At 39.7% G+C, this 124,242-nt stretch overlaps 7 protein-coding genes across 12 annotated transcripts in view; 4 read left to right on the forward strand and 3 right to left on the reverse strand.

Annotated features, from left to right (window-relative positions):
- The window catches only part of tspan4a (tetraspanin 4a), a 169,144-nt gene extending 137,404 nt beyond the window's left edge, over window positions 1-31,740 (reverse strand). The window contains exon 1 of one of the 2 annotated variants that reach the window (XM_078256871.1): window positions 31,622-31,740. The gene's annotated coding sequence lies outside the window, so the exon portion shown is untranslated. The remainder of the gene's footprint in view (window positions 1-31,621) is intronic. The other variant, XM_078256881.1, reaches the window with a different exon arrangement.
- A 3,734-nt stretch (window positions 31,741-35,474) lies between these two features.
- On the forward strand, window positions 35,475-44,778 carry taldo1 (transaldolase 1). Its single transcript, XM_078268162.1, has 8 exons — window positions 35,475-35,647; window positions 39,273-39,396; window positions 39,885-39,992; window positions 40,608-40,739; window positions 41,796-41,971; window positions 42,364-42,561; window positions 43,933-44,078; window positions 44,199-44,778. Exons 1-8 carry the CDS (start codon window positions 35,548-35,550, stop codon window positions 44,229-44,231), a joined length of 1,017 nt encoding a protein of 338 aa, XP_078124288.1. The 5' UTR covers window positions 35,475-35,547; the 3' UTR covers window positions 44,232-44,778.
- A 204-nt stretch (window positions 44,779-44,982) lies between these two features.
- On the forward strand, window positions 44,983-62,742 carry LOC144529066 (uncharacterized). Its single transcript, XM_078268043.1, has 15 exons — window positions 44,983-45,111; window positions 50,526-50,689; window positions 51,888-52,078; window positions 53,449-53,553; window positions 54,304-54,442; window positions 55,248-55,398; window positions 55,640-55,772; window positions 56,315-56,467; window positions 57,254-57,291; window positions 57,373-57,402; window positions 57,518-57,684; window positions 58,769-59,259; window positions 59,646-59,745; window positions 61,467-61,764; window positions 62,162-62,742. The coding sequence occupies exons 2-15, from the start codon at window positions 50,558-50,560 to the stop codon at window positions 62,239-62,241; spliced, it is 2,208 nt and encodes a 735-aa protein (XP_078124169.1). The 5' UTR covers window positions 44,983-45,111; window positions 50,526-50,557; the 3' UTR covers window positions 62,242-62,742.
- Window positions 62,743-64,286: 1,544 nt separating this feature from the next.
- Window positions 64,287-87,954, forward strand: LOC144528816 (paired amphipathic helix protein Sin3a-like). Of its 4 annotated transcripts, none has more exons than XM_078267696.1 (21): window positions 64,287-64,499; window positions 67,115-67,331; window positions 68,210-68,392; window positions 69,950-70,056; window positions 70,211-70,565; window positions 70,670-70,921; window positions 71,045-71,197; window positions 72,530-72,685; window positions 73,587-73,667; window positions 73,817-73,935; window positions 74,468-74,693; window positions 75,735-75,851; window positions 76,071-76,309; window positions 76,421-76,604; window positions 76,752-77,343; window positions 77,506-77,675; window positions 77,897-78,070; window positions 78,170-78,262; window positions 79,070-79,164; window positions 81,512-81,719; window positions 85,895-87,954. In XM_078267696.1, the coding sequence occupies exons 2-21, from the start codon at window positions 67,137-67,139 to the stop codon at window positions 86,111-86,113; spliced, it is 3,918 nt and encodes a 1,305-aa protein (XP_078123822.1). In that variant the 5' UTR covers window positions 64,287-64,499; window positions 67,115-67,136; the 3' UTR covers window positions 86,114-87,954. The 4 variants fall into 4 exon arrangements, with proteins under 4 accessions (XP_078123822.1, XP_078123900.1, XP_078123976.1 ...); XM_078267774.1 differs by lacking the exon at window positions 85,895-87,954 and adding an exon at window positions 80,920-80,944 and having other exon boundaries at window positions 64,288-64,499; window positions 81,512-81,705; XM_078267850.1 differs by lacking the exons at window positions 81,512-81,719; window positions 85,895-87,954 and adding exons at window positions 80,920-80,944; window positions 81,142-81,191 and having other exon boundaries at window positions 64,288-64,499.
- Window positions 87,955-88,125: 171 nt separating this feature from the next.
- LOC144529236 (cellular retinoic acid-binding protein 1) lies at window positions 88,126-97,347 on the reverse strand. The gene is made up of 4 exons (XM_078268271.1): window positions 97,179-97,347; window positions 95,397-95,575; window positions 93,839-93,952; window positions 88,126-88,379 (listed from the first exon to the last, which is right to left on the reverse strand). Exons 1-4 carry the CDS (start codon window positions 97,246-97,248, stop codon window positions 88,329-88,331), a joined length of 414 nt encoding a protein of 137 aa, XP_078124397.1. The 5' UTR covers window positions 97,249-97,347; the 3' UTR covers window positions 88,126-88,328.
- A 4,121-nt stretch (window positions 97,348-101,468) lies between these two features.
- Window positions 101,469-107,667, reverse strand: slc25a44b (solute carrier family 25 member 44b). 2 transcript variants are annotated; one of them, XM_078268383.1, is made up of 4 exons: window positions 107,326-107,667; window positions 105,513-106,177; window positions 105,198-105,325; window positions 101,469-104,008 (listed from the first exon to the last, which is right to left on the reverse strand). In XM_078268383.1, the coding sequence occupies exons 1-4, from the start codon at window positions 107,388-107,390 to the stop codon at window positions 103,817-103,819; spliced, it is 1,050 nt and encodes a 349-aa protein (XP_078124509.1). In that variant the 5' UTR covers window positions 107,391-107,667; the 3' UTR covers window positions 101,469-103,816. The 2 variants fall into 2 exon arrangements, with proteins under 2 accessions (XP_078124509.1, XP_078124593.1); XM_078268467.1 differs by having other exon boundaries at window positions 105,513-106,181; window positions 107,326-107,665.
- A 2,000-nt stretch (window positions 107,668-109,667) lies between these two features.
- LOC144529452 (proteasome subunit alpha type-4-like) lies at window positions 109,668-116,126 on the forward strand. The gene is made up of 9 exons (XM_078268592.1): window positions 109,668-109,776; window positions 110,177-110,202; window positions 110,315-110,357; window positions 110,931-111,093; window positions 111,224-111,301; window positions 112,322-112,410; window positions 112,663-112,793; window positions 114,638-114,761; window positions 115,895-116,126. Exons 2-9 carry the CDS (start codon window positions 110,200-110,202, stop codon window positions 116,047-116,049), a joined length of 786 nt encoding a protein of 261 aa, XP_078124718.1. The 5' UTR covers window positions 109,668-109,776; window positions 110,177-110,199; the 3' UTR covers window positions 116,050-116,126.
- The last annotated feature ends 8,116 nt before the right edge of the window (window positions 116,127-124,242 follow it).

Genomic DNA, 124,242 nt, shown 5'->3' on the forward strand with positions numbered 1-124,242 from the left:
GGAACTGAAAACTCAGCGTTTCCCATCTCAGGGTAAATCAACTCAGAGTTCAGGGTTAGACTCAGAGTTTGTTAAACCTCCTTACAAGCAACAAACTTTGAACAGTGATAGCTAAATGGGTGGCATGCAGGCCAATTAACATTGTAGAGGATGAGGGTCTGCTTGAAATAATTTGCCTCGCTACCAACGACTGCACGTTAGCACGACCTGTTTTGTGTTGAGCTGCTTAAAAAGTTAACCTTTACAATTGTAAAGTGGAGCCTTTGAACATAACGTGTGTACATAGCGTGTCCATATAATATAATTTTTTATAATTTATTAATTTATATACTTATTATTTTGTTTACTTCTTTTATTTCATTTTTACAACATACAGTACCTTTGAGGTTACTCTAGAGAATATTCTAGACAGTATTCCTGTATGTCATTGTTTCAAATTGTTGCAATAATAATAAACATTTGCATAAAGCAAGCATATTTGTCTGATCCCATGTTAAGAGCATTAAAAACTTGAAAAATATCTCTTTTAAAGTACATTTTGAACAGATTTAAAAAAATGTGACTCGAAGTTCACGTTGGTTTTCCAGGCTGAGACCACAGCATCCACAACAATGTTGCTAGACGCTTGTCTCACATAGCCAGACATTACTCCACAGCACAGCGGAGTAGCTAATGTTAGATGCTGGCTATATTGACAGTCATAAAAGCCTGTGCTCACGCGGAGCTCTGTAACCAACTGACAGGCATACTTTTTCGGCTTAGAAGTACGGTAGGAACCGCTAAAAACACAACAACCTCGCTGTCCTCTCCACCCGATGGTAAAAATAACACTACCTTGCCATCTTTTTCACCCGACTGAACACACCTTATTGGCTTAGAATTACGGCAACAATTGATAAACATACTGCAAACTCACGGTCCTTTCTTTCCGATTTACAGCCCCCCTCTCTTGGCTTAAAATAACTCACTGTTGTCGGCTATGGCCGCTGAACAGGCTACATGTTGTAAACAGCCGTTGCCCACTTGCCTGGTCCTCCAGTAACGTTAGTAGGGTTAGCATGGCGGTGTTAGCCAGGACCAGTCGGAATCACTTTACTGGCTGTGTCTCAATTGTTTTTGCAAGTAACCAACTTGGGTACTCTAGCTATATAATTCAATGTGAGTACACAAATGTTGAAATGACATAAAATGCCCGTCCCTTGTAGCCGTGATAAATTAGTCTGAAGCTAATGCTTACCTGTTCAGGAAGAAATTAGCCAACTCTGCGTCCTTTTGGGCTCTAAGCTGTCTCCATTTTTCAAATACATCTCCAATATTTACCCAGGGTTTGTAACGTCTCTGGTCACGCAACTGCTAGAAACATGCTATTTTTTTTAGGTCGGGTAGAATCTATCTCCATTGATCCTGTTTGTTTGCTGCTTTCAAGGCTGTACTAACGTTACAGCTGTAGCGCCAGGTTTACGTTTTTACAGGTATATCTGGCAACCCGGCCTGGCTGTCAAACTAGGCAGTTGATAACAACCCACGGGCCAAAACACGATTCCGACAGAAATTCCGTCACGGAACGGAAATTTCAAAAGGAGAAAATACTGACATTAGAATTGTTGTCAGAAAAGATAGTATTTCAACTTAGCATGTTTCCTTAATTTCTTATGACGCATTGGGGTCATTTTTGGATTTATTACAGTAAATATATTACATATTGGACCTTTAACTATTGACAATCATGCAATTAATCTTGATTAAAATATTTAAATCGATTGACAGCCCTACTACTTACCTAAATTAATCCAGAAATGAAAGGCACAGTTTTTTGACATTGTTAAAGTGCTGTTAAAGCTAAAATCGCTCCTTGAAAACATCTTTTCTCCAGGAATTAAACAGCTACATGCTATCAAATCACATGAAGAACCACCTTCAAAAGTTGCACACCAGTTCCTGCCATTTTCTGGCCATGAATAGTATGCCATGAATTTGCCAGGCTCAGGTGTCGTCAAGATGTCAGTTTCCAAAAACAGCTGTGTGTGAGGCACATGAGCCGGCTGAAAAAAACATTTTTACAACAGCATGACACTTGAGATCATTGAGGAATCTGAGCCATGAAGATGAATAACAACAGCTCTGATGGGAAATAAAAACGTTTAACCCAACCGAGCCGACTCTACAGGGATTTAAGATTCACTTCACTGACAAAATAGAAATGTATCGACAATAAAACAAAAATAGATGCATCAAGAAACAAGCATCAATTGCTAAAAAAAATAAATAAGGAAAACGCAAGATCAGAAAACAAATAAATTATGTAAAAGCATTCTAGTGGAAATAATTATATTATATTTTTTTATAATATAATAAAATGTTTTATATAAAGAAGAATTGTTTTGGAATAACAACGTATTTTGTAGGTCTCTCACTATCTTCAAAACCCAATGGTTTTTAGTAACAATGTTTTTTTCTATGTTAAATAAATAATTGTAAAACCTATAAATATTTAGATATAAATGTGATGCAAAGTGACAACAGAACCAGAAGTGAATTTGCATTCAGGACCAAAGGTGTGACCTTGACTGCGTTTCCCTGAAGGAAAATGTGACATTGTTGACAACAAGAAGTCTGAACTGCTGGGTTTATTCTGTGTCACAGAAAGATACTGCTGAGTACAGTTGGCATAGCAATGGAATGGCTGCATAGCATGCATTTAGCATGTAGTTGTGTAACATACTAATAGATTTAACTTTCTTTAATGATGTAGTCTCATTAACATCAAGATATCCTTTTCAAAACTGACCTGAGAGCAAAACATAATAAGTGATACCTGAAAAGAGACATAGACAGACTATACGATCCTGGGTTATAATGTTAATTTTAACACATACAATGTAATTCATTTGATTTGTTATGTAAAAAAAAAAAGTTTTTACCTCGTGTTGACATTAGATTTACCATCAGTGGTGGAAAGTAACAAAGTACGATTACTCAAGTACTTGTACGTTACTTCAGTGTGTCAATTTAAGCTACTTTATACTTTTACTCCACCACATGTTTACTACACTACATTTATTTAACAGCTGTAGTTGAAACTTTGACTGCCTACAAATACTTAGGAATCACAATTGATGAAAGTCTGTTTTCTTTTCTTTTTTTTTTAAACTTTGTTTGAGAGTCTTTCTTTCAATTTCAATTCCATATTGATCATCTTCTAAAGAAATTGAGGGCTTCATTAATCTCTCCATCCCCCACAGTCCAGGCAGAATTTGGTAAAAAGGCCTTACCCTACTCTGCCCCATCAACCTAGAACAAACTACAGCAGGAACTGAAGCTGTCCAGCAGGATTTTAAAATTACGTTTAAGAAATACAGATAGCGGGGCACCCTTGTAGCTCATCTGGTAGAGCAAGTGCTCCATGAACCAAGGGTCAGTCCTTACCGCAGCTGCCCAGGGTTCAAATCTGACCTGCGGCCTTTTGCTGCATGTCTTCTCACTCTCTCTCCTATCTGCAGCTGTCCTATCAATTAAAGGCCAAAAATGCCCAAAAAATAATCTTAATACAAAAAACGAAATCTATTGAGCACTTCTGTGGAGGTCTGCTCTTGTTCTTCTAGTTTTAACTACCACTTGGCTCTTTTGCACTAATCCTTTGTATGAACGTCCTGCCTGTCTGTGACTTTGTGTTGTATTGCTGTTGTGCCTGACCAGGTCTCTTTTGAGAATGAGATCCCGTATCTCAACGAGATGGCCTTTATAAATTAAGGTTCATTAAAAAAAGTTACTAGTAACTTTTCAGAGTAAAGAGTTTCCATTTAAAATATGATCAGTAAAAGTATAAATATGCTTCATTTAAGTAACACTAACACTAATGCATAAAAAAACAATGGCGTAACGCGCATGGGTAGCTCATCTGGTAGAGCACGCGCCCATATAGAGAGGTTTACTTCTCAACGCAGCGACCGCGGTTTTGACTCCGACCTGCGGCCCTTTGCTGTATGTCATTCTGACCCTCTCTACCCTTTTATGTCTTCATCTGTCCTATGAAAATAAAGGCCTAAAATGCCCAATCTTTTTAAAAAAACAATGGCTTAATCATATAAAATATGATAAATAAAACATATTTTATGCTATTACTTATGTACTTTTTATATTATCCGAATACTTCTTCCACCATTGAAGATCATAAATATTTGTGCCATATTTCATGGCAACTCCTTTAATAGTTGAGGAAATGTATGGCTTTGGACCAATAAATAACGAAGAAATGGTCAGACTGACATTTCCCTCACAGGAGTCACACCACTTACACACAGGTCAGACTGCACTAATATCGCAGGGTAACAATGTGTGGAGAGCTGTGAGGCTTATAAAACTTCCTGACATTGTTACCAAACGACTAATATTGTAAATTAACAATGAATTTAAAACATTAACTCACACATTAACCATCATGAATGAATAATATGAATCCACAAAGCCCGAGAGTGAACAATGAATGAGTCACACCTGGGTCACCGTTAGTTGAATGTGGTGACTTAATACCTTTGTACAATATGATTTAGCGCTAATTAAAGCTGTTAACTAAAAGATGTTATTAATATATCAATTCAACAAGGGGATTTTACATGAAAGTAACCATGAAAAGCATATGAGCCAACCTATTGTTATTCAGACATGTGTTAGTGGATGAGCCAATTGATGTCTGTAGTTGTGTAACACGACACGGTGAAATGTAATTATGCTGTGCACCATGCTTGGAGCCAAACTGCAGATGCAAAGAGTTTGGATGTGGGTGTCAGAAAAGAATGGCTCTACGCCTACCTGCACTCATTGTGTACAGAAGAAAACAGAAATAAAGTGTTTTGTAAACCTGTGTATCAAGGCAAAGAAATGCTGCTGATGTTAGCATGAAGCTGGTTTGTTTTGTGGCAGTAGAAGTAGAAATTACTCCTAACAGCCACCACATTGTGTAACATCATGCAGCGTTTTGTTTTTTTTATACTCTTTTTTTAACTGCATTAAATGTTATAAAATACAGGAAAAAAGAAAAAGAAAAAAGGTTAATGGCACAGGCAAACAAACAAAAGAACAGAACAGGAATCAAAAGTCAAAGCTTTAAGTCCAAGATCTGTTTGCTGATGGCAAACACAGTAGGGGGGGCTATTGCAATCCAAAGACTCAGATTTTTTATTTATTTTTTTCCTCAAACTTCTGCTCTTAGTATTTACCGTATATGCATATATTATGGTGGCCGACAGGGGCAAACGCACTGCAACTTAATGAAACACACGCAAATAAACAAAACACAAGCAAATTAAGAAAAAGAAAAGCACACAATCCCCGAAAACAAATGCAACAACAACAAAAAAACGCTGCATATTACACAACGGAAGTTCTCCAGGCCTCATGGAACAGCTTGATTTTCGACCCCACGGGGAGAGAGAGAGAGCGCTCTGCCTTTTTATTACCACGAGTTTACAGACACGTCTCTGCTGATTGAGTATCACCTGTGACCTGAGCCGAGACACACCCACCAAACGAGAGAAAACATATCTCAAACATTGACTTATTTAAAATGTATGATCTCAAAGCAGTTGCACACCATTTCACAACGGTGCACAACGTTCTGAGATTGAACGTGCCCCGGCTCTCTCTCTCTCTGTGTATTTCATTAAGTTGCAGTGCATTTGCCCCTGTCGGCCACCGTATTATATACACACAAACAAACATATACATAACCCCATATACAAACATTTGTCCAGTTGTACATATCCACATATTTACATAGACTACTACATTTGCATGTAAATACAGCCACAATTTCTTACGTACACATGTATCCATATTGTTCCTAATTATGTGCTCTCATGTCAAGGCACTACTGTATTGAACTGGGCTATCCATTTCCTCCAGTAATTATTACATTTGTCCATTTGTAGTTTCAGGGAGAAAGTTAGTTTTTCCATATTATGTATTTCTTTTATGATTCCAATCCATTCCCCTTTGGTTGGGGGCTCTTTAATTAGCCATTTTCTAGTTACAACTTTTTTACTAGCTGCCAACATAATTTTTATCAAGCACCTATCACTAGAATTGATTATGGATGGGAGATTACCAAGATATACTGTATTGTACAGAAATCATGTTTAATGTCAAAGCCCATTATTAAGTTAATCTTTTCAACTGTTTCAGTCCAATAAGGTCGGATAGTTGGACAATCCCAGAAGATGTGGAAGTGATCCACTTGAGTGCTCCAACATCATCCCAAATTTGGCAAATCCTTCTGTTTTTGTTTTATTTTCGGTGTAATAAAAAGTCTAATCATATTCTTCCATGTAAATTTCCTCCAATGAACATCATTCATTGTTTTAAGGATTTAATGTTGTAATATTCTATACTGTACTTAAAGGGATAGTTTTCCAATTTTAATCCAGCTCTGTTGTGTGAGCAGTGTGTTAAGATGAATGGTGTTTGGCTTTCCTCCGTGGTGCCAGCAGCCGAGGTCTGCCGAGATCTGCCGTAGACGCTAAACAACGCGGATCTCAGTGGACCTGCGTGGCAGGTTTCTACGGTGGCCCTGAAGTGCAAATCACGACAGCAAATCCAACCTGATCTCACAGAATTCCGTGAAATGAACACGGCCCCTTAACTCAAAATCTGTGGCAGTTTCACGGAACCGCCAAAAATTCCGTGATGGGCCCACGAAGAATTCCGTGAAATGAACACGGCCGCTTAAGTTAAGGAAAAAGTCATGGCTGGGCTTACGTTTCCATGACACGCGGGACATGGGACAACGGGATGTTTGGGTTTAGTAAAAGAAGAAAGCGACAGTTGGGTTTAGGAAACGTGACACACCGGACATGATCCCCGGTCCCCTGGGTGAAAGTCCTGTGTTGTTTGACCCATCCACCACCCCAACCAACCTCCCTATGCAGATTTTCGGCCTTTCATACTACTTGCTACCGTAGTCACTCTTAATGCTACATCATCTTCTCATTCACTTTACATTGCCATTGTTTTCCGTGGTGTCCACACGGAATTTTCACACATTCCGTGCCACCACCACGTAATGTGGTGTTAACAGTTTGTGATCATTTCACGGAATTCTGTGAGACCCGGTGCCTGTTTCACAAAAACAAGATAAGGGATTAAGCCGGGCTAACAGCCAGGCTAACAGCTAGCCTGCTCCTGACCAGGCTAACAGCCAGGATTTATTAATCCTGGAGCCTTTTCTGATCACCCAGCAGTGGTTTTACCCTATTGTTATCAGCCTGGATTAAAATAGGTGCATATTGCTGTTCATTTAAGTACTGTTATTATTTAAAGTTGTGACCATTATTTTTTTTTTATAATTATTCATGTGACAGTCATTGTTACTGTTATATTGCTGTATGAAGACTGCTGTTCATATTGTTGTTAGAAGTTTGATGAATAGGCTATATTGTGGCAGTTGTTGAGATAATTAGAAAAGGCTGATACAATTTCAAATGTGTTTTAAATGAAGTCTGTTACTAAGGTCAATACATACAGTGATGTATATTTATATAGTTGACCAATGCACCTTGAATTATTAAAATTATTTTGAAATTCTTTAACAATAAGGATCATGTTTGTTCAGCTTCCATGTGCATTGTATTTGGCATTCTTACTAGATAGTTACTGGTCCAGTAAACTGGGACTATAATTTGGGAGGACTGTACAATTTAAAGAACATATCCTAATTGTACAATCCTCCCAAATTATAGTCTTAGTTTACTGGACCAGTAACTATCTAGTGATGTAGGCAACTGTACATTCATGTAACAACAGGGAGAGGACACCTCAATGGTTTTTGACCTTATATTTTGCTGGGGGGGAAATAACTGATGAATATACTCTGTTCCATTCATGTTTACAGTGTGCATGGGATTTATCACTTAATTATCTTTATAGTTTCTAGATTTTAGAGTCCAATTTCTTCAGTGTCTTTATTTTCTATGTCCATATATACAAGGGAGCAAGGCATATAATATGTAGAGAAGGAAACTCGTCCTCTATAAAAAAATAAAAAATAAAAGAAACGCGAGAACAAGCGTGGCAGATAATAGGCTAGCGGACAGACTGAATGATAGTATATTATACATTTATGAACTACTGCTCTTAACTGAAACCATTCAATGAGTCACTTGTTATTTGCAAAAATGAACAGTTGTACACTTTGCATTAAAAGCGAGCAGTAGAAGTTAATATGACTTAGGACATTTATATTTTAGCCCATGAGAGAGAGGGAGGAACAGAGTGAAAGTGATATTTATGCATCATATTCTGGCCTAGAAAATTGATCTTCATGGTAAATTTCCTGAGTAAAATTATCTTCTGCTTACTTTTAAGGCTAAGAGTACAACTATTAATTTGTGCAAATGATTAGTAGCCTAATCCTTGAATGAAATGATTATGACGGTTTTAATTCAGAGCAGTGGTCAGTTAATGTCTATATTTAGGCTAATTCCGCCGTCGGTCCTTGATCGTCTGCCACGCTTTCTCTCGCTGTTTCATTACAGCGGCCGTGTTTCTTTTCTTTTTATACAAATAAAGTGTTTCACATCCTCATACTTCCACAAGAAGCTGCTGCTCACTCTGTATAAAGTATGTACAATGCGTATTCTCCATTTTGGCATCAGTAAATTTGTGATTGACCTCGCGGTCTTTTGAGGAAAGCCGTGGACGCGCATCTATCTGAATTACTTCATCCTGGCTCAACCTAGCCGCTCCTCCTCAGCCTGGCTTGGCCTTCGTGAAACGCACCAAGCCAGGATGCACAGATTAGACTAGGTCAAGCCTCGCTTTATCAGTTATCCTGGATTTATATATTCTGCTTTTGTGAAACAGGCCCCTGGCTGGCAAATCCCAATCCACAACAGCAAATCCCCACAACACGATTGTGGTGATTTGCTGTCCTCTTGTGGTGAATTGCTGTCTTGGTTTGCACTTCTGACTGTTTTTTTTAACGTAATGGCCGCAGTTTAAACACATAGTCCTGAGTAAGAGTCCTGTGTTTGTTTTACCCTTTGAGTACTCCAACCTGCCTTCTTACAAGGAATTTGGCGCTCTTATACTTTGTCACCTTGCTTCCTCATTTGCTCTCGCGATAATTACATAGACTGTAAATATTAACAGTCTATGGATAATTACGGTGGCCGACAGGGGCAAACGCCCTGCAACTTAAGAAAACACATGCAAATAGACAAAACACAAGCAATTTAAGAAAACATCTTCATTAATTTGACAACACATGTGCATTTGCATAAACGCACTGCAAATAAAAAACGATGCAAAAAGAAAAGCACACAAACCCCAAAAAAAGAAGCGATGTAAAAAGAAAAACAACTTCATTCATTTGACAACACATGCGCAGCATTCAGCAAACGCGCTGCAAATACACACAACGAAACCAAATACATAAATGCGCTGCAAATACACATAACACAACCAAATACATAAACACACTGCAAATATCACAACACAACCAAATACATAAACGCGCTGCAAAAAGAAAAGTGCACACAAACCCCGAAAACAAATGCAACAAAAAAATGCTGCATCCAGATTACACAACGGAAGTTCTCCAGACCTCTAGAGGGAGCAGCTAAGTGGAACAGCTTGATTTTTAACCCCACGGGGAGAGAGTGCTCTGCCTTTTTATTAGAGTCAGGTATGGCTGCAGCCTGGAGAAATCCCGTCTCATGCCTCCCGTCCATAGACTGTATATTAAATGTGTGTATATATATATATATATATATATATACAGTCTATGCTCCCGTCTCATGCCCTCCCGGCTGGTGCCGTCCCCGAGCTTCGACTTTTCAAAATAAAAGCTTGCGTCTGGTCCCTATGTCTTCTTACTTTGGTGTTTTGGATGTTTTTGAACTAAACAGTACGACAATCATGCTAATGAATATAATAACTTTTTCAGCAGTTGTCCAACTTACAACACGATGGAGTTAGCAAAGCAGTTTTGTGTTTATATGTGCGAGCGGGATTTATTCAGTTTGATAAATCCCACGGTAATTCGGCTGGTTTACTAAACAGGGAGGGACTAGAAATCCTGTCTGTTTTTTGTTTTTTGTATTTCAAGAGCGAATTGCTCCACAATATGAATACAGATTGATCACCTATTTTGCTGGTAACCGTTGTTGTATAATCACAATATTACACTTGAGGAGGCCTACACTTCAGTAATGCGCCTTTCGGACCTCAAAATTAAACCCTGTCATGTAATATGGCTTAAACAAACGTCAACGTTAAACGCTGATGCAGTTTTAAATGTTTTATCACCACGAGTTTACAGACGTCTCTGCTGGTTGAGTATCACCTGTGACCTGAGCCGAGACACACCCACCAAACAAGAGAAAACATATCTCAAACATAGACTTAATATTTACAGTCTATGATCTCTCTCTCTCTCTCTCTCTCTCTCTCTCTCTCTCTCTCTCTCGATCTCGAAAATCCAGCTGTTCCACTTAGCTGCTCCCTCTAGAGATCTGGAGAACTTCCGTTGTGTAATCTGGATGCTGAGTGTTTTTGTTGCATTTGTTTTTGGGGTTTGTGTGCTTTTCGTTTTGCATCGTTTTTTATTTGCAGCGCGTTTATGTATTTGGTTGTGTTGTGTGTATTTGCAGAGCGTTTGCTGAATGCTGCACATGTGTTGTCAAATTAATGAAGATGTTTTCTTAATTTGCTTGTGTTTTGTCTATTTGCATGTCTTTTCTTAAGTTGCAGGGCGTTTGCCCATGTCGGCCACCGTAGATAATTACTACAGGAAACGTAATTATGGGTTGTAATGAGGTGCGTGCAGAATTGACCTATATCACGATACCGGAAAAACTAAATGTGCGACCAGAAACGGTCTGTTCATTAGTCTGGTGGTCCGTGTTGTGATGGACCTGTAGCATCTCCCCTTAGGACAGCAAATCAAAGACCAGGGCCAGGGTGAGAACTGTTTTTACAATTCTCACCCTGGAATGTCGGAACAAGGAATGTCGGAAAGTATTCAGGAATGAAGGAACGAGCGATGAATTATGTCAGCTTTTCAGAGTCACTTGCTAAACTGTCATCTGAACTTGTTGGTGAGTTTAGTGGTTTAGTGGCAGCTAGTGGTGGGATAAACCAGACACACAGTCTGGGTATGAAAGGATAAACATGTGTCTGTTACTATTTTACCATCACTAGGGAAGGTGAACTGAGGAAATTAAACTTTAATTATTAATACAATGTTTACAGCACAGGCTGCCTCCACAGAATGAAAACTAAATGGGCTTAAAGTTGTTATCAGCAGGTATGTGTTTTCTTGTGTCCTCAAATGAGACAACACAAGTAACAATGCACACATCGAGCCTTCATAAAGTACCTTACATGAGCATCATTTTCATGTATATTTAAACAAGGCATGTCAACTTGTGATTACACTACAAACGCTGACTCAAATAATGTCTATTAGGAACAAAGAGACTTAAAATATTCATACGTTTTAGTTGCTGCATGCAGAGCTGTCCCTTGCTTTTCAGGGGCCAAGCAGCAGTGTGCATTCTTTGGGACATACAGTATAATAAGACTACGGTAGGCAGCCAAATACTGCAAACAGGGCACTGACTAAATCACTATTAAAGATTTTACTCAATAAGATTAGTGCACGTTGATTTACAGAGGAGCTCCAAAGAGAAACTGCTGTTGCATCAGTCAAAATAAAACTGCAAGATTTTAATATGTCAAGGAGAGCAGTCTGGAAAGTCACAATAAAGTGTGTGAAACGCCAACTGCATCAAAAAAGACATGTCGGAACTTCATAAAAAACACCTAGCTGTGTGCACTGGGGATTACATTAGGCCTAGTTTAAATTTTAAAGTGCTTATAATATTTGTTCTGACTTTGCTTCGAAGCTTTGATTGTTGCAAGATAATCAACGTCCAAATCAGTAGTCAAATGCGTTGTTATTTTTTCTTCTTTTTTTCTTTTTTCTTGTTATATATGCATTACCCAAAATCCTTAATAGCCCATGATTTAAGGAATCGTAATCCTACATTAAGTTATGCATCGACAGAGCCAGGCTAGCTGTTTACCTCTGTTCCCAGTCCTTGTGCTAAGCAAAGCAAATCAATCTTCTCAACTTACTCTTGCCAAGAAACAACATACCAGGTTACCAGGTTAAAGCTTTAGTGCGTAACTTTTTGATATTAATGAACGTCCGTTGCATTCAAGCCATTGCCAAATGAGTTACTACAAAGCTAATTAAGCCTATCAACTCCGCACAACTCTCTCTGTAATTCTCAGTATGGCTATGTTCAGAAGATTGTGGTGTCCGGCGACTTTCCCAAACAGAAGCTCGAGTGAAGATAATTACCTACTCTAAAGAGGCCATCATGTTTTTTCAAATCCTCCGTGTCCTCCTTGCATACTAGCAACTGCGTGGAGGAGGGGTGGGGGCGGTGCACGATCACGGAAGGCTTGTATCATGTGGATGCACCGACAGTGTTGTTGTCATTACTTAGAGTTCCTCATGGGGGAGACAGAAACTAAGCACTACAGCTTTAATAGTTAATACATCAATATGTCACGTATATAAATAATGGTAGCAGGCTGATTAACATATCCTAGCTGTTAACTAGAAAGAACTGTAGATGACTGGCTTCCATTATTTACACCTTGTGGCTCTCTCATTAGCTTAGTTCATGTGATATAATTACTCGCACAAAAGCAAACAACCGGTATCTCTGACTTAATCATGTTGTACTTTCTTTTACTTCACAAATTGACAAGGAAATGACATCTAGATGCAGCATTAGTCAGCATGTGACTAACGCTGCCAACGTGTCTGAGGAAATCTTTCAAACCTGTCACAGAATGGTAATTAATATAATAAATCATATAAATATCTCCCTCCATTCATCAAACATTCCTACCACATGGGGTGTCAGTAGCTTCATGATTGAGTCTGGTGCCTTCTCCACACCACTGGACAGCCAGCGTGAAAACCTGCTAACATGATATGTGCATACTGTATGTGTCACATCTGCCATTTGCATTCTGCTGCTAATCCCTCCGAGCTGGAAGGTTATTACCCTGCTTGCAAGTCAAACGCTGCCCAAGAACAGACATACTGTATATGCTTTCTGTGTGAACATGTATTTATGCCCATGAACGGAAGAAAAATCCCTCCAGGGGGACAGAAGCAGCGTGGGGGTTGCTGAAAATTCATCTATTTTACAGACGCAAACACACATCTTGCATACAGTATAACATGCTATGGGACACGTACATGAACGACCACCCCCATTGTGGCAACAGATTGTTGAAAGGCTCATATGTACATAAAATACATGACACCCACTCTCAGATTAAACTCCTTAAAAAAAAACACCTATTCACATCGAACTGCTTTTAATGAAATCCTCTTTTACTGAAATTATCCAACGAATTGTTTGCAGGTAAAATTAAGAGAGCTGTGATGTTTTGAAGGTTTACTTCACTTCAAGTGTTTTCTTAGACAGTGTATCCAATGGTTTTGTGTGAAAAGCAAATTAGATTGTCTCATTTCAACACCGTACAAGCCCACGCACACAACCCAGTCTGAAATTTGATTTGCGCGGCCAGACTGAGACACGTTTTTGAATCTGAGTCGTATATCAAATCAATGCTTTATATGTGATTTGTGAAAATCCTTTTAAGACTGAAAGGCATTAAATGTCTGACATGTAACTTAGACTGCCAATTGACTCTTACATTGTGCAATTGGCATCATTATACTACAAGTACTACAAATATATATATATATATATATATATTCAGAAAGTATTTTACTAGTATCTTTGGTTAGCAGACATGTTCTTTTCTTTTTAGGTGTAAGAATGTTTGGACTGCTTAACAAATGGTTCGTAATGAGATGCAGTTTCTTTATGTGGAGATTGAACATATTCATTTAGTTGAATGTGTGCACAATGCACTCAGTCTTATCACTTGCATTTGCTCCAGTCACTGTTGTATAATTTCATTAACTGAGTTTATAGTAATTAACAGGCATTGCATTTCAAATAAATCCACCGTTTAAATTTTTAAGCATTAAGAGAGTATCACATCAAAACGCATGCACAAAACAACACAGCCAGAATACCAGTGTGAGTATTCTCATCAGAGGAGTGTTCAGACAGGTGGCTGTGTGTAGGCAGACCTGCTTGATCCAGGAGACAGAGAGCAGCAGAGAGATAGCCAGTGATAAAGTGTGTGTGTGTGTGTGTGTGTGTGTGTGTGTGTGTGTGTGTGTGTGTGTGTGTGTGCGTGTGCGTGAGCGTGTGTGTGCGTGCGTGCGTGCGTGAGTGCGTGCGTGTTTGTAAGAGAGAGTGTGTGAGAGCTCCATCTTTCCTCAAGGACCTTGGTCCATCATGTTCTCTTGAGGCTGTCAATAGTGTTTAAAACACAGATACAGTACAGTATGCTGCAGTCTCAGTCCCAAGGGCATCCAGTGTGGCCTTATCCAACCTGACAGGCTGCGAGGAGCAGAGCTCTAATGTCTGGTAATGTTAAGGTCATGTATCATGCATGCATTTTGTTTGCAAGCATTAAAGGACTTTCAAGCAACCGTCTTGTCGGTGTTGTGAGTTACGGTTACCTTCTGCTACTTCTGTTATAAAACTGACAGGGCTGAAATGGGTTTAGCACAACCAGGGGATGTGCAATAAAGCATTTTTAATGAATCCCTTTTGTAGTAATGTTTAATAGAGGTGCTGGAATAAAGTTCCAAAACTGCCAAGCTAAAATCCTGTTCTGATAACCAATGCCTATATGCTCACAGTAACTGTAACATGATGTGTTTTTAGGGCTTTCCATAATTTGGTTATCTTTTGGTGATTATTTAATGCTGTTTCTATGGTGACGTTACACAACCAGCAAAATGATGATGCTTAATCCTCATAGTGAAGTGAAGAAAACAGCAAAGTATAAGAGAAAAAAGGTTAGGTTTGTTTGTTTGTCAGCAAGATAACGGAAAACTTACTGGGACGATTTTTAATAAACTTGGAAGGAGGGTGAACCCCCCCACAGTTGTCATGAAGGGTGAACTTAGCTATAGAGAACAACACAGTTTTTTGTACCAGGCTGTAAACATGTTTATTTATACTGTCAAGTTGGGCATTTTAACAAGGGGGGTCTACGGGGATTGACTCCCTTTTGGAGCCAGCCTTAAGTAGCTACTCAGTGAAGTGCAGGTTTTTTTTTGTACTTCTGCATTGACATAATTTTTCAGCAACAGAGGTTGCTGCTTGGGAAGAACCCATTACATTTTTGGAGCAGATCTGATTAATGATTAAAGGACAATTCCGGCGCAAAAGCTGAACCTAGGGGTCGTTTCGATCGCTCTCTGGGACATGTTTTCATGCTAATCGAATGAGTTTGTAGCTTGAAAGAAGCTAGCGCGGACCGCTGATTAGCTCACAATGCTAGTATTTGGGGCACAGGGAAAGTAAAAACAAATCGCTATTTATACGATTATTGAGCAAATTGCTTTTTGATTTTAGTTTGCATCGCCAGCTGTAAGTCATGACGTTTTCATGACGGCAGCGGCATGTAAACATGAACGCGAGTGTCTTTATAATGTATCTTTTCAATAAACTGTCTGTACACTTACAAAGTTCTCAATGCTTCGGTTAACATTTAGGGACCCTCATTATGCTACCGTTGAAGTTTGATGATATTTTGAGCCTTTTTAGTGGTATAAATAGTGATTTGTTTTTACTTTCCCTGTGCCCTGAATACTAGCGTTGTAAGCTAATCAGTGGTCGCGCTAGCATCTTTCAAGCTACAAACACAATCGATTAGCATGAAAACATGTCGCAGAGAGCGACAGAGTGGGTACACATCTGTTAATAACCCCTAGGTCCGTTTTGCGCTGGAATTATCCTTTAATGCAAATACTATAAAGGGCTATGAACGTGTTGTTCAAATGCTCTGAGCAATATAATACAACATATCTTCTTCATAGCGTAGCTTGTTTTCATATTCTGACTTAAAGCTCACAAAAACACCGAAGTTGAAAGAACGACTTCCCAATTCGAGAAATGGAACCATCTGAGGAGCATGTGAATGCACCATTGGCCTAGTTTTTCACATAGATTCCATGAAATGAGTGAAGGTGGCCATCAACGAACTACGAACCTGACAAAAAAAAATGTTATATTCAAATTAAGAATTTATTAGAGCAAGTGATATGTGTATCATGTTGCAGATATTGAAATCTGACTACACTATTACTGAATGTCAACAGTATTATTACTTGCTTATTCTAGAATATATTATCTATAATAGGGATACAGATGGGAAGCCTGAATCTTATTTAATGTATGTCTCACTTTGTTCTCACTTATACCTCCCTTGACGAAGCAACTGATCTGCCCTGATCCAACATGGGTCGGCTGGTTAACAGCGGCCAGTGTTGCGTAGTAAATCATTTGCTCACAGAGAGAAAAGTGTGTGATCATCAAACTTGTGCAAATGTTTTTCGAACACAATTACATGTTTCACTGAACAGGATCATTTTCTTTGATATATCAAAATAAAAGAAATTACGCACTACGCATTACATTTACGGACAAACCTGAAAAAATGGTGGAAAATCATAACAAAAGCAGATATTTACGAAGAAGTTCTTGAGGCTCGGTGGCCCAACACCTGACGCAGCCTGTGCGTGCGCATGCGTCGTGCGCGTGTGCGTGCGTGCGTGCGTGCATGCGTGTTTGTAGAGAGAGAGTGTGTGAGAGCTCCATCTTTCCTCAAGGACCTTGGTCCATCATGTTCTCTTGAGGCTGTCAATAGTGTTTAAAACACAGATACAGTACAGTATGCTGCAGTCTCAGTCCCAAGGGCATCCAGTGTGGCCTTATCCAACCTGACAGGCTGCGAGGAGCAGAGCTCTAATGTCTGGTAATGTTAAGGTCATGTATCATGCATGCATTTTGTTTGCAAGCATTAAAGGACTTTCAAGCAACCGTCTTGTCGGTGTTGTGAGTTACGGTTACCTTCTGCTACTTCTGTTATAAAACTGACAGGGCTGAAATGGGTTTAGCACAACCAGGGGATGTGCAATAAAGCATTTTTAATGAATCCCTTTTGTAGTAATGTTTAATAGAGGTGCTGGAATAAAGTTCCAAAACTGCCAAGCTAAAATCCTGTTCTGATAACCAATGCCTATATGCTCACAGTAACTGTAACATGATGTGTTTTTAGGGCTTTCCATAATTTGGTTATCTTTTGGTGATTATTTAATGCTGTTTCTATGGTGACGTTACACAACCAGCAAAATGATGATGCTTAATCCTCATAGTGAAGTGAAGAAAACAGCAAAGTATAAGAGAAAAAGGTTAGGTTTGTTTGTTTGTCAGCAAGATAACGGAAAACTTACTGGGACGATTTTTAATAAACTTGGAAGGAGGGTGAACCCCCCCACAGTTGTCATGAAGGGTGAACTTAGCTATAGAGAACAACACAGTTTTTTGTACCAGGCTGTAAACATGTTTATTTATACTGTCAAGTTGGGCATTTTAACAAGGGGGTCTACGGGGATTGACTCCCTTTTGGAGCCAGCCTTAAGTAGCTACTCAGTGAAGTGCAGGTTTTTTTTTTGTACTTCTGCATTGACATAATTTTTCAGCAACAGAGGTTGCTGCTTGGGAAGAACCCATTACATTTTGGAGCAGATCTGATTAATGATTAAAGGACAATTCCGGCGCAAAACGAACCTAGGGGTCGTTTCGATCGCTCTCTGGGACATGTTTTCATGCTAATCGAATGAGTTTGTAGCTTGAAAGAAGCTAGCGCGGACCGCTGATTAGCTCACAATGCTAGTATTTGGGGCACAGGGAAAGTAAAAACAAATCGCTATTTATACGATTATTGAGCAAATTGCTTTTGATTTTAGTTTGCATCGCCAGCTGTAAGTCATGATGTTTTCATGACGGCAGCGGCATGTAAACATGAACGCGAGTGTCTTTATAATGTATCTTTTCAATAAACTGTCTGTACACTTACAAAGTTCTCAATGCTTCGGTTAACATTTAGGGACCCTCATTATGCTACCGTTGAAGTTTGATGATATTTTGAGCCTTTTTAGTGGTATAAATAGTGATTTGTTTTTACTTTCCCTGTGCCCCGAATACTAGCGTTGTAAGCTAATCAGTGGTCCGCGCTAGCATCTTTCAAGCTACAAACACAATCGATTAGCATGAAAACATGTCGCAGAGAGCGACAGAGTGGGTACACATCTGTTAATAACCCCTAGGTCCGTTTTGCGCTGGAATTATCCTTTAATGCAAATACTATAAAGGGCTATGAACGTGTTGTTCAAATGCTCTGAGCAATATAATACAACATATCTTCTTCATAGCGTAGCTTGTTTTCATATTCTGACTTAAAGCTCACAAAAACACCGAAGTTGAAAGAACGACTTCCCAATTCGAGAAATGGAACCATCTGAGGAGCATGTGAATGCACCATTGGCCTAGTTTTTCACATAGATTCCATGAAATGAGTGAAGGTGGCCATCAACGAACTACGAACCTGACAAAAAAAAATGTTATATTCAAATTAAGAATTTATTAGAGCAAGTGATATGTGTATCATGTTGCAGATGTTGAAATCTGACTACACTATTACTGAATGTCAACAGTATTATTACTTGCTTATTCTAGAATATAGTATCTATAATAGGGATACAGATGGGAAGCCTGAATCTTATTTAATGTATGTCTCACTTTGTTCTCACTTATACCTCCCTTGACGAAGCAACTGATCTGCCCTGATCCAACATGGGTCGGCTGGTTAACAGCGGCCAGTGTTGCGTAGTAAATCATTTGCTCACAGAGAGAAAAGTGTGTGATCATCAAACTTGTGCAAATGTTTTTCGAACACAATTACATGTTTCACTGAACAGGATCATTTTCTTTAAACGAGGTTGATTGGATGTGTGCTCTCCTGTGTAGGCGTTCTTTCAACTACAAATTCTGAATATGTAAAGCATTCACACGTTTTGCTCTGATAATAATTATAATAATATTTTTAGGCTTTCTATCAAGTGATGCTTCCGTAGCTTATTATCAACATAACAATGAGCATTTGTTATGAGGTGAGACAGGAATGTTTCATTGTGAATGTGGTAGGCGGCATTGTGAGTGCTTAAAATGAATTAAAACAACAAACAAAATTGTGACTGATATATCAAAAATAAAAAATTACGCACTACGCATTACATTTACGGACAAACCTGAAAAAAATGGTGGAAAATCATAACAAAAGCAGATATTTATGAAGAAGTTCTTGAGGCTCGATGGCCCAACACCTGACGAGTTTGATATTTTATGTTGGGTGCTCCTCTAATTTTTCACCCAACTGTAGATATTTTCAATGCAGCTGCAGGTTTCATAAACTTTCTCTCTTAAGATGTTTTTCATGCTATGAGGATAAGGCATTATTCAGTCATTATTCCGTATTTGTGTAATTGTCAACAAATCCCATGAAAAGACCAACAGAGTGTAAGTCCTTTTCTCAAAAGCTACGTTTGCACTTCCCTTCCTTCTCTGTTGCACTCAGCCTTAAGTCTATTAGGGTTTTTCCATGAGGCAGAGTCAGTCAGCTTTAGCCACACCGTGCCAAGCCGATCTGTGATGACATGCAAACGAAATGTGTTCCTGAAGAAGTAAAATTATCCAGTAATTTACAAGACAAAAAGAAAGATTATAGGAAAGTCTGACCAAATAACCATAACTTTGTGTAGCAGAAATATTTTTCATTTAGCTCCCGGTGGCAAACTTTGAAACTGTGATCTGGCACTCCAGTAACTCCAGTATCACCATTATCAACAGGGAATAAAGAGGCTCTACTGTGTCAACACTAATCACAGGAGTCAAAATGAGTCATACACTACAAAACACCAAACTGTCCTCTGTTAATAAATCTCCCTGTTATGACAAAATTGAAGGCACTCAGAAAAAGTGACGCAGGCTGTGCGTTTATTTAAAACACAACAGGATGTGCTGTAGTACCTTTTGTTTTGAAGATCAGACATGATTTGCAGCATAGTATCATTATTTTGAAGTACTAATTAAGAGTTAGTAATATGCAATAAACAATTCAAGTTTAAGGTGAATAATACTGCCTGGGCAGATAAAGCAAACATACTGCAGCTCCTTTTAGTGAGTAATTTATGAAGGAATTATCAGGTTATTAATGCAAGGTCTATGGTTTTCCCACAGTTGGTTTTTAAGCTCTCCATTTGGCTTTTGATGATTGAATCACCACAAATTAGATGTAAAAAGTGAAACTCTCAAGTCTCGACAAAACATAAAAAGTAAACTTCATGAATAAGCCCAGAGAGCAAGAGCTGGATGGGCAGGAAGAGGAGAAGACATGTCAAGGTTTTTTCAACACACTGAGTCCCTGAGAGCTACCGAGCCTCTGTCAACAAAACTCTTCAAACTTTTCCATAACGTATCCTCCATCGGAGAAAGCAAACACAAGTATTGGGTAACGTATTCCTCCTGTCTTCCGACAGCTTTGTCTCCATGGCAACTAATCCGCAGGCTGTAGCAGTAAAGAAGTACCTTGTGAACTTCTCAATGAGAACAAGTCACTGTGGACTATGGAGTGGCAGCCTGTGAATGTTAATTATATCTTCTTCCTTACTTACTTGTACTTCCCTCCTGTGTGTGTAAGTGCCTCCAATTTAAAGGATTCCAAAAAGACAACATTTGGTGGTGTGTGTGTGTGCGTGTGTGCGTGCGTGCGTGCGTGCGTGTTTGTGAGAGAGAGTGTGTGAGAGCTCCATCTTTCCTCAAGGACCTTGGTCCATCGTGTTCTCTTGGCAGCCTGTCAATAGTTGACATTAGTTGAATGTGTGCACAATGCACGTCGTATCACTTGCATTTGCTCCAGTCACTGTTGTATAATTTCATTCACTGAGTTTATAGTAATTAACAGGCATTGCATTTCAAATAAATCCACCGTTTACATATTTTTTTCAGTCAGACCCACATTCACACACAGAAACACTAATTCGTCCCTCATTCGCAGCATTAAGAGAGTATCACATCGAAACGCATGCACAAAACAACACAGCCAGAATACCAATGTGAGTATAGTCATCAGAGGAGTGTTCAGACAGGTGGCTGTGTGTAGGCAGACCTGCTTGATCCAGGAGACAGAGAGCAGCAGAGAGATAACCAGTGATAAAGTCCCTGGAGCACACAACTCGGATCAAGCTACGTCAATTGAAGCACAAGTGTGTCTTTGTGCAAGCGTGTGTGTGTGTGTGTGTGTGTGTGTGTGTGTGTGTGTGTGTATGTGTGTGTGTGTGTGTGTGTGTGTAGGTTTAGCCAGGATGAAGCGCAGACATTACAAAGAGTACAGTAATCAAGGCAACAAAGGCCTCTACATGAGGGTTGATTACAGTGCTGGAAGCATCATGGGTAACAGTGGCTAATGACGTGTGACATTAGCCACTGTGAGTTGATCGGGGACATAATTAGATGAATAATTTAAAATTGGAATGAAAACAAGATATTCTAGTCAGCGTTCGTTTGACACTGCCTTTCAAAAACAAAATATGTCAAATGAAGAAAATCCATTAATGAGTAATACTGCTGCTTCTACTGCTCAAAGCAGTAATACAAATAAAATGCTAAAAAGATGCCAGACTCTACTCTCAGGGGGTTTTCACAATCAGGATTTTCTTACTAATCAGGACAGAATAAAGCAGTTCTGACAGTAGAAGTTCAGCTTACAATTCTTGTTTTCTTCACTGACAACTTCTGAAAGATACAACCCCCCTAACGTCACCTGAAATAGATTGAATTAGGACATATTTCTTTGTGATCTACATGCACTAACCCATAATTGTTTGTCTGTTCTTTTTGGTTCATATTTGTTTACAAATGAATTAAAAATGAAAAGCTGAAATGTTTTGTGGCAAAGGTTGTCCAAACACTTTGATTCATATTTGGGTGCTCCCAATTTGCCTTAAATGTTTTTTTAGACTCTGCAACTTGAATTAGCTTGGCAACTTGTGTAACTTGGCTGGACATGCTTTAAAATAACACACACGCATGATCCAATGGTTGACAGGAAGAGTCAGAGAGAACAAAACATTAGAAACAAAAGTTTTAAAGAGCACAGCAGGTGGCATCATTACGAAACAGAAGCAAGTGCAAGTCTTCCAAACAAATAACCAAGAATATAGGGCCTGCATAGGTCACAACAGATAAAGATCAGGACAGAACTGCACAGAGTCTCTTTGATGCAGTAGAACATCTTGACAAAAAGACAACAAACATGTTCTTTCTCAAATGTGGGCTGTAAAAAGCAGCCATTAAGACTTCAAAATAGCAAATAAAGGAATCTAAAAGCCTGCTGCAAAGCTGTATAATTAACATTATAATAAACATCAATCTAAACTTTTTAGCCGTTATGCAATAGCTGCATAATACAGAGACAGGGAACATCACAAGTAATACCATCCCTTTGTGTGTGTGTTTTTGTAATTCACAATACATTCATTACTCTTCTCTCAGGTTGTCACATAACTGAAGGCACAAATGAAGTAGATTCCACTAGATTCTGACTCTAAAAAGTCATTCATTCTTCCAAGGACATCCTTTAGACTTAGACCAAAATCTTTCCAAATAAAAAATAACTTTTTCCCACAGGATATAAGGGTCTCTTATTTGTAGAGAAGTAAGAAATATTTATATAATTTGATCAATTGTAAGTTTGCACCCAAAATTTTACTTTATTAAAAAGTGCTAGCAATAAAGAAAAAACATTCCAGGAGTTTTGGGCACTTTGAGGCAGCAGGAACAAGCTGTGAACACAACACCGTTATATTAAAGGCTGTTCTCATGAACCATTTGTGTCATATAGCTACGAAAAATAATGTGTAGAAATTAAACACAAAAACACAGGACTTTTACCCAGGAAACGGGTGTTCGTGTCCCGGGAGTACTACTTAAGGGGGCCTGTGTTTTAATCCAAACCACAAGCTTTTTTCTAATCTTAAAGGAACACGCCGATTTATTGGGACTTTAGCTTATTCACCGTATCCCCCAGAGTTAGATAAGTCCGTACATACTCTTCTCATCTCAGTGCGTGTCGTAACTCTGTCTGACGCACCCACCGCTAGACTAGCTTAGCACAGATCCTGGAGGTAACCGGCTCCATCTAGCCTACCGCTCCCAATAAGTGACGAAATAACGCCAACATTTTCCTATTTACGTGTTGTGATTTGTATATTCACAGCGTGTACAAATAAAATGGTCACATGAGACACAGCCATCTTCTAACCGTATACATACTGGGAACTATATTCTCAGAAAGACGAAGCAGCTGCTACTTCTGCTACTTGGGCGGAGTGATTTGCTGGGCTTCTCGGGTGCTGCAAGCAAATCACTCCGCCCAAGTAGCAGAAGTAGCAGCTGCTTCGTCTTTCTGAGAATATAGTTCCCAGTTTGTATACGGTCAGAAGATCAGACAGAGTTACTGTACAACACGCACGTAGGTGAGAAGGGTATGTATGGAGTTATCTAACTCTGGGAGATATAGTGAATAAGCTAAAGTCCCAATAAGTCGCTGTGTTCCTTTAACTAGTCATTTTGGTGCCTAAACTTAACGATCATGTGTCCGGTCGTCATGTGACCGGTCGCCAGTGGTCGTCGTAATGTCATACGATATCATACAAATTGTTGTGCATAGGTTTTTGTACGATGTCATTTAAACCCGTTTATGAGAATGCGTCGCGTATCCTGTTGTTGATATGGCTTGTTAGCAAACAGTTGCCTATTTACACATTAGCATTCGCTGTTGTGTTTCTGGCCATCTGATGAATGTAAGTCCAATTATCACTCTCTTAACTCCAGCGGGAAATAACTGACTCTTCAGCTGCTAAACGCTCCACTATGTTCACCAGCTCTTCCCTTACTGTTTTAGCTAGCTGTTCGGTCCTGAGCAGGTAGTGTACAGTGAGTTTTTAGAGTGACAAAATGATTCCAATGAGAGTGGTGAGAGGGAACCAAACAGTAAAGTTCGGGGCAGAGAAAGCTAAAAATTATGTATTATTCATTGTTAATATAAAAGTACTGAGCTTTAAAGAGCAATTTAACACAAAATCTTGTTTGTTTTTGTTCTTGTTTTGCTGACCTCCAGTGATAGCACTTCTCACCTTGCTACTACAGGGTGTGTCTACCGTGGCATCAGTGTACGGATTGTTTACGGATATTAAGTCACTATCGACCACAGGGTATCGATGTCTGATTGCTAATGTAATTTCTTCTAATGTGACTCATGATTTTTTTTTTTAAATAGAAAGAGCGATAATGCATTTCAAATGATGTTTGCCTGATAAACAAGAGTCTCTCAATCATATAGAGCTCCAGCAACATGCAGTAAACAGTAAACCCAAACTGAGACTTAAAAATGTCCCCCCAGAACCATTTGTGTCATCACTGAGTAAACATTCGTGTTTACTACAGGCTGTGATTAACTGGAGTGCCAATTTACTTTTCATACAGACAAAATGTAAAATTCATTTTATCTGTCAAATGTGTAAGATAGCTCCTATTCGGGAGACCATTAAAATGATTCCAATCAGCTGCCTGAGACCATTACATCAGATCAAAGATAGTTGACAGCAAACTTGGAATAAGAAACAGATTGTCTAGGACAGCTTTCCATTTAAAAAGTGAACATGAATAAGTCTTAATACCAAATAGAGTAGTTTCAGTACTAGAATGTGTAAGTGATTGGGTGGTTGAGGCAAAAAACAAACAAAATAAAAACAGGCATGAATGAATCCCATTCAAAGTCTCTGCAGTGACTTGAAGATAGCTGTTCACAAAGGCTCCCCATTATGCTGGAGAAACACTGCACATTTTTTGAAAAGAAAAAAATAATCCAGATGTGACTAACAAATAAAGACGAAGAAAATCTAAATCTATAATACCAGCCACAAATTGTCTGTTTCTAAACGGGATAACTTTAAAAAAAAATTAAAGCTGTTACATTTTTCATTATGAGGTATTCTGTGGCGGTTGTCAACAACAAATCACAGTTTATTTTGAATTCAGAGAGGCACACACATCATGGGGGTTTAGAAAGTTTCTAAAGGAATTGTAATTCAACTCTAGTAGACAAATGCTCTTCATTTTGAAGTCAAGAAAACAGATTTTTACTCTGAGGCAATAGCATGATCTGCCTCCAGGGAGCCAGCTTCTATACAGTTAGACTAAATCTATTAAGATCAGCAAAGACCGGCTAGGAGTGGCTGCCAGCAATGAATGTAAATGAAAGTCAAGTTCTTACTTTGGCTGCTTGGAGAGAACTTAGTAGAAATATGAAACATATCAAGAAACAGAGCATGCAGAGAGAAAGCTTTGTGAGAAATTCAAGGAAAGGAAAGCAAAGATAATTTAAACCAACAGAAATGTACAGGAAATATTATGACTTTTTGTGGGATGCCTGCATGTTTAAAGAATTCCCCATGCAATGCAAAATGACATGTCATGTAAAGATTAGTCTGCAGTTGCACCACCAAGAAGGCTAAAAAGAACCAGCTACAGAATGTAAATGCCTGCTGCTATTTTTATCACCTACAATGAAAACTATAGAATCTAAACAAAACATGAAATAGAATATAAAGCTGGGTTATGTCAGCCAGCAGGAGGAAATTATAGCGGACAGGAGAGGAAGAAACATCAAGAAAGGAGGAGGAGGAGGAGAAAAAACCTACAACCTGTGTTGTATTTTTTTTTCTGTGTTAAACTGGGCGTGAGACTGTGAGCCAGCAGCAGTGAAAGAGTGGTGGTTATGGCTTGTGGTTTTCACTCTGCACTAACATTACAGCAGAGAACTCAACAAAGAGGAACAGAGGGCACAAAATAAACTCTTCAAAATGTAAGAAGCCATGCTGGTGCCTCACATCCTGAGAGGACAAGTGGAAAAAATCTGTGTGTGTGTGTGTGTGTGTGTGTGTGTGTGTGTGTGTGTGTGTGTGTGTGTGTGTGTGTGTGTGTGTGTGTGTGTGTGTGTGTGTGTGTGTGTGTGTGACATCAAGTCTTTGCAGTCAAGTGCCAATTATTGTCACTGTGACTTGGCTGTCAAACACACTCAGCCTTTATTTCTCTGTGTCATTGTTTAGGGCAGCCTTTCACAAATCTGTTCCCTACATGACCCGTATGGAAAAGGTACATTTCACATATACAATATGTTTACAAGTATAGATTTAAAAAAAAATATATAGGCAATATATAGGCAAGGATAATTGCGTTTATTATATTGAGAATAAATAAGGATTAAATCTATTTAAGTTGAAGTAGCACTTCATTATCAAAGGAATTTTCCCCTTTAAACCCCGTTAACCCCATATTGTCTTTTCTTACACTTCAGTTTTTGTAAGGATTAAACAAACAAGATATAGCATGTTAATTAGTGAGCCTTAGAGGTGCTGGTGGATTGTTATCATTGGACAGAGCCTGTTTCCACGTGTTTCCAGTCTTTAGATAGATCAGCTTCATTAAGGACCTCAGGAAGAATAGCACCTGCAATGCAGGAGCTAATGAGGATCCCAAATAAACAAACAAACAAATGGACCGAAATGAAATTGGTATCAACAACTTATTTGCAGCAAGAAAGCGAATCAGTGTATTTCCCAGAATGTCAAACTGTATACTGCTTAAAGATCATACAATTGTTGTTCGGTTAACAGCAGAGTCAGAGCATTCAGGACACTAAAAGGGCCATATTTTGGGGGATGTGGAGGTTTTGCGTGTGTCTTTTAATTTTGGTAAAGAAATCGGGTGTGGAAATAGTGAGGATATTCATTACTGTCTGTATCAGCTTATAAAAAATACTCTGCTTTCAATACTAACTTGTGTCTGATGATGTTTTTTCTATAAAAAGTTTAACTAACATTCTTGAAATTACATTTACTCTTTCTCCCTTATTAAAACAAATCCAGAATCTATATTTAAAAAAAATATATACATTGTTCGTTTCAAAAGTTGCTGGACACAGCAAGCAAGTCTCCTACTTTCGTTTAACGGCCACTCTGTGTTTCAAGCCTCCAGTGCACAAATCACATCACACTTTTTTTTTAATTCATATTTTGTACCTTTATTCAGTTGAGGAACGCCCTGATCACATTCGCACAGTTACACCTATTCACACCTGGAAGCTGCCCGGTACAACCACAGTCTAGATCTGCTGGCCACTGAGCAGCTCCACTGGAGCAGTTAGGGGTTAACAGCCTTGCCCAAAGACACCTCAGTGGTGGTTATGACGGAGGGCCATGTGCTGCTCTTTCCCTTTCCCCACCCAGATTGATCGGTCCGGGGATTGAACCAACGACCTCCCGGTCACAAGCTCGCACACATCACACATGTTACTGTAAACTGAGATTTAGGTGAGCACAGAGAAAATGTCCTCCTTCAGCAAATGAATGTGAAAGCAGCCTTCAACTGTTAAATTCTGCACATAAATCATTCTGTACACTGAAGCTCAAACGTCACAGTCAAGGAACAATAGGCAAAACATATTTTTCAGTAGAAGGGAGGCTGTATTTAATTGATAACAGAAAATGAACATTGTATAATATACTTTGTCTTTGGGGGGAGCCTTTTTCCTTTGCACTTACGCGGGCATTTTTGTCACATTTACATCTAATGTTGTGTTTTTTGTCCCCTAGTATGACCCAGCAGACCCATTAATGTTTAATCTCACAGAATCCTATCTAATATTCTGCCGAATAATTAATTTATATTGGCCTTCCCATACCTTTTAGCATCTCACATCTCCTGGCTAGAGTGTACCTTTAATTGATGGTCTGCAGTGTTGCATTCCTCTAAGGTTTATTGTAGGATAACTATTTTTTTCTTTGCTTTACATTTTGTTTTGGCACTACCTCTCACTGTGCACTCAGATCACCTCAGTCCTGAATTTCCCCTTCTGTATATTTTTCATCCATATGCTCATGCAATTCCTTTTACCAGAGCAGGAGTAAAGATCAGAATCAGAAAATAAAAAAATACCTTGCATATGTTAACTATATTCTCATTCTTCTTCTGGCAGGACTAAGGAAAAGTGGGCTACGAGAACATGAGGCTGAAAACTGCAGGCATAAAATATACTGAGAGAACAAAGGGAGAGGGGATCGGCTGAAATCTGGCAAAGAAAAATGTACGGAACACACTGATTAAAAATTGGGTGAGTGAATTTAGAGCAGAGCAGTGCGCGCACACACACACACGCACGCACACACACACACACACACACACACACACACACACACACCTGCAGGCGCCAGTACAATGCAGCCTTGTTTTATCCTCCTTCAATAGAGCCAGTGTTCAGGGCAATTATCCAAAGAGTTGCCACACCTATACGAGCCCACAAGTCGGCCACAGAGCTCTAGTTGGACAAACACCAACTGTGACGATTAAAGAAAACCCTCGACACCTCCTCTCCCAAACATTTTCACTGCTTCCATCAAAAAAGCTAGATGCCATATGCACTAAACACAGATTGAAAATTGTGTATCAGCAGCAGCAGCTTTTGTCTTGGCCAGTGATTTCAGGCTAAGTGTTTATAGTGGGCAGCTGCCAGAGTCATCGGTTCAGCCATACAAGAGCTGGTAACATGTGGGAGGACATGGGAAAAGGAAGCTGCCTCCTTCTCTTTACTGTCTCTGTCTGCTCATCCTGGAATGTGTCAAGGCAGCCTGACTGTCACCGTGAGCAGGAAAGTGCGGGACATTTCACCAGCAGTATTTCATTAGGTTATTTAGATAGAACATGAGCTGAGTTTATTTATAAGGGGAAAATGTGCCCTTCAATAGTTTTATAGTGTTTGATTCATCTATCGTTGGTGCTCAGGATTTATTCAGTAATGTAATTTACTTAATTCCTAAAGTTTATTGTCTATCTACAGTATGTTTGTTTACCACATTTCACAAGCTGCAGCCAACACTTGCATCTCTGATTCAACTTTAGATTGATATGAATGAATAATTAATTAAGAGTGTGAAAAGTAATGAGAAATGGCCAATACAAGTAGGGACGCTCCAATCCTCCGGATCCTTAACTTACAATGCCAATCAATATTTTATATAGTTTTTTCATCAATGTCATGATAAAAGTCACTGATTCAGCTGTAAGTCACATTCATTCAACTTCATTTTAAAGGTCCTATGACATGCTGCTTTTTGGATGCTTTTATATAGGCCTTAGTGGTCCCTAATCCTGTATCTGAAGTCTCTTTCCTGAAATTCAGCCTTGGTGCAGAATTACAGCCAATAGAGCCAGTCCCACAATGAGCTTTACTTAGGATGTGCCATTTCTGTGTCTGTAGCTTTAAATGCTATTGAGGAGGAGAGAGGGGGGGCAAGGTGGAGGGTGGGGGTGTGGCCTTGACCAACTGCCATGCTTCGCTCGTTTTCAAGCCATGATGTCTCTCTCTCATGGGCGGGCCAAATTCTCTGGGCGGGCAAAGCAGAGAAAGGGGAGGTAACCTTCCTCCTTATGACATCATAAAGGGAAGATTCCAGATTGGCCCATCTGAGCTTTCATTTTCTCAAAAGCAGAGCAGGATACCCAGGGCTCAGTTTACACCTATCGCCATTTCTAGCCACTGGGGGACCATAGGCAGGCTGGGGGAACTCATATTAATGTTAAAAAACCTCATAAAGTGACATTTTCATGCCATGGGACCTTTAAGTGCCACAGCAATCCCTGATGCTTAATCTTGTTTTATTTGTTAATGAGTTCCACGCAATGAGGTAGATTTTTTAATTTGAAAAAAGAGAAATGGTTTTGGACTGGTAAATTAGTATCAGCAGATAACTTTAATGTGAAATAAAAAAGTTGGATTTGTGCATCCCTAATTACGAGTCACTGTACCCCAAATAATGCTTTGAAATGTATTCTTGTTTGACTAATGGCCACAATTACAAATGTATTCAACCAGCAAATGTTCATGTTTTACTTGACACACAGTAAACTAACACAGTCTAATACAACATGCCTGCAATCAATTCTACCGTCATGAAGGTTATGATGTTTTTTAAGTTGGAGTTTGTGCTGCTGTTGAATTGTATTGTGTTATACTGACAGGTGTTTCTAATATTTTGTTCATCACATGTATATCAATGAGGGCACACTGCATAATAGAAACACCTCTCTGTATAACAGCACCACAAACTATAACCTCCAAATGACCATAAAGTTGAATCAACGCCTATTCAAAAGAGTTTTAACAAACACTGAGCATTACAACCTTCATGAAGGACTTATTGCAACTGCATTAGTTTAGCTATGTGTACCTAATAAAGTGGCAACTGAGTGTATATTATATAATTTATTCCTGTCTAAATTGCTGGAAAAAAGAGGGAGGTGTGGTGTCTGGAATGTGCCTGGTACTACCCAGCAACTCTTTAAGGAAGGGTGTTAACTTTTAATATTTATGTGTTTCAGAATCAAAGAGAAAGATTTGTTTATAGACTCTACAGTTTGTGCTGATTCTTAACAGTCGTACATGCAGAAGAGATGTACAGAAGAGAGAGAGAGATGATGCCATTTCATGTGCACTGACAGAAACCACAATAGACCAGAATACAATGCAGCTACAAGACCTTTGAATAAGAGGCACCACTTTGACTTTAGAAAAACTAAAGCTAGAAAAACACTGTATGCAGAGCTACTGCGCTTTAGCGTTGATGTTTTTGGACAGCTGCTTTCAAATCCCACTGATGCAACAATAAAAAATACAGCACAAAACAACATGGGCTATATATAAGGAATACGAAAAACATCTTCTGATTGAACTGTTTTTAAGCTAGATCACCTCTTTAATACAGCCTGTCTGCCTTGATTACATTTGAGATTAATGTGCCACATGTAATATGGAGCAGCTTCATCAGAAGGAATTTAAGACCTATGCTAACCTAACATAAGGGCACATTGTATGGCAGTGATTTCCTCTGCCAGCCAGCCATGGCTATGAGAAGTCAGTGAGGCCTTAAGTTTCTGTAATCCCTCCAGAAGAAAAAAACTGATGGGAGGGAATAGCTTGAGGAATGGTTGGTATTCTGAAATGTTGTTCTTCTCCACAAGTTTATTTCTGTCTTTCATGGTGGTCCAGGGAAACATTTCTCATCCAATCAGAGAGCTTTATTCTCACACATCATCACATTTCCACAATCACTGTGCAACTGATTGTATAGACAACAACGTAGAAAACATACTGGCCAGTGTAAAAGACTGTTTTCTTTTATGAGCAAATCATACTGAATGAGCTCAAGTATGATTAATGTAATCCTACCCTTTAGTAAACAACATTCATTAACCAATTCACGGAAGATAAATGGAACCAGGATTTAGTTTATCCCTTCTAATTGGACAAACCCAGCCAGCAAAAGCTCCCTATTTATCAAAGTTAAATATCTAAAACAAGTTCACTGACAGCTATGTTGGAGCTAGAAATACAGAGTTAAAGATAGGAAGTATAAAAGAGGAGAAGTCAGGAATAAGAGTGAGATGATACATCTCATTTGAATAGTAAGAGAAATGTGAAAATTACTTACCACTCACTTATCTCACTCTCTACTCTCTCTCTCTCCCGGCTGTCCCTCTTCTTTCCTCAGTGTATGATAAAACTTCCCAAGTTGTTCCTCTCCACAGACTCCCTCTCTCTTTCTCCCTCTCTCTCTCTCTCTCTCCCTCCCTTTCTCCCTCTCTCTCTCTCTCTCTCTTCCTCTCTCAACATGGATGCACATGTGACTGTCACTGGCCAGCTGAAACAGCAAAAGGCCGACATCTAGTGGTGAGTAAAGGCATGGCACTGAATATAATATCCTTTGTAGAGCTGTTGGCAGGCTCACTGGCAATTTACAAAAGTAATTTACAGGCTAATTGGCTCTGATTCAGTGGACGTTTTAAAAATATAATCTGATGAATACACAGGCCATCTGGATCTGGCCATCCACACAACATTTGGTGGTTAATAAGCAAATCATTTTTCGTTAAACTGATCAAAAGTAGTGGCTGTTTAGCTCATTTGGTAGAGCAGGCGCACATATACAGAGGTTTATTACTCAATGCAGAAGGGCCAGGGTTAAAATCTGCTCTGTGGCAGTTTTCCCCCTCTCTCTCCCCTTTCATGTCTGAGCTGTTCTATCATTCAAGGTGGAAATGTCCATAAAACATCTTTTAAAAAAGTAGCCTAATATTTTCATCATTAAGTCATGGCAGCTTATTTTCACAGTTCACCAGAGGTTTTTCAATCTGCCTTTGTCAGTTAGATTCAACTTTAATGTGAATAATAATGAATTAAATAGGTGAGCCCCTTTTAGCATTATTGTGTTTGACCATATTAATATTATTATTAAAGTTTATTTAGATACAGTAGGGACAGATACAAAAAAAAAACATAGATAAGCTTAAACAGTCATCTGATGTATGTATCATAGTGTTTTTAGCTGAAGCTAATTCACGACACATGTCCCTAGTAGGGCTTTTGGTTAAAAATAAAAATACAGATTAACATTATTAAAAATAGCCTCTTATCGCTGAGTTTGGAATGGAAGACAGCCATCTCCTCTTGGCACTGGTTTGTGAAAAAAAAATGATTGGACATTTGTCAATGTTTTTACATATTTCTGTGTGTGTACTGTCATTTACTTGTTTTCTTAACTTTTACCTAATGTTTGTTATACTTGAGGGTACAGCCCAAAGGTCACACAGCCATGTTTCACTGCTAAGAACAAAGTTCTTGTTTTTGTTTCTTGTAGCCATGCCTGTAGTGTGGCTAAAATATTAGACTGTTTTTATTGTTTAAACAAAGATACAGGTGAGTACATCCGTGATAGTTTCCTCTTTTGCTCAGTAGCACACAGCTGTAGGACATGGCTGGGTGCTTCTGGGTTTTATAGTGCCAAAAATCTAAAATAAATGGTATATTGGTTTTAGATATTGGTTCAGACTTTTGATTTTGTCAACGTTTTACGGTACAATCCAAAACCTATACTGAGCTTTTCATTATAAATACTGGTGGGATCAAATTAATGGATTTCATTTTTTTAATTTTAAGGATTGCGTGATCAGGGGATATTAAGAATTAACTTTATCAGCAAAGTATGTTGATACAGACAAGGAGTCAGCCTCCCGTTTTCACAGGCCTTTCATTATACTCATATATACATAGTGCAGTGGACAAAATTACAAGGCAATACTAGATACACACATACAGCTAAACAAATACTTACTTAAGCAAAAGTACAAAAATACATGTATAAGCATCAAAATATACTTAAAGTACCAAAAGTAATAGTACTAATTATGCAGAATGGCCCATTTCAGAATCATAAAAATATGTATAGCCTATAATAAATCAAAATATAAATGTAGTTACTTGTACTTGAAATGTAGTGAAACAGAAGTATGAAAATAGCATAAGATGAAAATACTCAAGTAAAGTACAAGTACCTCCTAATTGTATTTAAGTACAGTACTTGAGTAAATGCTGTTACTTTCCACCGCTGAAGTGTGATGATCCTGAATTGCAGCTATTTCACAGGAATTGAATTCATTTTGTCCTCCTACTGTGTGTACATCAAACAATATCATAGACCACAAAACCAACAATAAACGCAGGCCTCTATAACCTTAACATGAAAAACCTGACATACTGGAAAAAGAACAAGAACTGCCAACAGAGAAACAGAGAAGAGATCACAATGTACCCTAAGTGCACTGATGTAGGCTTTTGTTTATTTTAGCTTCGGGGTGGAAATTGTTTGTCGAAGAAAGGTTTTCATGAAAAATGATGCTCTTTGAAATCATCCATTACAATAATCAATGCCTTTATTTAATTACTAATGACAACTGTGATAAATTGTTAAATATGTATATGTTAAGAAAGCAGACCTACAAGGTTGGTAATAGAGTAAGTGACAGTACCATTCATTATGCTGCTAAAGCCTGAGGTGTGAATTATTGTTTTTTAATACAGGCACATACACTGAAAAGTGAGCAAGGCAATTACAGCTAATGGTTTCTTAAATTAAATAGTTGATGATTGCAAATAAAAGTCATGTTCAAGTAGCTGTTACTGGAGCGCAAGAAGATATATCAGGAACAGGTTCCTCAGAACAGTAATCAAAATCACATAATGTAATGGCACACGGTTGAAATGCTGAGTAGACGCTGTACTCTTTTACACTTTTCGTGTAGTATTTCATCAAGTAATTTAAATGTTATTGCATAGCAGGTAAAAGGTTCAAGAGAACTCACATTATTTTCCAATAAACTTTATTGTACCAATACTTTTCAGAGAGGTGACGCAACAATAAAGGCCTTACTTTTACTTCTGTAACATTTTGAATGCAGGACTTGTACTTGCAATGGAGTACTTTTATACTATGTTGTTACTACTTTTGCTCAAGTAAAAGCTCTCTAGACATCTTCCACCACTGGTTAACTCTTACTGTAGTCGTGACTTGAGAGACTATGAGATATGCAGTGGTGGAATGTAAGTACATATTAGTATTAGTACTAGTATTATAATTAAGCACAATTTTGAGGTACTTTACTTGTGTATTTCCATTTTCTGTTTATACTTCCACTCCACTACATTGTTTCCTAACTTTAGCTACTAGCTACTTCGCATATTGCGATTATTAATACAAAATATACTACTAATAAATTATGATGTATTAATATGGATTAAGCCATCTGGCAGTAGCCTACATAAATATATTAAATGTAACTCCACCTTTACCATTAATGCTTAGGCATGCATCACTAATTATAATGCAATGTTTTATAGCCTATTATGTTGAAATAGTTCATTCTATTATATAGATATGTTTTAATGCTAGCACCTTAAAATAAGTTTTAAATGCAGGACTACAGTATACTTGACAGTATTTCTACAGTTATTGTAACTTTCAGGCATAGGCCTACTTGTAAAAGATCGCGTGATTGTGTAGCCCAATTCTCTGTTGCTTTATCACCACATGCGACGCTGACATTGCATATTATATTGTCATATCTTTTTACAAGAAATATTAATTATAGAACTTAAACCCAAAGTATAAATAAACCCATTGAGCAGTAGGCTATATCAGCATAATGGCCCAGTTCAAAGTCAAATTCATTGAGCTGAGACACACTGTCGCGCTAGGAAGAAGAAAAGTAGGCTACGCAATATATTGCGAGTTTAACGTTATTAAACGCAAAACTTATTGCAAGGTAACGCAAAAGTAGTCCCCAAAATGTCTTGCCGTTACTCTTCGGAAGCCCCGTATATTCTTTTCCTCTTTTTTCCTTTTCCTACAGCAGAGTGAGAGCAAAGGTTACTACTCAATTCTGCACAAGCTCCTGGAAGTCTTCTCTGTCTAGAGCGCGCTCCCGCTGACTCCTTTATTCTTGCGTTGCGCGCTCCCGTCTCTCTGACATTCCGCCTGCTCTCACGTGTTTTCTGTGTATAAAAGGGTCCCAGTCTCTCATCATGTCCACTGTGTCACCAGACAAACGGCGAAAAATGGAGTCAGCGCTGAACCAGCTGAAGAAACACACTGTGGTGGTGGCAGACACCGGGGATTTTAACGGTAAAAAAGCCCCTGCTTTTAAACAAATGCTAATGTTAGCTGGTTAGCATGCTAACTAACTAGCCAAGAAGGATGCAGCTTTAAAGTGAGTGACCGCCGTGTCAAAGTGTGAGCCTCAAATGTTAGCATAGTCTGATTTAATTTAGACCGATAGGCTTATGTTAGCTATCTTACTGTCAGGCTAACCAATTCCTAGCAGGTTTTACGATAGTTTACTTGATAACTACTGAAGTTGACAATCTGATAATCCGATTAACGTTACTTGTTGTTATTAACGTTAACGTTTACCCGCACTAGCAAACTACGGTAACGTTACTAATTTACGTGACGTCTTTTGTTTATTCAATTAAGAATGCACATATTTTGTTTACGTTAGCCTTTTAACAACCTCAGAATTGACTTGACTTGAAACTAGCTAGCTACAACTTGTACGTGGTGAAAATATAGATGATTTGGTGTCGAAACCAACTGCTGTGGACCCTGAGTTAACAGTTAACAGAGGGTGTTGAAAGTGTTCCTTCCTGGTTTGTTCCTTTCATGTCACAGAGGTAAAGGCCATGTTTCTCAATGAATGAGGAAATTTGTGCGGTAATGCAATTGCGTTGTGATGAAAACCCGATAGTTCCTCATCCAGACGTTGCAGACTCAGGATGACATGACAAAATTGGTTTGTGTAACAGCCAGGCCTGATTCTGGAAAGCTGATAGTGTTACACACCAGGAGTGGTGGCTTTTTTTAATGTATGTATTTTGCTAAATTGTACTGTACTGTTGCTTTACTGTACCTTTTTCCTAATGAATGAGTCATTTCGGCCAGATGCTTTCTTTGTGTTGGCATTTTAAACTTTGGTCCATTCATGAGGACTATGGTTAACTGCTCCTCAGATCTCTGCAGGGTAAATCCAGACAGCTAGCTAGACTATCTGTCCAATCAGAGTTTTTCTCTCACGGGACTAAAACAAACATTTAAATGTTTCTTCCCGAGTCTATTTTGCAGAGGGTTACAATACAACACCGTACAATTTTTCTGGCATTTAAAAGTAAATTAAACAACGATAAAAAAGAATCCTCATCACACCAACCGTGTCTGCCAATGAACAATTTAATCAAATCATTTCTCAAAATGTGAATACCTCTGTCATTAAAAAAAAAAAGTAGTGATCAGAAGAGTGGTTACTCAAGATTTACCCAGCTATTGGCTTCTTTCTTTTTTTTTTTTTTAAATACTGTTTGAAAATCTAAGTATTGCATGAATGTTATAAGATTTCTCAGGTTTCACTGGGTGTAAGTGTAGACATGTAAAAGTCAAGCAGCATCATGTCTCTTTCACAGAAGAAATGCAAGAACTTGGTCAAACGTGGTGTAACACCACACTCTTGCTTCACTTATGTAAGTTGGGGGGAGGAGAGAGATTCTCTAGAATATCTTGAAAGTAAATAAAGGGGGCTGAGCAGGCACAAGGCTGCTTGGGTAACTAATTATCCTACAAGGTCATTGATGGTTTAAAGAAGACATTCATTTTGAGAATATTCAGATGAAAGGCTTATGTGCACTATACTATATCAATTAAGGCAGTAATCTGACTGTGGTATTAAGTAGCCTACATTTATGTTTAGTCAGTAATGGTTATTGGAAATATAAAGTTTGATTGCATTTCTAGTATTTCGCTGTACCACCATGCTCAGAGGACGATTTGTGTAGAAAGCTGTTAGCATTCAAATTAAAGCACATTCATCAATGTGAAAAGAAGTTTGCCTTATTTTGTGGCTAATAGCATGTTTCCCCACATGCTTTTACATATCCCTCTGGACATTTACCTGATGCTCCAACAAACTACCAAATCCTGCAACTGCAAAACAAAATGTTGAGATGCACCTGTACCGTAATGTAAATGTAGTTGGTGCACATTCATGTTCAACTTATAAATTATAAAAAAAGCATTCTCTACTACAAATTTTAAAAAAAACGCAGAAAGCTTTCTATTATAACCTCAGGCTATATATTTGTCCAGTTGATGACATGTATTGTCAGTGGAAATGTATTTGGGACGGCTATTAAAGGGGGGGGAAAAAAAGTTTAAAAATAAATGTTACAGGTAGTTGGGAGCCAGACAGACCCTATGTTTTTGGAATACTGCTGAAATCAGCATTTGAACTGTGTAGAGTCTTCTTCAACTGTTGGTCACGAGTATCCAGTCCAAACCCACTGACCGTCAGAAGGATCCAATTTTTTTTAAGGGGGGGGTAATTTGCTCCAGAACAGGGGCAGGCTTTGTTCTTAAGCTGAAGAGCTGGCAGCAGCACCAACTGGACCCTGCAGCAACAATCGAGTACATAAAACCACTGTGCTTCATGAAAAGGCCGCTCATGCATATCAGATTACAATCTGCAGTTCAGTCCTGTAAACTGTCACAGGATGTTTGTAGAGTTCTGGAGGTTATGGAATTATAAATTACCGGTAATACGGACCATTTTTATATCTATCGGCTTCTTCTGACTCTGTCTGAATAGGTTTTTACAGAGCCGTATATTAGAGAGTTTAGCCAACTCGAATCATGGCCGCCATATTGGATACCATCGTCGGATGACTCTACAGTGTAACCCTATAGGGCAAATATGCTATCTTGAAATAAATCGCTTATTTTCACCATAAACGGGCATATACATGTTATAACCAACGTTTGTCAATATGTAAAAGGCCCTTTTTCCGCTTCCCTGTCTTTCATTGCAGCCAAACATGCAACAGTTGGGCATTTTTTCTGTGATTTGTCATTTTTAAAATTTAATACATTTTTCCACTATTCCATCTCGTGACCATTCCCATCTCGTGACCATCTCGGAACCATCGCATAACGGGATAGCTCAGAACATTCATTCCCTAGTTGGCCAAACTCTCTAATATACTTCTCTGGGTTTTTAGAGGATGCTACAGCAATATTTCTGTACAGTAGATGGTGCCATTTTCTATCTGACAGCAGCAGTGTATTGTAGCTTCAACTGGTTAAATGTCCGTATGGACACTTTTTTTTTTTTTTTGTGGGAGGTTTTGGATAGACTAACAGCCAGTGATGTATTAATGAATGCTGATGATACAAAACGGACTAATAATATTCAAGGGAAATCGTTGTAATAAATCCCAAATGTTGAATGCCATCTTTGTCCTTTACCCTTCCCCCTTTGTTTTTGCTCATTAAATGTATTATAGAGCAGTCATTTACCTCTTTGTTTTAAAATGTTGTAAAAAAATAAACATTTTCCTATTAAGCTTAAGAGGGAGATGCATTCAAAGTAATAAAGTTGCTAAAAATGTTTCTGTATCATGAATGGTTATGATACAGTCAATGGTCAATTTTGACAGATCATTAACCTTAACATTACCTACACCTGCAGATGATAAGCGATTTAATCATTTCGACATTTACTTTAGTCATTTACTGGATCAGAAATGAGAAAAGAATATACATCAAAATCTGTTGTGCAGTATTGGTAAATCTCCCACGATTCTATCCTTGGCTTGGGGATGTCCAATACATAAATGATCCCATGTATAAGATATTTGGTATTTATAAGAATGTGATAAACCAGGTTTTGTGTGTAACAACTTCCCTCTGTCTTCCCGTCCTGCAGCCATTGACGAGTACAAGCCACAAGATGCCACCACTAACCCTTCTCTTATCCTGGCTGCTGCCAAGATGCCTGCCTACCAGCACCTGTTGGATCAGGCCATTAAATACGGCATCGCCAAAGGCGGGTGAGATGTTGCTCACAAATGAAAGCTAAACCCAAACCCCTTTAAAAAAGAAACCAATTTTTTTAGTTGTTTACCTGTTGCATTACACCAGGGACCTAAATATAAACAGCCCTGAAGTAGAAGTCATTTGCTAGAGAAAGGGAAGATTGTTTTGTGGTTTTTGCAGATGTTGCACAGTGCATGATTCCTTTTGTGCAAGGTGTTGCCAAAGTTCCTTAATTTACAGCAGGAAGTTAACTGTAATGCATTAGTATGATGCCTTTTTTAAAGAATGTGGTTTAACATATAAAAACATTTAGCATTCGGTGTTAGTGGTTTGTGACTTTGCACATTACTAGCGGAGTATAATAACGACTACACAACCATTGGCTGGAGGCTACACGTCCTAAACACCTTGCATCTTTCACGTCTGGTTGTGAGAACCCCTGTTTCAGTGTAACTCTAACATTAAGTTCGCCGGCTTCATAATCATTGCGTTCTCTGTCCAGAACTGAAGAGGAGCAGGTAGCCAACACAATGGACAAGCTGTTTGTGAGTTTCGGGCTAGAGATCCTCAAGAAGGTCCCAGGCAGAGTCTCTACTGAGGTGGATGCCAGGTAGGTGCAAACAACATATCAAGGTGCCAACTATGACCGGAAACTTGCTACGAAATGTTCACCCGTCTTTTCGAAATAACGCGTATACTGAGAGAAGCTTAACCCATGTGCAGACAACTGATATTCGGAGACCATGCTGTTGGTTATGTCATCACTCTTATGTAAAACACGGGTAATCCTTCTACAATATGTTTCTGTCCATGTTATACCGTCGCACAATTGACTTCAGATCTCCACTCGCAACATTATGGTTCATGTCGCTAACTTAAAGGTGGAGTCTGCAATTCTTGAGAAATGTTGTTGATATTTGAACTCAACCCCCAAACAAATACACCCATCCCGTCGGTGCTCCTTTTTTAACCGTCCCTCTCACTCCCACTGCCTTTCTCTTATACATCCGTGGCATTTCCCCTGTCCTGTGCATGCCGCGGCTCTTGCTGTTTGACCAAAAGAATCAAACCACCCCTGCAATTACTGGACAACCTGCTCTTCTGGCTGAGCCACCGCCGCCCCAATAAATTATTCTTAAATAAAACACAATATTTGTGTCTCAAGATGGAATGCAGCTAAATGTTTGAATGCGTAACGGCTGTGTTCTTGCTCTTCATCCTACAGGCTATCTTTCGATAAAGATGAAATGGTTGCCAAGGCCCTGAGGTTCATCGCTCTCTACAAAGAAGCAGGCATCGACAAGGAGCGTGTGCTCATCAAGCTGTCGTCCACATGGGAAGGAATCCAGGCTGGCAGGTGAGCATATAATGTTAGACATGATTAATTGTAAGCGAGCATTTCTGTCTCAGTTGCATCTTTCTCTCCCTCCCTTTTGCCATCTCTTTACTTTCCATAATATATTAATAAAAACACCCTAAACATTACTTAACAATACACCATTGCTTAGACATAAATGAACTAAACAGGGAATCGAAACAATTTTCAATAAATGAATCAACTGTGAAAATAATGTTGCAACCCTAATCAAATAATATTGTAGTTTTCTACTGTGTTACGCTAATTTCAGTTAGCTTTGGGAAACATAGGCAGGGAATAAAGGCAGTATTTTAATTTGTCGGAATTCGGGGCATTTGCGCATCCCCTCGATTCAACATTTCTTTGAGGAAACCTTGTGCAGTAAATTTTTTATAGTCATTCACGGCACGTTGTTGCAGGGAGACAGCTTTATGACAATGGTGGACAAATTGCAAACTGCATACCGGTGTTGTCACTGTATAAACTCCACCACGACCAGCCGAACCCACTCACCCGAGTGGTAAACACATCTACAGCTGCCGTCTGCTGTTGGGTATAAACACGGGGGGGGAGAATGACGGATGACGGAAGAGCTGATGAGCCGTCGACTTTACAAAGACCTTGAAAGAATTCAGGCACATCGCTGAAAAGTATTTTATTGACATGAAGGGAAGGAATTGTGACAATATGTTATATACTATATAATGTGGCCTGAACAAACGCATGGATTTCTGAGTGGACCGTGTATTTACCGGTCTACACATCAATCTCACTGTAATACCTGGGTTTTTCGTACAGATACCAAAACCAACAAATCTACTTAGACTGCGACCTGTGTCTGTTAACTGGACTCAACATATTTTAACCAGTGCAAAAATAAGACTGAAGTTTCTCTCAACCAAACAGACTGCACCCTGAGAAAACTGTATTGTCTCATATTTGTATATTATGTGGCTTGATTTCCCACCTTTTTATTTTGAGGAGGTTTTGGTTGAAATGGGAAGCAGGGGAAGAATGCAGGTTTATATCTAGACATTTGTTTTTTTTTTTGTACAGGGAACTCGAGGAGAAGCACGGTGTTCACTGCAACATGACCCTGCTGTTCTCTTTTGCTCAGGCTGTGGCCTGTGCAGAAGGAAAGGTAACACTTATATCACCCTTCGTTGGACGCATCCTCGACTGGCACAAGGAGAATACAGGCCGCACAAGCTACGAGCCACACGAAGACCCAGGTAATAAGGGCCAGCCTCAGTGTTATGAAACGTTCATTAATGTGGAAAATGAGTATAAACGGAAATTGGTAAGTAGCAGAGTGTTAAGACAAGCTGTTACAAGGAAGTTACTGTTAAAAAAAAAAAAAAAAAAATAATGGACAATGGATTCAAGCAGAGAGCAGCAAAATTAGAGAAGAACTTGGCAACAACTCGCCTCATTTTTCCACCACGCCCCCAAAAGTTGTTTAACAAACGAAAAGGAGGCCCCACAGAATGAAAACGATATGTCCTTAAACATCCTTCTGTTTGAACTTTGATTAGGCTGGGTTTAACTTAAATGGAACTACTAGTCAAGTCTGGCACCACTGATGTTGGCATTTAGGCTTCAAATGTGTCTCTTCTTTCCCTAGGTGTGCTGAGTGTGACAAAAATTTACAACTACTACAAGAAGTTTGGCTACAGCACTGTGGTGATGGGCGCCTCCTTCAGAAACACGGGGGAAGTGAAAGCCCTGGCAGGCTGTGATCTGCTCACCATCTCCCCTGGGCTGCTAGCAGAGCTAAGCCAGGACCACAGCACCGTCACAGAAATGCTCAATGTGGAGAAAGGTACTGTTCTCTGACCCAAAGGCTGCAAAATACTGTCGGTTTCTTTTAGAGCATAGAAAAAGCCTTCAATACTGCCTAAAATGTTGGTATCGGCGAGTGTGCGAGTCGATAGAGGAAAATACTGGCTTTAGCGTTGTTGTACGAGAAGAAAGTCTTTCAACTTGGCAAGTTTCCTCAATATCTGATGATACGTCATGGTCATTTTATGATTTAATATATTTCTCTTTTCAGTTTCGAGGGATGTTGCTAATTTTAGGTCACTGCTGTTTATATTAAAATGATTGTATTGATGTATTTATGTTCTTTTACAGGAAAAAATTGTATTGGAAGGGCTCTAATTAGAAATATAATAATTTTTTTTATTATAACAGAATAAACCCAGATGATTGCAATCTGGTTTTGGCATCTAGTTGTATTAGAATACATTTTTCATGAGATTATAAAACTATAGCTTCTGTGTGCTGGCTGTTCTGCAGCTTGTGTTAATGCAAAAAAATGTCTCTTCATACTCTCTTCAATACATATTGTAGTTTTTAAAGGGCTGTTCTGAAGAGCCCTGATGTTCCCAGTTGTCGTCATAAATCATTAGAGGGGTACACAGAGATGGGTCTGGAACATCCGATGACATTGACTATATCCATATAGACCTAAAGAGGCAACAAATTAAACTTTTGGTGTAGATGTTTAACATTACCAGCCCTGCTGCAGTATATTCACACATACTATAGTAACTTTTGTTACTTAAGGAAAGAATAAGATCGTTTGTTTAACCAACAAAGACTCGGGGCAAGAATGCACATATTATGAAGGCCATTGTTTTGAGCTTTTTATATCCCCTCTAAAATAATATTAAAGAAGTATTTTACTGCTGGAAAGAGGGCATTTTTAATTAAACTCTGCTGTCTATGCAGTAAAATGGTGTGAACACTTTTGAAAGTGGTTGGTGCTACATGAAAAGCTGTGACATGCCACATAAAGGGTAGAAAACCTACAACTATCAGAATGCACTGCGTCAGATTAAAAATCTTTGCAGCACAAGGACTAGTTTGACTGGGATTTCTTTTCCCTTCCCAAAACTTGCGTTTTTAAAAAAACCTCGACCCATAATCAATCCCTCGTTTACGTCTGCGGTGCGCGATCACGGAAGGCTTGTATCATGTGGATGGGCCGACAGTGTTGTCATTACTTAGAATTCCTCACGGGGGAGACAGAAACTACGCACTACAGCTTTAACGAAAGTATTTTCTGAACATTGCAAGAGCAGCGGTTGACTGAGTTTCCTAAAGTGGAAATCTATAAGCAGGCCTGCTTTTTCTCCCCAACAATATGTAAAACCTGAACTATTTCCACCTTGATGGTTTGTTTTTGCAGCCAAGGCCTGTGATCTGGAGAAGATCCACCTAGATGAGAAGGATTTCCGCTGGCAGCACAACGAGGACCGCATGGCCGTGGAGAAACTGTCTGACGGCATCCGCAAGTTCGCTGCTGACGCCATCAAGCTGGAGACCATGATCAAAGTAAGTGTTTTTTTACTAATGGCTCTGTTTTCTTGCTGCCAGTATAGAGATTATTGCATGTATGCAAGATGTTTGACAAACTGTGTTTTCTGACTCTGCCTTTTTTTTTTTTTTTCACAGGAGAAAATGCTCAATGTTAAAAACGGCCAGTAATGGACAGATTTGGCATCTTCAGCGGCATTGACAGGAAGTATAAGGAGTTATCGGGCTGCCTTCTTTTTTTTCTTTTTTCAAACTACCTGAAAGAAGGTGCAGAGCACTAGGCCTTCCCTCTCCTAATCTGACCAAACTCCAGGGACCTTCCTCCTGAATGGACACCTTGCCTCTCTTAGGCTGGGATTAACTCTTCTCTGTTTTCAGACCAAACATACATGGTGATTGATGCTAATGTTGGTGTGGAGTTGATGTGAAATAGTCTTAATATTTACTAGAAATTTGACCAGAAAGGGAAAAAATGTCTTAATTAGTTTTGGTATTGCTGCGTAATATCATGTGACTGCTGGAAAGGACCATGGGCACTTCTTGGCAGGAAAGGACCACCATTTTTTTTTTTTTTTTTTTTTTTTTTAAATCAACCCCATTTGGATGGGGTTGAGGGTAGCACTTGATAAAGACCATTGTACCATCATTCCTCAGAATATAATCTTTTGCTTTTTTTTCAATGAATAAAAATCTCAGTCAATAAATTTTGTTTTTGTTCTACTGTTTGTCTTTGTTAACATATTCGTGGTTTCCACAGGTGTCAGACACACAAAAGAAACTCTACAAGGCATTTTGACTGGAAGCTACGTCAGTCGAGGTAAACTGGTGTTATTATCGGTTTCACAATTCCCTCCTCTTGAGGCGCAACTTTTTGTTATGCCTCTTTTGCCGTCTCTGGTCTAGCCAGTTAAACTCCATTCTGCCTAAATTTGGCTGAGCTCCACCTACATCAGACTTGTACAAGAACACATTTGCTGAAAACTCCATTTAAAACCTTACTATTAGGTGGAACTTTAAAGCTTTTGAAAGGAAGTGTGGCAGGTGGCTTAAGGTAATTAAGGATTTATTTCACTTCCGTATTCAATAATGTTCAATTGTTTGCTGTGCTCCGTGTGTTTATTCCATGAATGCTGGGGAGATTTGCGTCAACCACATTTCCTAGTTTAAGCCACGAAGATGGCAGATTTGGTCTGTTTATATGGTTTTGGTGATTAGGTTTCAGTACTCTCATTTTACACACCTACATTGGGTAATATTACCAAACTTATATTTTAAGCACATTATTAGTGTGGTCTTACACAGACATACTTGTAATAATGCACAGAACTTAAAAGTAAATCAACTTTCCTGTCCTGATCCACCAAACCTAATAAAGCAAGATTTCAAGACTTTAAAAAAAAGCATGATTGTACAACGGAAACTTTAATAGAACAAGGGCTTTTTTTTTTTCTTCTCCTCTCTTCGATGAAAAATCGTGTGTGTTGCTTAAGGCGTTGCACAATGTTAACAAGTCCAGCTAGTGTTTTAACTAAGGGTGAATTGGAACGCTCCGCATACCTGACCATCAGCGATCTTTCTTGTGTCGGTTCCAGTTTTGAACCGGTTTTAAAATTCATTGCTTCGAAGAACAAAAGGTGTGTGTCTTTCTTTTGCAACAAGTGATATTACTGCCTCATGATGGGTCAACCTCTAAATCACTTACGTTGGTTTGAAGTATAATAACACTATTGAATGTACAACATTTGCAGATAATATTCAGACACCACACATCTTATTACATGGGAGCAGGGCCAGATTAACCTGGTAGAGGCCTGGGGTGGAAATATACAATGGGCCCATGTTATCAGCCTTATCTAATGTCAAAACCCCAGTACAGAACTTATACTGGGCTTATTTTCTATAAATTGAAAATGGACGCATGGATGGAAATGTTTCTTGCTGGCCCTGGAGAAAGTGAAACTTTCTTTTGTGCCCCTGATTGGTTCAGAGCTCCACAGTAATGGCCCCCTTTTTGCTTGATCAAGGCATTGTCATTTAACCTTGTATATTTATTACTTAATTACAAACATTAAAGATAGGATGAGGAATAATATGGACAATGTACAACAGTAGTAGGGAACAATATCAAGGCAAATCAATTAAAATGTGTAAGAAGTGATTCCAAGATGATACAGGTTTAGTTTCACAAGATTGATCCAAAAAGAGACCCATTATAAAAATCCTAATCACTTCCTGTTTTAAACCCATGTCTTAAATCCGCAAACAACTTCTAGCAATAGAAAGAGAAACGTAAAAGAAACACCCTTTACACAACCATGGGTCGCTTCTGTGAGGAACATCCTGTTGGTTATCAGTTAAGAGTTTAAGAAAAAAGAGGCAGTTACTGAAAGAATAGAATTGGCTGGAATACAGGCATTTCAAACTCACAACCAACAAACAGACCAAAAAAAGATTATTAATTATACAGTTGGAGAGCTGAGGTATTTAAAATTTGGGATTTAAACCCTTAACTGCCTCTTTGTACCACAAAAATCTGGGGTTTTATTTGTAAGTTTGACAAATAATTCCACAAGCTTAAAAAAATGCCTTTGAAATGGAAGGAAACACGGCCACAATGCCTTTCTATAATGGCAACACTAATTACTAAACCCTATTTGTGTCTGTTTACTACTTTTGTTGTCGTGTCTTAATGTACATTTGTTCTTTCGTGTCTACCTCTGGTTAATAACTTGTTGGGTATGCCCGGCTTCACAAATGAAAACTTTAAAAAAAACATTATTAGACATGCTATGAAGCATCATGTAACCTTAGTTCAGCTTGGCACGGCAGTCTGCAGTTGCATGTTCGCTGTAATGTCCAATCATATATGTCTTATTTAACGAGGCGGTCCACACACCTCATTTTATTATGCAAACTTTAATACTCACACTGCTCCTCAACACTCCTGCACTACCTACTGCTGTGCAATGTATTTCCCTTTACACCCCCAGCCTCCTCCAGCATTTAGTGATCATATGTGGTTTGTGAATGTTTCTTTAAAGTGCTCATATTATGCTTTTGGCTTTTTCCCTTTCCTTTATTGTGTTAGATATCTTTTTTGTGCATGTTATAGGTTTACAAAGTGAAAAAGCCCAAAGTCCAGCCCAAAGGGACTTACCATCTCCAACAGAAAACACTGTTCACAAACTGCTCCAAACAGCTCTATTGTAGTCCAGCCTTTACTTCCGTGACAAACGTGCGTCACTTTGTGACACACGTTATAATGCTCGCCTAGCTGCTAGCATGGCACGCCCTCATACTCTGCTTCTGACTGGCTAGTAGTCTTTACTTAGCTACTGCGCATGTGCGACTCCCAACAAAGATAGAACAGAAGTGAGATGTCTCACTCTGTAGCTAAAACGGAGAGCTCAACACACAGGGTGAAAAGAGGAGCTGCAGCAATGTGCAGTACAACAAAAAGATGGTGTTTTTTGAAAATTAAACCATGTAAACCTATTCTGATATAACCTCTAAATACAATTATGAACCTGAAAATGGGCATAACATGAGCACTTTAAATACTTGTTAATGAAACAAGAGATGCACAGACATTAATGGGTACATCTGTCAGGAACATCCTAGAGATGGTTGATTAAGAGTTTAAGACAAGGCAAGTTTATTTCTATAGCACATTTCAGCAACAAGGCAACTCAAAGTGCTTTACATGAAACATCAAAAAGACAATAAAATCAATCAAAAACTGTCTGTCATTAAAGAGAATAGACCATAAAAACTAGCTTAAGAAAGGTATAAAATACAAGAATGAAAGATATTAGTTAACGGAATAGTCCCTCGATTTAAAAGAACAGAGTTGCAGCGGACCTGCATATGAAAAAACTGTAAAGGAACAGTGAAATGTTGACATTTACAACACAAAACCAACAAATCTACGTTTTTTTTTTTTGCTTAACCCTCCACTGACTATACAGTGGGTATAGAAAAGAATCACCCCCCTTTAAAATAATCACATTTTGTTGCTTTGCAGCCTGAAATGAAGACAGACACAGTTTTTGTTTCATTCAGCTGTATTTACTCAGTGCAACTTATAACATCCAAGTGAAAGATACAACACAAACGTGTCAGAAAAAAATTAAAAAAAACATAATCACTGAGTTGGAAAAAGGATCACCCCCTTGTTTCAGTATTTTGTTGAACCACCTTTTGCTTTAATTACAGCCTTTAGTCTGTTGGGATATGTCTCTACTAACTTTGCACATCTAGACGTTGCAATATTTGACCACTCTTCTTTGCAGAACTGCTCAAGTTCACTTAAATTTGATGGTGACCGTTTGTGGACTGCTGTCTTCAAGTCATTCCACAGATTTTCAAGGGGGTTTAAGTCTGGGCTCTGACTAGGCCATGCAAGGACATTCACCTTTTTCTCCTTCAACCACTGTGTGGTCAGTTTTGCTGTGTGCTTTGGGTCATTGTCATGTTGGAAGGTAAATCTTCTTCCCATTGACAACTTTCTGGTAGAGAACAGCAGATTTTCCTCAAGGATTTGACAGTATTTTGCCCCATCCATTTTTCCTTCTGTCCTGACAAGTGCTCCAGTCCCTGCTGCAGAGAAACAACCCCATGACATGATATTACCACCTCCATGCTTTACTGTAGGAATGGTGTTATTTGGATGGTGAGCTGTATTGGATTTTCGCCAGACATATCGTTTGGCGTTGAGGCCAAATAATTCAATTTTAGTCTCATCTGACCATAACACCTTTTTCCACGTGGCCTTAGAATCTTCAAGGTGCGTTTTGGCAAAGCTCAGTCGTGACTGCATGTGGCCTTTCTTGAGGAGTGGCTTTTTTCTTGCAACCCTCCCGTACAAGCCACATTTGTGGAGAATTTGTGATATTGTTGTCACATGCACACAATGACCTCTCTTTGTCATGGATTCCTGCAACTGCTTCAGAGTTGCTGTAGGCCTCTTGGTAGCCTCTCTGACCAGTTTCCTCCTGGCTCTTTCATCCAGTTTGGAGCGACGTCCTGACCCAGGGAGGGTCTGTGTTGTACCAAATAACTTCCACTTCTTAATAATAGACTTCACTGTGCTTCTAGGCACTGATAAAGCCTTTGAATTTTTTTTGTATCCATCTCCTGACTTGTGCCTGTCCACAACTTTATCCCGGAGATGTTTTGACAATGCCTTGCCACCCATAGTTGATTGTTTTCTTCAGTTGCACTACCAAGGCCTGAAATGCTTCAGGAAAAGCTTGTTTCATGCTGAGCTAATCAAAATGACCACAGCTGATCACAGTTGAAAGTCAGTTGGCTTTGTGTGCTATTGAGAAGGTGATTAACTACACCTGGTTGGGTTTACAAGTCATTTTTAGGAGGGGGGTGATTCTTTTTCCAACTCAGTGATTCTGTTTTTTAATTTGTAATTTTTTTTTTTTCTGACAAGTTGGTATTATATCTTTCACTTGGATGTTATAAGTTGTAAATACAGCTGAATAAAACAAAAATAGTTTTTTTCCGTTTTCATTTCAGGCTGCAAAGCAACACAATGTGATTATTTTAAAGGGGGGTGATTCTTTTCTATACCCACTGTATATACTGTATACATAGATGGAGGGAGAGCCAAGGTTTTATTAAAGATTTAGGACTGAACCACAATAATCTGTGTTTATGCTTGGAACTTTCCTAATTTATGTAAAGAAACGCTAAAATAAAAGCTAAAACAAATGTCTGTCTATCACACACAAGCCCACGTACATACATTCTAACTGTATCTGTCTTTTGCATACTTTTCTTAATTTAATTTTGTTCCGGTGTGTCAACTTTTCTCAAATATCTTGCCTCGCTAGTGAAAATATCTTGAAAAATAATATGAGATGTGATAGCGTAGTTTAGCCTGGCACGATAGCCATATAATAGTCATGTTTCTTCTCATTCAACAGGGTGGCTCACGTACAGTACATGCAGTGCAACTCCCTACACCTTGCTCCTTCTCCAACATTAACATGTAGTTTTACGTACATTTGGAATGCTTTTTTTTAGTGTGTTTGGGCTCTTGTGGATGATTGTGGTTGAAATAACTTGTTTAAACCTTGTGACTGTTCTGACTGAAATAATGACACAATCTTTCAGTTAATATATATCTTCTATCTAATCCTAATGATGCTTAATTATTAGTCACATTGTTCTGCAAAATAATACATACAATACATCTTCACTACTACTGTGGTGAGTTTTGATGTTTTTTTTCAATACAATAACTATGATTCCAGCTTCCACAATGTCACACCACAGTCACTCTCAAAGACGTCGAATAACCTTATAACAGCCTTCTTTCAGGTTTCCAGACTCGTTATGCTGAGTATGTTAATTGCATAAAAAGACTTGTCAGCTCATTGATGTCCAGCAACTTTGACCTCCTATAATGAGCCTGAGGCTGCTTAACCTTTATGTCTGTATTTCCTGAAGGTTTAGACTTCCTGTCTGACTGAGGAGCTGAGATGCTAGACACGTTCAAACTGGGCATCCTGTTGCTGAGCCTGACTCTGGTCCTGTTAGGCCCCGCCTGCCAAGCCTCTTCTCTGGGACTGACGGTCCACGTTGTGCCCCTGGACATCGATGGAGGGAATACGGTGGGCAATGTTTTTCTCTTCACCAAAACTCATTTTTGTTACAGTGTCTTCAAGTCCAAATTCTTTGGCACTAGATAACCCTTAATACTCATTTCTATTCTCAGATTTCTATTATTTTATTGAGGCTTTTGTGCCGTCTGAGGTGACAGTAAACTAATACAAACCATTTCTATGTCGTAAAAATGTAGAAAATGATTTAAAGTTATCATTTTATAACCTCAACATTACGTTATTTGCACCTAGAAAAATATAGTTTTAAGCTATGTTTTGAAACTATCCATACTAGGAACTTGTTGGGTATTTCTCACAATTTCCATGTTGAGTTTCTTTCTCCACCAAAGCTGTGGCTCAGGTGGTAGAGCAGTCGCCTATCAATTGAAAGGTTTGGTGGTTCGGTCCCTGGCTCTGCATCCCATGTCGAAGTGTTGTTGGGCAAGACACCGAACCCCGAATTTCTCCCGTAAATGTGTGTGCATGTTTATCCAATGAGCTGGTGGCACCTTGTACGGCAGCCTCAGCCACAGTGTATGAATTTGTGTAAATGGTTCCTGTACTATGTAAAAGCGCTTTGAGAAGTCGTTAAAACTAAAGCACTTCATAAATACAGTCCATTTATATTCCTTAAAATAACCGTATTATTTAATTTTTTAACACATTTTAACATTTCAACACATTTCAAAAGGAATCCTTAATTTTTTCTTATTTATCACTTACTTTGACATTTAATGGATACAGGAAGTGCTAGAAAAATTTGGAACCCAAAACCACTGATTTCTCAGTGTTATTTTATTTATTTATGTTTATCAGCTATATTAGAAGGATCCTGGTCTTTGCCTTTTTAACAAAAAAGTAACTCAGAACCTGTAAATAATTTAATTTAGAGTCCCATTCATTGTAAAATTGAGTATGATTCATTGTAATCTGTAAATTCATCATGTAATGGTGATATCAAACCTATAAGTATCCCTGTAAAATATGTACAGAACAAAAAAAAGACATTTTCACAATCAAAGTATAGCCAAAGTCAGTATTGTAACTCCTGTATGAGCTGCATAATGACAACAGTGTCTGTGATTTACTTTTGCGAGTTAGGACAGACTGAGCTCACTCACCCTGCAGGTTCTCGACCCTGAGCTCAGTCGTCAGTCACAGCACATAACAGACAGTCTTGTCATTTTTGTCTATTTGCTTCTTGCAGGTGCGGGCTTATTTCAGTGCCATCGCTCCCATTCCTTGTCCAACTCTGTCTGGACTGTGTGCTGAGGGGGAGGGCTGTCAGGTCTACACTACCTCATCACCTTTCAACGGCGCTAAACCCAACCCTGGCTGGTGTGTCCGCCAGTGGCAGAAAACTGTCCCCAGTAATTACAACGCCACCATAACTTTAGGGTATGAGACCTACATACATTGTCTTGCTATGGTTGCTTACTTCCTTACTGGCTTTGTTATTATATATATATATATATATATATATATATATATATACATACATATGCAATTTCAGTTTCACTCAAGAATATAAAAACAATAGATAATAAAAACAATAACTTTTACAAAAATGTCTTATGAGCTTCAGTTTGCATAATTATGTTGCTAGTTATACAGATCGAGTGATTAAGGTAATTTATTTTTCACATTTGTAAGAGATTATAATATAGGGGTCGACCAATATTGTTTTTTTCGAGGCCGATACCGATTATTAGTAGTTAGTGAAACCGATAACCGATATTTGGAACCGATATGCATTTACATTAAGATTTTGGAATGTTACAAACTCCAACATAACACTTTATTTAAAGCACCCATATTATGCTCATTTTCAGGTTCATAATTGTATTTTAAGGTTGTACCAGAATAGGTTTATAGGAAGTAGTTCTTTTGTAGATTATGGTGAACTTGTGTGTGTTGTTGCAGTGCTTTGCTATTGAGAACGCCAAAAAATGGCCTGATAATGTGTGTAATGAGAAAAATGCTTGTGCATCATTATCTTAAAATGTCACTTACTCTGATTAGTGTCCCATTTCTTCTAACATTCTTTAAAGTGCTCATATTATGCTGTTTGGCTTTATCCTTTTCCTTTATAGTGTTATATATCTTTTTTTGTGCACGTTATAGGTTTACAGAGTGAAAATGCCCAAAGTCCACCCCAAAGGGACTTACCATCTCCAATAGAAAACACTGTTCACAAACTGCTCCAAACAGCTCTGTTGTAGTCCAGCCTTTACTTCCGTGACAAACGTGCGTCACTTTGTAATAATGCTCGCCTAGCTGCTAGCGTGGCACGCCCTCATACTCTGCTTCTGACTGGCTAGTAGTCCTTACCTAGCTACTGCGCATGTGCGACTCCCAACAAAGATGGAACAGAAGTGAGAAGCCTCACTCTGTAGCTAAAACTGAGAGCTCAACACACAGGGTGAAAAGAGGAGCTGCAGCAATGTGCAGTACAACAAATACATGGTGTTTTTTGGAAAATTAAACCACGTAAACCTATTCTGGTACAACCTCTAAATACAATTATGAACCTGAAAATGAGCATAATATGAGCATTTTAACATTCCTGTGGTAATCCTGCCTTTAGGTACAATGTACTGAGTATTGTCTGTGTGGAACACGTCCTCCAGGCTTCTGTTTTACTACATAGTGTTTGTCATTGATCTAGGATGTTTTATAAAATTGGGCATTTGATGTGATGATTTGAATTAGGCTAACTCAAGTAGCTTAATTTGCTCTAATACACAGTTTTTTTCTCAATTGTTTAGGTCCAACACAAAATTTTATGTGTCAATGAAAGCAGGACCACATCTCCGGGCAAACAGTGGGAGACTCAACCAACCTGCTTTTGTCGCTCTCCCTCCTCCATTAAGGTACTGCGCTTATATACACACACACACACACACACACACACACACACACACACACACACACCTGCATGCAAAAAAAACAACATAAAACTTATACTATAGTCTAAAAAGCTTGAACTTTAATTAAATGTCATGGGAGAGTGTTAACCACTTCCAACTCTTAAAGGAATGGTTGACGTTTCGCTTTCATGCCAAGAGTTAAAGAGCCCCTATTGTGCTTTTTGGGATTTTTTCCCCGTATTGTGGTGTAGTTTTTTTTTGTGTATGTAATAGATGTATAAAGTACAAAAAAACACATTTCACTCCCACAGACAGCACTTTTTCTCAACTGCCTAAAATTGGCTTGCCCACATTCCTGTTTGAAATTCCTCAATTAGTGATGTCATTGATTAAGAAGCCAGGCCAGTTTTTCATATGTCCTGACCATTAGCTTTAGCCATAGTGTTTTGTTTTTTTAACCAATACAAATATTAATTTGATCTTTAATCAATACAAAACCCAATGTATATAAACATAAATTCAGCGTTTTACGGGGGAGTTCATGAGTTGGACTACTCCAGGAAGTTACCGGCCATTTCCAAGAAATAGCCAGCACCTCACCAAATACTGTAATACCTTAACGTTACACCTTCTTTTGTTGTTGTTGTTGTAGAGATATTTGACATTGACAATATCAATAAGTTCGCTTCTCAACTTTGTTGTGGTTGTATTTGTGATTTGAGGGGCTGATTGTATCTATGTTTCTGTGATCAGGGCCCGTGTGAACTGCCCTCATGATTTCCATTTGTCAGTCAAAGACCTGGATGGTGACAGGGTAAGATGTCGCTTTGCCCAGCCCGATCAGGGAGAGTGTCTCAACTGCATTCAGCACTCTTTCATAGAGCTGGACGAGGTGAGTCTCACTACAGCATGTCCTTAACTTTATATACAGTCTATGGTTCTAAGTTGGTCGAGGCCAGAGTCGATTTGAACTACTTCACATACTGTTGAGCACTTTAGTCTCAAACAAATCATCATATGTTAGAGGCTGATCATATGTTTTGTATGTAAAATCTATCTGCAAAGTAACTAGTAACTCTAGCTGTCAGATAAATGTTGCGCAGTAAAAAAGTAAAATATATCCCTCTGGCATATAGTGAAGTAGAAGTATAAAGCATTTTATAAAGCATATCATGGAAATATTCAAGTAAAGTACACATAGTTGGGGTGTTCTTCTTTTGTTAGGGTCATTCCTATTATGCAGCAACATCTCGGCCTCAAAACCTTTGTTCATGTTTCATACAATCAGAGAGAGTTTTACATGGCCTATTAAATGATTAAAGAATATTTTGAGTATTTTATCATTGTATAGCTTACGGTTCTTGTAGAAGTTCATTACTTTGCACTGGTGACATGGTACAATTGAACTATTTGACTATTTTTTTTAAGACAATATGAGGAAGTAATTCATGGGGACAGAAATGTTGCTACACACCTGGAATGACCTGTTACTGTATTTTACAGTCCAACCCTCAAAGGTATGTTGAGCTCCAGCTAAGGCTTGAAAGTCCTGGTAGGCAAAGAACATTTGTAAAATCCTTGTCCAGAAACAAAGGCCCAGTTACTTTAAATAACAAACAGACCTCGTCATATAATAAATAAAATCATTTCAGCTCAGTGAAAACTTGACATGGTTACATTCCGTTTGGTTATGCCAGGAGAAATGCATGTTGACATTCACTGGAAAAGCAGCGGCAGGACAGTATTTCCTCTACCTGATGGCGGAGGACCTGATTCCTGTGCCCAAAATGAGCCGCATCACAGACAACAAACCCCTCAGCTCTGTCCCTGTGCACCTCTCTCTCACTGGTGAGTCTGTCAGTCAGATAATAGCAGCATTAATATTGCCGATTCATGTCATTGGGCATGAATATGTAGACATACAGAATAAAGATAATTACAGTACAGAGCGTTAACATAAAACAGCATGGTTAAAGAATATTTTGAGTTCAAGCTGCGTCCCATTTCAGTCCTTCCTTTCATAGATTACCTCCTGTCTTCTGTTATAATTTAAAGTTATAGAAACGTTTCTTATTGTCCTTCCTTTCAGTGGAGGAGTCGACTTCCAGCTGCAGTGATGAACCTGTGGCAACAGGTGAGACCCCCAAAGAGGACTCCATGCTGTTTGTCCTGCCGTACCAGGAGGTGCGACTCACCACCGACTTTGTGTCACAGCTGGAGAGGTGCGTCCTGAAGGACCACTTGTATATATTCTTTGTGTGTGTGTATATATATATATATATATATATATATATATAAAATGAATGAATTAGACATTTTTCAGAGTAAAGCTATTCATATACATTACTCTGCAAAACGTCATTTATTCAGTATGTATTTGCTTATATAAAACAGAACATTACCTGATTAAACTACTTTACTTTTTTTTTATATAAAACTGTATACATATATTTATTTACACAATGCAATGTGTCACATTTTATAGATGCTACAGTAGTTACTGTCATGTGACTCAACACTCAGTCATGACAAAAAATGACAACGACTCATAAGAGAAATCTCAGTTTACAGCTCACTAGAGAGTAAACTCTTGAGTGCCTATTGTATATGGAGTAGTGACGTGAGTGATGTCAGACGCAGCTGAGGTCGAATCACGCACATTAATGAAAATCACCTGTATGGGTTTAGGAGGGGTGTACAGGGTCTTTAAGCAAGCTGTTACAAAGCCAGTTGTGAAATGAAAGTTGTTTCTCTATATGTGCAGTGTTTTAGAGGTGGCAGTGGTTGGTCCCCCTGAACTCTTCAGGGTTGGTTTTAATTCAGTTGGCCCCCTGTCAACCATGACCATGACCTGGGTCCGCTCCGAAAACAACCTGGCCCGCCTTTTGCCCATCTGCTTTGCTGTGAACACCATGAGGTAAGTTGTTCTGTGAAATGAATGGCAATAATGCTGCCAGACAAAGTGGTGTGATTCACACTCTGGCCCCGCATGAATCCTGGAAATTTCTATTATGTTTGTATTAAAAGACACCTTTAAAATGCCCTACAGAATACATGTATGTTTCCCTTTTTTAATACAGTATAACTATAATGCCGTTAATGGTAATAGGTACCAGTATTGTGCTAAAAATAGTGGTGTAGGCCTAAAGTGTACTAGAATAAAGTGTGTATTCTAATTATATATTTATATTTAACTGTTATTTTACTAACACACATGGAGTATATATTTGCTTATGTAACAGTAACACATAGCTAATTAATCAATGTTACTTGTACCTAGTTCTAAGTGTGTTTGTGCGTGTGTGCGTGCGTGCGTGTGTATATATATATATATATATAAATATTGTGTTCTCCCATTTTGAACTTTCTATTTTTATTCATTGTTTCATTGGACAGCACCTTGTAACCCTGGTTTTGAGGGGCGCTTCATAAATAAAGTTTACTTACCTACTTTGTTACTGTACTTGGTTTGATTTTGGCAGCCAACCTTTGTATTACAGTATGTCATACCCCTCCCTCTCATTTTCCTGTTTCCTTCCTGTATCTATCCTGTCAACTATCGAAAAATGTGAGAATGCTATAAGCACATTAGAGTATACTATCCACTGGAATACTGCCATGCACACTTACACTGCCTGCAAGTAAAATGTACTTGGAGCATATTTAGTACATGATGTGGTCTAATTTGCACTTGCCTTTCCAGTTTGCAGTCAGAGCCCAGATGCGTGTGGCTGTACCAAAGTAAGAACTCCAGCTTCTTAGAAATATAAGAATGTCAGTTATGCTTTACTGTTAAAAATATGCCTTTCTTAATTATTTCAGGGGAGATGAGGAAACTACCTGCAGGAACGGGTAAAGAAAATATTACACCCTGTTGTATTCAAGTGTCAAGTGTGTGATTTAAATTTTAAATGTACTTATTATTCCTGCGAGTAAGATTTTTGTATTGCTTGCCGTCTGCCTGCAGAGCTGACGTGTGAGAAGACAGAAATGACTCTGGTGCTCCCTGTCACCTCCCTGAGTAACATCAACCTGGCCGAACTGCAGCTCAACAGCCCCACCTGTCCCGTCACCTACAACAACACACACCTGACTGCACATATCTCCTTGACTGGCTGCGGCACCAAGACTGTGGTAACATGCTCCATTTTTATTTATTTCTTTTGTATCTTTTTGTCATCCTGTCTTTCCTATCTCTTTCTTAGACTTAATATATTTTTAGCCCCTACCTTACACATTTTCAAAAGGCAAAGACATTTATACATTTCTGTATACGTTGCACTAAATAGTGGGAGCTAGTTGCTAGTTTTTATTGTTTGGGCTCTGTACAGTACTCCATGTATAAAATACCATATATATATATATATATATATATATATATAATAACATATAACACCAGATGTAAGGCTGCAACTATCAGTTATTTTCATTATCAATCTGCAGAATATTTTCTTGACTATTTGATTCATTGACTAGTTGTTCTCTAATTGCTCTATTCAGATGTGGATGTAAACACAGTCACATTCAAAATTATAAAATGCACTGAAAAAGAGAAAACAGGGTACAAAGATAGTTCTTTATTCCTCCAAAATGTAAATTATTGGGGGAAAAAAGCATTATTAGTTTAATGCTTTGTTGTTTATATCCTTCTTTTCTCTGTCTATTTGTGACTAAGAAAGGGATCACAGCAGTACTTTAAGACTAATTTTACTTGGGTGCCTGGATGGTCTAGTGGTAGAGGCTTAATCCCTGACGCAGAGGTCGCAGGTGTGATTCTGACCTGTGGCACTTTCCTGCATGTCATTCCCCCTCTCCCTTCCCTTTCATGTCTAAGCTGTCATAATAAAGGCCTAAATGCAATTAAAATAATCTTCAAAAAAAAAAATTAAAACAATAAGAGTAACTTTACTTAACACCCCCTAAAAATGTTAATCTTTCCGAACCTCAAGTGGTTTAACTTTTGCTTGCACTGATGAACTCCAGAACACTGCTGGGTGTGGTTATACTGTAGGTGCTGAAGAGCACACTTCTGACCATACCTGAAACAGTCTGGAATAAGCAGAAAGTGCAGTAAAACCTTTACTTTTTACAGTCTGAGTAAAACACTGCTTTTCAGTCTGGTGTTAAGTTACTTATTACATTTAAAAAACACTTTGCACTGACAGATTATTCAGTTAAATTCCGGCTATACTCTTCCTCATCCTCTCCTTTTGTCCAGAGCTCTGGTTCAGAGCTGGTTTACACCAACACCTTGCAAAGTGTGCGTCCCTACACTATGGTCAGCCGCCAGCCCACCCTCGTCCTCCCTCTGGCCTGCCGGATCCCTGGAGCCCAGGTCAAGGGGCCGAATTACAACATCAGCATGCCCACAGAGAAGGAGACCTTCGGTGAGCTCAGGGTTTGGATAGAATTTCACTTACCAGGAGAGGGGCCCCTGGGAGAATACACGCGCATGCCCAAGTTGCGCTCCATGCAGATGTCACCAGGACGACTGCGTCGAGAAGCAGAATCACCATCGGACAACTCGAACAGCATCTCCACTAATACCAGCAGTTCTACGGGAGGAGCCAGTATCGGGTCCAGGATTAAGATGCTGGACCTCCTGGTGTTGTCAAACTGCAGCATTGCTCAAGCAGAGATGATAGTGAGCAATTGTATTGAGTCTGAGACGGCAGACTTTGCAGAATCCTACCCCCTTCTGGAGCAAGGGTCAGTCAACGTGTTTCGTATTATAGTTTAAAACCCTTGTGTTGTCCTTCGGGTCCCTGGGACCCGTTCAGTTTATTTGACATTTTTGCATTGGCCTGGCGTTGAGCTTTTGGGTCCCTCGGTGACCGTGTACTATGTGATGTCATTTCACGTGAACTGGCACGGGGGGGGTCCCAGAGACCCGTGCTGCAATCGAACGCGTTTGGACAGGCTAATACAAAATGTAAATAAACTAACCAAGTCCCCATGACACGAAGGACAACACAAGGGTTAAGGTTGCTATCTAGTGTGAAAGAAATATTGACTCTGTTTGGCTGCAGAAGTCACCTCTGAATTTGAAACATATCATATAAATTCCAGTAGTTCTCTCACTTTTTTCCTTCCAGGTGTACAACTTCCAACAGCACATTAGAGGTTGTTACAGAACAAAGCAATTCCAAGGTTTACCGCCTTGATTTGAGCTCCTTGAAGATCACAGGATCTACGGTCTGTACTCTCATGCAACACACACACACACACACATACATACAATACATTTTTCAGTTCTCCTCTTCTGAGTGTTATTTTAAATCTTCCAAGACAAGTGTGATCAGACCACGTATTTTTTGTCCTGTACGGATACAGACTTTGTGGAGAAAGGCACTCATGTAACCCATGCTGGTGTTGTGAAACTTTCTGCAGGTAGTAGAGATTTAGCCTTAATTACGCCATCAGAAACCGCTGGTACGAATATTTATGATCACACTTTTCATTACCGATTTTTAGTTACGTTAGGTTCACCTTTTGGGTCAGACTGAATGGATGAATTGCCGTGAAATTTTATACAGACGTCCATTGTCCCCGCCCCGAGGATGAATCCTACCAACTTTGAGTCCTTGACTTTACCTCCAGCGCCACCATGAGGTTAAAATTTGTGGTTTCGAGTGAAATGTCCCAAAAACTATTGGAAAGATTTCCTTTAAATTTAGAACAAACATTCATGTTCCTACATGATGAATTGTAGTAACTTTGGTGATCCCTTAACCTTTCTTCAAGTGCGTCATCAGGTCAAAAAATCTGTTCAATAATAATAATTCATTACATTTACATAGCGCTTTATCATAGACACTCAAAGCGTTTAAGGGGAGGTACTACTCTCTACCACCACCCATGTGTAGCATCCACCTGGGTGATGCACAGCAAACCTTACGACACCAGATGCTCACAACACATCAACTTGGAACGTGTTTATAGTGTTGGGGGAGAAATCCCCATGCAGACTTCACACAGAAAGGCCCAGGACAACCAGGGTTTGAACCCACCGTGCTGCTATATCTTTAGGTTTAGGTTATGGCCAAATACCTGCAAAACTAATGACATTCCCATCAGCCTCAGTTGTGTTTATCATTAATTAGCTAATGTTAGCATTCGATAACATCCAAACTAAGATAATGACCATGGTTAAAATTATCAGCATGTTAGTTTTGTAATTGGGGGCATGTTAGCATGCTGACATTAGCATTTAAAGAGCCCATGGCATGAAAATTTCACTTTATGAGATTTTTTAACATTAATGTGAGTTCCCCCAGCCTGCCTATGGTCCCCCAGTGGCTAGAAATGGCGATAGATGTAAACCGAGCACTGGGTATCCTGCTCTGCCTTTGAGAAAATGAAAGCTCAGATGGGCCGATCTGGAATCTTCCCTTTATGATGTCATAAGGGGAAAGGTTACCTCCCCTTTCTCTGCTTTGCCCGCCCAGAGAATTTGGCCCGCCCACGAGAAGCATGGCAGTTGGTCCAGGCCACATCCCCACCCTCCACCTTGCCCCCCCTCTATCCTCCTCAATAGCATTTAAAGCTACAGACACAGAAATGGCACATCCTAAGGAAAGCTCATTGTGGGACTGGCTCTAGTGGCTGTAATTCTGCAGCAAGGCTGAATTTCGAGAAATAGACTTCAGATACAGTATTAGGGACCACTGAGGCCTATATAAAAGCATCCAAAAAGCAGCATGTCATAAGACCTCTAACGTAAAGCACCACTGTGACTTAGTGCAGCCTGTTACAGCCACACAGAGTAGCTAGCATGGTCTTGTTTGTTGGGGATTGAACATTGCCCGTTGTTACAGTATTCTGTCGATCAGTGATTCATGTCTAATAAATTGTTGAGGTAAAGTTGTGCAGTTATATGTTTGTGAGCTGTCTCTCCCCACCACTTACTTGTGCAGATGTATGTCCAGTGCACAGTCAATCTGTGCATCGCCACCAAGCCCTCTCATAAGTGCCCTGATCTGTGTACCCGCTCCATCAATCAAAGATCATTACTGGTTGATAGTGTGTTTACCAGCACCTACACCATTCGCTCAGGAGCCGTTAGCCTCGTGGTCAAAATTCCTGCACCAGCCACAACAACCTTCACGACTACTACTACAACCACTACTGCACCAACTACAACAACTAAAACTACTACTACTACTGTTACTGTTCCACATACCACAGCTGCCCACAGCACCACCACCTCACATGGTAAGGCGTTATTTTCCCCCATGTAGCGTAATGTCTTGGTTTTTGAATTTGTGATCATTCATGAAATTAAATATCAATCCACTGACCTGTTTATTACATTGTTAGGTGCAAGGTGAATTTGAGTTTGTGAAGTATATCTGCAAGCAAAACATTTTCTCTATCTTTAAACTATATTTAAGTTTTATTTTCACAAAAAGTACCTTTTTTGGGGCATTTTGCGCCTTTGTTTGATAGTGATAATGGAGGAAAAAGGGTATATGACATGCAGCTTACTTGCATAATTTTTTCATAATTCAAGTATTGATTCAAGTTACATTATCCTTTTTTAAATGTCTTAAAAATGGTCACTTTCACACGTGTAATTGTAAACACATACCTCTCCTCTCTTCTCTTGCAGCTCCAGAACAGGCCTCAGCCATGGCGGCAGGAGTGATTTTGACGATCAGCATATTTCTTCAAAACGTCGCGCTTTACTGAACATACTGCTGGATGATGATCTGTCAGGATACGAAGCACTACATTTGCCTGTTTGGGACATTTTAAGTTTTAATCCACACATAATTACACTGTACATGCCTTTCCAGAGAAGCGAATACAAGCGAGAGCACCTTACATTACTGTCAAAAAACAAAAATATATTGCTGCACTGCTCACATTGAATAATCCTTATTACTGTATCTCATTTCACAAGTAGTTATAGGATGCTAAAGGGTGTGACACAGACAAGGGGTCACACAATAAAATATTCCCCCTAAAATGGGGCTTTATTTTTAATTTTGCTTATATGGGCAGTCCTCAAGTCGGTGGACTTTGTTGCATGTTATTCTTCCTCTCATTCCCCTCACTTCCTGTCAAAAAAGAAAAACATATTTTTCTATAATAAATTGTTTGTATAACATGAATATATTATTAAAGCTTTAGTGATATTAACTTTAACTTAGTAACTTTTTGATATTAATAAACGTCTATTACATTCAAGCCATTGTCAAATGAGTTACTACAAAGCTAATTACAGTTGTCAGCTCCGGACAACTCTCTGTATTTCTCAGTATGGCTATGTTCAGAAGATTGTGGCGTCTGGCGACTTTCGCGCGCAGAAACTCGAGTGAAGATAATTACCTCTTCTGAAGAGTCCATCATGTTTTTTTAATCCTCCGTGTCCTTCTTGGCTACTAGCAACTGCGTAGAGGAGGGGTGGGGGCGTGTGCGCGATCACGGAAGGCTTGTATCATGTGGACGCGCCGACAGTGTTGTTGTCATTACTTAGAATTCCTCATGGGGGCGACAGAAACTACACACTATAGCTTTAAACACACTGACATTAAACACGCAAACTGAGTTTTGTTTCATGGATCTGTTTTGTTGCAAAGCTGTACAGGCTGGTGGTCAGTGAGACAACTACTGTATTTCGAGAATTTTAAGAAGTGCTGCAGCACGTAGTAAGATGGAGATAGTTACTTCACTACTTCATTTCACTCACATTGTCAATTATATACCCTAAATTGGCAACATATCCTGGGAAATAAAGTAAAAAGGTCATATTTTGAACTAACAAAAAAACATGAAATTGTGTTATGTGAGCCCCAATGAGTTGGAAAACAACAGTAACTTAATTTTATTAACTAATTTCTAGCCCGTATATGAAACGGCACTGACCTCTCCTGATTCTGTACCTTACTGCAGTCATTTTCAAAGTGCGGTCTGGGGACCCCCGGGGATCCATGGCATTCTGCCAGGGGTCCGTGAAAAGTTTTCAAATTCATTCATTTAAATGATCATGAAAATGTTTTATTGTTTTTTTTTTTTTTTTATATATATACAAACAGCTTCAACTAAATATTTTCATTTTAAAATCTATAATAGAGATTTATAAACAGTCTTAGCTAACACATCTATAACTCTTAGAATATGCAAATATGTTGAATACGTGTCTAATATCTTTCTAATTCATTTCTCTTGTGTTGGTCTTTAAAATAACTAATACTATAGAAGTGTAAAAAAAAATTAAAAAAAATGGCTATGTCAAACTACTCCAAGGGACCTACACGGGGGCCCCAGTATATTTCTCTATCTTGTAAGGGGTCTTTGGTTGGAAAAAGATTGAGAACCTCTGTCTTACTGGACAAAGATGCGTGTCTTTTCCATACCTTTTTCACACGTTTACTGCTATGATATGTAAATATACTAGCCCATTCTATAGATGTGTGTGTGTGGATGTGTGTGTGTGTGTGTGTGTGTGTGTGTGTGTGTGAGAGAGAGAGTGAGTGAGTGTGTCACAGGCTTAAAGATCTGGCATGTACTTTAGTACATAATGCATTGCTTTTATAAAGGAGGTTATGGTGCAGATAAACCTGCACTTGGCATAACCCATGGATATATTATATTAAGGCATGACCATAAACTAAACCAGACCCCTTTAACCAAAGACACTGGCTCACTGCCCTTACTGTATTTGTTTTCATTCTGGAGATCTGACCAATCCCAGTTTAGACTGGGAGGAGACTAGCCCGCCTTCATGTTAGACACGCCTCTATGTTCAAGGAACACCGCTTCATACATACACTGTTGTTAGCGACGTAGCCTCTACGGCCAATTTCATTTTTGACATTTCTATTTGAGACCACTTCTCAGAACTTCACTTTTTGTCACGGACAGGTGAACGCACGAATAGCGGTTTACTGGTTGGATCCCGGTACACTGGTGTGTCAAATTGTTGCTGGTGGCAGTCCTGCGAGGTAAGTTAAACTAGTGTTAGCCAAAGAGACCCTGTACTGATGGGGGTTGGTTGTTGTGCTAACGTAGCTTTTAGTTAGCTTCTGTGTAACCTTGCCAAACAGACCAGATAGCGATCGAATGCTCGCTGCTTTCCAGTGATGACTTTATATGTTGGTGTATTTTCGTCTTCCAACAAAACATGTGGAATTTCGGTAGCGGCTACATTAGCTTGCAGCGCCGATAAGTTAGTCAAGCTAGTCGAGGCTAGCAAGCTAAGAGCGGCGACCATGAATTAGCTGACATGCTAACGCTGAGCAGACTGACCTGCTGACAACATGCATTTTTGTTGTTAGTTTCTTCTTGATATATCTTATTGTACTGCCTGTGTTGAGGTTTTAATGAGGCAAACGTTACTGGCGGAGAAGACGGTTTTGTGACAACTAAGTATTTTTCAGTCGAACTTCTCGCACAACTTGGCGTCAATGCGACGTTAACGTTATATGAAAGCTAATGTTAGCTTGCTAGCCAGCTAGCGTTCTTTCTGACATAACTAGCTATCTAGCATAGTCCGAATTAATGACCGACTGTGACTTTATTTAACTACCCTGGTGTCACGGTAGCCCATATGTTTATAAACTAGCTAAGTAGCCGACGGTGTTGTCGCGCTGTCTGCTGCGACGAAGCGTGTTTTCTTATCGATATCTTCTACCAGCAAGTGTAGCGTCAGTTAGCCAACACGTTCAGCTCATCTGGATGTTTTTACTGAGGACTGTCAGCGGGGACCCGGGAGTGACGGACCGATATTCGCTGTTTCTTTTCTTAAAAATAGCTTTTCATTTGCACATAGTACAGGTTAGCTTGCTTGCCACATAACTTCGAGCTAGGACGAAAGCCAACGTCAGCCATCAGACAACCAAAAGCGGTCTGCTCACCGAAGAACGGATGGCGTTAAGCTCGGTGTTTGTCAGAGAGGGGGAGGGGATGAGGCAGGGCTTCAGCGAGCGAGCGAGACAGCGCCTACATGCCTGTAAAGTGTCGACTGACAGCTAAAAAAAATAGCTTATTTTGTAGCGCTAGTCGACTAATTTCGCCATATTTTACTGTTTGTCGTATTTGCTTCGCGTTTCGGCAAAGAAAGTGTGGCGCTGGATATGCGACAGACTCGATTACGGCGATTCAAGACCGCGCTCAGCCGCCGTGTTTTCCGAAACTGGTGGTGCAGCAGAGCAGCGAGGCACAATGTCTGTTCTCCGCTGACCGACTGCAATGACGTTTTCTTAGGGAACATCAATAAATTACTTTTCTCTATGTACATGTTTAGACTGTGCTTGGAGCCACATAGAAAGAGGCTACATGTTTCTTTTGTTATGCAATCGTCAAATTGATTATTTATATTGACAAATTGGTGTGTATTTTTTGTAAATGTGTATATTGATAAATCACAAAACAATTTACCTGACAGTGGATCATAACTTTTTGTATTTTCCAGTTTCATCCGCATTAATAACTAATTATTTATTTGTTTACATAAGTGTATTAATACATTATGTGTATATGCACATCCTGTTCTAATTAAAGTGTATGCATTTTGTTACCAGGCTACAAAAACTTTAAAGTTATTTATAATCATATGCACATATCATATTATCAGTAAATGTACCAATAGTTCAGATTTTACATCTCTAGTCAAAGTTGTGAGTTCTTTGTCTTGAGGTGTAATCTAGTGCCTTAATAAGACACATGTAGGGAGAATCAATGGTAGGAATGAATTGTCTGTTAAACATTAGTTTCATTACAGTACTGAAGAAGTAAATAAATTATAGTCTGGCATATTATATTTGCATTGCACATTATGATTAATGATATTAATCTAATAACTGGTAACTTCCTTGCATCTTATTTATATAACCGGACAAAGAAGCTTTTTTTTATGCCTATTATTGAAAGACAGTCCCTAACTGGCTGCCACAGCCATTCTGCTGAACTATGACGGCACGTCTATTGAGGGACACCGTTGGACAATACGTTTTTGTAATAGTTTCCTCTCGGTTTTGTTTTGATGTAATCCACTTCTCTCTTTGTTTCCCCTTGATTTAATTTTTTTTTTGTGATTTGCATTTTGTGGATTTGTTTTTCAATTGTAAACATGTAAAATGTCCATACAGTTGAATCAACGCCTTTCTGACACAATCTGCACAAAAACCTAATGTGATACACTTCATAAATTTAGGATTTATTTATCAGAATTCTCTTTAGATTACAATTAGATTATCAGAGAGTGTGTGCAGCCAAACTAACATGGCCTGTTGGCATGTCTCTCAAACAACGATGAGGTAACTTGCTAGCAAAGAAAGTTTGGTATGGATTTGATTGTGATACTGGACATCGGTAGACATTTTCTTGATACTTGCCTGAAGTACTTTACTCTTAAAAAAAAAAAAAAAGAAGAAGAAAAAAACTCACTTTTTTTGCATTAATATTAATTTGTAATGTATGTCTATCCCTGATTATTTCAGTCTTACTGCTAAAGAAGTATGAGTATAATGCACATTCTTGAAGAAAGCGTTGAATAATATTTGTTTACAGATTGCTTAAAACAGCCTGTGTACTGTCCCTCTGTCTTTGTTTACTTTAGTCCCTTTGAGTATGCATATACAATGAAGAGGCGTGTGGAGGACCAGGAACCAATATTTGCGCCCCAGCAACAGCAAACACGTCGTCCCCCAGTTCAAGGCATTGCAGACAGCTTCCAGCACCGGGCCCTCACCCCGGCCTCTGCTGTGATAGAGGCAGCTGCAGACAACATGCAGCCATCCACAGGCATCCAGTATTCTCTCCCCCAAGGCTACCAGGTATGATGCCATCAATGTATTCGACTTGGACAGCAGCCTCCGGAGCAGGAGTTGGGTCTTAGATTAACTTTTACTAAGTGCCAAATTCTAGTAAAATTTGCCTTTTAGTGGATATATGGATGTAAGTCAGAACCCACATTGGCTCAAAACCTTTAAAGGTTGGAGGACAAAACTTTAAACTTCTGCAGTCTTTGTCTTTCCGGACCACTTCCTCTTACTGTGAGCTGATCTAATGAAAGGTAAACGATGCTGTATGTTTGAATGACTGCCTGTTTAAAGTGGCTCTTCTCAATGCAGCAGCATCTGAACAGAATTGTATTGAAAAGTAGGTGAAGTTTTAAGAAAAGCCCTTTATTCAGTATAATTGTAATAATATGTACAATACTTGTTGTAACACCACTGAAGACTAGGGTCGGGCATCGTTTTGATTTTAACAATGATTCCGATTCTTCCTTTCGATTCCGGTTCTTATCGATTCCGATTCTTTGAGGGGTGGAGTTGAAACGGGTCACATGCTTATTTCACAAATAAGAGGAAAGTGTTATTTTGATTCAGTGGTGGTTTGCAGTTTTACCGCTTTTTCAACGTAAAATAAAGCCAGACTAGAGCGCTGCTTACTGTGCTCCATGGCTGCAACACAACAAGCGCCTGGTCGCTACAGAAACCAAAACTTGCGCATATTAAATTGGGAAGTGATGATCGGATTTAAAACCAAATCCTCTAAACGATTCCAATAAAGAAACGATTCCGATGGAATCCTAATTTTTGAACCGATTCCAAGTAGGAATCAGTTCTCGATGCCCAACCCTACTGAAGACATGATTTTATTTAAGCTTTATATATCCTTAAAATCTAATCATTTCTTCCTTTTTATAAAGGTGCCTACAATGCCTCAGAACACAAGTGGACACGGACATGGACATAACAATACTGCACCTCATGTTGGTCCCCACGCACACAGCCTGGCAGTTCAGTCCCAGGGCCCTGCATTGGTCCAAGGTCACGTTCATGCACCTGCACCCATGACTTCAACCCAAGGACAGCAGTTTCAGCGACTGAAGGTACCCTTACATGGACAAATACACACATTTAGAGATGGACATGAGAGATAGAGATGCACCAATTACAACTTTCTAGGCCGATTTCCGATTTGTCATTGAATTTGAACTCCCGATATAGCCTGGTCCTAGCAGACTCTCGTACATTTCATTTGTACAGAGAGTCTGGCCTCTCTCCATTGACAAGTGTTAACTTCCTTGAAGGTGGGTACTCCGTTGAAGTTTAAAACTATTGGATCTGCCCAGAGCCACTCTGGATCTGCCATAACCAATCCCTAACGTTTGGTCGTGACCTATGCTATATTTAGCATTAGCATCACTAGCGTTAGCCTTAGCCAACTCCTTCACCACTAACGGAGCGAGCTGGAAAATCAAACTTTTCCCGAACCCCGTGGGGAGGAGGACCACAACATCATGGCCACCAACAAAACTCAGCAAAGATCGTTCTTGCAGTGATGACGTTGAGGACGTCCTTAGTGCACGTCCTCAACGTCATCGTTCTCAGCCACTCCATCTGTTCACTGATTGGACCTACAAATATTTGACCGGAGAAAACCCAAGAATATACCGCAAACCCAGGCGGAGTACTGAAGGTAAATGAAAATTGAGCGGAAGTAAGTAGGCGGGCGGAGCCAGGCTACTGCCGATTCCGATTTTAGCCGATTCCAACCACCATTTTCTAACCACCTTACAGCACACACAAATATTTATTTTCTATCTTTTCTTTAATAGAACATTTTACATTTTGCATAGAATGTTTTGAACAGATAATCTATCGCTATAAAATACAACTATATAAATTACTACTGGTGTGGGAAATTCACTGCATTTCCAAAACTAAACGCTGAGTGAACATTACTACGTTTTTCATGTTGGTTTTGAGCGGTATGCACCCCCACTAACCTGGAAAGCGTTTTAAAACAGTAACGTTAATACAGCGTGTCGGAGGAATACACACAGTCTCCTGCAGTGGGGCATCAGAGACAGGGACCGTCGCCGCAGCGTTTGCTAACGTTAGCATCTTGTCTCATCTGGGGTCTGATAAACAGTAAATTCATCAAAGTCAGTGTGCCCAACGCTATTTTCCAATAAACTGTAGCTGTGAGTGCGGTTTTCTTGTTCCAGTTGTTCAGTCTCAGAGGGGAGAGAGAGCGGCTGACGTTCGCCTGAGATCAGTAGAGCAAACTGCTCTGCAGAGCCGTGTATAACTACGACTTTACGACATTTCATAAACAGCTGATGGAGCGGCGGTGCTTGTGCACGTGCGATGCTGATGTTGCGCGATGTTTATCATGCGGCGCCCGAGTGCATTTGACCGGCATAAAATCGGCATATGTCAGACCGACCTGCCGGTCTCCGGTCATGGCCGGTCAATCGGTGCATCTCTAATTTTAAAATATACCCACCAAAATAAATTAAGAAACAGCAACCTGGGCCAAGTGTTGTGACATATGATAATTAAGTCACCAATGAACTAATTTTTATTCTCCATTCAGTAGTTGTGATTTTTTTTTGGGAGGGGGGGAATCTGTCAATAATTTTTCACTTTTTACTTTGTAGGTTGAAGATGCCTTATCCTATCTGGATCAAGTGAAGCTGCAGTTTGGAAACCAGCCACAAGTTTATAATGATTTCCTTGATATTATGAAAGAGTTCAAGTCACAGAGGTGAGGACTCATTTTATCGGCATCATTTGGAGAAAATCCATAAATAGTATTTCGATGTGTCGAGTTTAAGCATGTAACATGCAGAACAATATCTGTGGGCCCAGTTGATGATGCATCGGATACTAAATGACTGTCACTTGTTCTGTTGTTACAGCATAGACACTCCTGGAGTCATTAACCGTGTGTCCCAGCTCTTCAAGGGCCATCCAGACCTCATTATGGGTTTTAACACGTTCTTGCCACCTGGATATAAAATTGAGGTTCAAACCAACGATCTAGTCAATGTGACCACGCCAGGTCAGATCCACTACATCACCCCTCATGGCATTTCTGTTCAGAACATCCCTATAAGTGGAGCATCCAGCCAACCTGCAAGCCACAACCAGCACCAGAGTCTGCCGCAGGCGGGTCCGCACACTACCCACACCACCACCACCACCACCACCACCACCACCATTACCCCACCCACCCCCACCCCCACCCAACCTGCTCCAAAACAAACCAGCAAGGTAGACTAAAAGCTTCTATATTGTATAATGTTTGCACACCAACCTGAATGTTTACTTGGTGAGTGTAATGACATGCTTGTGCTCTTTTCTGTCAATCCCATAAGCCAATTCAGTCTCCAGCCCACACACCCACCAGCCAGCCCAACCCATCCATCCCATCCTACGCCTCGCCGCGCTCACCTTCGGTTCAGTCCCACGCTCCTGTAAGCAGCACGCCGTCCAGTGGGCCACCTCTCCAGAACAACCAGCCTGTGGAGTTCAACCACGCCATAAATTATGTCAACAAGATCAAGAACCGCTTCCAGGGTCAGCCAGACATCTACAAAGCCTTCCTGGAAATCCTTCACACATACCAGGTAAGAAAATACACACCAATTTATATTCAGGCAATGTACAGTATACAAGACAGTTTTTACCCAGTGGGGATACACTCAGCAGTAATCTCACAGCCTCTTTCTTTAAAATGATCCATTTTCCAGAAGGAACAACGAAATGCTAAAGAGGCAGGAAGCAACTACACCCCAGCACTGACTGAGCAGGAGGTCTACACTCAGGTGGCAAGACTCTTCAAGAACCAGGAAGACCTGCTCTCAGAGTTTGGACAGTTCCTGCCAGATGCAAACAGCTCAATGGTAAGTCTCTGTGGACACACTTCTTCAGCGTCGGCCATTATAACTGGACTTTATTAAACTAAAGTGATTTGGTGTTGTAATTGGTCTTGACTGTGGAAACAAAGTCTTTCTGTTAAAAAATGGGCAGCCTTTGTATTAGTGTTAAATGTTAATGGAATATCACAAAAACAACACAAAAATATATGTAGCATTGTTTTTCCCCCCGATCCAGTTCAAGTGGGCTTGTTTTAATAGAAGTTTCCCCGGTATCTTTAACAATCGGAAAAACCATTACGTCTGAATTCCTTGAGTGGGATGGGATGAATCTTTTTTTGTTGTCTGGAGGGGGGGGGGGGCACGATGGACTGGATGTTAAGGCCCTGACACACCAACCCGATAACCGGCCGTCGGACAGTCTGGCGAGGTCAGTGACTCGAGTCTGTTCGGTGTGCCGTCGTCCGTCGGAGAGGCTGTCGGCCTTCATTTTGGCCGACCTGTCTTGCTGGGTCGGAGGGCGGGCAGTCATACTCAAATGACCAATCTGATTGGTGGAGTGCCAAGTCGGAAATGATGAGCGTGACTAGCGTCTCTCAAAATCTGACGAAAATCTGTTAAACTGTCCTTTGTCGATCTGAAATGAAGACAGATTCAGCAACTGCACGGCCTATTTCTCACTTAAAATGTTTTCAGAAACACGTTTCTGTGAACTATTTCCGTAAAATATGAGATTGTATTTCAAACGAGCCGCCAGGATGGTCTGGTTTTGAAATTCCGGAGAAGCCAGACCCACGTGACGCGTTCGTCCAATCAGCTGCTGGTTTTCATTTTTTGGGCGACAATACAGATTAGCGCCGCCTGCTGCTATGGAGACGTATTACGTCTCGCGAACGCGCAGAACGTACGCTCAAGTCGGCATCGCTTCAGTGTGTGCCGAGGCACTTTTTTGACCACCTCGGGGAGGCAGTCAGTCTGACTGCCTTTTCTGCCAAAGGTTGGCCGTCAGGTTGGTGTGTCAGAGCCCTTAGGGCAACTGGTCCATAATCATTTAAAATCAGTGGTTTTGCTGTTTTTTGGCACTGGTGGTAAGCAAAATGTAAAAACTTTCCATGTTTTGGGAATAAAGTAAATAACAGCACATTTGAAACAATTGTCTAAACATCTGAGTCACTTGTTTTCCACGTTCATTAAGTACCCTTACTGTCTCCTATTCTGTCAGGACAGACTTCCCCTTTTTTTATTCTTTATTGAGCTTCTATGAAATTGACCGCATTTACACACATTTTCTTTGATGTTTCCTGTTTATATTTTGATACATGTCTTTGGTGAGATTATGATGTGTGATGCTCTTTTCAGCTGCTGTGCAAGGCTACGCCAGACAGGGCAGAGTCGGTGCGTAATGATCACGGCGGCACAGTAAAGAGACCCTTACTGAACAGCAAACAGAGACTGAGCCAGAATGGGATGCCAATCAGGAGACCTGCTGGAGTGGGAGCCACACCGCCTGTCAAGGTACACACCACTCCGACACATGCACGTACATGCCGACTGTCTGCATATATTCGGCTGTTTGTTTGTTTCTGCTTTATTATAGATCAGAAATGTCAGTATGCAAAGGGAATTTGTCTCCAATTTATATACGAGGGTAGACTAAATATTAGAAACGCATCACAAACGGTTCAGCAGCATCTTCACCAAATTACAGCCTCCAAAATGACCATGAAGTTAAATCAACTCACCGTTGTAACAAAAACTAAACACCATTAAAGCGTGATTTATACTTCTGCGTAAAATCTACGCCGTGGCCACGTCCGTAGGTACGTGGAGACACGGACCCTACGCCGTAGCCTGACGTGCACCTCTCGAAAAATGTGTCAACACGTAGGGCGACGCACCTTGTGTCTTGGCAGCGGTGCATTTCCCGAGCCCCGACTCATTTCCGGGTTCTCCTTCTCCATAAACAACATGAAATCAAGGAGAGGGTTAACTTTTCCTGCTCCAGATTTCCCACCGTGGTCAGAAAACACAGGGGAGACACTTTGTTTCTCTCACTATGACTCTAGAGTCGCTCCGAAGCTAATCGCCGTCACTCTCTCACTCTCCTTCGCTCTACCACACACTCCCCACACACACACACACACACGCCGGCTCGACGCACACCCCAACGCACAAGTATAAACATCCACTATAAATAGGCCACTTACGCAGGCTACGGCGAAAGCTGTGAGTGGGATTTATTGCAGGGGCTGTATTATTAGATTATTAGTTTTAGCTACGTTTACCAGATACATTTTCAACTGGGTGTGTTTAAATCTACCCAAACATAATGATAATATTCTCTTGTATTGGAACATTTAAAAACATGTTTGAAAGCCTGCTGCGCAAGTCATCATTTTGTCCTGTACCCTCGCAGAAGAAGCCCAAAATATTGGGGAAGGACCATGGCATGACTGAAGTCAGCAAACACAGCACCGAAACTATGTTCTTTGAGAAGGTCAGTGTTTTTATATTCAGTACCAGTATTGTTTTATCTAAAGTCCTGCAATAACAAGATGACAACCAAAATATTTCTGGAAAAAAAAATAATCTCAATGGAAAGTTTGTTCATTTATTTTTGTGCCATGACTGAACACACTTTAACAGGTTAAGAAGGCTCTTCGGAGCTCTGAGGCGTACGACAACTTCCTGCGTTGCCTTCACATTTTCAATCAGGAAGTGATCTCTCGTGCCGAGCTGGTCCAGTTAGTCATCCCATTTCTTGGGTGAGTTTAAACATACACACATTCTGTCGTGTATGCTTTATTGCCTCTATACTTGTACTGTTGTGCATTGTATCTAAATAATAACACTAATAATACTAAAACACTTCAGTCGTAAACAGGCATTCAGTACTATGGAGATATGAAGTAGAACTATGTCAGTTTTTTTTGTTAGTGTCAGTATTTAAGTATTTTCTGATCTAACATCATGCCCCATGTTGCACCTGTTGGAATTAGATTTGATTGGAATATAGTATTGATTTCATATAAGTTAAGGTAAAACTTTATTTATCCCGAGGGAGATTGTTGTGCAACTGTAATAATACAAAGTGGGAAAGAGTGCAAATAAAACAAAATATGAACAATAAAATTATAAGGTGCAAGAAACAGATGTACACAGTATCTGTTTCAACATTAATTTACTTATATCACTGAAAAATATCTACTATCAATGTTGCTCAATATCTGTCAACCACCTGGGGCCCAGTCGCACTACTAATTGTTTATCTCCCATACGTTTTTGCATAATTGACAGAAAATTCCCGGAGCTTTTTACATGGTTTAAAAACTTCCTGGGCTACCGAGAGTCTAGTCACGGGGAGTCGAGCCATGCAGAGAGTTTACCCAAGGAGCGTGCAACAGAGGGCATCGCCATGGAGATTGACTATGCTTCCTGTAAGAGGCTGGGGTCCAGCTATAGAGCACTGCCGAAAAGCTACCAGCAGCCCAAGTGCACAGGAAGGACGCCGCTGTGCAGAGAGGTGAGTCACTGAAGAAAGCCTGCTTGATAAAGGGTATTTTTCCTCATGATAACCTTTTTATTTTCTCCCACAGGGCCACTAGGTGAGATGCTATCAATGTATTTGAGCCTTTTGTTCTTGTAGATTTAACATTTACTAGACACCATACACCAATAAACTGGGCTTTTAGTGGCTAAATGGACAAAAGTTAATAATAAGTAATGGAGATTTTCACGTGCTCGGCCATGACCGGCGACCGGCAGGTCAGTCTGACATATTTACCGATTTTCATGCCGGTCAATGCTACAATTAACTGACAACATAAGTTATACGAGTTACAGTTCTCAAGGACGCACGCACAGACGCGAAAGCACAGTCTCTTTTTCCTTTCGCTCAACTTTTCCGCCGTGTGTCGCGCGTACCCGCGCTATAGAACATGTAGGGAACCTCGTGAATTAACCTGCAACATGTCAGCTGTTTGGAAATTCTTCAGCGTGTGTGCAGAAGATAACAAGTTTGCAATATGCAACACCAGACAGAAACGCGTACCAAAACATAAACAGATTTCCGTTTTCAGTTATTTGTGGCCTCACTAAAATAATACGATAATGCAGTTTAAAAATAAACTTAGTTTTATTGTCACAGAACAGAGGAACATCAAAATATATTAAAGTTCTGATAAATAAAATGTATAAAAATACAAACTTAAAATATGAAACTTAAAGTCCTTTGAACAAAAACACCAAAAAAGTGTTGCCAACAGGGATGTTGTAGAGCGCCCTCTGGTGGACAAACTATACAACGCCAACACTTTATTTTTTTTTTACACTATTTTTTTTATGTCTTGTCTGTTTGGTCCTTTTGTGAAGGACTTGAAATATGAGGAATGAGATTTATGTAAGAAATTACTTCACATTATCGTTGAACTTTATTATGTTACAAAGAGTGTTTATTACATAGGATTGCTGAATTTCTATAGAGTGCAGTTCATATTCAGACTGAACTGTGACAGTTTTAATACCTTTTATTTTCCTGCCTACTGAACTGAATGTCTTCTCGCAGGTTCTGAATGACACGTGGGTGTCGTTTCCATCGTGGTCTGAGGATTCTACCTTTGTGAGCTCCAAGAAGACTCAATATGAGGAGCACATTTACAGATGTGAAGATGAGCGCTTTGAGGTGACGAATACTCAGTCCACTCACACTCCCAACGTAAAAACTGTAGTCTTTTGTGGTTATAATACTTTCTCTCCATGATGCACTTCACTCAGCAGTCAAAAGATCACAGAAAAGCCTTTCAGATATCCATGAAAACCTTGCTGCAGATACCTCCAGCCATAATCTGACATAGCTAAACTCATTTGTCAATAATTTCACTGTGATTGGACCCCCTTTTAGCTGGATGTCGTGTTGGAAGCCAACCTTGCCACGATACGAGCCCTGGAGGCAGTGCAGCGGAGGCTCTCTCGTATGTCAGCTGAGGAGCAGCTGCGCTTCAAGCTGGACAACACAATGGGCGGCTCCTCAGAGGTCATTCACCGCAAAGCTATCCAAAGGATATATGGAGACAAGGCCCACGACATCATCGACGGGCTCAAGAAGAACCCAGCTGTGTCTGTTCCCATAGTGCTGAAAAGGTTAATGGTCTGATTTTGAATTACTTATCTGCCTCTGGTCAGGGCTTGACAGTTGTAAGATTTGATTCACGAAAGGTTTGTGCATCACTTTCTTTCTGTCCCCTGTTTCAGATTAAAAATGAAGGAAGAGGAGTGGAGAGAAGCCCAGAGAGGCTTCAACAAAATCTGGCGGGAGCAAAACGAAAAGTTTTACCTGAAGTCACTGGACCATCAAGGCATCAACTTCAAGCAGAATGACACCAAAGTGTTGCGTTCAAAGACCTTACTCAATGAAATTGAGATGCTATATGACGACGTAAGTACACATGATCATCGTTTTGATCCAGTAATTGAATGTATGTGTTGAAGCTGTAAGTGGGACTTGCAGCACGCAGAATGCTACTCGCTAATAAGAGGAACACCTCACAACTTAGCCCCGTCTACTCCTGTCTGTGTCCTGTAGCACCAGGATCGTGCATCTGAGGAAACTGCCACACCGCCACCGAGCGGCCCACACATCACCCAGTGCTACGAGGACAGCCAAATCATGGAGGACGCTGCCGCCCTCATCATCCACCACGTCAAAAGACAGGTGGGCATCCAGAAAGAAGACAAGTACAAGATCAAGCAGATCATCCACCACTTCATCCCTGACCTGCTGTTCGCACGGCGAGGTGAGCTCTCTGACGTTGAGGAGGAGGAGGAAGAAGAGGAGGAAGAAGAAGAAGACATGGAGATGGATCCAGGCGGCACCAAGAAGCACAATGGCCTGCCAGGCAGCAGCCCATCAAAGTCCAAGCTCCTCTTCGGCAACACGGCAGCTCAGAAGCAGCGAGGCACCGATGACGCCTATAACGTGTTCTTTGTGAACAACTACTGGTATATCTTCCTTCGTCTTCACCACATCCTCTGTTCTCGTTTGCTGCGGATCTACGGGCAAGCCGAGAAGCAGATTGAGGAGGACGCCCGTGAGCGAGAGTGGGAAAGAGAAGTGTTGGGGCTGAAAAGGGAGAAAAATGAAAATCCAGCAATCCAACTGAAGATGAAGGAGCCAAGTAAGTTAGAAGACCAGTGGTTTAAGTTAATGTTGAAGCTTTTGTATTATTGCAAAACCTCCCTTCCATTGATTTTTGATTCCTCTACACAGCCATGGTGTACCATACTCCATCATTTCTCACCATATAACTTAACACATTTGCTACATTTTCTACCTGCAGTGGATGTCGATGTAGAGGATTATTACTCAGTGTTTCTGGAAATGGTGCGTAATCTTTTGGATGGAAACATGGAGCCGACTCAATACGAGGACTCACTGAGGGAAATGTTTACTATCCATGCCTACATTGCCTTCACCATGGACAAACTCATCCAGAGCATCGTCCGGCAGGTCAGCACATTTAAGATTATATCATTTGATTTATGTTGCACAAGAACCCTCTAGACTGCTAACTTTTTAACTGAATGCAGTCCAGTTCAAATTCAAACATGATTTTAACTGTGCAAATAATAATAATAACCTCTGCGCTGATGGGGTTTGATCATAACAAGCTAATTTGTTTTTGCATTTGCGGACACAACTGTTGCATACTAAACCTGTTGCTTTCACAGCTCCAGCACCTTGTCTCTGACGATGTATGCACGCGTGTAACGGACATGTACCTGAGCGAAAGTGCCAATAAAGCCACGGGGGGCCTGCTGTCCACGCAGACATCCAGGGCCACAGCAGAGGGGACCTACCAGCGCAAGGCGGAGCAGCTTATGTCGGATGAGAACTGCTTCAAGGTACCGCAAGCCCAGAGAGCAATGATGATATCGTACGTCAGCCTCAGCTACTTTGAACACTTTGTTTATAGACATTTCCTCTGATTGTGTTTTGTTTAGTTGATGTTTGTAAAGAGCCGAGGATCTGTCAGTCTGGCCATGGAGCTGCTGGACACAGAAGAGGAGAACTCTGATGAGCCAGCGGAGGCAGAGGTACGACTCAATCAGTATTCAAGTACAGTTCATACACCAAGTCGTCAGCTCATTAGATGTTATCTAGTACAGCCCTGCTATTAATATTTATTTATTTTAGGCCAAAGTGAATGGTGGCGTTGAATTGTTTTGCATTATATCGTAACACGTTTCTAATATTTTGACCTCCAAAAATAGACTTCAATGGGTATTGATGCCGAAAGGATTAGTCCCTTAACAGAATAAGCAGAAAACAAATCACCAAACATGTTGATGGGCGATTAAAAATGTAAGTCGAACAATGCACGATCAGCTGGAATATTTGCAAATGTGAGAAGAATATGCTGCTTCACTGTGTTTTATATGATTTGTAAATTGATTATTTTTGCGTTTCGGACCGTTAGTCTGTCACCTCTATATTCGGACATTTTATACACCAAAAATCCAAAATACATCTTATCTATAAAAAAAATGGTCAGCTAAAATAATTGTTAGAAATGGCAATAAAAACCTTGGGTGTATGATACCTGTGTTTTCAGGACAACTTATTGACACATAAAAATGTTTTTAAAAAAAATCCAATATACTGACTTTTTTTTTTTTAATTTCTATTTATTTTTTTTTTTTTACATAGATGCATAACATAAACAGACATTTTTGATAATGACCCATAAATAATAGTTTTTCAAAGAGTTGTGACCAAGATGTATACTGACCGGAATATTACAGTCTAGTGTAATGTCTACACTGTTTTTGAACCGCGTTAATCATATCTCACTGCAGTTTGATGTTCCTTATTGACCCATATGTCTATACTCTACTCCACAGAGGTGGTCAGACTACGTGGGTAGATACCTGAATTCAGATTCTGCATCCCCAGAGCTGCGTGAGCATCTGTCCCAGAAGCCGGTGTTCCTCCCCAGGTGAGGCCCCAGCCATGTGTCCCTCTTGTCTGCATACTTTCTGTCCTGAGGCTCTAGTCAGCTAAGCAGCCACTCCACTGTTGACAAGCCAAACCAGCTGCCAAATACAACTCATTCAGAGATAGAAACAGTGGCACTTCTGCGCAAGCCTGACTTAGGAAGCTCTTTCTAATCACAAGCGACCGCTGCCTTTTTTTTAGTAACAGACCAACAACAAGGGTTTGAGAAGGGTCATTAAAAAGAGTAACTCCATAGTTCCAGTGAAGTGCTTGCAGTGCCTGAATGCCCTCCTGTTTGTAAAGAATCTCATTGGCTGTGAACGTGACTTTTTCAGTTTTCTGACCTCTGCCTCACATGGAAGATTGCACTTTACATGGCCGTCTTTTAAAAGAAATTGAATTTATTTATTCATTGATTCAGTTCCTTTTTTAATGGGAATTTTATTTATTAATAGTAAAGGTTTTTTAAAAATGGTTTTGGCTCGATCGTGGGTTTCGAAAATTCCACTTTAGCTGACAGCTATAAGGAATCATGGGTTTGATCATTCACATTGTACTGAATTTAAATGACGATTTCCATTGTGTAACATAAAAACAAAAAGTCATTGAATGCACAAACTGAAAGCAAAACAAATGGGTTCCAGCTTTTTTTTTTTTTTTTTTTTTTTTTTTTTTTTTTTTTTATTTCATTTTTGGACGATGTCTTTGACCTGAGTTTGAGAGACGGAAGCTGTTGTGTTGGACCTGAGAGACTTTGTCAAGAGAGGACAGTGAAGTCATGGTTTCCTTTTCTACCATATCATGTCCTTTGTTTGTGATTGTATTCAGATCAAAGGTCCTGTATTTGACTTAGTCACTGTTTGCAACTGTAAATGTTCAAATGTCCATTTGTTTAAGTCTGTTATACTATAGTGTTATGTTTGTAATAAATTTCAGTGGAAACAGTGCACTCCCGTTGCAACTTTTTGTTGTGGGTGAGGTTTTTTTTTTCCCACTGGTTTGACAGAAATTAGTACTTATAAGTTTTTAAAAACTCTGGTCAAGCACATTATCTGCAACACTTGTACAGAGGAGTAGTGTTTGTAAATAAAATGATTGTCTAAATTGTATGGTCATGTTGGTGTATTTCTTTCCTGACACATGAGAGCTGTGCATGTTCAGGCGTGGTTGTGTCTGCACGGTCTTAAAGCTCCAGATGAGTGTTGCACATAACGCCTGTCTGTCATTTCTTTTTGGTGCTTTTTCAGTTTATTGTTTCTTTGAGATGGCTGTCCATTACCATAAACATTTCAAAAGGCTTTTTAAAACACACAAAAAAGTATTGCTCTTAGTTTGAATCTTATTTAACCCATTGCATAAATCGGGTACCTGACTATGATTTATCAGTGGGCTCACCCACATCTTGTCCCTTCTTATTTTTTTCCTCCATCAAATCTATGAGAGATCAGCAGCACACCAGGTCAAAAGACTTCCTTCACAAAATTCGTTAATAGCAGTAAAAAGAAAAAAAAGAAAAATATTCCAGCAGTTTCTTTGCCAGTTGTGTTGGGTCTTCATCTCATGATCATAACACTCTGTACATTGTTGGTGAAAGTATGTGCACATCAAAGTATCCTTAGCTCATATTTTGGATCCGTATCTTATCGGGCAGCAATTTTCTAGTGTTTGTTTCTAACAGTTTTTACTTGAAATTGGCCTCACTGTCATGTCTTTTTAAGTGGAGCTCTGAATGCAAAAATATGCTTCATGGTTTCAGTCCCCGCTCACCTGTACCCTCAGTGGTAAGTACACATTTAAAACTTTCATTCAGGTGGGGTGAATAATTGCATTTTTTTTTATTACTTGCACAAAATCAGGATCAATTTCCACTTAAAAATAAATATTTGTTTGCCAAGCATATTTAGATCTGAACTGTGGCTGTGCAACGGAAGTGCACTGTACAGAAACATTACGACTGCTGCCTCTGCTGCTCTTATAGATCCACATTTCCCTCGAATGATTTGACTCCCTATCTAATTCGGTTACTGGGTGAGTTGCAATGCATGGGTTTAAAAATAATTGTTTAAAGGGACAGTCCTCTCAAATTTGACTATACTGTTCTCAAATTTGCTTAATGTCCTGTATTGTGCCTGAACACATCTCATAGGCTTTAAAATTGCACATTGCATACTGTCAAAACCTAAAATTGTGCCATGTGTAACACGCTTAAGTTAATAAAACAGTTTTTTACATTTGTGCGAACTTTCCCTGTAAACGTGATGCACCCTTTTGATGTGTGGAGTAATCAAAAGACCTTCTCTGGGATCAGTCGGTGTTATTCATGGTTGTCGTTCTTTTTTGGCCTTCAGGAATTTGAGACGGATAAGGAAGTGCCAGAGAGGATGGGAGCAACTGCAGCAGGAGAGAATGAACAAGGTCCCCTCGGACAAGTCGCAGGACGGCACCAGTGAGCTAAAGATGGAGTGCATGTTCAAGCTCAACTCCTACAAGATGGTCTATGTCTGCAAGTCAGAAGACTATATGTACAGGCACACAGCACTCACACGAGCTCATCAGGTAAGCACACAAAATAGTAGTTGTATACTCACCACCATTGATTTACTCTACTAATTTATTATTTACCGAATAGTTTGAAGCTTGATTCATGTTTTTGCATGTCTGTCTATTCTGTTTAAACCTGGTATTTCTGCACAGTTGCAGATAAAGATTAGGCTACACTAATATTATTAGTGTTCTACTATTTGTAGAATTAGGTTCCAGTGGTGGCTGCATAGGATTGTTTCCGGCTCGTGTGATTGAAATAATTCCAATAACTCCAGAGCGTTGTTTCTGTATTATTATTTCATTATTATTGTATGCCCTTATTGGATTAGCCTGCTGCCTGTGTGTTTATGTTCACAAATCTGACGAGTTGTGATTTAATGAAATGTCATAAAATATGACGACAGACATTCAATGCTTCAATCGAAAACCTTGATAGAAGCTTTGAATGTAAAAAAAAAAAAACATTCAGTACAGCCCTAAATAGGTACAGGGTTCCGTAGGACTGAATGATAAGTAATGTCAGAATCTAAATATTCAAATGTGTGTCATCATCAGTGTTGGGCAAGTTACTTCCAAAATGTAATACATTATAGATTACTAGTTACTGTCATTTGAGAGTAATTAGTTATATTACAATATTACTGTCTGTGTATTGTAATGCTTTACACTACTTCTGCATTACTTTTGAGTTACTTTCACCAAAATAACAGCGGAAGTATGGCTTGGCAGCTGGCTTGTGAATTTCACCACAGGATCAATACAGTCTCCTCTTTATCCACTTTAATACATCATAGATTATTCATAATATTTTTGTATAATTAATATGAATAACGACTAGGGGGTGGTACGGTTCATGAAAAAACATCTGAACCGCTCGGTTCGCATGTCTCGGTACGGAGCGTGTGTGTGTGTGTGTGTGTGTCGCACGGTTCGTCAGTACACTGTTAATGTGCGCTAACCACTTACTGCCGTAGTGCCCACTTTCGACACCTACGTTAAAACACTTAGTGGAAACGACGAGGGGGATGAGCGTGACGAACGCTACACATGGCAGCTGATTGGACGAACGCGTCACGTGGTTCTTGCTGCTCCCGAATTTCAAAACAGAGTCTAATGGCGTCTCGTTCTGAATACGAGCTCGTATTTTACATAAATAGTTCACAATAGTGTTTCTGAAAACATTTTAAGCGAGAAATAGGCCATACAGTTGCTGGATCTGTCTGCTTTTTTGATCGACAAAGGTCCGTTTAAAATATTTTCGTCAGATTTTGAGAGCCGCCGAGCCGACCGCTCCTCAGGTGGAGTGTGCAGTGCTGCTGCTGCAGGTCACGTCACATGCAGAAACGCTAAGTGGGAGAGATGAGGAAGGCTGCCCGGAGTTGGAGGATGCACCAGCGTCGTGTATATAGTCTGGTGTGTATAGGGAACATTTTGGATTCCATGTTACCTATGATGACAGCGGAAATAAAACGATAGATAGAACTGCCACTGTGTGCATGTATTGTGCAACATGCATTCAATATGCTAATTTTAGCTATATGTCATATGCTGAAGTATATTTCTGGAGTGTTAAAGATTAAAAGAAAAAATAACAAGAACTGTACAGAACCGAAAACCGTGACCCGAAGACCGTGATACGAACCGTGGATTTTGTGAACCGTACCACCCCTAATAACGACAGTGTTGTTGTCATAACTTAGAGTTCCTCATTGGCGCGACAGAAACTACGCACTGTAGCTTTAAAGATTACATATTGTTAATGACGTGTAAGAGCAAGCAGAACATATAATATGTTGTTCTGTTGGGATTTGTGAGAAAAACATTTATTCATTATTAACATTTGAATTTACAAGGTTAAAAAGCTGGAACAGTAGAGCCAACTGCAACTTGCACAACCGTGCAACAGCAGAAAACTCCACCTGTTTTTACACAGAAGACAATCAGCAATACATAAATAATAATGAACATGGTTATTACCAGTAGTGGCATTATTCCTTTGCAACTGTTTATCCTCGTCTTTAACCAAAAACACAGGATCAGTTGTCCTTAAAAATCTGTCCTACAGGTGCATCATAATATTGGATTTTGGCAGAGATATCTGCAGTTAGATGATTTTCATTTTTTAGCCATAATTACAAAAGTAAATTGATTCCAAAACCCAAGGTAATGCTCACAGAAGTCATATAACTGTAATGTCAAATTGAAACCTGCTAAATGATGTCTTTGGGTGTATTATCAAGTTGGAAGATTTTTCCAGCATTTGTGGTTGCTCTAATATTAACTATTCCTTACAAATTATTTTAACTCTTCAGGTAGTGGATTGTTGTTTCAGTTTGTCCCACTTTTAATCATTCTTTAAAAAAACAAATGAATGTATCAAATTATCAAGTTTTAACAGACTAGAAAACCTTTGTCACATTTCATACTTCATTATATCGGTTTGCATGCTGTATTCTTAAAGCTAATATCTAAAGCTAATCTAGCTAACAAGAACCATTCAGCATGTATCCTGTGGTGAAACAATGCCCCCCTAGTGAATGTGGATGGATCGGAGGTCACCTCAGTAGCCACCAGATGTCACCTAGTCTACATCCACGAACCTATGTCCTTATTTACGGCCGGATTCCCGTTACCTACCGCTTCCTTTGCGTTGGAATTGTAAACTCCGGTGGATTTCTGAGGACTATGGTTAACTGCTCCTCAGATCTCTGCAGGGTAAATCCAGACAGCTAGCTAGACTATCTGTCCAATCTGAGTTTTCTGTTGCACCGCTAAAACAACTTTTGAACGTACACGTTCCACCAAAACAAGTTCCTTCCCGAGGTTATTTTGCAGTGGCACCGGGGCTCCGTGCAGCGTTTAGTGCCGCCCAATACGATTGTGATTGGTTTAAAGAAATGCCAATAAACCAGAGTACGTTTCTCTCCCATCCCGGATTGCTGTAGCCTCGTGAGACCGTCCTGATCTCGCGAGCTCCAGTTTCCCACTCGCAGATCAGTCTGGCATCTTGAGACTAGAGATGGTCCGATACCACTTTTTGCTTCCCTGATACCGATTCCGATACCTGAACTTGCGTATCGGCCGATACCGAGTACCGATCCGATACCAGTGTGTCATATATTTTATTGTGTTTTAACAAGTGTATACTACTATCCCTGTATGGATGTAATATGATTTCTAGCTTTGTTGTCAGTCTGGTTCAGGTTAAACTCTTTGTGAAACATGAACAAACACAAACAATGAATGCCACAGAACTTCTTCTTTTATTATCCAGTTTGACAGTCCGTTATAACGGAAAAATAGCATAAATAAACTACTTAACGTAGAATTTCTTTAGGGCTTTATTACGTGGTATCGGATCGGTGCATTAACTCCAGTACTTCCCGATACCGATACCAGCATTTTAGGCAGTATCGGAGCCGATACCGATACTGGTATCGGAACATCTCTACTTGAGACGATTTTAAAAATAAATTTGGAGCTGTTCGCCAAACGACCGACCAATCAGCGTTGGTTTTGAGGCGGGTTTAGGTGTGACGCAACGAGAAGCGACTGTTGAGTCTAAACAACATGGCGGCTTCCACGGATGAGATGAGCGTAGCTATCGCGCAAGTTTTATCCGAATTAGAAAGTATTCCTTCATTGAAAGAAGAGCAAAAAACGGCACTGGAGGCTTTTCTCGGAGGAAAAGATGTTTTTCGCTCTTCTCCCGACTGGTTTCGGCAAGAGTTTGATATATCGTTGATCTGATTGGTTGATTTGGCCCATCTGTCACCAACATAGGTGGTGATAGACAGATGGTTTATTTAATCAGCTAACCAGTATTTTCGCCCCTTCCCAAAAGTTCTCCAACGGAAAGTTCCCAGATGGATATGCCGATCAAATGCGAAGCAATCCATCTGGCGGAGTCAGGTTAAGATTGCTGTGTGGACTCGCCAGACCTTCCTCAGCAGCGCTTGTGGAGGAAGGTCTGGCAAAGCGAGACTAGATGTCACCTAAAGAAGGGCCATCACATCCAAAAGACACATTGCTTTTGTTGCAGCAGGATACAGTCCAGTGGATAGATTCATTTTGTTGTGAATGTTATACTACCCGTGTAAATGAGAGAAGTCTTTAAATATAGGTTTCTGTGACTTTCTGTGAATCCCAGTAGCTGAGCTGCGTTGTTCTGCTTGACGTCTTTTCAGTCCCAAGAGCGAGTCAACACACGCCTGCACAGACGCTTTCATGCCTGGCTGGACACATGGGCCAAAGAGCACGTGACCAGCGACATGGCTGCCGACAACCGCAAGTGGCTGATGGGAGAAAGACGAGAAGGCCTATTGCCCTGCACAACCAGTTGCGACCCTGAGGTCCTCCATTATATCAACGTCAACAAGTACCGGGTGAAGTACAGAACACTGTAGTCTCCCTTTTATTGAAAGAAACTGTGGCAGTGACTGTCTTTACACAACAAACTGCCAGTGATGACTTTATATTCACAGTAGCTTCATACCGATTTCTACAACCTGCTGTTAACTGGATTCCGTTGCCAAAACGTTTGTGTCAGAACTGATTCAGGAACTTTGTTCAAACTTTCAAGCTTATGCTGCAAATTCTGCAACGTATATGAAATAGAAGTTTTGCAGGTGTCACTATATAAAGAAAAAAAACCCTGCTTGTCCCAGAATCCCCATCATTATTATATTAAATGCAGATTTTTACATGAGATAAATATACAGAGAAAATACTCCTTACTGTATCTTCTCTTTGGAGCAATTCACAGTTGAAACACAAAAAAAACTGGTTAAGCATTTCATAACTAAAACTAAACAATGAAATACGAGTTGTTTTTTTTGAGAACCACAACATCATTTTACAGAAAATAAAAAATAAAGAACACACCCTCACACATCTCTGGCCTCTGCCGGGTAGATGCTTGGCATCGGTACAAAATGCCAGCAGTGTGTATCAAGTACAACAATTTACAACAATTTATGACCGCCCAAGCATTTTGTGTAAATATGTGTTTATATCAAGATATATTTTTTTTTTTTATCAGATGTCATTGATGCGTAGATTAAAACACACAAAGTATCGGTCTTTAGCTAGAGGTTGCAGACAAAATGCTAAATTGTAACCTTGTTTTTTTTTTTGTTTTTCTTTTTTTTCCAAAGGATATTAGAGAGCTTTTTCGTTTGTGGTTTGTAGACTGTGTTGTCCCTAAAGTCTTTGTGTAGTAGAAAAATGAAGCGTTTTGACCCCTTTCTGCGCATTTCTTTGGCAGTAGTATCACTCGTGGTTTTAAGATGATTGAATGTAGCTGAGCAGCAATTTCTCCTTTTTTTGAAAGTACAGTATGTGTCTGTTTTTACTGAAATCTAAACAGTACTATCAACTTTTTCTTGTGTTTAAACTTTACCAAATGGTTAGAATCGGTATGACAGGTTCAGGGGTCTCGCAATGTGTCACCCTGTACAATAGTTGGTGTATTTTATTTTTTTTATGCCCAGTGTTGGCAACAAACACTGACTGATGTATAGTAGGTCAATATGTGAACGTCAGCCTTGTGACTTGTGTACAGTTTAAAGATTAAGAAAACAAGTAAGCAATAATAATTCCTTTTGAGGCAGTTTATCAAAGCTATCAGTTTGTATTTCTTGCTGAAATACAAATGTGAATGTTGTATTCCCTTAAAAGAGGGATGTAAACTATGTGAGGATTTTTATTGCCTTTTCCCGTCTGCAGTTTGTTTAATAAAACTGTAATTGGCCCTGTAGATATTGTAGGTAATGTAAGCTGGAGATGGGAAGATGTCCGTCACACTAAATGCGAGTATAAGCAAGAGGCTTTTCTTAACATTAACTTTAGGAGAACATTCAGATCTTTATTATCTTATTATTATTTTTCACATATGGATCATAACATGAGCAGGATGGAAGCAAACACACCAAATGTTTAGGATAGGTTAAGAGGTGCAGATTGGGAAAAAGAAAAAGCTGCCTGACTACATTTCATGCTCCGTGTAAGGCACTGGTCGGTAACATAACCAGCTACAGACAATCTTGGAACAGTTTATTACTTGGGTTTTTATTTTTATATTTACTATGTTTAATATGGAATACCACAGGAAGTCCCGGGGAGATGATTGTACATAAAGACATTGTTTGTACCTTGTTTTAATGTGTCTATTCTCTTGACTTTTATGATGTTGTACATGAGTGTTAGTATGGTGTTCGGCATTAAACTATCCTTTAAATAGACAGAATGTCAGTTGACCACCTTTTTTTATTTTCTGCCATCGTGTTTGTATCACACGGGCCACGCCAGTCCGCACACTGACCAGCAACTTCTTCTACTACTACTTCTGCTGCTTCTTTGTCTATTCTACTGTGCCGAGATCTCAAGCATTAATTCAACAATATAACAAAAAGACATCATAATTTGATCGTTTAATTTCCAATTCTTGAAAAATGATATACAAAAAGGGAGAAAAGCAGTGATAGCCATCTGAAATTGTGATTTTCATGAAGATGCAAAAACATTGACTTAAGACAGGTTATTTGAGATGTTGATGTGTATGTGAAATTCAGTTCAGAGACTGAAACATTATTTGTTGAAAATTGAAATTGGGTACTTCTGCTATGCTCGTACGTAGATCCGCGTGCACACCACATCATCGGCTCCAAAGGTCTGAAACGATTATGAAGGAGAAAAGAGATCTGGTTATCACTTTATTACTATATTGTTTGACTTTGAGAACACACACACACACACACACACACAAACACACACACAGACGCAGGCTTACAGAGCGAATTTCAGACTGGTCTGAGCTTCAATACAGGTCCATCAAAATCAAAACCCATCTTTCATCTCTTCACCAGTACACCATGTTTTATTCAACCTTGTGCCATGAAAAATATAAAAATTAAAGTAAAAGTCCTGAATTCAAAATATTACTTAAGTAAAAGTAGAGAAGTATTATCAGCAAAATGTACTCAAAGTATCAGAGGTTATAGTAAAAGTAAAAAATTATAATAGTTTTTAATGTTGTAGTTGATCAATGTTGAGCCAATCATTTGTGTACTACTGGGTAGATTAATAGTAAAGAACTGAATCCTATCATATTAGCATGACATGTTTGTTTATATATATATATGAAGCCTCTGTTTTGCTGGAAACATCAGTGGTATCGTCTAAACAGAAAATACTAAGGTGAATCATTGGTAAACAAAAAGATATCGATTCTAGGGAAAAGAATCGATTTAAAAAAACATCACGATACATGCAATTTATTTTTTATTTTTTTCCCCCGCAGCCCTAAAATATATAAAACAATGTTAGTGTCCCTTTCACGGTTTTCTGGAAAAGCCTTTTCAATCAGACAAAACTTGAGGAAAACCTGTGTATTACACTGTGTATTTTTGTATTGCAGTTGAAGTAAGTGTCCCTCTACGTGTTATTTTAAAGCTACTGGCATAATACACTCCAATGAAGTATTAACATGTCAGGTTTTCATGTATTCTATTCCCTAAATGTCTTCTTATAATACTATGTTAAAGTCCTCATGTTCTCTGCTGCCCTGTGACATTTCCACCACTAATTACCTACATGCAGGCTTATATCATAATCTTAATTTGACACGGCTGCCTGCTTAAAGAAACCAACGTGACAAAATCTGATATGAGAATGGGGAAGAAACATTGGACGCCCCGGGTTAGGGGGTGGATGTGTCTGAGTCCAAAGATTTATGGGAGTCCCAGGGGGGCGTAGCGTTATTGCCAACTGCAGCGCCACACACCATCATTACTTCAGGCCATGCAGTGTAGCGGGACGGGGGGGAAGCAGGGCAGCGCCGTGAAAAATGGAGCTGAGGCGACTCCCATCTGGCACGTGGCGTGATGCCGAGGGAGACATTAACTTGAAGTAACACCAGGGTCCATTGGCATTTCTCAACAGCATGATCAATGAGACCAATTAAAGCCCACAGGAGGACACGCACACAGATATCTCTCACCCCCCACCCCCAGCTCCAGTCCCATCATAAAGTAGCCAGTGCAGGACTAATCTTTAAGCTTCTTTAGCTTAATTGGCTTGAAATGTAAAGGAAGTATATGAGGTTCCTTTCATGGACAAGTAAAAGAGTAGTTTTTCATCTTAGGCATTTATCCTCTTCCTCTTTTTACTGTAGACTCCAAATGATCTTTCAAGTCCACCCGTGTTAGGTCACAGTGAGTGCAGTGAGCCACCCCGTTGTCTTCATTAAGCCCCAAATCCATCCATCTCCCCCCTGAGAGCCTAACCTCATCTGCTGGCCACTGCTTTTATTCAACTATTTGCATTTTATTCAGTTTAAACTGAGAGATCGATCACATTCCTCTGTGAACAGAGAGGAGAGGGATGGGATATGATTTGCAACTGGCCCTTCTGCAATAGAGGAAGCTCTAGTTTCAGGACTGCATTCCTAGGACCCTAGTCTTTCGGGTAGATGCTAGAATATAATTATCCTACCTCTAACCCTAACCTTCATAGCTAGCTAGCTGCTAACTTAAGTGTTAATGCTTGTGCAGTATGCCAGTTTGGTTCGGTAACTGCAGTCGTAGAAATGTGGTTCTGGATCTGTAGCTTCCTCTATTGCAGGAACATAGTATAGAAATGATGTGACATGCTGAATAATAATAATTAAACTTTATATGCTTTTAAAGGCTATTTCTTGCAGTAATTACATTGAATTTGGTGTAGTTTGTCCTGTATTTTTCCTCATCAGTTGTCGTCCTCCCAGCAACAATATACAGTTTTTTAACAAAAGTATATTATATGCATAGTTACCCATCTGTCATCATCCCCACCTTTCAGTATTCAACAGTACATCAAATCTGTGTGAAGAACTTCCAGACCATAGTATGCATCGGTACTGTGAATCTTTTTTTTATAAAGGTTTCACAGTATTGTATGAATCCTCTTTTAACAAATCTTTGTTCATAATATCATAAAGAACTTGTTAACAGAATTGTATAGACACTTTGAAACTAGTTATTTATTATTTAGATGTCACAAGTGAGTGATGTGCACATCTACTGACATCATACTCCAGACCATTGGTAAAATATTTCAGTGTGTATCGCCTCAGAGCCAGATATCTCTGCTTCAACATCATTCAAATCTTGAAATCGACACAATGCATTCATTGAGGTGTGGTGTACGTTATGTTTAAAGGTGCTGTAGGTAGGATTGGGAAGATCCAGGACTTCTCAGTCCCTCTCCCCTTTCTGCTAAAGCCCAAAACGGTCTCCTCCCCCCACAAGGGAGAATGAATGCGTGTGCATGAGCAGTTAGATACTCCCCCCCCCTGGCCCTGATTGGTGCATCTGAACAGGGCGCGGTGGATTTTTGCAAATCGCACTACAGGCTGTAGGTGGTACCAGAGGAGCCAGATTTTTTTTTTTTTTTAATAACCTGCTTCATGTAGTTCTACTGGAACATAGGGTCAGTTTCAGCAAATATGACAGAAAGTTAGTTTTATAAGTCTTACCTACTGCACCTTTAAATCACAGAACAGCAGGACATATATCTGACCTCTCCTTCACTGGTGTCACATTCAAACTTATGATCTTCCCCTTCTTTTCTTCCAATGATTCAACCCCACATGCAGATCAGATTACAGCCTAATCACTCCAAAATGGACAGACAGACGTCCACACCCTTATCTTGAATCAAAACAGCTTTGGTTCTGTTCGAAGTTTTAGTTCCCAGTTGGAAAACCTGCGTTCAGTCCAAATTACAGCCCCTCTCACATGTGTTTGTGATTGCCTCTCTGCAGAGGTGAGTCATAGTCAGTAAAGAGGAGATCTCCATCACAGCCGAACTGGACTCTGCTTTGTTGTCCATCTGGCCAATAAATCCAAACAGGCCCAGATGTTTGTCTTAGTGATCTCGAATTGCCAGGAACTGGAGGCTAACGTGTTTCTGATGTATGCAAGGTCATGAAGTGCTGTCTAACAACAAACTCATGGCAGGGGAATTATATTTTATTTAAGTTTCTCAGTGGGGCCCCTGAATATGTGTTGCTGCAAACTGTAACTAATAATTCACTTGCTTTTAGCCTTCTGTGCTTTTTTTCTTCTTCTTTTTATTAATGTGGATCTTGCAGCCAATAGGGAAATCAGATCGACATGAAATGACAAAGAAAAACAAAACTCGCCTTGGCTGAGTCGGTCTTCTGGTCTACATTTTAGAAAACCTTTCTTTTAATATGATTTTCTATTGATGTCTTTCTTTTTCCTTGACATGAACAATGATGAAAATATAAAAGAATGCATCACCATAATGTGCTGTTTCACAGATGCCGCCATGTTTATCCACACCCTCATTTGGCAAAAAAAGAAAAGAAAGAAATACAAGTAATAAATTGTATCTATGAATGGCCGTGGGAGTTCGGAACATTTCCGAGAAACTACGTAGTGTTTTTTGGAAAAATATTGACCAGATCGTTTAACATTTTCACATCTGGTGTCACCACCCAGTCGTGGCCTCTCTTGACCATCTTTCTGCTTCTGCTGATGTATCCTTCATTGGTGGGAAATGCGCTTAATTTGCTTCTTTTTTTAATTTTATTTTTTAAGAGTTAAGGCCCTGACACACCAACCCGATAAAGTCTGGCGAGGTTGCTGACTCGAGTCTGTTCAGTGTGTTCCGTGCCGTCGGCCTTCATATTGGCCGACCTGTCTTGCTGGGTCGGAGGGCGGGCAGTCGGACTCAACGACCAATCTGATTGGTGGAGTGCTAACCCGGAAATGGCGAGCGGGATGAGCGCGACGAACGCCTCTAAAAATCTGACGAAAATCTTTTAAACTGTCCTTTGTCGATCTGAAATGAAGACAGATTCAGCAACTGCACGGCCTATTTCTCCCTTAAAATGTTTTCAGAAACGCGTTTCAGTGAACTATTTTCGTAAAATACGAGATCGTATTTCGAACAAGCCTCCATTATCGGTCAGCTGGAGAAGCCAGACCCACGTGACGCTTTTGTCATTTCCAGTTTTCATTTTTTGTATTACATCTCGCGCACATGCAGAACGTACGCTCAAGTCGTGTTGCTTCGGTGTGTTCCAAGGCACTTTTTGGACCTCGGGGAGCCGACTGATCAGTCCGACTGCCTTTTCTGCCAACGGTCAGCCGTCGGGTTGGTGTGTCAGGGCCATTAGATGAAAGGATCGATACGACTCTTGTGTCTGTACGGCAAATATTAAGTTGTATATCTTGCTTGTTTAATACGTGCAAAAACCTAAGTGTAGCCTAAGTGGAACTAACAATTGTTTTCATTATGATTAATCTACTCAATATTTTCTCGATTAATCAATTCTTTTGGTGTATAAAATCCCCGGATAAGTCCCCAAAGTCAAAACTGGTGTCTTCAAATGTCATATTGTCAAGAAATATTAAACTAATATAGGCTAACCCAGACTGAAAGAACAGGTGTTATGGCATAAACTGAGGACTGTCCCTTGAACCAATCCCTTGTTCTCTTATTGGCAGAAAGAAACGTAAAAACAGAAAATGGCCCCATGTGGTTAAAGACAGCGACCTCATCCCACTTTGCAAAACATCTGTCCATTGATCTGCTGAGAGATTTTAGTTGAAAGTGGGAGTCATTGTGTAGACATCCGTCTTCAGGCTGATGGGACGAGAGCTTTTGGGAGCCGCAATTTTACAAAAGAAAACTTAGAGAAAACTTTAGTTACACTTTACTTGAAGGTATCTACGTAAGAGTGACATGACGTGTTATAAACATTATAAACAAGTCGTAAATGTTTATGACATAACGCTTCTTTTAGTAAGTGTCATTCAGTTTTTGTCATGACAAGTTATGGTTAGGGTTAGAGTTCATGTGTCATGACTGTGTCATGACAGTGTCATGTGTTCATGACAGTGTCATGTCACTCTTGTGTAGCTGCCTTCAAGTAAAGTGTTACCAAAACTTCTTACTTTTTTTCTAGAAAGAGAAAGAAAAGGGATGATCCTGAAGAGACACGTGGATCATAAACATTTTATACATTTGATTAATTTGAGTCTACAGCTGCATGTAGCACTCTCTTACTTATTTATCACCATATTTCTAGTTATGGTATAACTTGAATGAAAACTACTCACCAGTACGAGTTCGTCCCCGTTGAGTTCCCGGGTCCAGAAGGTCTTTGGGCCATTCCCGCTCAGTAGAGTCTGTTTGCAGTAAATCTTGTTTTCTGTTTCCCAAGTGGCCAAGCTCTGTAGAAAAGCAGCACTTTAATGATGTCCGCAGTAAAGCAAAGTGATAGATGAGAGATTGGGGCATTTTTTTCTCACCATCAGTCTTCAAGGGGGGTTTTAGCTCGAAAAATTTCACTTTTAAGATTTTTTTCAGTGCATTTTTTTCTCTACTTCCTTGCAGCCGGTTTCCCTTAATTTCAGTAAAATATGACACTTAAAGGGACACTCCACCAATTTTACACATGAAGTTCAGTTTAGTCGTCACAAGGAACATATGCTGCCTGTGTTGTTTGATCTTATCTGGGGCTCTGGAGAAACTTTTTACAGTCTGAAATAATAACCCTTCCCTCTTTGCATTTACCAGGCAGATAGGGTCATTAGTATTGAATTGCATTATGGGAAATGTAGTATCTATTGGTTTTGGAAACTAGGGACTAAAAGTCGTGATATCCTTTGATTTCAAGCCATTCTTTTTTCGATCTGTCTCTCACAACTCTCACAATTTAATAACATTGCAATGTTGGTTATTCCTTTAAACTGCACTTAGCCGAGTCTTGTTAGTTAAAGTGGCCATATTATGCTCATCTTCAGGTTCATAATTGTAATTTGAGATTGTATCAGAATAGGTTTACATGGTTTAATTAAAAAAAAAAAATAAAAATATATTTTTGTTACACTGCACATTGCTGCAGATCATCTTTTCATCCTGTGTTCAGGTCTCTGTTTTAGCTACAGAGTGAGACCTCGCAACTTCTGTAAGATCTTTGTTGTCAGTCGCACATGCGCAGTAGCTAGCTAAGGATTACATGAGCTAGCTAGATGTTTCTGCAACTTGGGCCTGTACAAGGCAGGATTAGCTGGGAGACTTCTTCTAAACGAGGGCCACCTTCCAACTTTGCGTGGAATACCTGCAGAACAGGGACATGTAAGTAGTTCTATACAATTTATTTAGTAGATTAGGGTGAATTAGTGTGTGTTGTAGAAGTGTTTTGCCATTGAGAACGAGCTAGCATGCTAGCGCTAGCATGCTAACGGTTAGCCCCCTAGGCCCCTCGTCTCGGCTAGTTACGTAGAAAGCCGTGCAGATTTTGAACAGCTCACCTGGAGACTGAAGGCAGGATACATTCAGAAACCCTTACCTCACTCAAAACAGCATGGATGTTTTTTTTTTTTCATAATATGGGCACTTTAATGCAGTTTGTTTTTTTGACAAAGTCGCAAAACCCCTGATAATAATTTGAATGTTTGGACATTTTTTCAGAAGACTTCCAGAGTGATGTATGCTGGTGGGAATCCTCAAGACTTGATTTTAATACAACAAGCTACAAAGTCATGTCATCCTTCTATAATGTAATTTGTTAACTCATTCATAGATGTCAGAAAGACAGTTGAATTGATAGAAAGGAAAATCTCAGCTTGTTCTTGTGTATCATGTGCAGTTATCACTGTTTAGTTGGATTACCTTACACTTTCTGCCGTCCACCGTCTCCTCATTAAACTCCTCTCCAATGACGAAGTTGATCTCCGTGGTGCGGACTGTGGTAGAAGTCTTGATGTAGAAGTGCTCATCATTCTGTCTTATCTCCACATGTGGCTTGGACGCAGCTGCCACCGCTACCTTCCTCAGCATGGCATTCACACCTGAAAACACATACAAAGCTACCTGTGAGCCTACAGTATACTTAAGGTCCCATGGCATGAAAATTTCACTTTGAGTTTTTTTTAACATTAATATGAGTTCCCCCAGCCTGCCTATGGTCCCACAGGGGCTAGAAATGGCGATAGGTGTAAACCGAGCCCTGGGTATCCTGCTCTGCCTTTGAGAAAATGAAAGCTCAGATGGGCCGATCTGGAATCTTCCCTTTATGATGTCATAAGGGGAAAGGTTACCTTCGCCCAGAGAATTTGGCCCGCCCATGAGAAAGAGAGAGACATCATGAAGAAGCATGGCAGTTGGTAAAGGCCACACCCCCACCCTCCACCTTGCCCCCCCCTCTCTCCTCCTCAATAGCATTTAAAGCAACAGACACAGAAATGGCACATCCTAAGTAAAGCTCATTGTGGGACTGGCTCTATTGGCTGTAATTCTGCACCAAGGCTGAATTTCGGGAAAGAGACTTCAGATACAGTATTAGGGACCACTAAGGCCTATATAAAAGCATCCAAAAATCAGCATGTCATAGGACCTTTAATAGAAATATGAAGTAGGGCTGAATAGTCTGTAACCTATAATGCTGAAGTACAAAACAACTTTGTTCCCATCAATTGCCACTCAGTATTAGATCTACTTTCATCAATATTTTATCATCTTGACATTGCGTTGTGTCACCTCACATTTTTTCTGTCCGCCTCTGGTACCAAAAAGGTTCTAAGAAAAAAAAATTGGAGTTTCTGTTTCAGACATGAAACTTGGCTTATTTACAAGAGGAACTAAAAAATGTAGAGTTATGTATCTCAGACAGTAAAAACATATCACGTTTTAGATGTCAGGAGAAGATTTTAAAGTATGAAGCCGTTGGTTTTCATATTAAAAGAAAAGGATCCTCTAGTGGCCGTAACTGAGATTGTTATCAGCAGATGTTGCAAATATGGAGGCTGCAGTGACAAGGTGGTGAGGGGGAGGAATGCTGCTTTGTTTAGCTCTCCTGTAGATCATGATAGATTCTATCCTCCAAATGAGTGGAAAAGCTATTAACCCTTTCTGTCACAGTTACAGTGCAAACATTCAGATGAGAGAACGCTTCAGTCCATTTTCCATCCATCCTCTTTAAGTCCATCCCATAAACGCAGCAACAATACACACGTTTGTCGTCTCCTCTTGTAGTCAAAACCAGTTGTAGTCCACTTTGGAACAAGCAGCTTCGATTTTGAATTTGTCCTCTGCAACCATACTTCCATATAAAACATTTTTTTTAAAACCTGTGTTATTTATGAAGCCAAAATGAGAGACATTGGATTGGTGGAAACATAGTGGAAAAGACCAGCTTTAATTGTCTTTTTTTTTCTTTGGTGAATGTATCCAATGTTTGTCTGTTTCCACCATCTGAGATGCTTACAATCTATGTATAATTTGTACTTCAAGTGTGACACATTTTAGTGTCTTTTTCATTTTTGTTTTACATTTGGTTGTCTACAGATAATATACCTCTTTCATGTTCAGTCACTGGATGATTAAAAAAAAGAAAAAAACTAAAATGCATTAAACATTCATAGGGAAAAAAAAAAAAGAGTAAATTGTCCTCACCCAGGGTTTTGAGCAAATCTTCGAAATTCTCGCTGCTTTTCATTTTCCATGTCCCTGCAAAATTGGGCATTTTTCTTGTGGGGTTTTCAACGTGTGTCAGCCTTTCGTCTCCTGTCGTCTGTCTCCTCCTTTCTCTTTTCTTCAGGCTCTTTCTCTCCCCGCTCTCTCTCTCTCCTCCCTCCCTCCCTCTGTCTCTCTCTCCTCCCTGTGTGCATGATCCCACACAGCAGACCAAACCCACTCTACCTCAGCCTCCTCTCCCACACATTAATCTCACACACACACACACACACACACACACACACACACACAGTTAATGGTTTATTCTCATTAGAGACTTTTAACGACGGTTCCATTGGATGGTCTTGATGTCTCATCTCATCTGATCTGACTGACATTTAGTGGAACTTAATGGTTGGCATCTTATTTTCCTTGTATATGGAGAGTTTAGGACAAGAAAAAAAAAAGACAAAACATATTCTCACTTCCACTAAATACCTCCCAATTGTATCTAGTTATCCATATCATTTAGGTTTTATTTGCCCAGGACTTTAAATATCCGTCTCTTGAGTTTTCTGCCTCCAACCCCAGTACTGTCTGTGGTGCTCAATAAAAAATTCAACAGCAACTTATTTTTTTTCTCCAGAAAAAGTGTTGGAGAAAATCCACATACCTTGTTTTCATAGGAATTATTTTGTTGGTAGAAAGAACAATAAAAAACTGACCGCAGTGCCAATGGGGACAGTGTGCTACAGATGTTTTTAGTCATTTTAAACTGGTTTGAGCACCAGAAACAAAATTCCATTCACCCCCACTGTAGGAGGTACACACAGATATACTGCACAGTACAGTTCTGTGTAACAATGTATTTAAAGTTCAGCTGAAGCTAAAGGATAATACAGCTTCTTTGGGACAAATTTCCCTCTGGAGAGGAGGAACAATTGCAGCAACCAAAAATCCAATGTACATATGTAAGTATTGTTTAAAGACATAGTTGGAATAATGTGAAGCTGTTCTTTAAAGATGACATTTTTGTATTTGTGCAGTGAATCCATTCTCGTCATTTTCACTAATATTGAAGACATAGATAGTGAAAGCTCCTTTCTAAAACTTCTTTGTACTTTTGCTGCTTTTCTACTCTCAACATTTTGGCTAAAGCTGCAAAGAAGATTACACAACACCATCTTTTCAATGCAGTTTTTATGTCGATCCTCTGTATCCCACCTTTTATCCTACACACACACACACGCACGCACGCACGCATTCACGCCCGCCCATCTACCACCATCACATCCCATGAGAATGGGAGGCCCTTCCTCTAACCCCGGCCAAGTCAGATTTGTTTCCTGTCTGACAGCCCCTAATCACTCTTTTTGACAAAGTGCCTTCCAGACACCACTTGATAATTAATGTATAGAGCAGAGCAGGGAACACTCCGTCATCCCACCATGAAGTGTCAGCTTTAATAGGCCTTCTTGTTTGTTTCATTTATCAGTAGATTTGTCTGTTGGTCTCTGGGTGGTTTTATTTGAAAAAAGGGAAAGTGAGGGAAAAGTTTGAGGATTTGTGACAAGCATGGAGGGGTTAAACGTGGGATGTGATAGAGCATTGTCTGCTGTCATCTATCGCATGCTTATGGAAAATAGGACTTTTAGTGTTTTTGTCAGTTTCTTCTGGTATTGTTATGGTTTTAAAAGGTTTAATCGGACTTAAAATGTATGTTAATGTATGAGTTAACCCTGTCTCATGGACAAAACGATCAGAAAAATCACAGGATTTAAAACGCTTTGCCTCAGTAGATCCTTTCATCTCATTACCTAACTGACATAATGACACAGGACCATTAGTGTCAGAATGTCACCTTCAATAAGACGTATAGACGCCCCACAGTTATGAGAACATCAAGGAAACACATGAACTTTTGCCATTTTCTCCTCCCAGAGCTTCATTTTTTTTGTTTTTTTTAAAAGGAAATACATACATACATACATACATACATACATACATACACACACACTACATGGCCTGTAAAATGTATCACACATCAAAATATCACAGCAAACTACACCTAAGACAAATGGAAGATAACAGAGGTAGAGCGTTATATAGTTTATATTCTACATTATATATGTAGCAAATAGTATATCATATTGTAAAGATTAAATAACACAAATTATGCAAGTCATATAGTACATCACTAATATATATATATATATTAAATGGAATGAGGTAACTGTAACAAAGAGCCCCTATATTTCCATGTAGATATCTTGCCTATCCATCAGCTTATAACACAATCTTTCATAGCAGGACATTTGGGCTATTTTGTTCATCCATTCCTTCACTGATATATCTCCTTTAGTTTTCCAGTGTCGCAGCACTATCCTGCATCCAGCAATAAGTGCTATTCTGCATTGGGATTTAGACCACTTCCCTTGGGCAACACGCCTAATAAGCAAAGCATTGGTCCTCTCAGAGCTTCTAAACTGCACAATGAACTCCCTGAGGAACGCACAGTATTGACAGGTTTTTCAAAATGTTAGTTCACACAAAGCCTCTTCCTACATACATGGTGCTAAACTTGAATATAATGTTCTTATGTCATTTTTGTGCATCAAGAATTCTGCAGAAACATTATCCCCCTGATCGCTTTTTTATATTTTTAATTTGGTCCAATATTTATTTATATTATGTACTTTGCCTGCAGTGATTCACAGCATCACACATTTTAAAAGTTCTCTCATTATTTTTTTTCATGTCTGATCAGCGTTAGCTGTCTGTCGGATTAGCTTATCACACACATATGCTTGTTATTAACTTAGCTCTGGGGAGCTTATTGCCTGGCATTATTTGCCCAGCACATTTCCTTGGATTAGGGTGGCACCTAAATCATTGCAGCTGTCCTGGTGGTCCTGCTCCACGCCCTGCTATGCCCTGTTACACCCTGCTACGCTTTGCAGTGCCCTGCTACGTCCTGCCGCGTCCTGCTACAACCTGCTACGCCCTGCTATGCTCTGCTGTGCCCTGCTACTAGAGCTGAGCACACTAGAGCTGAGGGTTCGGTCGGGTTCGGTCTTAATTTCTATGATTTTACACGGGCTCGGGCCGGGCTTGCGCTCCGGGTTGCACGGTAAATGAGCGGTCATGTGATGCGTTTCGATTAGCGTGAAAATGGATGCTGAGGAGGTGAAACGGAGGCTGGCCTTTGGAAGACTTATTTTATTTCTTAGTTCCAACTTCCAAGTGGCCTATAGCCTACAGTAGTCATGAATAAATTATGTTAAAAAATGTATAAATGACTCATTCTTGACGAAAGACAAAAGAGCTGTGTGTGTGCGGCGCAGTCTCTTTTTTCTTTCTCTCCCTTTTCCGCCGAGTGGTGCGTGTGCCCGCTCGCGGTGTGAAGCGCGTGTCTGCGCTATTCTCCTGATAGACGGCCTTTTGTACAGTCGGGCTGTAAACGGGTTTGGGCTTTTAAAAAGCTGTCAATCAAAATGTACTTTTCGGGCCTAACTTTTAAGGCCCGATTACAGCTCTACCTGCTACGTCCTGTAACGCCCTGCAGTGCCCTGCTATGCCATGAACTACTACAACTACTATTTCTAGTCATTGTTCCATTGTCTTTATTGTGACTATTATTGCCACTGTTCATCACACCCCCAACCGGCACCGTCAGACACCGCCTACCAAGAGCCTGGGTCTGTCTGAGGTTTCTCCCTAAAAGGAAGTTTTTGCTTGCTCTTGGGGGAATTACTGAAATTGTTGGGTCTTTGTAAATTGTGTGGTCTAGACCGACTCTATCTGTAAAGTGTCCTGAGATAACTCTTGATAACTATGATTTGATACTATAAACAAAATTGAATTGAATATCAATATCGGCATATCCTGTACATTGGCTAATAATTAAGAAGAAATTGCCATCCATGGGTCTGTCCACCACAGAGGGATGCCAAGTTTAATTTTCAACAGGATAAGTCTCATTCAGCACATTTACTGGTTATTTGTTTTTTTTTTTACTAAACCCAATTTAAGGGCTCCTACTCAAATATGTTTGTCTATGGTATGTGTTCATGTTTAAAAACAACAACAACAAAAAACACAAACATGTATATGTCGGTATCAGCTTCAGAAATGTATTGGTCAGTCTAATATTAAATAACATTTTCTCGTGTCAAAACTCAAATGTCAGTTTTGACATTTGGAAAATGACCCAGATGTGGCTTGATGAGACATCTGCTGATGAAATTAATTTCATTCTTTAAAATTTCAAAGCCAACAATGAAAAATATGAATTGGAAAAAAGCAGCATTGATTTAATGGTTGGAAAGCAGTAAAAACACAAACTGACATTTTGTTAAGCAGCCGTGATGTTTTATTTACCAACTAGATAAACTAAGACGCAGTGAAACGACGCGTGATGTTAAAAGGTATTCTGTACGTGAGCAGACTTCTGATTCACAACACTAATCTCTTAGAACATAATCACACTTTGAATTATTGAAAGTTGTGCAAATAAAATGAAAATGCCACACTGTATTCTGGATGATTGGACTGAAGAAGTGTACATGATAGATGACTTATGGAGTCCTGTGACCCCATGACTGTCCTTCGTTATAAATGTAAGTTTATAACGCATCTTGGCATGGCCTGAGCAGATTTATGTATTACTTCAGAAAACTTTATGGGACGTTGTGGCTTCAATTCAACAAACTCTGATTTAGGAACTTGCCTTCAATCAAACTAACGCAGCTCATTACCATTCTCCTTTCTCTGTAATAGAAATACCCACAGTGACATTTTATCTAACCCCTTTTCTAAAATGCCATTTGAAAAAATTAAAATATACAAAAGCAACAAACTAAATGAGCCACAACATTCATCCTAAACATGTTTAAAATAAATAATGACATTTTGAAGTTGGGACACTTCTGTGGTCATAATCCCCAAAAATGTGACGAAAATAAATTAGGTATAAAGCATTCCTTTAAGACATGTTATTCACACAGTTTACCAGAAATATACAATTACATTTTGTGCTGAAAAGGATAAAACATTTACATTATTGCACTCAAACGTTTACGGTCACAAGAGGGAAACAGCATTAGTTCTGCTTACTGTCCTTCAATCTTTCTTGCCTCACTTATTAAATGAAATACTTCCGTTATGCTCAACTTCCAAGTTACTAGTACACCAAGTCAGGCACATAATAACCAGCTTGATCACTGCAATATGCCCTATGATGCTAGAGAGACAGCATGCTAGTATGTTACAAAAATGCTGATAAAATATTGTACTGCACGTATAGTTTTGCATGGAATTTGTCAACTCATTTTGACTCAGTTTGTGGAGCAAACAAGACGACTGTAAATGAAACACACAAACAACAAAGAGGCTGCCATGACATATAGATTCTAATACCTACTGTTCTTCTTACACACATTCCACAAAACAAAAAGCAGATTGTCTTGATTACACTATGAAGGCAGCAATTTTAAAAGGCCAAATGAAAGGAACTACACAGAGAAGCCAGTTTAGCAAGCGGAAGGAAACGCGTGCTTTGGAAAAATGTGTTTACTGTGGATGTGTCATCAGAAGTTATATGACCTTTCTCTGAACACTGATCAAAACCAGTCAATCAATTCCACTTGTCTCCACTGCAAAGATGCTTGAACACGTTTGTAGAGCGTGTAAAAATGAGTCGTTGCATTGATTTGTCTGTTTAAAACATTTTAGTCACCACTTTCGATTGAACTGTAAAAAAATGCCAACGAAAACCTTTCCATCCCATTCATTTTGAACGGGGGTAGTGAGTTTAGGCTGCGGCGGTGGGGGGGGCCGCAGGGGGGAGCCAAAAGAAATTGCAGCGGCTTGCGGCGAAACGCTAGAGACCTATTCAATTCATGGAGAAACGCAAACCGACGTCATCATGCGGTGGCCAATCACGTAACCAGGTATCAGACTGGCCAGTCCGTTTTGAGGCGGTGTGAGAAACCCCGTACAGTAAACCTCACTGCCTCTATCGGGGCAACAAGAAAGAACTAATGCCCCTAAAACTATGAGGGGCACCTGGGTAGCTCACCTGGTAGAGAGGGCGCCCACATATAGAGGTTTACTACTCGACGTAGCGGCCGCGGGTTCCAACCTGCGGCCCTTTGCTGCGTGTCATTCCCCCTCTCTCTCCCCTTTCAAGTCTAAGCTGTCCTATACAAATAAAGGTGAGGGGTAAAAGCGGAACACAATCCCTTAACCGCCCAGGAGTTTGTGCAACAGCCGACTGTTTCCTGCATCAAGCATCAGCACAAAGCACAGTCCCTTTGTCTCTTTTCCTCTCTCTTTCTCCTGCAGAGAATCGCCGGACCGTCTGCTCTAGAGTGAACGAAAGCAGCGATATAAACGGTGAACCTGGGTCTGGTGTGAATGTTGATGTCCAGGTATTTAATCGGAAACTAATATGTTGGTATGGACACGTTCATTGTCTTATACACGTGGTAATGCGTCTTTGAAGTAGCTTGATTCATTTCGGTTTCCCGTTTTTGTTATTTAAAACAAACTTTTCTTTCATCTAGTGTTTTCACAGTAAGTCTAACGTAGGAAAAAAAAATGGCACGTGGTCCGTATATTGTCTGTCCAGGTATCTTCTACCAGTGTCTCGAGTCCACCAGCTCCGGTCGCAAACTCAGTTTTTTTAGCGTCTCGTAGCCGACCACCATGACGAGGGCAGTGGGTGTGGATGAGATGATGCGTGCCGACAGTCCTTTGGTCAATCCCCAGCCGCCCTCCTCTTTGATTAGCTGCCTGAACGTCTCGATGACTGAAGACCTCCCTTCAACCTAAACAAAACGCACACAGTACACGTTGTGTTGTCATTTGAAACCACAAACTACAATCACAACTTGGCCTAGGGCTGGATGATGTATTTTGAAACCTTTTTGGTTAATTCAGATTTTAGTTTGTGCATGATATGTGAAATGTCTACATTGGATGAAAAATGTTACATATTACAACATGCACCATTGGTTATTTTCAGTCAAACAGTAACGTAGATGATAGCGGTCTTGAATCACACACATCTTGCTGTATTTTGCAGAAAAAAATAATAGTGAATCATACCTTGGAAGCTTGGATATATGTTTTATATGTTTTGGCCATGTCACCCATCACTAAGTAAACCTAAAGGCGCTGACACACCAAGCCGATAATCGGCCGTTGGACAGTCTGGCGAGGTCAGTGACTCGAGTGTGTTCCATGCCGTCGTCCGTCCGAGGGGCCGTCGGCCTTCATTTTGGCTGATTTGACATGTATAATCGGCGGGGCGGGCACTGCCAGCAGTCGGACTCAAATGACCCATCTGATTGGTAGAGTGCTAACCCGGAAACGGGGAGCGGAATGAGCGTGACTGGAGTCTCTCAAAATCTGACGAAAATCTTTTAAACTGACCTTTGTTGATCTGAAATGAAGACAGATTCAGCAACTGCACGGCCTATTTCTCGCTTAAAATGTTTTCAGAAACACGTTTCGGTGAACTATTTTAGTACAATATGAGATCGTATTCTGAACAAGCCGCCATGACAGTCTGTCTTTGAATTTCCGGAGAAACCAGACCCGCGTTCGTCCAATCAGCTGCCGGTTTTCATTTTTGAGCGACAGTACAGATTAGCGCCGCCTGCTGTTATGGAGACGTATTACGTCTCGTCGCTTTGGTGTGTTCCGAGGCACTTTTTTGACCAACTCGGGGACACTGATCAGTCCAACTGCCTTTTCTGCCGAGGGTCGGCCGTCTGGTCTGTGTGTCTGCAGCTTAATGGACTGTGCATTTTAGGGCACTTTTCACTTTTTTTCCTGCCAACGTTTTGATGCTTTGAGCAACTACATGCCATTGAGCTCTAAGCTACTGGCACATGTCAAACATTAGAAAATCAAACAAAAACTATCTGGATTGAGTTTTACTGGGCCGTGAAATCAGTCATTTAACATAGCAGCCCCAATCTCTGCCTGATAGATGCACAGTAAATGAGTTACCTGCACTCTGGCTCGGACCACATCCATTGGGTTGGTGACAGTTGAGGCAGTAGCGGCAGCTAGAGGTCCAGCCATGGCTTGTAGAATCAGATGAGGGCAGTCACTGGGAGCCAGTTGAGAAAGTTGCTCTGTAGAACATTACACATATACAGATACTTGATTAACCACACGGCAAGGACTGGTGTATTCATTCTCACAGTACAGATGTACAAATGCACTGGGAACATAGACATCCACAGATAAGACATGGCACAAGCTTAAGGTCTTTAAAAGGAAGTGCAATTAGTGCCAAGCTTTTTTAATTAGAAAACTTACCAGCATAAAAATGATAAAAAGGCCACCAGACAGCACTGTTTGGGATATATGTGAGTAAAGAAGCCACATATCCCCTGTAGAACCCCCGGAAACCATCAGCAGCAAAAATCTGACCCATAATGTTTCTGGTTTGGCCGAACACTTTTTTGGGCTTTCCAGTCTCTGTGTTAGAATTGAGTCTAAAGCGGGTGAGGTGCTCCCCTTGGCCCTGCATCATTAGCTGCTGAGAGATAACATCTATAGGAACAGTGATGCTCTGAGCAACCAGGGAGGCCATGCCGCCTGCCACCAGTGACTTGACCGTATTGTCCTCAGAATACTGGGAGACATACTTCCTCACCAGCTCGTAGGTGGTTATGTAAGCCTGGCCTGAGATGAGTGTGAGGGTGTTGACCATAAATCCGCGATAAAGGCCTTGAACGCCCTCCGCCCGCAGAATCTTGAAGAAGGCGTCAAAGGTGCCGCTGTAGAGCGATTTGCCCCTCTGCACCTGCAGCCGAGTGCGAATGAGTGTGGCCGGGTAGACGGTGGCCCGGATGGTCATCGTCATGAACACCCCGAAAGAGTAGAACTTCCTTTTGTCGAGGTCCTCCCACTCGATGATCTGGATGTTCCTCTTCTGCTGCATCCTGCCAGCTGTAGGTGACCCCTCATCAGACTGATTCCTGCCTGACAGCATAAATAGCATATTAGATAACTTACATATTGGATGGTGGCTTCATTGCATTAATGCAAAAAATCCTACAACAAATCCAATATTGTCATTTCTCATTGATTTGCAACTCTGCCCACAATGACTTTATATGGAAATGATAATTACTAGTATAAAAAGGTATCAAAAAACCTATGACGCATGACACATTTACATTGTCTTACTGTAGGCTATACATCACCATATCGCTCAACCCGATTGTTTGCTAAGTAACCAATCCTGCTGCAGGGCCTGACATTGTCTTGTCTTATGAGGGAAAATACATTCAAACTTAAATAAAAACCTAGAAGGGCTCTCAGAGAGCACAGACCTCCGCCAGGACGTGCTCTATCTCACTATGTCAATGCAGTGTGCATTTTCGCAGTCTCGATCTAACTGTTCCGATTACACCGACAGCACTTGAATGCAGCACAAATGCCCTATCTCGCAAGAGAAAAATAATTCGTGTATCCGCTCCGTTATTCGGATCCGCTTCAAAATGTAACGTTAATGGAGTCTTCCGTGGGCCATGCCATGCTACACCTTTCAACAAAGTGTCATGTAAATCGGTACATTTTTCCGTAATCCTGCTGACGGACAAACAAAAAGACAAACCGAGTCGGAGTTAACGTCAAAAGCCCTAATTGTAACCATCGGTTACTAATAACAACATAGCTGTAGCTAGGTTATTCTGTAATTACTAACGTATAACCCCCCAAACATTTTATGTGAAATCAACCCTGTGATGACTGTGTTCGTACACCATTACAACTACACCAGTTTGTACTGTATATAAAGATACAGTCTATGGTTTGTACTTGACCCTAGTGGCAACACCGGCCGGCCGGCCAGAGGACACCGTGTCCCGGAGCTGGTGTGAAGCCAAATGAGAGCTAGCTAGCTACGGAAGCAGCAGCAGTCGTGTTAGTAAACGTTAATAACACGTAACGTTATAAACCCAACAAAGTAAGTAAAACAATGACAACACCGGGTGTTAAATAAAACGTGCCTGTCCTCACCTGCTGGACATGCTAGTGTGGTTTAAGCTTGGGTTAACTAACATTGAGCTAGGCCTGAGTTATGTACCTAGCGCTAGCATTGGCATAATTTGCAAGCACTTACCTCTTTAGACAGATGTGTATTACAAGGTCATGGCAATGTCGGTTAGACTTTAAATAGCACGTCATCGGTCAAAAAATATGCAATTCCGCGTATCGTCATTCACTTGCTTAAATATATTATAACGACGTAAATACTTAGCTAGCTACCTCCTAGCGAGTCAGCTAACTTACTTCCCATTCACATTCAAACGGCATGTAGGTGAAACAACCAATGACCGACACAGCAGAGCTTCTTCTTATTTTACACGTCATGATGCATTCAGGTTATTTCATTACCGCCGTCTACCAGCCCTGGAGGGGAAACCCCACGTCTCACACCCGTCATATAACCGTTCTCTTAATACACCCATCATATAACTAGTGTAGTGGTGGAAAGGTACGTATACTTCACTTGAGTATTTCCACTTTAACTTTATACTTCTACTCCACTACATTTTGAAGGCAAATATTGTACTTTTTACTCCACTACATTTATTTGACAACATTAGTTTTAGATTATAATACAAAATGTAATAAATGAATAAATGATGACGTATTATTATCAGGGTACAAAATAAGCACCACCCACAAGCCAAATGATGGTAAAATATGCAAGTGGCTGGTAGATTTTCTTCACTCACCAGCCAAAAAAACAACTGTAATCTATTGAGTGGCTGGTAAAATTTGAACGTTCACTAGCCATTTGACTGGTGGACAAAAAAGTTCTTTTTTCATCCTGATTATTATAGGCTAAGCTAGCCAGCAGTGTATTAAGTAATTAAAATTTGCCCAACCCTTTACCAGCTGCAACATTAAAGGGATGCTTACATGTTAATGCATCCACAATTATAATCCAGTAATATAATATATATATTATAATTAAATGTGCCATTCTGCATAATGAGTTTTTACTTTTGTATTTCTATTTTGATGCTAATACTTTTTTTGTTTTAATGCAGGATTCTCACTTGCAACAGAGTATTTATACACTGTAGTATTGTATTGTAAGATCTGAATACTTCTTCCACCATTACATAACACTTATCAAATTCTAGAGTCACTCGGTTTTAGAGGTGGAAAGTAAGTAAATACATACATATGAAGAGTTAACTTGAAAAAACAGACAAAAGCCATCATATAAACCAACACAATTTTGATTGATAATGCACAACAATATAGATTTAGTAAAATAAATAAAAACAGAGATATCTGTCTTGCAAATAAACCCTTCATATAATCAAGAGCTATTTCACTATATTCTTGAATTTTTTTTCCGCTGAATGTCCTACAGCCTGTCTAATGACTGTATATACCTCATAAGGTCTGCAACTGATCTTGCTTCTTTATTAATGTATTTAGTCTGTAAATTGTCAAGAAATAATGACAAATGCCCAATATACCAGTTGAATAGAAAGAAAGGGTACTTTGCATACGCATCAATCAACAAACCATCAAATTAAGGAACAGCAACAGGAGCATAATTATTTATTATCATAATTGTTTTTATTTTGTTAAAAATAAAGTAAAAGAGAACTTTAACTAGAAAGTGCTAAAAGAAACTAAACTAAAACTAGAACTTTACTCTAGCCTATTTCTAAATAAACAGTGATAGTGCCTGGTAAAATGCTGTACATTGTATATTGATATTTTGGATTGGTATGTCAGGTTACTTTGTTGGAATTGAATAGAAGATAGAGTATTGAGAACAATTACACAAAACATTGATGTAAACATGGCTATGTATAGGGATTTACAAAGCGCATTAGTAAAAGCGTTAAAGTACTTTATTTTCCACCTCTTTTAACAAACTGCACATAAGTAATAAAATGTGCTGTCGAGATACAAGGGAAATCAGAAAGAATCAAGAGTTTTGGACATATCGGGTGTAGATCTAGATACTTACACTGAGGGACACAACTCAGACAAGACCTTTTTCAAGGCAGACATGTTGACATGTCATAGTAGGAAAAGCACAGGTGTATTCAAAACCATTAATGATGGCTGCATTCCACTTAGGAGAGGCCCTGGTGTTGTTCATGCTAACTCACTGAAATAGCTTACTGGGACACTTGATGGAACTGAGCCATCGTTAAGGTTATCAGCTTCAGCTGTGCTTTTCCTACTATGACAAGTCCAAAAAAATGTCTGCTGTGAAAAAGGTCCATTGGGTCTAGGTAATAGTATGGTCAATGAACGGGATCAAATTGGGTGGACACTGAAAATTAAACTCATTAGAAGGTAGCACAGTAAAAGACTAGTTCCAGAAGGTGGCAGCAATGCAACATTACAGATGTCGGCTGCCGTAAAACTCCAAACAAAGAAGAACCATCGGTCTTCCCGCTGCAAGGCGGCGCTGCTGAGCTTCTACTTCACCGCCACAGGATCCATAGTGTGTTTGAGGAAACATCAAACTGAAAGTAGTGAACCTCTCAGTCTGTGCAAAACTACGCTAACTTTGACCCTTTTACCAAAGGTAATATATTAGTATTTTACTATTTACTGCTGTATTGTTTTCATTCCACCACAATGTTAGAGTATTAGTAGCTACAGTTTGACTGTGGACTTTCTTTATTATGAACTAGCAAGCTGGCTAACTTGCTAACAAATTAGCATGCTCAGATATTGCAGATTCATTCTGTTTAGCAGCAGCTAGCTAACGTTAGCTAACTTAGCTGTCATGTATTAGGGAACAGAGAAAAGTTGATTTTGTGCAAATAAATTAACGGAGACTGAACAGTTTATATTTGTCAAATTAGGGAAGGGGATATTTTCCTTAGGAAACATCTATTAAATTACAACTTGTATAACGTCATGTGGTGTTGGTGTTGGTTTCTGCTGGTTGCTCCATCTTATATCTTGTTTTATTTTTGCAGGACAGTTTCAGTGACGGGAAAAAATGGTAACGTTACCTAGCTGTTGTGTTCGTCACAGATATCTCAAAAGCATTTTCATAATATCCTACATTACTGCTTGTTTCAGTCAGCTAATGCCTATTTTTCTTTGTTGTTTAGTCTCGTAGATATGATTCCCGAACAACCATATTTTCCCCTGAAGGCAAGTTCTGTTTTATTTTGACATTTGTATGCCCACACCCATAACGCTGCATGGCATTGAACACCTCATATGTCTTATTATATTATATTATGCTATTTTCCTGTACAGATTTGGCATTTGGTATGGTAAATAGTTTTGAAATTTGGCATTTTTTGATCTAAATCTTTAGTAACATATAACGTGTGGGTTGAGCAGTGCTTTTCCGTGATTTAAGTGGGTTTGGGTCTGTGACGGTTAAGAGATTAAATTTAGACTGTTTAACATACTTTTTCTTCTTAACGTTTTTAACAGTAGTTAAACAAAATATTTTTAGCTCGGGGTCCCTCAAGCTTTCAATTGCATTTCATGGCCCTCATCAGTGAATGATGGCTGAGCAAACTTCATTCACGGATGCAGGCCATGACATCCAGTTGAAAGCTCTTGTAAAACATGTAAGAGGAACTCAAGTTACAATTATTTTGTCAACCTACTTTACTTAACTTCTTCCGCTGGCCAGTGTGTTTTAGATACACAAGGTTTCAGTTGTTTCTAGCCAAGTGTGATCAACGTAACCTTTGTGACTGTATTTTACAGGACGCCTGTATCAGGTGGAGTATGCAATGGAAGCAATCGGTCATGCTGGAACATGCCTGGGGATTTTAGCCAATGACGGAGTGCTCTTAGCAGCAGAGAGACGCAACATTCACAAACTGCTTGATGAGGTTTTCTTCTCTGAGAAGATCTACAAGCTCAATGAGTGAGTGAACAGAGCTACAGAGGGTCTCCAAAACTTGGCCCATTTTTATCATGAAAACCTTTTTAGTAATCCTTTTTTCAGGCTAACATTGTACTGTCTGTGATCTTGTGTGTGTGCTCTTCTTTTTCAGTGACTTGGCCTGCAGTGTTGCTGGGATCACATCAGATGCTAATGTACTGACAAATGAGCTGCGGCTAATTGCACAGAGGTGAGTTTCATAAGAAAACCTCCCAACCATTCAAATTTTAGGGCTGTCCAAAAAACCTAAGGTTGTGGATGTTCATCATATTTTCCAGACATATCTTCTCTTTTTCTTCCATTCGCAGTAAATGTAAAATATTACAAGCTCGATCGATGGGGAATGCAGCCATTTGTTCTCTTAAAATATTTTAATGGTAACTAATAAACAAAGTGAAAAAAAACATAGTATACTTTTCCAATAAACACAGGAGCAGCTTTTCCAACAGAATGGGCTTAAATGTACAGTTCTGTAAGTACAAGCTTTAAAGCGCTTACCCACTGCTAGTACCGGCTCGACTCGGCCGCGGTGCCCCGTCCTCCTTTTTCCATTGCCGATTTTGCGTACCGCCTCATGCGTGAGGCGAGCATGGCTGGTCGTCATAGCGACGCCTAACGCAACACACGCACAGAGAACGTCGAAGGTGTGTTTTCGATTCTCGGCATGTGGCTGTTGCCACAGCCAGAAGAAACATTTTGTTTCAAAAGAAGCTGGAGGCAGCAAAAAAAACACAGCTGGCTAAACTATTTAAAAATGGCAGGTTTGTTTAGGACGCACCAGGGACGCACCATGGATGTATTAAGAGAATGGGACGCACCCGTCTGTCGCTAGCAATGATGACACAGTGTTTAGTGACGATTCTCTCCGACCAACCGGTAGTCTGCAGGTTTTCACGTCACCTTTTGGTATCGCCTCGATGGAGGTGATACTAAAAACAGTACCTGTTGGCAGGTACCAGGGACTGTTTTTCGTAATGGAAAAACAAAAAAAGTCGAGGCAAGTCGAGCAGGTACCACGTAATGGAAAAACGCCATTAGATTTGTAGAACCATCTCAGGGCTGAAAACGGTCAAACTACCAGCCTGTCGAATGGTAATCTGAATTTGCAGATATTTGATAACTTTCCTAAATGCTGCAGTTTCTACCCATTTATCCAATTCACCACCAACCGCTGACCCATTTACATTTTTTTTTTTTTTTTTTCTCCCAGATATTTATTGCAGTACCAGGAGCCAATACCCTGCGAGCAGTTGGTGACAGCCCTGTGTGACATCAAACAAGCATACACACAGTTTGGCGGTAAGTTGCACAGTAGCTTGTCTAGTTTATTGCTCGTATCCGTTCGGTTGAATTATACACCACCTTTGGGATCAACACATTGTTTAAGGTTCATTTATTGTCATTCTACACTAAAGGGTTGCACAACGAAATGCAAGTTGTAGTCCTTTAATGCTACACAAGAAAACTTGTTCAAATGTCATATTGGTATACAATTCTCGTCATTGTGAAAAAATAACACAGATGGATTTTGGTATTCTTTTATCTTGAAAGGTAAGAGGCCATTTGGTGTTTCTCTGCTCTACATGGGCTGGGACAAACACTACGGCTTCCAGTTGTACCAGAGTGACCCCAGTGGCAACTATGGAGGCTGGAAGGCAACCTGTATTGGCAACAACAGCGCTGTAAGTTTCAAATGACAAGGATAATGAAATATCAGCGATGATCTCAACAGATACACCAGGCAGTGTCACATAGAAGTGCTTATACTAGTCCTGAATGTGAACAGCATACAATGTTCACCTTAGTTGGTCTGATGCTGTGGCTTAGATGTTTTTTATCTGGTCATAGAGGGCCTTTTTGTAAACAACAAAACTGTAGCCAGTACAGTGTTTCCCACAGAATTAGATTCTATTTGCGGTGGTAGTTGACCCGGGGTGGGGTGGGGGGGGTCCACATGCGGAAAGAGGTGCAGAATTCTTCTATTAAATGTACTGCAAATATTTTTGGCAGCTTTTGTATAACAGCTTAAATAGACAATCTGCCCACAGTCCCATCCTCAATGCTATAAGGGTGCAGGGCAGTTACAGCACACAATGTAATCGTTCAACAAACAATAAAAACATAATTATGCTCTTTGACAAATCAAAAGATACCACAAGTTGTAATTCTGTTTAACGGCCAGATGCTGTTCATCTCTTTGTGACCTTCTGCATGCGAGACAAAAAAAAGAAACCTAAATGTTACTGTATATGCTGTTAAGTTGTTGAACACTTGAACAAAATTGAAAACAAAATGTTTGCAACTTACCCAATTACTCTAGTGGGGATTGTTTTGTGTCTCTTACACATAAGTCGATATTGACTAGCAGGTAATGTTAACGTTACAGCATGGTAACAACGCAGCTGATAACATGCTAATGTTATATCCTTACTAGCTAATGTTAGGCGTCTTATGTTAATAATAACATGCCAATAACTTCTTTGAATTTCACCGAGATTAAAAGTGTGTTAATAACGTAATACATTAACCTTAACTTGAATGCATCCGTGTTGGAGAATTGTTCTGAGGTGTTCATAATACCAGGGTTTATCTTAGCTCAGAATTGGCCTTAAGGGGGGGGGGGCACGTATGAAGTGGGTAGTCTGTGGAAATTTTGAGCATCAAAAACTTGACTTCCTGCATTCTGATACATTTTCAGGCTCAAATTTATGTTGAAAACATCTTAATTTATGTCAAGGAAAATACAAAATTCTGCAGGTAACAATTCAAAATGTTAACTTTAATGGTATATAATGCAGTAAAGGAAGGGGGCTTTCACATCTGACAACAAAGTCCAGTTCATTTGATTAGCATGAACAGGGCACAACCGTATCCTCAGTTGAAAAATGTAGGGATGACTTAGGCCTGCATAAGGTAACTGCTATTACTGTTGTAGCTAATTCGTACAATAATACAACAGTGGTATGAATACACAACATTAGGAAGTGTAATATTTTCTGCGCCGCCGGTCCCCAGAGCAGCATGGTCACCTGGAGAGTCCGGTACAGTCTGACTGCAAATGGAGATACCATCAGCGCTATACAGCGGCGTGTTCAGATCCAGTCAAATCAGCGCCAGCCGCATGTGTATATACAGTAGTGACTGTGGAGGAGAGGGAGGGAGGCTGGCTGGCTGAAACCACTTTAAGGGGCGCCAAAACTTTCTCTGTGCAGTAAAAACCCTGAATAAATACCGGTAATAAATTCATAATACTAACCATTAAACTCCGGATGGACTCCAGCCGTCTTCTCTGTGGGGAAAAAGCAACTTCTTCTTCGGTGTGTTAGTTAGCGGATCGCAAACCAAGTCTAAGGCTCATACCGTGTGTGTGTGTGTGTGTGTGTGTTGTTAGTAGTAATACAAAATCCTCAGAAGCCAGTGCAATATTCAGTGACTGTGCAATAAATGTATCCATATATCATGGTAAATGTTTCCTACTATACTCTTCCCCTGTATGGTGTTTGATGTGTTGACTTCTTGGCCTCAGGCTGCAGTGTCCATGTTGAAGCAGGACTTCAAAGAGGGTGAGATGAGTCTGTCTTCTGCTCTGGCTTTGGCTGTCAAAGTCCTCAACAAGACAATGGATGTCAGCAAGCTCTCGGCAGAGAAAGGTGAGATTGGAGCAGCTTATGGGCTTTACTAGCTCTGCCGAAATGGAATTTGTTACTGCAGGAAAAAAAATGTAGTATACTGTTTGAGAGAATAACACCAACTTAGCACCAAATTCTGATCAAAGATTGTTTAAGCAGTCTAGAAGAAAAAAGAAACTTTTTTTTTTTGGTCACATTGCAATCGTACAGGACAATGTAGTGAAATGCAATCTCTGCATTTAACTAATCCTAAGCATTAGGAGCAGTGGACAGCCACACAGCAGCTCCGGGGAGCAACTTGGGGTTAAGTCAGTAAGGGCTCTTTAGTACTTCCATCTAGATGTAATATAACAGTACTATAGTATACTCAGTAATTAATGGCCAGGATGTGTTTACTGAAGAGGGACCAAGTGTGCGCACATCGAGGCAAAATACTCCAGACTGCCAGACAAAAAAAATACTTAACCGCAGGACACAAAGAAGGTCTGCACACTGTTACGCTCCAAATTAATACTTTAATATTGTTTTTCTTTTAAAAAGTAACGTTTCAATCTACCAGATCTTCCTCAAGCAAGTGTGATAACAGGCACTTCTTGTAGAGGCAGTACACTGTAGAGACAGTCTCACCTGCTGATCAGCCATATTACTGTTGCATCCTGTGTTAACATTGGATTGTGATTGCCAGCTTGTGTTTTCTCCTGCTGGCTACTGATCAGCAGGTGATGGTCATTTCAGCTAATTGCTGCCTCTACAAAGGCATTTTTAGGCCTTTATTTTCACAGGACAGATGAAGACATGAAAGGGGGAGAGAGAGAGAGGGGGAATGACATGCAGAAAAGGGCCGCAGGTCGGAGTCGAACCCGCGGCCGCTCCGTCGAGGAGTAACTCTCTACATACTGTATGTGTGCCTGCTCTACCGACTGAGCTAACCCGGCCACAAGAAATGCCAGTTTTTGTGTTTCACACTTGCTTCTTGATCGAAACGTTGACTTTTTAAGATAAACATTAATAATAGTAATTTGGAACCTAAGAGCGTGCAGACCTTCTTTGTGCCCTGAATGTGAGAATGTGTTTGCTGCCTTGCTGCTTATGTTTTAGGTGCAACTGCTTGATGTATACAATAACACAATGCCGTATTGCATTGTCTGTTTCAGTGGAAATTGCCACCCTGACTCGAGAAGACGGGAAAACAAAAATCAAGGTGTTGAAGCAGAAAGAAGTCGAGGAACTCATCAAACGGCACGAGGCAGAGGAGGCCAAGGCTGAAAAGGACAAAAAGGAGAAGGAGCAGAAGGAGAAGGACAAATGAGCAAAATAATTGTTTCTTCACCTCGTCACCAAATTCTGTAGTGTTTTGTCTTTTACATTAAACGTTTGGAAACTGGATGTGTGGTCTCTATCATTGTCACAAAATGAAGGGTCATTTTTTTTTATTCACACCTTTTCAAAACAAATTTGACATGTTTCCTAAAGTAAAAAGTAATAAACAGACAAAACTCAAGAGTACAATAAACTTCAGTCTCCAAAATGAATTTCTTTACAGAAATTACAAGTTGTATTACCTAAAAGCAGGCACACATGTTGTAGCCAGTTGGTCTTCAAGCATGCCATTAAAAAGATGCTACTTACTGTGGAGTGAAAGTTTTTTTCATCGCCACATGATGAGCCATCATTCTTACGGATGCACCTTCACAGTAATGCTTTGGGTAAATCTATGAAAGCAAGGCCTGTTTTTGTAATTTTACTCAATGCATTTATAAAATATTAAAAGCTATAACTGAAAACATTTATTTCCTGAGTTATCTCACAAGCGGCCTCCAGTTTTATTAGAATCAATTTATTGTGGTACTGTACTAAAAAATGGTAACAGCACAACACGTGAATTTTACCAAGCAACTAAATGAACTGAACCAAAGCAATCAAATAATTAAATATAAGCCATATTTCTAGACAAAAAGGGAAAACATAAAACTACAACAGGTAATTTACTTCTGGTATAAATCCAAATATAAAGCCTTTCCCAGAAAAAAATGATTTACTGTATGTCTGACATACCTTTATGTACAGATGAAACCGGTTTTCCGTAACATTGGCTACGTTCACACCGCAAGTCTTAATGCTTAATTCTGATTTGTTGCTCAGATCTGATTTTTTTGTTTAGCTGTTCACATTACCTTTTAAAATGTGGCCTATATCAGATTCCAGTGTGAACTGTTTGCGGTTTCGAACTGACCCGCATGCGTAAAAGAACAATAACAATGACAATCAGAAGCTGCACGCTGTTGCACTAAAATTAGGGAGGTTATGGCGGAAGTAAGCATTTTCGCTTTTATTTCAAAATGTTTGTGTAACGGCAGCTGTAATATTAATGACCAGGTGCTGAGGAGGAGAAGAATGAAGAGAAAGAGAGCCAAATTAGCTATTTTGGCATACACTAATTAGGTCTAACACCTCCCTCTCCCTCCATTGACTTGCTCCATCACTGTTCTCCATTTTGTAGGCCTAGTCAAGTTTTAAATTTTACTGTCTGTGTCTAGGGCTAACTCCCGCCGGCGCATAATTGTGACAAATGTCGATGTAGATTGACGTAAAAGTCACATCAAATCCGCCTTGGTTGTTCACACTGCGGCCGGAAAAAAGGACCACATATGGAAGTGGCCTGAATCTGATTTGAAAAAAAACTGATCTGGCCTAGATTTGAGTGTTCACACTACTTCTGAAGAAGTCTGACATGGTCACTTGACCCCCAAAAAAAATCGTATTTGGGCCACTTTTGCCTGCAGTCTGAACGTAGCCATTGAGCCTCATTGAGTCTGGCTGTTAATAAAATAGCATTGTGTTGTCTTGTGTTGACAGGCCCAGTTAGCATCACATCAATTTGTTTGATTGCCTTTAAGCGTTTTTCCTTCTACCTACCACTTGATGGCGATAGTGTTCACTGATAACATTTCTTCTGTTCTGTGTTGGAACAAATTGGCATTTTATCTCCAAATAGTTCACAGCTAGCACCATGAATTATTCAAAAATACAAACTATATTTTGGTTTAAGGCCTGTAGTTACATTGGATCCAGTGGATGAACAAGAAATACTTAACACTACAGCTGATCAATGCAGACTCACTTACATGCAGACTTAATGTAAAGACACAACACTATTTTGTCACATTAAATGTCATCTCTACTGTCTTTATTTTTGAATACATACTGTAGTTGTATATATCACCAAAGTTGTAAAATTAGTGAGTTAAATGTCATTTGGGGAGTTTTGTTGAGTCAAAGAGCAGGTGGTGAATGTGACAGCAATTGAGTGTCTGTTGTAACGGAGTGTGATCGGTAATGGACACTCAGTTACACACTATGTAGGTGGTCATGACTGGATTGAAACCAGCTGTTGTTAATGCTGTAGCACACATATGTACTATAGTGTCGTGGCCACTATAAGGTTCAACACATGAAATCTCCAAACCTTCTATTTTTTATATTAACCCACCAGACCATATTTATTGTATTGGACAAATAGCCATGGTTAACTTTAGGATCTTTACAATTTATAGGAATGAGCTTGAAGAGAAATTAACATGATTCATTTTACCCAAAATTTTTTTTTTTTTTGCCACCAACATATTTGTAATTTCCTCAGTTTTTTAAAGCCCACACATTCCTTGAAACAATGCTGCGGACATGACCTTGGTGTCCTCAATGGTAGCTTCCACCCTGCATTAGGGCACTCTTTCCTGAATACCACATTTTCTCATTCAGTACTCGATATAGTGTTGGTATACCAGCTAGCGTGGTTAGCAATAAACTGACCACAGGGAAACTAATTTAACAATCACAACAGCTATAATGGAAGAGTACCTACAGATAATGATCCAACAAGAGCATTTGATAAAAAAAATTGTCTGTCAATATTTGCTTGGTCACAGATTTGAAACAATGTCTGTTACACTCTTCTCTAAACATTACATACTTATCACTACAATATACATCTTGCACACTACTTTGCACTATAGCTTTTTGCACCTTACATCCCACTCCATGTGTCTTATTTGTATATTTGTACTTTTATATATTATGTTGATATGTTCCTATATGTATATAGTGTATTTATATATGTGTCTACTACTACATGTCTAATTGCTGAATGTATAGAGAGTGTTAACACCTACCGAAGTCAAATTCCTTGTGTATGTAAGTATACTTGGCCAATAAATCTGATTCTGATTATGATTATGATGTCAGCTAAACTGCAAATGCGATGGAACTCTGTCAGTAGGGGTTGCTATAGCAACAGAATGATCAACTGTAATCCACTGCGAGTGACATGACTGCCTTTGTATAAACGGACTAACAATAAAGTAAAAAAGATACGCATATGACACAAAAAAAGGCACTTTTCCTTGTCAAGTTTCTATTAGCAGACTGTAAGTGACGTTGCCCCATTTACGATTGAGACATTTGACTTACACCCAAGATAAAGACTTGGCAGAGTACCTCAGCCTCCTGAGATGAAAAGTTCTTTTCATTTGACGTCAATCTTTCAGTTAGGAGCTTACATGGACTTAAAACTGAAAATCAACAGCGCTACTTCATTTAAAGGGCAGACGCAGTGAGGTCATGGTGTTCACATGAGCTTCTCACAGTGTTGAGGGGGAGGATCTTGGCATCTGAATGACTGGCCTCCCCTCCTGAGGCTCAGCCTAAAAGAGATGTCCAGTCTACTGAGAATTACTGTAGGATAGTGTAAGAATTTAATTTCCGTGTCCAAAACTTCCCATTGACGCTCTTGATCACAACTCTTCCTTACAGCTTACTTTTCATGCTCCTTTAGAGCAACACAAGCGCATTGGGACGACTCTGGACAAAGGCGTAGAGGCCCACCACTGTCCACCGTCATGAGGCAGATAGGGAGAGCAGGGCAATCTGTTGCAGTGTAAACACAGCACCAGAAAAGCACTGGAATGTCTCTGCAGTGGGAGCTGGAGGTCAGCCGCAGGCCAAGGCAGGTGGTATACATCAGGATCGAGGCTGACATCTCAGCATTAACTTATCCAAACAAGAGGCAGGCGGTATGTTATCCTGCTAGCCCTGGAGGAGGAGCAGGAGGAGGAGATAGAGGAGGAAGGAAGGGTGAAAAGAGAGGAAAGGTGGGAGTACGAGGGGTGAAGCAGACAGGATTGAGGGGGAATGTCCCTACAATCCCAAGCATCTTCCCATCTCTCAAATCGGTCCCAGAGGGGACAAACACCAGTTAGCATACGAGGCTAAACATGACATGAGACTTTGCAGCCATTTCAAAGCCCTTGATCTCGATCCTGTAAGTGATCTTGAAAGATGGCCAAGATGGTTTTGAAAACAGTAGAAACATGCTTCACGGGCATGTCGAACTCCACCCAGCAAATGTTCAAGAGCTGGCCGTCCTCGTTAACTAATATTGTTGCTTAATGTGTACTTGTGTTGTATTGATCCTATGCGTCTATTTGATCCTTTGTGACTACTGGCTGTGAAGATCTACTCGAGTCATCCATTTCTTCCTTGATATCTGTCCACTGGGCATGTTTTTGTTTTGCATATTATCTTCGTCACAAGTATCAAACATGGTGTATCGGCCACATTGTTGCCCACATTTATTGAATTGTTAATGCTGCAGAATGCTATTGTTAGGTACAAAACCTTTAACTCCAAATTGTAAAAACAAAAAGCAAATCAAGGCTTTCATATTCAACTGGATAAAATAAAATAGATGAATACACTTAAGAAAAAAGCATACTTCTGTTTATTTTGATTTAAAGCTTCCAGGTCTTGGTATTTTTATTTAGAGTATTGTGACTCATTGCTCATTTTCCTACTAGGAAGAACTAAGAATTTTAACATGTAAACAAGTACAGTCTGTACCTAAGTATCAAAAGTAGTGGTATTTATTCAACAGTGTTGTGTGAATGGTCCAAGCAATGTTAGGTCTAACCCTATATCTAACTATTGCAGTGGATGTTATTATATTATATGTTTTGCATGTAAATTCTTAATCTGAATAGAGATGTAGCCTTCAGATACTGAAGAACAATATTTTGATTAAATGAAGTGGAGCAGCGGAATAAAGTGGAAACACTCGAGTAAAGTACCAGTATTGTGTACTGTGTATTTACCTTGTCACAACTTTGCATTGCAGTGCCCCACTACAGCCCTAAGTTAAACTGCAGAAACAGGTGTTTAGTAGCCTTGGTTTAAGAAACGTATAAAGACATAATAAACATCTCTGGATCAAATGTTTTTTTTTAAGTTTGTGGTGGCTACAAAAGACTTACTTAGTCAGTTGTTTACTGGGCAATAATCTGGACCACCAACTGCACAGCATCCACATTGAGCTTTTACAGATAACAGCCATAATAACAGACCTGTGGTTCTACTGGAATGTTGATATTATCAAAAGTTACACATGCGATGCCAAGTGTAATTTTCATTTATGAACTATAAACGGAACTTAAGGGCACTAAAACCTCCACATCCCTGTGTGTGTGTGTGTGTGTGTGTGTGTGGGGGGGAATAGTGAGAATGTGACCTTGGTACAGTATTCTCAACAGCAACCACCTGCAGTCAGAAGAGCGAGTGTCTTGATTCAACATTAGTTCTGTTACTGACTGTACCACTTACTATCAAGCTCCTATTTAAAGCCAAGGCCACTTCGCTGGTGTGTGAAACCCTGACCTTACTGGGATTCAGGAATTAAATAATCCTCTCATCCATGACAGTCATTTTATGAGCAGCCTGCAAATCCTTGAGATTACAGACTCACGGCTCACCACCAGATCAAGACAGTTCACCATAAATGGAGCCGAGTTGCAGTAAACAATAATTACAAGCCGTGCTGCTGATATGACCTATTATGGAGAGGTTTATGAAGCTATTGTTGCTGCTGGCACATAATTTTGGGGTATAGTACATTATATTGGCATGGTCAAATTTGTTTGCTGGCTAAATATTTACATGGCCTCGAAATACTCTTAATGGTTGTTGTCAAAAAAAAATTGTTACATGGTCAGTTTCTTCTGTTTCAAACCTCTTATTTTACAAACAAAATAAAAACATGAGGTCAAGCTAATATCAAGCTGGTATACATTTGTAGTTTCTAATAAAAAAAAACAAAGTTTTGCAGACACAAGGTTTTCATCCCACAGCAATAGTAACTCTCAACCCAACAAACACCATAGAGGCAGTTTGTTATGATTGTCAGTGGTTATTTATTTAAAACTGTAGTCTGTTTAGTTGGGCTGTTCTCACTTGTTCTTGCAGACGTGCTGGTCTGTTTCTGCTGGTAACAATGGTCACTTGTCACTGCTTACCTAATAAGGTAGTGGGGATGAACTCTTTTGTGTTAAAGGCCGCGATCAAGTAGTAAAAACAGGCATGGGAAGTTCACAGACCGGCTCTTAATCCACACAACCTCTGTCAAACTTTGTGACACACTGTTCTCATTTCTAAACAGAAACAAAACTTTACACCCAATTCACACCTGGAGAAATCCTTAAACATTCAGAGTGTAATTGTTGTGAGGTTTTGACAACACATGCATCTCATCATAAACCTGAATTTAGCTTCTATTATTTGCCTACTTACTTGTGTGCCGTGCACAATATCTACAACACAATTCAGATTTTGAGAAGAGCAACATTATGAGTTAACATGCACACTTGTATACTGGTTGTTGTGACTATAAACATAATATCCTGATTTCAGAACCCTGAATAAGCCCCCTGATTTTAAGTATCTGATTGCTGTCTGCCATGTGCACAGGTGCACTGACAACTCAGGTAACGTCAGAAATCACGTACTCTACACACAGAGTAAAGTGTAAGGGTAACTCTGCATGTTGTTTTGTTGCTCTTTGTTTTCTATTGTTTAGATGTAGAGACTAAATCCAGCAGTGAGGTAAAAACAGCAGTGTCCAGACAGCCAGAAGCCAAACTGGGCTCATCTTTAACTGCTGAAGAAACTCATTCAGTACAGAAATGACACAGTGGGTTGGCCTCCTCTAGCTCACCCAGTAAGAGCGTTTGCTCCATGTTGGCTGAGTCCTGCAGCGGTGGGGGTTTGAATCTGACCTGCTGCCTTTTGCTGCGTGTCATCCCCCATCTCTCTCCCCCTTTCTAGTTTATCCACTGTCACTTCATAATAAAGGCAAAAAGCCCCAAAAAAATAATCTTTAAAGTGGCCATATTATGAAAAAATGACTTTTTCTGGGATTTGGGGTGTTATTTTGTGTCTCTGGTGCTTCCACACATATACAAACTTGGGGGAAAAAAACACCCATGCTGTTTTGAGTGAGATACAGGTTTCTGAATGTCTTCTGCCTTCAGTCTCCGGGTGAGCTGTTGAAAATCGACAGGGCTTTTTACGTCACCAGCCGAAACGAGGTGGCTAACCGTAGCATGCTAGCGCTAGCATGCTAGCTCGTTCTGAATGGCAAAACATTGCTACAACACACACTAGTTCACCATAATCTACAGAAGAACTACTTACATGTCCCTGTTCTGCAGGTATTCCACGCAAAGTTGGAAGTGTGCCCTCGTTTAGTCTCCCAGCTAATCCTGCCTTGTACTAACTGAAGTTGTAGAAACAAACAGCTAGCTAGATGATGTGACCTTAGCTAGCTACTTCGCATGTGCGACTGCCAACAAAGATGTTACAGCAGTGAGAGGTCTCACTCTGTAGCTAAAACAGAGACCTGAACACAGGGTGAAAAGAGGAGCTGCAGCAATGTGCAGTACAACAAAAATATGGTGTTTTTTGAAAATTAAACCATGTAAACCTATTCTGGTACAACCTCAAAATATAATTATGAACCTGGAAATTAGCATAATATGTCCACTTTAAAAATAATTAAATAAAAAAAATGACACACAGTGGCTGAAGTGGAGTTTCAAAAGACTCAAGACTCAAAACCAGGTTAGTGTGCATGTAAACATACTCGATGCATCGTGCAACCCAAACTAGTTCAGCTACAGCTCATAAGAAAGTGAGTAGTTGTTACTGTCAGATGGAACATAACTGGATGTTTTCTGCTGCCGTGATTGGTTCGATTATGTGAAAGAACTCAACATGAAATAAATATAACTCCCATGCTATATAGACTGTAGCATGTAGCATTAAATCTTTTCTGTGTCTACGAGAAACAAGCCACGCATGATGTAAAACTGTGCCTGTCTTCATTTTTCCACTGTGTGCTGTATGTTCTTCTACATCACCAGTTCAACACAATGAAAACAAATATCCCAAATGCAACAGTAACATTATTTTGCATAAAAGACCTTATATAGTAACATACATTTATTAATTTATTTGTAGACTATATCTAATGACATGTGTTTCCAGTAAGTTGTGTATAATATATATCAAGTATTGCTTGTTAAGTATTGCCATAATATCTCCATATACTGCATTTGCCATTTACAATGCACCTGAAATTGGAGTAAAATAGGTGATGTACTTTACCATCAACATCTTG

This window comes from Sander vitreus, chromosome 1 (genome assembly GCF_031162955.1).
Source record: "Sander vitreus isolate 19-12246 chromosome 1, sanVit1, whole genome shotgun sequence".
In the NCBI taxonomy this organism is placed as follows: Eukaryota; Metazoa; Chordata; class Actinopteri; order Perciformes; family Percidae; genus Sander; species Sander vitreus.

Bases quoted from the DNA above. Each gene is read 5' to 3' on its own strand.
- taldo1 (XM_078268162.1), top strand. From the start codon at position 35,548: ATGTCCACTGTGTCACCAGACAAACGGCGAAAAATGGAGTCAGCGCTG. The intron at 40,740-41,795 runs GTGAGCATATAA...TTTTTTGTACAG, and splicing joins GAAGGAATCCAGGCTGGCAG to GGAACTCGAGGAGAAGCACG. The intron at 41,972-42,363 runs GTAATAAGGGCC...TTCTTTCCCTAG, and splicing joins CGAGCCACACGAAGACCCAG to GTGTGCTGAGTGTGACAAAA.
- LOC144529066 (XM_078268043.1), top strand. From the start codon at position 50,558: ATGCTAGACACGTTCAAACTGGGCATCCTGTTGCTGAGCCTGACTCTG. The intron at 52,079-53,448 runs GTATGAGACCTA...TCAATTGTTTAG, and splicing joins AACGCCACCATAACTTTAGG to GTCCAACACAAAATTTTATG. The intron at 56,468-57,253 runs GTAAGTTGTTCT...TTGCCTTTCCAG, and splicing joins TTTGCTGTGAACACCATGAG to TTTGCAGTCAGAGCCCAGAT.
- LOC144528816 (XM_078267696.1), top strand. From the start codon at position 67,137: ATGAAGAGGCGTGTGGAGGACCAGGAACCAATATTTGCGCCCCAGCAA. The intron at 67,332-68,209 runs GTATGATGCCAT...CTTTTTATAAAG, and splicing joins CTCTCCCCCAAGGCTACCAG to GTGCCTACAATGCCTCAGAA. The intron at 70,922-71,044 runs GTAAGAAAATAC...TCCATTTTCCAG, and splicing joins AAATCCTTCACACATACCAG to AAGGAACAACGAAATGCTAA.
- LOC144529236 (XM_078268271.1), bottom strand. From the start codon at position 97,248: ATGCCCAATTTTGCAGGGACATGGAAAATGAAAAGCAGCGAGAATTTC. The intron at 95,576-97,178 runs GTGAGGACAATT...ATGTGTTTTCAG, and splicing joins AGATTTGCTCAAAACCCTGG to GTGTGAATGCCATGCTGAGG. The intron at 88,380-93,838 runs GTGAGTAGTTTT...TAATCGTTTCAG, and splicing joins ACGGGGACGAACTCGTACTG to ACCTTTGGAGCCGATGATGT.
- slc25a44b (XM_078268383.1), bottom strand. From the start codon at position 107,390: ATGACGTGCTATTTAAAGTCTAACCGACATTGCCATGACCTTGTAATA. The intron at 105,326-105,512 runs GTAAGTTTTCTA...AATGTTCTACAG, and splicing joins TTTTTATCATTTTTATGCTG to AGCAACTTTCTCAACTGGCT. The intron at 104,009-105,197 runs GTAACTCATTTA...CGTTTTGTTTAG, and splicing joins TGGTCCGAGCCAGAGTGCAG to GTTGAAGGGAGGTCTTCAGT.
- LOC144529452 (XM_078268592.1), top strand. The intron at 111,094-111,223 runs GTGAGTGAACAG...CTTCTTTTTCAG, and splicing joins AAGATCTACAAGCTCAATGA to TGACTTGGCCTGCAGTGTTG. The intron at 114,762-115,894 runs GTGAGATTGGAG...TGTCTGTTTCAG, and splicing joins CAAGCTCTCGGCAGAGAAAG to TGGAAATTGCCACCCTGACT.